This window comes from Solanum lycopersicum, chromosome 7 (genome assembly GCF_036512215.1).
Source record: "Solanum lycopersicum chromosome 7, SLM_r2.1".
NCBI classification, from domain to species: Eukaryota; Viridiplantae; Streptophyta; class Magnoliopsida; order Solanales; family Solanaceae; genus Solanum; species Solanum lycopersicum.
In genome coordinates this window covers 16,321,756-16,465,934 of record NC_090806.1, presented here as the reverse complement: position 1 = coordinate 16,465,934, position 144,179 = coordinate 16,321,756, and positions in this window count along the sequence as shown.

Sequence of the window (144,179 nt, the reverse complement as noted above, 5' to 3'; positions counted from 1 at the left end):
CACAGCAGATGCATCTGAATCCCAAATGTCTTTCAATTGTGAAAACCACATGTAAGACACATCCTTTAACTGGTAGGATGCCAACTCTAACCTATCATTACCAGTCACTTGCATCACTCCAAAGATTTTCTTGACCTCATCAATGAAGTTTTAGGGGTCCTCACCAACTAGAAACCGTAAAACATCATGGACATTCATCCTAACAAAATCTCAAACTCTATGTGTAGTTGATCGACATTGGTATAAGTAGGAACTATGACCTTCTTATTGTTCCTGTTGGCTACACATTAAGACAAACTCTTAATCGCAATCCTAAATTCTACATTCATAATGTCATGGTTCAAAAATGAAGGAATTTATTAATGTTGGGGGAATCAGTATTCCTACACATAAAGACGAACAATAAAGAAGATCATACCATACCCACACGTGATAAGAATTCAATAAAATGAAGCTTCTTCTGAACACTTTGTAGCCTCCTTCTGATTAGATGTGGTACACTTCACACCAATGAAAGAGACTATACTTAGAGCGACGTTCAAACATCTTAAGACTCTTAATCCTATGTTATAAAAATTTTCATGACCCGAGGCTACCTCGTTAACGTAAACACCTTATCTAGGATCACAAGTGACCCCAAGCTAACCCTAAGTTAGCATATCATAAGTATAGTAAAATAATTGAACAAAAGATACTATGTGGAAGCTTAAAACATGAGATATTTGAAAGATGGGAAATACCCAATACTTGTCTGAATATATAAAATATATTTAGAGTTCTACAATACTGAAAGAGTCACTCAAAACTAAAGTTGAATCAAAAAATATGTTTGAAAAAGCCTCTACTAACTAGAGTTGTTGGGACATGCTCCAACTAACTTTAGCAAAATTTGACATTGAAATCAAAAGACCGAAATGAAAAAAAATGTATATTGTCCTCAAAGAAATGAGGACTCACCATTGATGTTGTAGAAAATGGATAAGGAACCGATCTATGCGTGATCTGAATGTTGAGAAGCTGAAACTAAGTCATGAAAGGGTGTAGAGCATAGTATGTGTTAGTACTTGGAATATATTTGGCATACATGATATTAAATGTAACTAAACAAATATGAAATTTGAATAAAGCATAACTGAGCAATGACATAATCTGAACATAATGTAAATACTGAAATATTCATAATGAACTAATTTGAATGTAATGACCAAGTATTGATCATCAACGTTCATGGCGAGACTAAGTACTGAAGTATAATTGAAACTTTGTCAAATGCACTAGAGTCTGACTGTGGGAGCTACTGCTAACAAACATAAAATCACGTGATCTAAATGCGAAGTCCGATGTATACAGCCATCGAGAGGGCCGAATATACCTTCCCAGGGTATAAGACAAGACAGGTGTGACCACTAAGTTTGATGCCCACTTAGGGGACTTATAGTCATATGGGGAGAAAGTAGTTCTCGGACTATAAGGGTATCCTAAACCCTAGTCCAACTCAGTGTTAAGAGTACTATGAACTCAAAATGTATATGACACAAATTAACTGAAATACTTGATACCTCAATTTTCTGAGTTGCAAATATGATGAGAGTGCAACATTTAGGAACTTACAATGTAACATTTTAAAACTCGAGCATGTTTATCAGTTTAAATCACATTGCAAGAGTAATTCATGAACTAAGAGAATCTACACAACTAGGGTTCTATGTTTCATGCAAGGAACTACGCAAAAATCTTACGAAAGAATGATAATTCGATTAAGTTACTATAAGACCTAAATCACAAGTAATATCTAAGGTTTCAGAAACCCTAGGTATAAACAAGATATGTAGAATCAAGAATTTGACTATTTGATCCTAGTGGACAAAAAAGTCACTAGTTAAATACCACATAACTGGTGACAAAAACTACGGAGAAACTCTTCGATCTCAAAGTTGGAACTGAAGAAAACCTGATGTGTGTTCTTGAGAAAATTGGTATCGCTTTTTTCTTTTTTTGCTCTAAGTTTTAAGAATTTTGGTGAATGATTCTCTTAGGGAAAATATGACTAGAATAATATTCTTAAACTGACCAAATCGATGTAGTTTAGGGATAAAATAATTAGAAAAAGACCCAACTACCCTTACATAAAAAGTTGACTGAATGACCGACGGGCATGACCGACAGATTATAGGTCAACTAACGATCTATCCCGTTAATTCGTTGTCTGACTTTAGAGAGGGGGGACAAGGACCTTGAACAACATACAATGGTCTTACCTATGGTCCATAGTCCCTCTATGGTTAAGATTTTTTGGGAATTCTAGGTGGCCAACCTACGTCCACACCTACAGCCTCTGGTCCCACCTACGGTCTGTAGGTGGCCTTCATCGGTGGAATCTGTAAGTTCTAATAAGTCCAGATTTTTCCCATTCTCAAATTTGCAATGATAAAATAAGGATAGAAGACTTCATTTAAGCTGAAGACTATGAACTATGGATGAGAATCACCAAGGGAATTTCGATGATTACAATCAAGGACAACGAAGGAAAGGATGTTCCTAAACCAAAGGCTCAATATGGAGAAGCTGACTACATAATGCTAGAAAATAATGCCAAGGCTAAATGCATTCTTGTATTTGGACTCCTACCTGACGAGTTCAACAACATCTATGGATTTACCATAACTAAAAAAATATAGGATACACTTCTGAACGAACATGAAGGTACTAGTCAAGTTCGAAAGTTCAGAATCACAAGACTTTGCACTAAAAATGAGTCCTCAAGACGAAGAATGCAGAATCACTTCAAGATATCATCACTAAATTCACAATAATGGTAAAAAAAATTAATATCCTTGCGAAAAAAATATACACTACAAAGGAACATACAGATAAGATTCTTTGAACTCTACCTAAATCATGGGAATGCTTAAATCATGGAAAATCAAAGTTAGTGTAGTAAGAGAGTACAAAGACTTACAAATGTGACCTTAGATGAGCTTGTAGGGAATCTAAGACATGTTAGATGAACGTCAAAAGTGCCAAAACAAGTGAATGAAATAAAGATAAGAGTCTTGTTCTCAAGGCAACGAATGAGCTTAATGAATCTGATATTGATGATGAGGATATTGCCTTGATAAGTAGAAAATTCAATAAAGCATGAACTATGGAAATAAACTTTCTCCTACCAAGGAGAAGAGCAAAAAAAAGGCCATAAAATGGATGTTATAAATATGGTAAAACTGACTATCAAGTTAAGGATTATCCTATGTTTGAAGTTGAGTAGAACAAATAAAGGGTTGAACCGAAGTTAATTTATTCAACAAGATCTGTTCGGATCAGATCTACCAGCGACCAAAATAAGAAAGAGAACCGGCAAACAAAAGGAAAAGTTACAAAAAAGAAAAATAATCAAGATATGTAAGTTGGCTGGGAACAGGTTTAGAAACCTCAAAGGAACATGAAGACATTGAACTGATGGCCATAAAGGATTCAAAACCCAAATTTGATTCTGACACTGAGGAAGAGAAGGTCAATTTTCTGATTTCAAAGAAAAATTACAGAACATGGCCAAAAACACCCCTAGACTATAAGAAAATGTTTTTAAAATACCCTTCATCCATCTTATGGTGTAAAAATGTACTTATATTCACCTTTTTGGCTCACTTACATAATTGAAACTAACAGCTCTCTTTATTTTTTATTTCGTAAAAAAATATTTATTATGTGTCATTCTCCTAGTGGATAATATTTAGACCCTACCTCAATTAGATTATTTTCCATTATTTATCCAAATCAAAGCAATATACATCTTGAAGACCCCAATTTTTTTTTATCAAGAAGATCTTGTAGTTTTTGAATTTACTGTAGTATCTTCTTATTAATTTATTTTTTTATCCAACTCCTCTCGATTTATTTCTCTATTTTCTCAAATTTTTTACCAACATTGAAGATTCATGATATAACAAAAAATTACCGGCTAAGATTTAATTAATTAGATAAAGATTCTAAACATGATATAGATACCTAATATTCTATAAAGAAATTTATTATGTCATAATTATTAAAATATACTATCTTATCAATAAATACATTACACAAATATTACTCTCTATTTTCCTACTGTACTTTTCCCTATGGCTACGATCATCCAGATGCTTTTGTTTCCTTTTCTTTTTAATTGTTTGTGGAACTTTTTCTTTGAAATGTAGTTATCACATACACAATAATTAAGTTAACAATTTTTTTATTTTAAAAGGAAGATAAATATTGCTTAGGATTTATAAATAACATGATATTTTGTTCTCATTGTGGCATTATTAATATATTTTATAATATATTAACATATAAAACAAAAAAAATTCAGAGTTAATACAAAAATTACTAGATATTTTTAAAACAGAGAGGGGTCTTGAATAGATATATTTTTTTTATTTAAATAAATTATGGGGGGAAATTAATATTAATGAGATTATTATTTTCTACAATAAAAAATGACACATAATAAATATTTCTTTAAAATAAATAAACTTTGGTTGTTAATCATAAATGTATAAGTTAGTCAAAAAGGTGAATGAAACAGTATAAGTGAGCAAAAAAGGTGAATGAAAGGGTATGATTAGACCAAAGGATGGATAAAATGTATTTTTTGACCTTTTCCTATAGTTTACACTTCGAAAGGAACCTCAATTACAAACAAAAAAATTTCTCAGTAAATTGATCAAATCGGTTGGCAAATTGAGTTACCAAACAAATGTCAGCTTATATTAATCTGTTGCTAAAAAGCTCATCGGTATGAATGGGACCCTAGGGTTTGCACAATTTGTGGTAGCACAGATCACTCTAGAAACACATGTCCTATAACCAAAATTAGTACTACAAAAACTATTAAAATTGACAGTTAAGTAGGAACACAGATGTACTAAAGAAAAAGAAAAAAACCTAAATACAAGGATCTTATTCACCCTTTTGATCATAATAAAGGACCCAAGTTAATCTGGGTTTCAAAATCTAAAACCCTTGATTTTTTCAGGAAAAGGTGAGGAAGCAAGCAATAGGTACGACTAATGTGTATCGTGTTGTAGGCTTGAGTCACAACTTGCTAAGCATATCACAACTTTGTGATAAGGGAAACAAGATAATTTTCTCTTCCACTAGACTTGAATTAATAAATCTCGAAATAAAGGAAACTTTCTGACTAGTCAAAGATATAAATATGTTTATATTGTAGATAGTACAAAGGTACCCACTTAAAATCTTATATGCCTAAGTGTAGTGGACATAGATCCTTTAGTATGACATAAACACATAGGTCATGCGAGTCACATACAATTAAAGAAACATATTTCTAAAGATTAAGTAATAGGAATTTTTAAACTAAATTTAAAGAAGAAAGGATTTGTGAAGCACGTATTCGAGGAAAATAAGTAACATCATGTTTCGAATCTAAACAAGTGGTAGTAAGATCAACCAGGTCCTTAGAACTAGTGCACATGGATCTATACTAACCTATGCGAGTCAACAGTAGAGGTGGAAAAAGACATATGTTTGTGCTAGTAGATGACTTTTCAAGGTACACTTGGACACACTTTCTTGCTCCAAAGGGCTATGCATTTGAAGCCTTCTTCACATTAATAAGAAAACTTCAATATAAATAACTAGTAACTACTTGAAACTGAATTTGGGAATTCTAATGTTCTATATTCTCAATCTCATGGGGTTGGCCACAATTTTTCTACCTCCTAGGATTCCTCAAAAAAATGGAGTAGAAGAAAGCAAGAGTCATGCTTTTAATCCTCCAAGCTACCAAAAAATGAACTATATACCATTTGAACCCTCTATCAGCCAAAAAATATTAATTGTGATAAAATATGTCATCGAGGGATTTTACTTTATCATGAATCCATTGATTCTATATGAATTATTACTACTCTCTCTTTCGCACTTAATTTGGGAATTCTAATGTTCTATATTCTCAATCTCATGGGGTTGGCCACAATTTTTCTACCTCCCAGGATTCCTCAACAAAATGGAGTAGAAGAAAGACAAAATTAGAACCCTTCATGAAATGGCTAAAACTATGATGATTGCTAACAATATAACTAATCAATTCTGGGCTTACACTATTAATATTGCATGATTTACTATAAATAGATGTATGTCTAGATCAACGCTATATAAAACTCCTCGTGATTTATAAATACAATTTTAAAAAGAAGAGAAGGAGTTCTCACATTGTTCACTTCTAGATTTTTAAGTTTTTATATTCTAGAACATTGTTTTTATATTTTTGAGTAGAGATTTATAAATTGTGAGATTTTTAGCTTAAATTTCAGCATTTGGGATATGCAGATCATTGTCAAATCAGAAGGGACACTCCATTGATAATGATTTATTGTTTTTCACTATTCTTGGCTAAAGCCCCTATTCTTGGGAGTGGGTGATAATGTAGTTGAATGCACTAATTAGCTAATGATTGTTGTTAGTTACTGTTTAATTAAGGAATTGTAGTTGCAAGTGCAATTTTTGTTTAGTATTCTATATTTACATGCCTACTTTATTCAAATGAGAAGAAACGTAACGGTGACTCAAAAAAAATTTTAAGAATAAATGAATTTTAGTGGAATTGCCACCTAATTTTAATAAAAAAACTAGGAAACCAATTAAATAATCTAAGAAATCGATAGATTCTAGGTAAGGGGTTCAAATATAACAAACATGGAGTATACACAAGCGATGAAATAAAATAATAATATAATAAACGACCTAAGTTTGACTTATGTCAATAAAAATACACAATAATAAATTAAAATATAATTTGAATTTTGTTCGGTTAGCTTCAATGGAAGCGAATATGAGGTACCTGTAAAAACACTTAGTAAAAGTGTTAGTTCTAAATTAAAATGAATAAAATAATAAATTGAAATTAAAAATCTATCTTATTAACATGGAATACCTTGAAAATCGACGGTAATTTCTTCATCGACCAAAAATATATGAACTTACACTAATTTCTGTCTTTTAAAATAGAAAGACCTCGAATATAGAAAAATAGATTTTTACTAGCCAATTTTAATGTATGATTAATATAAAGGCTAACATATTAAAATAAGTATAACTTAGGTAAATCCCATCTTATCCCTACTTTTTTCTATTTTGCAAAATCCCTTAAAATATTAGTAATTCGGATACATAAGTATCATTCGGATACATTAATTGTGATATATTATAAAACATTGTCTTTTGCGCTTAATATGGAATATTAACGTAAAATTGATTTTTCCCCACAAATTATGCATAACTGATTGATATCAATTCATTTCGATCTGTAACAACTTCACAAAGTTCAAAAATCAAATTATCATCTTCTCTATAAATTTGAAATCTGGGATCTCAATTTCGCCATCGTTGATGATTGAACATACGAGTCACGATTTCAAATTATCAATTCAAAATCGTCGAGCATAAAAGATCGCTCAATGCATAAGCAAGAGACAAGAACTTCTTTTGGTGGTTTTACAACAGGTCAATCAATTTCCAAGAAATAATTTTGTAAATTCAATTGTTGGAGAAAGAGAGGGAGATACTGGTGCAAATGGAATTCAACACTAAAATAGGGCCAACTTTTTGTACAGATGAAGAATACATCACGTATTCCAGTTATCAAATTTCATGAATCAACAAATTAATAATTTAAATTTCTTCTCCTTCTTCATTGAGGAATCTTTCAAACTTATCAACAAATTTTACTAATACAATATAAATCTATCGATCTTGTTGAGACATTCCACAATATGAGAAAGTGACGTGAGGTATGAATGATACAAAAGTGATGGAATTATTGTTGGTTAAAACATTGATTTTGTCAATCTCAAATCATTCATTGCAGCTGAGTTATAGATCGATGAATTGAGGAAAAATTTGAAGATCTGATACATCGTTGATGTAAAGAAACAAAATATTGAATTTTCAATCTATTAGTTATATATTCATATAACAGGCAAAAAGGTTGAAGAGATACATAGTTTTGATGGATCATCCATATCGTTTATGATGTTGTGTACTTCTGTTTTCGAGATAGCTAGATTTATCAATACATTATTGTATATGTATCTTGTCTAAGTTGATTGTACTTCTACTAGATACATTAAATAAGTAATTGTTGCCTATAAGATGTTAGGTTTGAGATATATTACTTGTGAATTGTGATACTTGCCATATTGTATTAGATATATTTAGTATAAATATAAAGTTACATATCATGCCAAAAAATTAGTGCATGATACATTACTATTTGTGTATATTATTTTGTTTGAGAAATATTGTATTTTATAAAAAGATACGTTATACATGTAATTGTTGCCAATAACATGTTTTAGTGAGTTGATATGTATATTATACATGCAATAAAGTTTGAAAATTGTTGAATATGATATATATTGTGTATCATGTACATATCAATTCATTTGATACACGATGCTTTATCGATAGAATAATATTTGTTGGCTCATATGTACAAACACATAATTTTCAAATTTAAATAAGTCTAAAATTTAACATTATAAATGCATAACAACAATTGATACATGGTAGATTATACCATTTGAACACAATATATTGAATATTACGATTTGTAATGTATCACAATGTTAATAGGAAGGTAGTATACATTAATTTAAGAAAATAAAAATAACTAGATGCATTAAAAATATTATTCCATATATATATCCAAAAAGATAAATAAGAAAAAATCGGAATAAAAAACACAAATATCTGATTTGCTTCTCCTTCTAATTCTTAACATATTGATAATGTATCATATTGTTGATGCATGTGTGGTGGTTCGCTAAATGCGCAATAAAAACCTTGCTAATACATTGTCATAGCACCGACATTTGGAAGAGGACGAGATGGACTCTAAGATCTCATATTAGTATTAGAAGAATTTAATTGAGTAACCTTATGTCCATCAAGTGTTTGTAGAAATGTGTACTATAAGAAAGAGGTCGATATGTGTTTACACTTTAGTAAAAAAAAATCAACCACTTTTACTTAGTAAAATATATAGTAAAAAAAAATCAACCACTTTTACTTAGTAAAATATATTGGAAATGTTGAGATCTGACCCAGATGGGTCGGAAAAAAATCTGAAAAAAATGAAAGAAAACAATAACGGAGAAGAAAAAATCCTACCTATTCAGATGTTTGAAATTAATTGACTTGAGAGAGAGAATCCTTTTGAAAATCAAATTAATTTAAAAATTTTAAATGCTAAGAATGTGGAGTGAATTTAGGGAGAGAAAAGAGGAGTGAAAATGAGAGTGATAAACGTGGTTTTGATTGAATGGTCTTATGGATCTGAAAGTTTTAAGAATTGAGAAATTTATGTAATATTTCAAAAATGTATGAAAAAATAGAGAATAAAGTAAGTAAAGTTGCGTACATAAAGTAATTTTTCCTTACAATAATCAAAATGACACCATGGCAATTAATATCTAATGAGGAAAAGTAACAAACAATAAATTAAATTAAATTAAATAATATGCACAGTGACAATTTATGAGCAGTCATATTAGCAGGATGTAAAATTTAGTAGGGAAGAGTATGAAAACAATAAATTTTATATTAATAAAAATAATATTAAATTTACTGGATACCGAAAACTCAATAACTTATTAAAAATATCAATTCAGGAAAAATAATAAGAACAATAATTAGACTAAATAACCAAATAAAAGATGAAAAAACAATTTATAACAATAATATTTATTAATAAAGTAAATCAACAGAAAGGAAGGAGTAATGCACCGATAATCAACAAATGAAGATAATAATTAATACTCCATAGAAATTGGTCAACCCATATAAAAAGTAAGAGTTAAAATAATAAAAAGATGACTACAAAACCCAAATTACTAATGGAATATATTCAAAAGAAAAAGAAAAAATATTAGATGTCTTTAACAAAACTATTAGAAAATGATTTAACTTAACATAACAATGAATAGAGACAGTGGCATGTGAAATAAAATATTAATAATGAGACCATCTTTGATCCACCTTTATTTTATTGTAGTCTTATTTTCTATATTTAAAGAGTAAAATAGTGAATGAGCACTCTAACTCTCCTCCAAATCACTCTCGATTTTTTCATTTATAGAGAGATTAATAGTAGTTATCCAAACACCATTATTTTACTCTTTGCTTTCTATATTTAAGGAGTAAAATAGAGAATTAGCACTCCAACTCTCCTCCAAATCGCTTGCTATTCTACAGTTATAGAAGTGTAAAATGTAGTTCTCCAAATTTGGAACTAGTGTTCACACTCTCTGTTTAACTTTTTTATTATTTTATTATTATTTCTATTACTTTCTAATTAACTTATTATTTTACATATAATTCCATTAATGAAATATATAATATTCATAATTCCTTTTTAAATGTAATATAATATTTTTAAAAATATTTTAACATATACTACTTTAATTTCAAATGAATAGTATTTTATTTTTTTAATTTTTATCAACAATAAAATTTTGTTTTATTATTAATTTTCATTATAAAGATTATATAAAATTAAAAGACAATATACTAAATTTAATTGAAAAATACAGTACATGATATAATAATTTAAATACAAGATAACAATGCAATACATTACATATTAATTTAAATACAAGATAACAGTATAATATAATACATAACGTAATATTTTAAATACAAGATAAAATACAATATATAACATAATAATTAATGATAACAACAATCATTTACTAATACAATAGGTCGTTTTCAGATCTAACACTATTCGGAAAAACAAATTTCAGCCACACCACGCTTTAATGATGCAATATTTTACTGTCATTATTGAATGTCCGACAATTTGTTTCTTTGTATCGTTGATGCAATTAAAGATCACGACACATACTTCATAAAACGCATTGATGCGCTGGGTATATCTGGATTATCTACTATGCAAAAAATTACCACTGTGCTTAGAATGTTGGCATACGGTTTGCCAGTGGATGCCACTGACTAACACATGAGAATGGGAGTGTCAACTACAATTGAAAGTATGAAGAGATTTTGTCGAGCTACTGCAGAGATTTTTGGTGAGTGATATTTGAGATCAGCAACATGTAACGATGTTGGCGAGAATTCTACACATTGGTGAGCAACATGGTTTCCCGCGAATTTTAGGTAGTCTAGATTGCATGCACTAGAAATGGAAAAATTGTACAACTAAATGTGCTGGGAAAATAAAAGAATTTCCCCCCGCCTCTCGTTGTATTGCTCTTCTTCTTCTTGTTCTTCTTCATCTTCTACTTCGTTCTTGCTTGCTTGCTTGTCTTTCTTCTAGTTCTCTTCATCTTCTTTTTCTTTTCATACATTGTTGGTCTTCACTACAGGCGTCCATTTATTTTATCTTTTATCCCATGAAATCTTTTCTCTATCATACTTTTCATAACTTATATTATAGTATGTTGGATGTAAATATTTTGGATTTTTTACTCCTGATGTACTAGGTTTTTCATTCATGTCTATATCTCCTGTATTTATTTCTACATTTTTTGTATTGTCTATATTATCCAAAAGTTCTGTATATGTTTCACTTATCTCTGAGTATTGTTCTTCTAAATTATTATTGATATCATTAATTCTTACTTCTGGCAGATTCTGAGCTTTTTTCTTCTTTTCTTCTTCATTAATAAGATTTAGCTAATCTAATCAATAGATCAGATTTCGTTTTGTATCAATTGGAATTACTTCATAAGTTATTAGATTCACACATCATTGTTTTGATAAGTAAAATTAATAGTTCTTTGAGTCATTCATCATCTGGGTATAACTTGCAACTTTTTTCAATAATATACATATTGCATTTCCAACAAATGGTTATATATGTTGCAACAGTTGACTATTAGAACATATTATATTCTTATATTGCAACAGAAAAATTATTTCAATTGCAATAGAATAGATATATATTGCACTGTATAACCTACACACGTTGCAACCCATGACTTACATATCGCAAGATAATAGCCATATGTTGCAACATATGATTTATTTGTCACAACATAGTAGTTATATGTAGCAACATATAACTTACATGTCACAACATAATACTTATATATTGAAACATAAAATATATTACTTATACATTTTATTACAACATATTATTTATAACTCACAACAGAATAGTTTATATAGCAAAATATGACTTACATGTCACTAAAAATTTAAATATGTTGTAATGACTACTGACACATTTTATTACAACATGTGATTTATGTTTCACAACAAAATAGTTATCTGTAACAACATATGACTTGCACTCCGCAATAGAATAACCATATATTGCAACGTATAACTTATTTGTCACAATAGAATAGTAATATGTAGTAATATATGACTTACATATCGCAACATAATAGTCATATGTTGCAACATATAAAATACACATTTCTTCATCAGTACTAATTATTTTTTAATTAATTCTTTTTGGATACAATAAATGGAGGAATTATTTGAAAGAATTGATTATCGTGATGAACGGGTCAAAAAAAATCAATACATTTGGAGTTGGAAGGATGATAAGAAATGGGGAGGGTCTGTAGGGATGACTGTTGAACGAAATATTTTGTATGATTATTTTATTTGGAACGGTGCCACAACCTTATTTGTTCGGAGAAATATCAATTTGTTGCACTGTTAATCAATTCTATTACTTTCACTGTGAATTATGTAATTGTCATAAAGAAATAGACGAAGTAGCTAAATTTATGTCTTAACAAAATTTTCATATGTGGCAACATATATACATTTCTTGTAAACTCATGGGTAATAGGTTCCATTTTGTGTTTTGGATTGATTTTTAAATTTGTTCTCTATAAAATATTTAATCTAAAAAATATTGACATTTTTCCATTGCTAATCGCTTAATTTACTAATTAACCCATCCTTGAAGTGATATATGTGGCAACATATGCACGTTCTGTTGGAGAGATTGCAACAGACATGTCATATGTGACAACATATGTCTCTCATGAATTGTTTTTTTTGGAGTTAATCCAATTAAATTATCACCTAATTCAACATGTAACACTAATATATAGTCCTACAACATGGCTGAGTACAAAATTATGATCTAATACAACAACCTTAATCAACTCTATCGATTATTTTTACAAAGACTAGCTTACAAATAGTTCATAATACAATAACCAAGTAACCCCATATGATAGTTATATAACACCCTTCTAAATCTAGTGTAATAACATATTTTAATTGCTTAGTTACGGTCCAAAGTACTACAATTTGGTTCAATTTGATATTTTTCCAATGTAAATCGCTCAATTTATCGATTAACTAATCTTTGAAATGTCATCTTTTGCAACATATGCACATTTTGTTGGAAAAATTGCAACAAACATGTCATATGTTGGTATGTATATCCTAAATTGTGCTTTTTAAGGTTAATTTAATTATATTGTCACCTAATTCAACGTGCAACACTAATATATACTCCTACAACATGTCTAAGTATGAAATGATGGTCTAATACAACAACATTCATCAATTCTATCAATTATTTTTACAAAGACTATTATACCACTAGTTCATCATCATACAATGACCAAGTAAGTCCAAATGATAGTTATATAACACACTTGTAAATCTTTGCTCGATGTGTTATAACATATTTTTATTACTTAATTATGGTCCAAAGTACTAAAATTTTGTCCAATTTGACATTTTTTATTCTTAAATCTCAAAATTTATCGATTAACCCATCCTTGAAGTGACATATGTGGAATCATATGCACATTCTGTTGAAAAAATTGAAATAAACATGTCATATATGACAACATATGTATATCACATAATATGCCTATTGGAAGTTAATTTAATTAAATTGTCCCCTAAATCAACATGTAACACTAATATATAGTCTTACAACATGCCTAAGTACAAAATTGTGGTATAATAGAACAACCTTCATCAATTCTATCAATTATTTTTACAAAGGCTATCATACCACTAGTTTATCATACAATGACAAAGTAACTCCAAATGATAGTTATATAACAACCATGTAAATCGTTGTTCGATGTGTTATACATATTTTTATAGCTTTATTATGGTCCAAAGTACAACAATTTTGTCAAATTTGACATTTTCTCATTCCTAAATCTCTCAAGTTATCAATTAACCCATCCTTGAAGTGATATATGTGGCAACATATGCACATTATATTGGAAAATTGTAATAGACATGTCATTTGTGACAAGATATGTATATTATTAATGACCTTTTTTTTGGGGGGGGGGGGGGTAATGTCATTAAATTGTCATATAATTAAACATGTAAAACTAATATATAGTCATACAAATTGTCAAAGTGCAAAATTATGGTATGATACGACAATCTTATCAATTCTATCAATATTCATCTTCATCATACAATGACCAAGTAACTTCACATGATAGTTATATAAGACCCTTGTAAATCATTGTTTCAAGTGTTATAGTTTATCTTTATTTCCTAATTATGGTCCAAATTACTAAAATTTGGTTCAATTTTACATTTTTGCATTTCTAAATCGTTCAATTTATTATTGAAAAAATTATAAAAAACATTTCATATCATGTGACACAATATATATATCCTAAAATGAATTTTTGGGATTGGTTTGATTAAATTGTTACCTAATTTAACATGTAACACTAATATATAGTCCTACATGATGTTTAAATATAAAATTATGATCTAATACAATCTCCATTCAATTCTATCAATTATTTCACAAAGACTATCAACTACTAGTTCATCATAGAATGAACAAGTAACTCCATACGATAGTTATATAATATCCTTGTAATCATTGTTCCAAATGTTATAACATATTTTTATTGCTTAATTATGGTTCAAAATACTAAATTTTGTCCAATTTGACATTCTTCCAGTTTTAAATCGCTCCATTTACCGATTAACAAATTCTTGAATTGTCTATAAATGCACGTTATGCTGGAAAAATCGCAACAACCATGTCATATTTGGCAACATATGTGTATAATAGAATAATCTTTTGGGGGTTAATTAAATCAAATTGTCATATAATTACCATGTAACACTAATATATATTCTCATAACATGTCCAATTATAAAACTATGGTCTATACAATAATCTTTATTTAATTATATTTATTATTTTCACAAAGACTCTCATTTCACTAGTTCATCATACAATGACCAAGTAACTTCATATTATAGTTATATAACACCCTTGTAATCGTTGTTCCAAGTGTTATATATCTTTATTGTTTAATTATGGTCTAAAGTACAATAATTTGATCTAATTTGACATTTTCCATTGCTAAATTTCTGAATTATCATCCTTGAAGTGTCATATGTGACAATATATGAACGTTCTATTGAAAAATTACAACAAACATGTCATATGTGGCAATATATGTATAACATAAAATGATCTTTTTTGGGTTAATTCAATTAAATTGTCACCTAATTCAACATGTAACACTAATATATAGTCCTACAACATATCTAAGTACAAAATTATGGTCTAATACAACAACCTTAATTCAATTCTATCAATTACTTTTACAAAGACTATTCTCCCACTAGTCCATCATACAATGACCAAATCACTCTATTTGATACTTATATAACACCCTTGTAAATCGTTGTTTCAAGTATAATAACATGTTTTTATTGCTTAATTATCGTCCAAAGTATTAAAATATGGTCAAATTTGACATTTTCCTTCTTCATCCTCAACTTCTTTTCTGTTCTGTTCTTCTTACTCAACTCAATTTTTTTTGTCTACTTCATCAACTTTTTTTTCTCTTTCTCCATCATCATCAACGTTATTTTTTTACTCTCTTTTGTTGAGGCATAATTCTGTGTTTTTTTACACCAAAGGTTATATATGTTGCAACATATATCACATTTCTTCCATTCCGACATAATTTACATTTGTTCCAACAAAATAATAAAAAAGTTATTAATACTAACCAATTATTTTACAAATTTTCAACAAAAAAGTAATTCACAATTGTTTACATAACCATCAAAACTATATCTAATCAATGGTGGTAACCACAACATTTTTATCGAACTTTATTTTTTTAGGTCTAGGCCTTATTGTGTCTTCATTGTTACTAACATAGCCACTCCGATCTTTTAAAATCTTATAATTTCAAAGGAGTGAAGCATATCTCATGCGAAGGTTTGAGAAATAATTTCATAAGATGATATTTGTAGTCCAGCACTCAAAAACTCAGTGTATGCAACAACAAGAAAACCACAATCTCATCATGGTATATCATCAATTAGAAAGTATAATAAAACTAAGAACATTACATATCAATAGTGGCAAAGACAAAGAAATAATGTGATACTTAAAGACTATCGCTTGCTCGTTGGGAAATACCAATAATATTCGAGCAAGATTGTTTGAACCAATCCTCAATTGATATTATTGCTTTAGATCACAACTGATGACTTTGAATTTCTTCTCTTTCTTTTTCTCTTTATATTTTGCTTTCTTTTTCATTTTCTCCTTCTCTTTATCTTGATCCTTCTCCTTCTTTTCCTTCTTTAAGTCCTTATCCTACTCATCCTTCTCCCTCTCCTTCTCCTTCTCCTTTCGTTTTGGGTTTGAGTGTGATTCTGGAGCAGTAGTCATTGATTTTTTTCTTTCACTAATTATAGATAGTGATTGAGAAATAAACTTTTTAACCCCCTACACTAAAAAGACTGTGATATCTTCTTGGATGTATGAACATCAATATTATAAATTATTTTCTCAAAAGTATCTGCGAGTTCTTTAACACGAATAATAAAATAATCATATTGATACTCACTTTATTTGCATAGATAAAAAGAGCATTTCATGTCACAAGAAGAAGCAACAGCAATATACGATTGAGCTGTTGTCATAGATGAAACTTATTTTTGTTAGGATATATACTATTAACCATGTGTTAAGATATAATATTTATTATATAAAAATATTTCCTAAATTTTAATAAATCATATATTCGTTTATGACGTCTATTTATTAATGTAGTAGATGATTTGGTGTACAGAGCTTTAGCTTATACACAGAGGATTAAATCAATAGTTCTTATAAGTACGAAATTTTCACAATCTAAGATTGAAATTGGACATTCCATCTGGTACGATTTTAGCACAAGGTTAGATGTAATTATCCTGATTATGGAAATGGTATAGTTCCAACTTATTGTGCTAGTACATTTTGTATGTATTGAATGGGACCACCTGAAATAGTTACTTTAGACTGACCGACAACAACATATTCTCTAAACTATTAAATGTACTTATATACTTAATCCTGATATAATTGTTATGATATGTATAGATTGATTATCGTTTTAATTTATTAAAATGTGAGATTCTGAGATTGGTCAATATGCTTGCTAAGTTGGATGATAATAATATATATTGGTTAAATAATAAGTTAGTTGATGGAATTAATGTATTGTTTTAGAGATTGATGATATGTTTTTTTTTGAGAAACTTATAAGTTTTCATCATGTCAAACCGTGCCAGTGGATTTATGAATTTGACACATGAAATAAGTTAAACAGTGTTGTAAAGGAAATTAATCACTAAATTAAATTTGTGAGTAACTTAATTTATTGTTTAGTATCTGAAATCTTAACATGGAGAATTACAACAGTGTTTAATAGGGAATTACGAAATATAATAGAGAAGTGCAATTATGAATTTCTAGTGGAATGATTAGTAATTTATTAAGGTAAGAATAATTTAAATTAATTATTTGAAATTGTTTCCATAATAGGAAGCCTTGGTAAATCATTATGTGGTCCCTATAGTTTCCATATTTAACTAGAACCTAGAATCCTATTTCTATGAAAAAGGGAAGAATAATATGGGTTTTTTCTAGTCTTCTAGAAAAACTAGGTTTTCTAGTCCTTTTTGGATTAGGGATTCTGATAACCTAAAAAATAGAGGAATTAGCTTTCAATTCAATACTTGCAGACCCAAGTATTGAGAGAGTTCGGGTGTGAACTTGAAATCACGGTTGAAGACCATAGTTATGTAATTTGTAGATTCCCCTGAAGATCTTTCTATCTTGAAGATTCGCTTGAAGGTATCCACTCACACTTCAAGAAGTAATTCTTGAATTGAATTTTAGTATGTTTATGTGTTCTATCATAAACGATATTGATTATCTATTGTTCATGTAAGCAATAAAGATCCTAATATGCTTTTACTGTTCATATATGTTTTTCCAACAATTGGTATCAAAAGCCATGCTTGCATCTAAATTAATAACTAATATGAAATATATATTTGATATACCTATATATATATATATATATATATATATATATATATATATATATATATATATATATATATATATATATATATATATATATATATATATTTATTTATTTATTTATTTATTTATGAATAGTGAGAATCGTGGAAAACCACTACCTTAATCACTAAGATATAGCTTAAATAATAAATGGAAAACCACCTATACTACAATACCCCTATTAAAAATCATGGGCTAAAACCACTAGCTAAATAAATATCTTTCTATGAAATCTTATCCATATTTTAATGAATTTTCAAATAGTGCAAAATATAAAAAATGAATATTAACAAATGTAACGAATAAAATGAATATTAAAAAATTGTAATGAACGTAATTAATTACATGTAAAAAGATGTAAAAAGTGCAATGTAACAAAATAATGATTCAATCAAAACAAATAAATATTTGAACGTATTGAACCGCTTGTGATAACAAATAATTCAATTAAAATTAGCTTATAAAAATCCTGAAGTTTTGTCAAATAAGGACAAATATAGATAAACTTACTTAAAATGATGAAAAATGTATTTTGAACTATTGATAAAAAAACTTAAAAGTTACGAACTTTGAAAATGTTAGACCAAAATTGGGTGTCAACATTTGTCACTTCCTTGAGAAAGAAGTATTAGAGTTGAACTATTTTGTATTGATTATAAGAACCTAGCTTGAGAAAGTGGGTTTAATAACATTCTTACAAATTCAGCTTGAAAAAGTGAACTAATTAAGGAATTAAGATGTTTGTTTGTGTTTTTGAATTGTTGAGGTTTGAAACAACTCACATGTTTCACAATAGTTTAGTGATAATTTACCTTTGCACTCAAAACCTAGCCTACACAACGAGATTCAATACATTTGTGTAACAAATAATCACTCATTACGCGAAATTAGCATTCAACTTATCACACTCCCAAGGATCTGTGTCTATTTGTTCTATTCATGTTTTAATATTCGCAAATTTGTTAGCCAAATCCCCTCATATTAATCATCAGAACTTTGTGATTTACTTTAATGTTGTGAAAAACATACTACTACAAACGATTTGGACACATTTTTACTTCTTAATCGAATTCTCTATTGTATTACTCCTTGTGGGATCGACCCCAACTCTTAGTTGGGATTATACCTATTAGTGACCGCCTTTACTTTGAATTGAATGAAGTGTAGTTGAGGGTTATCAAAAACTGGCGCCACAGTGTGTGATTGACGTTTAGAGTTCTTTTATTAAAGTTTAGTTGTGAACTAATTTTGTTGTCGTTGAGTCATCTAATTTGTGTTGTTTGTTTGGATTCTCTAAAATAGGTGAGGAGATGATTGTCACGACCCAACCCGATAGGCCGTGATTAGTGCCCGTTTTGGACACCCACATACAAACCTGTTAAGTATGACCAACTGAAACTAAGACAATATGGAATTTAATCAAATAAAGCCAACCCCAACGTCATATATATATATAAGAGGACCTGTCTCATAAGGAGTCATAACCATTCAACCATAACAGCATACGCGAGCCGACAAGGCCGCCACTATTCAAAGCATAATGATGTACGCAGCCGACAAGGCTGCCCCTGTACAAGCGGACATCCCAAACAAACCATGTCCAGACCATTATCCAAAACATATATATACAACCCACATAATGTCCACAGACCTCTAAGAGTACATTAGTGAAACTCGACGGGACAGGGCCCCGCCATACCCATAGACGAGCAAAAGACTACACAAAAGTTATGTAACAAAACGACTGGGCTCCGGAACAGTGGAGCTCTCCCAATCAGCAGAGTAGATATCCTAGGCGGGAGGATCACCGAACTGCGCGTCTACACCTGCGGGCATGAAAAGCAGCCCCCCGAGGAAAGGGGGGTCAGTACGGACAATGTACTGAGTATGTAAAACATAAGGTAAAGATGACAGGATACCAATGTGGCAAGTCGAAACAAAATATCGCTACACATATACTTTTTAAGTGAAAATCATGCATATATTTAACATTTACGGTGCCCAGCTTCCCTAGTAAGGGGCTCGGCAAAATAATCATCACGTCATCTCCGTCATCATCATCATCATAACCATCCTCATCACCAATCATATATATAATATACATACCCGGCCCTCTAGTGAGGAACTCGGTGACATATGCAAGAAACTCCGCACGAACATTACCCGGCCCGGGACTCGGTGAAATGATAAATGACTCTATGCACGAGCAGAATATTATGAGCAACCATATGCAATTAAAATCATTTCTTATAACTCAATAGAACAATCAACGTGAACCAGCAAGGAGTATTACCAAAGATTAATGTTTTATCAAGATTATGAACCTTTAATACGATATGAAAATGTAAAATTTCAATGACTCTAAGAAGCATTACCATAGATATTAGAGATCATCATAGCCTTAGACATAACCGATATATAGAGGAATAATTGTGGAAGCAAGAATATACATCACCTAGACGCTTTAGAGGTAAGTATCAAATCTGTCCGTTATTCGCTTATTTTTAAAAGTCATGCCAAGCAAAGAAAGAAGGGACAATGTTACATACCGTATAATTGAGCCGCACGTCCAATATTTACTGCTCAAGCTATTAATCTATAACAAGCAACAATCGTGCCGCAATTAGATAAACATCGTGCTTTACTTTCTTGTAAGCTAGCTAATAATCTAACGAAAATTCGGCAGCACCTCCCCTATTTTCCTTACTTCGTCCTAATACGACAACAATCCAAATTATCCACAGCAATACCAATAACACATATAACCCAAAGAATCATATAAACAGCCCAAGCACCAACATGACACCACTAATAATCTGATTATGGTTTCCATTCATACTTAGCACATTCAATAACTAAAACAAACTTCCTAAGCTACTGGTCACGCCCCCTTCTTAAAATTAATGGATAATTAACAAGGGTATTCTAAAGAATTAACACACCAAACAAGGAGATTACTAACCATATTATTTGCAGCTGCTGGCCAAGAGTTGCAGGGTTGGTTTCTCCATTTCCATGGCTGCCTAAGACAAGTGGTGAAGAAGAAGATGATATGCAGCAATGCATTTCACCACTTTATATAGCATGGAGTGGATTTCTCCACCTCATTTAATAGTATGAAGTGGAGGCAGCCCCCCTCTACACCTGTCCACTAAGGCCAGCCCACAATCTGATCCATTTTTAATTTTTGCCTTGAGTGGTGGGGCCCATTGGATTAAATCAATCCAAATTAGCCACTAATTAATCCCTCACTTAAAGTTAATGGCACTTACATTAACCAACTCATACTTAATATCACATTTGGAAATAACATCCTTGCCTAATATTTCTTTACGTCTTCTAGATCACGATGCGCACTACGTATAAAAAAAATACGAGGCATAACAATGATTGTCAGTGGGAGTAATTGCAACTAACTTGGGAACAACAATGACATTGTAAATTTCCATGATGTCAATAATGATCTGTTGGAGAGTTCATGTATTATTCGATAACATCCTATTGTGGGTAATGCGGTGCTTCAAGTGACTAGCATAATGTTGCAGCTGTTACAATCCCTCATTGCCACATCCCAAACTTTGTGGATGTGTATGACATGTCCTCTTTCAAGAACATCACACAAGAGTCAGCCAGACTTCATTTGTTTCCCTTTTCTCTAATGGGGGAAGCAACAAAGTGGTTGATCAAACTACGTACCAAGGAATTTTATCACTCCTTGGGAGGAGATCACCAATGAATTTTATGAAAGGGTTTTGCCTCCTTAAAAATGGTGAAGTTAAGGTATAATATTTAGAACTTCAAGTGTATTAGTAACAAGCCTATCTATGAAACATGGTTGAGTTCTCAAAAGTTGCTACTTCGATGTCCAACTCATGGGTTACCGAACAATGTGTTATTGCATTATTTTTATTGGATCCTTGACACTGTCAACAAAGGTGTTGTAGACTGGCTCATTCGAGGGTGGAATCATGAGACTACCGTTTGACATAGCATCATAAGATGAAGAAAATCAATCATTCATGGTACACCATAGAAGATTCAGTGTCTCCTTTGAATTTTGGGGTGACAAAGGAACAACTATAAAAGAACCAAGAGAGAGATTAAAACATGAGCCAAATAATTACCCAAATGGACATAGTGACAGAACATGTCTTGGTAAATTATTCCAAGGCTATGAATGCGGTTGGAATTAATAGTGGAGTAAATACCATTGAAGCACACTTTGAGGACTGTACAGTGAAAAAGTGCAGTTCTTGGCAAATCAAGCAGGGGTTCTCGTCCAAACTATCCAAGGACGGCTAGGAATAAAGGTTTGAATATGGATTGCGATAATGGTTGGAGAGAGTGAGATAGGGAATGGAGTGATCGTGGTAAAAGTTGGAGAGATTGGGATGATGCCGAATATCGCTTTGTGCCTCTCCATGAGTATCAAAATCCAAAATTGCCAAGAGTTGATCTTGAAATTTTTTGACTGAAGATATACTTTCTCACATTCTAAACAAAGGGGATGGACTGGACAAGATGCTAAGGTTAATGAAATATGATGTCTATTCTATGAACCAACCGGTTACATCACAAATGGTGTCTATTGGCACTTGAAAACATATATAGCCCAGATCTCGACTCATTAAAATTTAAGGACAAAATAGAGTCTACCATGTAATACCATGGTTAACCCAAAGAATGAAACTTGAAAGCATCTTCGTAGTATGATAATTCCTCGATTTAGACTCCCTTAGGGCTAAATTTTGATAGGTTTTCTGTCCTCAAATACATATTTTGTCTCTAAAATTATAAAATACTTGGGTTTTAGGTATTTAAACTTGGAGAAAGAGGCATGGATAAAATTGAGCAAAAAGGAACGAAGGCAGTTGTACTATTGAAGAAGAAAAGACTCAGGATTGCCGAACACCATCGGAGGTTCACCAAAGGGTCTTAACCTCACTTAAAGTTCTAGTAACCTGAGCCCTAAAGGAAAGGATCTAACTGGCAGTGAAGGGAAGTAGTCAGTATCTCGCGAGCAGTTCTACAAAGCAGTACTATGTTGCCCAATGATCCAAAATGCAAAAATGTTGAAGGCTAACTACGTCGAGTGGTCCTTCACAACACAACTTTCTGAAAACTGTAAATACTTTTAGCTCAGTATCAAATTTTGTAGTTTTAAATAGTAATTTTAAGACTTAGCTACTATTTTGAGTTTTGAGAGGCTCTCGAAAAGTTTGCTCTTGAACCTTGGACATTTGAAGATTCCCAACTTGAACAAATTCAAAGTGGGTGTTGGAAATTCTTCATCCTATACTCGTATGAAGTGAATATAAATCATACCAAGTGAATGTTATGTCGATTTGTTATCATTTTCTTTTTTTTATGTCTAGCTAAAATCGCAATTCATAGGGCGTGATTTTGTTGATATGAGTTAAATCTATTTTTAGGTGTTTGCTATTGTTTGTGTATTCACTATCTAAATGTGATTTTGTTTAGGAGTTGTGTTTGAGTTGAATGAGGTTGTAACTGAAAATACAATTCCACCTTAGTATTTTTGGCTTGCTCCAGAGAGAAGTTTTAAAACTAAGACTACTAAATAGATAGTCGATGATTATTGGGCTGTCACGGGTTCCGCTTGAGAGAGTGAATCTTTGTCCCTCTCCTACACTTTCAGATGTCGAGAGTGATTGATCTATGGGAGAGGTTGTTCTTATAGGTTGCAACTCATTGTTTAAGAGAAACAAAGTTGACTCTAGGTAAGTTGCTTGGAGAGAATTTACCCCCACTAAAGTCTAGTCTAGTTGCATATATTCAGCGATGTACTATCAATAGCAATTACCCTACATTGTCTTTTATCTCATATTCCATTCACATCCCAAGAATCTCTTTTCTCCATAAGTTTTTCTTGTTTTTACTATTTTTAGTTTTTAATTTGATTGCAAAACCCCTATTGTTAATTGACACTTGTGTCACCCCCTCGAATTTAGTATGTTTTTATTCGAAAATTTATTGTAGCTATGTCTAGCAAGACTTAATGTGTGCTTAGCTGAAATATTCTGAAAAACACTCCTTATGGAACGATCTCAACCCTTGCTTGGGATATATTCTAAATAACGATTGTCGACCCTTAGTATTGGATGAAGTGTCTTTGATGACGTTGATCAAAATGGTGCAGATACCAGGATGTGGTGTTTTTTGAGAATTTTAGTTAGGTAAAATTTTTGTTCTTTTCAGTTGTTGTTCAGTAACTTAATTTTCAGTTTTGTCTTGCTTCTTTGTGTTTTGAGGCAGAGGAGGTGAGTATATCGAGTGACATGTTCTAGCTAATGGAGTTTCCTCCATTATAATTAATGATGTTACGAGATCGCATATTTACCTTCAAATAATTGGGAGGTGAAAGCATCCATGAGTTATCGGAAAGATTCAAAAAACTGATATCTGAATGCCTAAATCATGACAATCTCGAAAGAGTCCTCCTTTATTGTTTCTACAGAAGTATTTGTCCCAAAAGCAAACTGCTAGCTGACCAACTCATTCCGGGAAGTGTTGTAACACAACTTTATGTAAAAACATCTCAACTTCTATATCAGATGGTTGAAAAGAGCCAAGACATATAAAAGGACTTCATGTTGGCCACACTTAATACTCATATGGATGAGTTGTGTAATACCCTCAAATAAACTAAGGTGAACTAAATGTTCGTTAATGTTTAATGAGTTAATTATGTGTTAAAATGGTTTACAATGGTGTTCTTAGGAAGACCGTGAAGTTTGGTTATAGTTAGAGGTAAAACGTCCAAGAACGTCCATGACATTCGGAAGGTGTGCCCTAGAAAGTGCTTGTGCATCTTCATGTGTTCTAGTTAATGTTACGTGTTCGTTTTAATCAAAATTGATAAGGAATGCTCCAAAACCTAGATGAATTAGCATAAGGGTTTAACGTCCGGGTACGACCCTACCTAGTGCAACGAGGGCCCTTGAAGAGGAACCCAACACCTAGGAAGCGTTGCCAAGTCTTCCCCGAAACCAGCCTCAAACGATGAAGGAAAACGATGTCACTTGGGTCAATTGATGACCCTTTGTCTAGGGTCTTAAGTTGGGACTTATTCTAGGAGTCAACACCTCCATGTTCCAAGCTGTAGACCCAAATGAGGCCCAGCAGCATGGGCCATCGTTCAGTCGACGCCCCGTTGCTCTGGTTCGTTGATGGTGGTCCTACAAAAAGCTGCGGGACGCTACCACTCATGCTTGGGATGTTTTGTAAATTTACCCCAAGTATTTTATGAACCTAGGATGATATTTTTAGTGTTTGTATGGTATATTAAATTAGTTTTAAGTCCTATACCTATACAAGACCCCTCATTTAAAATATTCAAACTCTCTCTCTAAGAAAAACTCTCTCAAGTCATCATTAGAGCTAAGACTCAAGGAAAAGCAAGGAGGGATGGTTGGGAACGTTTATTCATAAAAAATCAATGGGTTTCCTTCTCTTTTATGTATTACTATTTTAACTCTAAAATCATGAAGGTTATACTCATTTGGCATGAAAGATTTTTTTTAATAAGATGTCCTTTTTCACAGGTTTTTGTATATGCTATACTTATAACATTGTTTTGTACTAACCCCATGCTTTTATATACTCTATAAGTAGAGGTTGGAGGCAAGAAAGAAGTTTAGAAGGCAAAGCTTGGGAATATATCCTCTCAAGACTAAATATGTCCTCATATATTCGAGGGCAGAGTTATATTTCTTAGTTTCAATAGTTAATACTTGTTATGTATTTTCATTTAATGTAAAGGGTCGTGTCCCTAAGATATTTATATCGTGTCTTTAAGTTTCCTTGTGCAGACAGATCACTATGTAACTTTTATGAAAGATGTTTCTTTTTATTAATATATTCGTGAGAAGTTTTAATTCTGAACTGCTTTTCATGTTTTATGTAATGAACGATAGCTAAGGCTTGTACAAGACCTCCGAAAGGTAAAGTACGCAATTGTTCCGACCTATGAGTGCTCCCTTATTCTAGGGATAATTTTGGGTTGTTACAAACTTGCTATCAGAGCATATGTTATGGGAAATAGTTTAGGGTCTAAAAGTCTCACAAACCATGTATAGTAGAGTCTTGTTAATCAGTGTGAGTAGCGACACATCCATGAGTGAGAGGTTATAAGCAGATAGAAGTTTCACTTTCTTCATTATTCTAATGCCGTGCCTTAGAGTTGAGTTTTATAAGATATCTTTTCTCAACCTCTTCTCTTTGTTTTTATAGGACATGAATACGAGGAGAGTAACTTCTAGAAGGGAGGAGGAAGGTGTACCTTATAAGAGGATCCCTCCTCGTGTTGACCAAGTCCCTATAGTTATCCTAGAGAATTTGAATGAGGCGGTTGCCCTTCCGAAACCTCAAGGATCCCAAGGACCTCAAATGACCTCTAAGACTCAAGCTCCCCAAGCCCCCTTTGTTGAATGGGATATGACTAATGCGGAGTTGAGGGATGCCCTAATGAATTTGACAAAACTCATGAAGGCATAAGCTCAAGTTGTCACCAATCATTTGGTTACCCAAGTTAATCAAGGAGATAGACCTCAACCTAATGTGAGTACTCCCGCTTCTATAAATTGGGATTTCACGAGGATGAACCCTCCTACTTTTTATGGCACTAAGGTGGATAAAGATCCACAAAGCTTCATAGATGAGATATTGAAGGTTGTGGATGCTATGGGTGTGACCTCTAGGGAGAGAATAGATCTAGCCGCTTACCAACTCAAAGATGTGGCTGAAGTGTGGTTTGAGCAATGAATGGATGAGAGACCCTTAAGGGATGGTCCAATAGACTAGGAAGTGTTCAAAGAGGATTTTCCAGGTAGGTTCTTTCCATTAGAATGGATGGAGAAAAAGATGGTTGAATTCATGAATCTTCTTCAAGGGGGAATGAGTGTAAAAGAGTACTCTCTCGAATTCACCCAACTCTATAAGAATGCCCGACAATGGTAGCCAACCCTTGGGCTAGGATGAACAAATTTATGATGGGAGTGTCTACTTTGGTGGAAAAAGAGTGTCGTACGACAATGCTCCTTAATGAAATGTATATCGCTAGAATCATGGTGTATGCACAACTAATTGAGAAGTCCAAAATTAGGGAGATTAGAAAAGAAAGGAAGAGGCCTAGGTTTGATGAGTCTAGTAAACCAAAACCTATGAGGTGGTTCTATAACCAAGAGTCTTCCATGGGGAACAAGGATAGAGTATCCAACCAAATTCCCTAGGAGATGACCATACATTTGACAGGCCTAAGTGTACTACTTGTGGGAAGAACACTTGGGTAAGTGTCTTGCCGGATCGGATGTTTGCTTTTTATGTGGTAGTAATATATACAAGATGAGTGACTCACATAACATCAACGAAAAAGGAAAATGGGACAATCAATCTCCTCAAGATGGTCTAGATCCTAATGACCCAAAGAAGAACCCTCCCTATGAGATGGGGGCTAAGAGGGAGAACTAATCCAGATTCAATAGTCCTAGTAATCGTTAACCCTTTATGATTATTGTGTTTATGTGGTAAGATGATTTTATATGGTTTTTTATCTCTCATGATCATGATTTCTTGATAAAATTCTTAAAGAAGAAATTTTGAAATTAATGCATGTATCACTGTGTGAGAATTGATGTTCACTGTACGATTTCAAAGTTTGAGAAAAAAAAATTCATTTTCATGATTAATGGTACCAATATTTGAAAATTAAGTGTATGAGCACTAATAATGTTGTATAAGGCAGTTCATCCATAAAATGAAGAAGTGAGTGCGTGCTTGAAATTGAAAATTTCCTTTTACAAGTTGCCTATGTTGCTTAAAAAAAACAAAATGTTTGTGGATGTGTAGTTGGTGTTGCTTGTAGGTTTGGTTCATTGACTATGAATGTTTGAGCCTTGAATTAGGGTGTTATATTCTGCTAGTAAGTCCTCAATATTCTTAAAAGAATTTAGTGTCATTCGAGGACGAATGTTGTTCCAAGTGGGGAAGAACGTAATACCCTAAAACAAACTAAGGTGAACTAAAGCTTCCTAAATGTATCATGAGTAAATTTTGTGGTAAAATGGTTTACTATGGTGTTCTTAGTCAATGTGTGAAGTTTGGTAATGTTTGGAGGTCAAACGTCCAAAAACGTCCATGACATTTGAAAGGTGTGCCTTAGAAAGTGCTTGTGCGTCTTCATGTGTTCTGGTGAGTTTTACGTGTTCCTCTTAATCGAATTTGATGTGGTATATTCAAAATACCTATATGACATAGTATAGGGGTTTAACGTTTGGGTACAACACCACCTAGGACACACGAGTGGCCAAAGAAGAGGACCCCAACACGTTGGCAAAACCTTGCAAGTCTGCCCCAACAGCAGCCTCAAACAACGGAGGTAGTGAATGCCCCTCAGGTTAATTGACGCCCCATCGTTTAGGGGCGTTGGTTGGGTCTTAGTATAGTAGTAAAAACCTCCATGTTCCCAGATGCATACCCAAACGATTCCCAACAGCACGAGCCGTCGTTCAGTCGACGCCCCATTGCTTGGGTCCGTCGATGGTGTTCCTGCAAAAGGTTGCTTGACACTGCTGCTTTGGCTTGGGATGTTTTGTAAATTCTCCCTAAGTATTTTATGAAACTAGGACGATATTTTTAGTGTTTTAAGGTATATTAAATTAGTATTAAGTCCTAGACCTAGACAAGAACCCTCATTTCAAATATTCAAACTCTCCCTCTAAAGAAAACTCTCTCAAGATGCCATTGGAGATAAGACTCAAGGAAGATCTAGTAGGGCTGGTTGTTAACATATCTTCATAAAAAATGAGTGTGTTTCCTTCTCTTTGATTCATGGTAGTCATCATTGAAGTCTCTTCCATTCAAGGAGTCATTTTTAAACGATTTCAAAAAGGGTTTCAAATTCTATGTTCTTCTATCTTTGACTCTTAGCATGGGTCTTCATATAAATGTGTTTTAATGATTCAAATATGTTACTTCTAGTATTTATTGATGATTTTAATATCAAAACCCTAATGAACTCATGCTTATTCATATTTGCAACATTTAGTTTAAGCAATTTGTTAAATGAACATGATTGTGTAGTATTTAAGCTTTGGTTTCCTTATGTTGTTATAATGGTTTAGCTACTGCCCTAAGGGCCATATTATTATGAAATATTGGAGAATTGGTTATAGGTGGTGAAAGCTTGGTTAAATTGTGAGTTGGTTATGTTATATAACTATTATTATGAAATGCTCATTAGTAGTATGGTCCACCTTCATGGTGGTTGTGTTTACTTCATGTATTCAGATAAATATTTGTACGTGTTGTGAGTATGGATTTGAAGGCCAAAGGTGTGAAATGAAGTGATAATGATGAGGTTCATTTTGATATGTATTGTGAAGGTTGAATTGTATTTCTTACTTAGATTATGCCTAAATGAAGTATGTGTATATGTTGAGCATGCTAGTGTGTGAGGAATGATGAATGAAGATGTACACATGTCTAGATTTCAATGTTAATGAAAATGGCGATTATGCGCAAGGTGTGATCACATGAACACACAAACACTTACACTTGAATGAATGAATGAACGAATGAATAAAGTTAATGAATGCGAATAAGAGAAGTTTTAAAGTGAACTCTCATTTTTAGTTGATACGAAGTGTTTAGTAGCAACCTCACTACCTCCCAAGAGCTTTCTAATGTACGTTGGAGTATGGATACCCATTGTGAGTTTAGATGGGGTGTCAAAAAGTTATCCTTGACCTTTAGTAATGAATGTATAAGACTCCGTGGGGGTGTTATGCTTAGCACTAAGAGGATTTGACAAAGGGGTGGGTTCACATTGAGAGTAGAGATGTTGTAAACAATGTACCTCTTAAGATGAGAACTTCTTGTGAGTAGAGAGTGAGTTAATAAGTTGCAATATCCTTATCCCTTAACTATCGCCTGCCTAAGTGTAGCTACTGGAAAAGTCATGTAAAAGCTAAGAGAAAGGGCCCACCCTAGGCATGTTGGGAACCCTCATCCGATAAGGGTAGTATCGGGATTCCATGTCTAGAGCTCATGGTCGTGTCAGTTAAAGCTATCCCCCCACAAAATATCGAATGAACTAAGTCTCTTAAAAGAGCGTACTACTCAGGGTAGGTGTTGGTATGGAGCACTATCTATCCATTCTACTAGGTGGACCTTCCAAAAGGGGAGTCTTGGTGTGTTTTATATGAACTGTATGAACTAAGTCTCCTAAAAGATCGTACTACTTAGGGTAGGTGGTGGTATGAGACGCTATCTATAAATTGCACTATGTAGACCTTCAGAAAGGGGAGTCTTGGTGTGTGTTATATGAAGTTTATGCATGAGATATCATGTATTAGAAATGAAATTGAAGACTTTAGGTCTAATGTTAAGGAAGCATGTTAAAGTTAAGTTTTATGTAATGAAGTTATTAATGGCTAATTAAGTGTTCTTGATCCAAGAAAATACTCAAGGATTAGTAAGTCGGAGTAGTAGTATGGGATGCTACTCCCACATTGCACTTAGTGTAACTTACAAGTCCCATTGGAGTAGGGCACTGAAATGATGTTCTTAATGTATGAATGTTCTTCTAATGTCAAGTCTAGAGTGTGGATTTGTTTCCCGTTCAAGGTAAGCCTATTTTTGGTAGTTCTAAGGTTCACTTAGTTGTGTGTTGAAGGGGGTGTATGTGAGGTTCCTTCATGTCTTACCTTAGTGAATCTTGGGATAACTTTGTTAGGAAAACTTCAAGGGAAATATTTCACTCTGTTATGGTTGAATGGGTTCACTGTAATGTTATATGTGTTCACTGTAATGTTATATGTTTACTAAAAAAATGTATTTTGGTTCTAAAATTATGAGATTTCTATTTATGTGTAAATGATGATGATATTACTACTTTAACTCTAAAATCATGAAGGTTTTAATTATTTGGCATGAAAGATTATTTTACTAAGATGTCATTTTTTCCATATTTTTGCATATATCATACATAGTACATTGTTTTGTAGTAACCCCATAATTTCTATACTCAATAAGTATAGGTTGGAGGCGAGGAAGAAGTTTAGAAGGTAAAGCTTGGGAATCTATCCTCTCAAGACTAAGTGTGACCTGATATATCTGACGGCATAGTTCTATTTCTTAGTTTCTATAGTTAAGATTTACTATGTATTTTCATTTAATATAAAGGGACGTGTCCCTAAGGTATTCATGTAGTGTCTTTAAATTGGCTTGTGAAGACGAGATCACTCCGTAGCTTCTATGAAAGATGTTTCTTTTTATTAATTAATTTGTGAAGAGTTTTAATTCCACACTACTTTTCATATATTATGTAATGAATGATAGATAAGGCTTGTACAAGACCTCTGAAAGGTCAGGTGCACAATTGTCCCAATATATGGGTGCTCTCTTCTTCTAGGGGGTACTTTCGGGTTGTTAAAAAAAGACCAAAAGGTAGTGGAGACGGAGGTCCAATAAGAAGGAAGCATAAATACATCCCACCTAATAAGCAAAAAAGAACTAAGGACAACGAGGGCCAACGCATGGATTGTATTCTCCCAATCATTCTTCCAGGTGATAGACGAGATAAATGAGAATAATTAAGTGATGAACCAGATGATTGGTCCTCATTCCAGATCTACCTGGACTCTTGAGAACTTTGTGAATTATGAATTACCTCATCTATATCCAACCGGTCAATTAGGGTTACCTAGTACTACTAGGGACAACCCAAATAATGTGGAGAGTAAGGACTTGCATCGTGCCACAACTCTTACTAAGGTGCTGTTTGGAGGCAACCCAAAACCCTTTTTATTACAATTTCCTTGTTTTAAAAATAATGGTGTGTTGGTTGTACAGACTAAAGAATCATAAGTGTCAGGAACAAAAGAGTTTAGTAAATAAATAATTTTTATTCGGTGCATCACTGAAGATTTCACTGACCTCGATACAGACTGCCATTGGATTCAAGATATTATTAAGCTAGAGTCTGTAAAAATAGCAAACTTATTCGACCATTGCCAACCTGTTTGGCCATTCCAATCTTTATCTCTGTTTGGATTCCCAAAATTCATTGAAGGTTTGATAAAACTCAACGAGGTAAATGAATTTTTGGTGCTTCGTTGATAATTTCAGAAACCACGACTAATGTAATAAAATGTGTGAGAATTGGTTGGTTTTTGAAATCAAAGGTTTAAATTTCTCTAATTCCTAAAAATTCCCTCAGTTTTTATTCTTCAAACTCACACCTACATCTCTATGTTTATATCTCTGCATTTCTATTGTATTTTGGTTGTTGAGTTCTAGATACTTAAACTTGGAGATAGTTGCATGGGCATAATCGAGCAAAAAGGAATGAAAGGAGTAAAAAGATCAAAGAAGTGAAGGCTAGAGGATTGAGGATCACCATCAACAATTTCCCAGAGGGTCTTATCCTCACCTATATTACTAGTGAGTTAGGCCCTGAAAGAAAGGATCAAATCGGTACTGAATAGGAGTAGTCAGTTTATCGATGAGCAGCCGTGAGAAGTAACACTATGTCCCCCAATGATCTAAAATGCAGAAATACTTAAGCCTAACAGATGATGGGGATGAATATAACAAAGGGTGAATCGCCTAGTTTATCGGTGATCCTGATTAATTGCAGTGAGTAATCCTTCGCAACTGAGCTTTTTGAAAACTATAAATACTTGTTAATATTTTTAGCATAGTATTGAATTCTGTAGTTTTAAACAGTAATTTACAACTTAGCTTCTATTTTGAAAGCTTTTAGTAAACTTTGATATTGAAACTTGGAGATTTGAAGATTTCAAACTTGAAAAAAATTCAAAGTGGGTGTTGGATATCATCCTCGACTCATTTTCTGTAAATAGAAATTACATCAGTTGATGTTATCTCAATTTTGTATCATTTTTTTCCTTTTTTCTATGTCTAGATAACACCCTAACTTTTGAGGTGTGATTTTGTATTGATAGTTTATTCATTGTTTAAATGTGATTTCATTTGGCACTTGTGTTTGAACTAAATAAGATTGTAGTTTCAAATATGATTTCACCTTAATATTTTTGGTTGCTCAAGAGAGCGGTTTCAAAACTAATACTAGTAAATTGATGGCCGATGATGATTGGAGCGTCATAGGTTCAACTCAAGAAAGTGAGTCCTAGTCCCTCTCCCACACTTTCAGCTCGAGAGTGTGATTGGGATAAGGCGGATGCGGTGCATAAAGGCTGCAACTCGATGTTCAAGAGAAACCGTCCGATATGTTGCTCGACAGAGAATTTAACCCATGAAAATATAGCCTATTGCATATATTTAGTGATGTACTATCAATAGCAATTACCATACGATGTCTTTTATCTCATATTTTTGTCACATCCCAAGAATCCTGTTTCCCCATTAGTTTCTCTTGTTTCTACTATTTTAAGTTGGTAATTTGATTGCAAAACCTCCTATAGGTAATTGACAGTTGTGTCACCCCTCTAATTTATAATGTTTTTATTTGATAATTTCTTGAAGTTATGACGATCATGATTTAATTTGTTCTTAGCTAAAATATTCTCTAAACAACTCCTTGTGTGAATGATCCAAATCTTTGGTTGGATTATATACTAACTAACTATCATCGACGCATAGTATTGGATCAAGTGTCTTTGATGATGTTGATCAAAATGTCACCGTTGTCGAGGAGTGGTTTTATTTGAAAATATTTAGTTAAGCAATATCTTTTTCTTGCTAATTGTGGTTCACTAATTTAATTTTCAGTTTTGTTCTACTTTTTTGTGCTCTAAGGCTTAGGAGGTGACTATATCTAGCGACATCTGCAAATTAATGGATTTTTCTCTATTAGAAGTGCTGATGTTCCGGGATTGCATTCTAACCTTCAAACAATTGGGAGTTCAAAGGATCCATGAATCATGGTCAAGATTCAAAAAAGTGATAACCCAATGGACAAATCATGAAATTCCCTACAAAGTCTTCCTTTTATGTTTCTACAGAAGTATTGGTCCCACAAACAAGGTCCTAGCTGAGCAACTTATTCCGGGAAGTATTGTAACACAACCATATGTAAGAGTAGCTCAACTTCTTCATCACACGTTTGAAAAGATCCTGTACATACAAAAGGACTTCATCTTGTCCTTACTAATGACATACATTGACGAGTTGACCAAAAAGGTAGTGGAGACTGAGGTCTAATGAAAAAAAAGGATAAATACATCCCACCTCATGAGCAAAAAAGATCTAAGGACAACGAGGGCCAACACGGGGAGGGTACAGTCGCGATCATTCTTAATAAGGTAAGTGAGCATGACCGGGTGATTAACGAGATAAAAGAAAACATCGAAGTAATGAACCAGATGATTGGTTCTTAATCCAGATCTATCCAGATGTTTGAGAACCTCATGAATTATGAATTACCTCATAAGGGTTACGTAGTACTACAAAGTCCAACCCCAATAATGGAGAGTAAGGACTTGCATCGTTCCATGACGTTAACTAAAGCACTATTTTGGAGGCAACCCAAAACCCTTTTATTGATTTTAGCTTGTTTTAAAATTAATGGTGTGTTGGTTGTGCATGCTAAATCTTGGAAAGTATTAGTAACGAACGAGTTTAGCAAACAAAAAAGTTTCAGTCGGCACTCGCCGAAAATGTCAGCGACCCCGATAAAGACTACTGTTTGACTGATGACAAATTTAAGCTAGAGTTTTTAAAATATGGTGAGCCCATGAAATTATCGGCGCATTACCGACATGTTTGGTGACCATGAATAATGTCGCCGAATCGGAGAGAACTGGATGATTTTTAAAATAAAAGTTTTAAATTTCTCAAACTCCTTAAAATCCCCTCACTTTTCATTTTTAAAACTCACACCAGCACCTCTGCATTTATATCTTTATATTACTATTGTATTTTGGTTGTTGAGTTGTACTCAAATTTGAATTGCATTGCCTCCTAGAATCCTAACTACATCTTAACTAGAACCTAAGGTTGGTTTTCAACCCCTGAGTTTCTTTTATTAAAAGTTGTACTCAAATTCAATTACATAACTTTGTCGATGAGTGTTGAGCCTTTCTGGTATGATTAGAATCCTTGTTTGCTTGCTGGATTCGCTAATGTTGCCAGTAATGAGTTGAAATAGTAAATTTCTAAAAGTTAGGCCTCAAATGAAATGAAAAAAATGTGGGATGTGTATGAATTTCATTGAACCTAAGCGTAATTTGAGTTATGTACGCCTAAGCTCTATTTCCGGGGGTTGTAGGGGTTAAATTTAGGAAGTAGGTTTAAAAGGGGCACGTTGAGATATTTGGTGAGCTTGATTGAGCGTGCTTAACCACTCAGTGGTTCGCTTAAGGTACTCATCTATCCTTTAAATTAATGCTAAATATGATGTTGAGTTCTGTAACTTTTGGCAAGAACCTTGAGGTCACCGAACACATTTGATGTCTCGTCAAAAGATTTATTATTCGCCCTTAGTCTTCAGCCTTAGATCCTATGTGCACTTTACTCAATGAACTAACTAAGTTGTTGCGCACTTTGCAAATTGGCTCAGTAAATTGATTATTTATCTAAAGTTTCTTACTTTTGTTTGAATACTTTTTAACTTTTTCTTGAAGCTTTACAAAAACGGCTAGACCAAAAGTAGTTGAAAAAGATATGCCACCTCGACATTTAAGAGCGAAAAATTTCATGAAGAATATAAAGGCAACAAAATCTTTAAAAATAGATAATGAAAGAAAGACGCCTAGTTCCATCAAGAGAACTATCCTCGAGACCCCACTTTTCCTTTGTGGAGATATGGATTCTTCTCAGCTATACATTTCTTTTTGGCAGCTCATGACTTGGAAAATTATAGCAAGTCAGTAAATGCTAAATGTTCTGAAGAATATCAGGGGACTATTATCCAAAAATACAACACATTGGGAACTGATGCCTAGACAGATGGAGAGACTGAGTAGATACGATTTTTATTTACCTCCTATATTTTTTCTTCTATTTTTACTTTTAGATTTTTTTTAATTTGCATTTGCGAAGAAATAATTCTTATTTGTTGTTGAACAAAGCTCACCTTTTATTTGCTATTTGTAACTTGTGTTTTTATTTATATATTTGGGCTATTTAGTTTAAAATAGTGTTTTATAATGCTTTTTTGCGGATGTTTGAGATTATGGATGCTTAAGTAATAGATTGCAAATATTTTTTCAGTCCGAAAAGGGTTTATTCTTTCCTCCACCTCTTGCATGTATTTTGAATATGGTTGTTCTTAGGAAAATTTGAGTCTCGGTTTGATCAATACTGATGACTTGAGTAGTGCTTGCAATCAAATGAACATGAATGTGCGGCTACAACGAGGCCAGATGAAGTTGCATAGACAATATGTGAACTCTTTGCATCTCATTGTGATTAGGCAATTATCAAATTGATCTTATTGGGATGAATATTGAACACTTGAAAATGTATGGAGCCTTATTTTTCTTTAATGACAGTGCATCTCGTGATGATCTTACCATGAACTATGCATGACGACATCTAGAATTTGACCCGTTAGTTTAGTTGACTAAGTGATGTGAACTCAAGATATGATCTTAGGAAACTTTAAAAGAGTGTTACTTATTTTAAATATACCTCTTTTTGTGGCTTAACATTGTGAGTGTGCGCACCTCTTTTGAACACCCCTTGAGCCTTACCTTTCTTTTGGTGAAACTTGATAAAAACATGGCCTCTCTTAATGCTCTACCTATAATCCTCTTGATTTATGGTTAATTGAATATCCAACTTAAGATAAAAGCCTAAATTGGGGTGTGGGGAAAATAGAACGCATAGAGTGCACAAAATGTCTCTCTTAATCCATGGTGTTAACAAAAACGGAACCCCTCCATCAAAAAAAAAAATAGGGAAAGAAAGAAAAAAAATAGAAGAAAATAATGAAAAAGAGAAAGTCATGGAATAATTTATGAAAATACAAAAAATGGGATTTCCGAACAATCCATGGAATGTTACTAAAGGGATTACCTACGCGCGCATTTCAGCAGGATAATAGTCACTCATCCTAAATGACCACCACATTTCATGAGGATAATAGTCATTCATCCTAAATGACCACCACATTTCATGAGGATAATAATCACTCATCCTAAATGACCATACCTACACACTCAGCCCTGTTACAAGCCTAGAAAAGATCTATTAGATCTTGAGTGAGCTGAAACGAAGGTTGAGTGGAAATACAGGCAAATCTATGGGTTAATTCATGCATTGTGTTCATGTTTGTGAGTGTGAGCATTCAAATTGATTCCGGATCTTTAACTCGTATGTGTGTGAACATTGAATCATTTTTTATTGTGAGGGTATTTGATCACTTTTGTTGAGCTTGAACTTACATTTGAACCAAGTAGCGTGACCTTGAAAATCTTTGATAATGGTGTGGCACAACTTGAGTCTTTGATTGTACATTTGATCATTTCATGAGTACCTTGATTCTTGTTGTGCGCATTAATGATTGATTATTGTGTATCACTATTTGAGATATCCTTTTTGAACTACTGAACTTGAGTTTTACTTGAGGACAAACAAAAGTTTAAGTTGGGGGTGTTCATGAGTCCATGATTTGGACTCATTTAGGGCTATATTTTCATAGGTTTGGTGTACTTAAATGCATATTTTATCTCTAAAATAGATAAAATGCCTTGAGTTTGAGGTATTTATACATGGACAAAGGCATGGAAGCAATAGAGCAGAAAGGAATGAAGGCAGCTGAAAGTAACGAAGACGTGAAGAGTTGAGGATCGCTAAAAAACATTGGCAATTTTCCAAAGAGTCTTACCCTCGTCTAAAGTTCCAGTTTGCTAAGACCTGAATTAAAAGATCAAATCGTTAGTGAAGAGGAGTATTCAATGTGTCGCCGAGCAGATCTATGAAGCAGTACTATGTCTCCCGATGATCCAAAATGCAAATATGATCAAGGCTATTGCAAGACATCAATGAATATATCAAATATAAGATTGTCGTATTGATCGACGATCCCCACTAACTGCGCTGAGTGGTCCTTCGAAACACAAAATTTTTAAAACTATAAATACTCGTTAATATTTTTAGCTTAGTATCGAATATTTTAGTTTTAAATAGTAATTTTTGGACTTAGGTTCTATTTTTAGTTTTTTCAGAGCTTTTGGGAAACTTTTCTCTTGAATGTTGGTGACTTAAAGATTCCCCACTTGAAGAAATTTGAAGTGGATGTTTGAAATTCCTTATCATAACCTCGTTTGAAGTGAATATAAATCAAACCCAATTGATGTTATCACAATTTGGTATCATTTTCTTCCTTTTTCTCAATTCTTGGGGTGTGATTTTGTGGGTATGAGTTAAATCTATTGTTGGTGTTTATTATTGTTAGTATATTTGTTGTTTAAATGTTATTTTATTAAGTAGTTGATTTTGAACTCAATGAGGTTGTAGCTGCAAATACGATTTCACATTAGTGTTTTTGGCTTGTTGGAGAGAGAACTAAGACTACTAAATTGATAGCCGGTGGTTATTGGGTCTTCATGGGTTCATTTTAAGAGAGTTAATCCTAGTCCTTTTCCCACACTTTCAGCTTGAAAGAGTGATTGGGCTAAGGCGGAGACTTTGCTTAAAGGCTACAACTCGGTGTTCGAGAGAAACCGAGTTGATTTTGGGTAAGTTGCTCGAGAGAGAATTTACCCCATTAAAGTCTAGCCTAGTTACATCTATTCATCGATGTACTATCAATATAAATTACCCTACGATGTCTTTTATCTCATATTTGTGTAATATCCCACGAATCCAATTTCCACATTAGTTTCTCTTCTTTTTACTATTTTTAGATGTTAATTTGATTGCAAAACTCCCCATTGTTAGTTGACACTTGTGTTCCCCCCTCTAATTTACTATGTTTTTTATTTGATAATTTTTTGTAGACATGATTAGCATGGATTAATTTTTGCTTCGCTGAAATATTCTAAATATTACTCATTGTGGGAACGATTCAAACCCTTGGTTGGATTATGTACTTAATAACGATCATCGATGCTTAGTGTTGGATGAAGTATCTTTGATGATGTTGATCGTCGTACCACATAGTTAAATAAGACGCTTCTTGGAAGGAAACTTATGTTTTATTTTATGTTATTTGAATGATGGTTGTTGGATGTGTAGGTTGGAAATTTAACGTTTGGGAGTAATAGGTGATCGGGCGAGCTTAGAACCCACTCAACAATTTTCTGAGAGGTTTGACAAATCACTGAGAGGCCCGGCTAGCTTGGTGTGGATACCTTTTTGACCAACCAAATGGTTGGACTTATGGTAACCTTGGCAGGGAAAATTTTATTGAGCGCATCGCCGAGTGGATCATCAACATAGGTGACCAACGGCAACTCAGGTGCGAATTGAACAGTCAAAAGGCTTCTAACAATTTAAAATTTAAAACCTCTTCTTCTTTTGAACTTTTAGACTCTTGCACTATCTGAAATTCGTTTTAAATATTAGATTATTAAATGATTACATGGGTATCATTTCCTGTTTTGAATCCATTACTTTGTTCCTCTTTGTTTTTGACCTCGACATTTATTTTTCTATTTATGAGGTTGGTTATCCGAATTAAATTTTATTTCATATCGTATTTTTAGCATGCCTATGGTTGTTCTTAAATCTATTAAATATTTTTGTGTGACTAATTGATTTTGAATTATGAGGTTTTAATTAATTTTTTTAGATATAGTGTTTATCCAAACGTTGTTTGAGTTCTCTATTGAAATTGCTTAAAAATTGTGAGTTTGTGGGTGTGAATGTCGGGCTGTCTGTGGCTGAAGTTTGAGGAACCCAGATTGCACTACAAATTTAATTTTCCCAACGATAAATTGGGTTACATCGTTCTTAAAGGAAAAATACGTTGCTTGGTTAATTCTAGGTAATTTTGGGGAATTATAATTCAGGTTTGGTAATGATTTGGTCTAGGAGTTAATTGCATAAAATGGGGATTTGGTAAGGTTATCATTGATTGTGCGATGAATATTGGGTCGAGGTACAACTTTAGCATGATAGGCCGTTAGGAGGGCTTAGTCGAGCTGGCCAATAACTCGGCGGTTCACCAACTTGTTCCTTTCATTGCCTTTTTTCCTTGAAATATAGTTGCTAGCTTTTGTAACATTCGGTGATACACATATGTTCACTTATTTGACTTGGAAACTCATTGAATTCCTTATTTATCACCCTATTGAAGCTAGATTTTGGTACTTACTCTTTAAATTCGTTGAATCACCTTTAGATAGCCGATCAAGTTGGATGACGCACCAAATATGCTTTTTCATAACAATTTTACGCTGTATTTCTGACAATTTGATCTATAAATGATTTCGGTGACTCTACAAGTTGATCGACATTTTTTTGTGCTTTTTGTTTCCAAGATTGATTCAGTAATATTTTGCAACCACATTATTATGTATGTGTTGTTCTGTAGATATGGCTAGACCAAAGGTTGTTTAAAGGAGTCTATTACCTTAGAAGAGAGTTAAAATGGGTTGTTATTGCAACAAACGTTGCTCTTCCAAGACAAACGAGACCAAAACTTCCTCCGATATGGGGGGAATGTACAAAAAAATGATAAAAAACATGCGGAGCCTAGTTCTAACCGTTACAGCTCCAACAACATGGGTGTCTACTCCACCCCTAACCTATTCAGATTCTGAAATTGGGGAAGAGATTGGGTCTAGGACTATAGTCTTTGAGTCTAAACTAGCAGACGATAAAACCCTTAAATGGAGACAAGCTGAGTTGCACTCGAAGCGCTACATGATCCCAAAGAGTCTCGACACTCCCGACTGATCCACTACCTCCAACACAGGCAGAAACCTAGGCACTGGAAGTATCCTTATCCCAAGCACCTTCACCATGCTCGATGAACATTTTAAAGGCTGCCAGTTTGAGAACAATTTTGGAGTAAAAGAGGTTGTCCACCAAAGGGGTAGTAGAAAAGTATCCATCTATGTGGTACATGATTCGTTTCTACAAATTCGAATGATTTACACAACCACAAAGCCCATATGTACCTTCTTGGGTTTGGAAATTTATGAGGGGTACCAGAAACTTATCCAAAAAGGCAAGAAGAAAGCATACACTTCAGGAACAATTTACTCTATTGTAGTGCGGGGTAAGAAGGTCAAGTGCAGCAACATAGATATAAATGAGGTATTGGTTTCATAGTCTTTTCCAAAACTTGGAGTACAATATCTAGATGAAGTCTGTCGACAATCTTAAGGGGTGGTTATCCCCTCCGATATCTAATATCTCACATTTGTGGATTCAGCGTGAGGTCCAATTGAGAAGGACCTGAACATCATTGGTAGATATTTTTTTGTGGTTCATCAGCAGTACACTCATGCCCTGACAAGATGAATCTATCCTCAGCCACACAAAGCCAGCTCTTTAGGGGATTTGTTTTTACCAGGACAGACAAAATCTCGGGCTGATTATCAAGAAGGATATGGTCATAAGCGCCTAGCAGATCCATTCATCACTATCATTCCTTGTGCTGATCATAGAGTTGTACCTACGATCTCCAGAGCAATTTTTGGCGAAGATGGATGGGGATATGTCACAACCCAAAGGTACCCCACTACACGTAACATGACGTACATGATCCCAAATGAGTCTCATAGCAGACCTTATCATATAAAAACATAACATGGATTAAAAAAATAAGAGTAAAAAAACATTTAAGCCTAAGAAGTCTTTATAAAAGAAAGTGGAAGTCTAAACTTTTCTCAATTTGCCATCAATTATAATTTATGAGTCATAATAGGGTCACAACCCTAATCTAAACAATCCAAAAGTAGAAATCACTAAAAATGAAACTCCCCGTGAAACTTCCATCCTACAATCATATGGTATCACCACAAGTAACGAGAGTAGTAAAATCCAAGCTTGAACCAAAGGGTAAACTCAAAGTATCAGAACCTACACTTTGGAAAAAATGTAGAAAATATGGGATACTACAAAAGTGAACTAAGTATGATAGTCATGCACAAAATACTTGAAAAAAATTTCAAAAAAGCAAATTTTAGTAGAATGCATGCGATTTACTAGTTTAAACCAGCATTTTGAAGATAATGAAATGGCATAAGTCATAAGCATAAACAACGTATATATCATCACACCATAATAGGAACATACCATAATACCGCCAAAGTATACATGTGCAATGAATGAATAGAATACCATAATACCACCCATTCTAAGTAAAGATTTTGAGTAGCTATAGATCACATCTAATCTTCTTGTTCATACTATCATAAAACGGGAGATTAGCCTTAACCGACATAGACCATGTGAGCTAACATAGAATCCAGTGTTTACCCCACACTGAAAAGGGGTTGTTCTACTTGCCTAAGGTATAACCATACGCTAGATTAGGTGGATAGACTAGAGAAAGACCTATATGGGAACATAATTATGGGATAAGGAGATTTCTACTAGACTCAAACTCTAATAAGGTATAAGGATTCCATCTCGTGAGATACATACTATGGGAAACCAAACTCAAGTGTAAAAAAACACATCTCATATTCATATACGGTGATAAGTATAATTTCCATTGAGGTTATGTTATGTCTTGACTTAGGTTCATAATTACAAACGAATGTCTTCACATTCAATCCCTAAAACTCATACTAAACATAATACATTCAATAGGTGTGACTACTGTTCCAAACTTAGAACCACTATTTGTGAAAAACCTTTCGAATCATATAATATTCATATATGAGTGCGTACATGGGAATAATCATGTAATCAACACAAAACTTAGACCATAATAGTATTCACTTTACTCTTCCAGTGATCTAAATGCATGTACATACACCTTATAATCATATATAATTCGCATGTTTTTCCATTCAACTACTATGTATCACATTCAATGAACATATCTAGGATTAATACATTCGACATGTGTAATAACATGACTTAATTATTGCAATTACTATAAGCATAATCTCATAATACTCTTCATTGTAAACTCCACCCACATCAGAAAGTCATAAATTAGGAACCTGTGGGATGAGGCTAGGCACAGTTCGTGGTGGCCACCATAAGTCGTGAAAAACTTCTTGTTCATGGTGGGATGTGGCTAGGAACATTTTTGAGAGCCTTGGCCTCCCTGCCATGACCCTCACCCATTTTCTTTGGCCTTTTCCCTTTACTCTTGATGTTAACCTCTCGTTTAGTCTATTAGTTTCTAAAGTGTCATAATATCTCCCCCTTTGTGAAAATTCTTCTTTAAATGACGATCTAAACACCTTATCGATGTAAGGACTAAAGACTAGCAACCCATCATACATGACATCAAAATAATGGACAACTAAAAGGAGAAAACATCAACTCTATCTCAAAACATAACCAATGCAATATAAAGTAGGAACTAAACTACATCTATCAACCCAATACGCATGAAACTCAACATTTCTCATATTTGTAGGAGGAACTAATTTCTCCAACCAAACTCATGATCAAAACAACCTAATGAATCCAATAAGCTATACTCTCAAAAGAATACTAAAACATGTTGATCAATTCATCTCATGAAGTCAAATAGACAACTCATACTAAATTCATAATAATATGAGGGATAAAAATAACGAAAACTCATTTTTCTAAGTAACCATGTATTTCATCAAGAACATGCATAAAATGAAGAAACCATGGAAAACACCTAAGTCACACATGACCTCCTAAAAAAGGGAATTCTAGAGGAATTACTTACCTCAAGCTTGAATAGGAGTATAAGGAAAAAGATTTGGGGGCGGGGGGGATAAGGCCTTCATGTCTACCTCGGCCTCCTAAGTAGCACCATCAACTAACAGATTTCTCCATCAAACCATAACGAAAACTATTTCCTTCTTTCTTAATCTCTTGACTTAGCGGTCTAGGATCTATACCAAAACCTTTTCTTAAAAAAGGATTTCTCAACTCCTAACCTTTCTAAGGGAATAACACTTCTTAGGTGTACAAACATGAAATACTGGGTGAACCGGACCCAACTCACTTGGAAATCCATCTCATATGAAACTTCCTCAATACACTTTAAATTCTTATATGGGCTTACATACCGGTGACTAAGATTCCTTTTCTTTCCAAACCATATCACATTGTTCCTGACTCAGATTTTCAAATATACCCAATCATTAACTTCAAATTCTAGGTCCATTTTTCTCACATCAAAATAAGACTATTACCCACTATAGGTCATCTCAACATCACTCTAATGAGCCGAACATTTTCAGTTGCTTCATAAACTCATTTGAGACCAACAAGGAATCCCATCTAGCTTCACCATCTCATTTTTGTATTATTTGGCATAGTCTTCCCCCGAATGAGAGATCATGACGAGAATAAAGTGGACTGATTTTATCATCCTATAATGACCCAAATATAATCATGTTGCCTTCTAATACAAAGCAAATATACAATAAATTACATTTTCAAATCATCCCACTTCCATGAAGGAATAAAGATATCTTGCAACAAGCTTCCTGGCTTTTGATGTTCAACTTTACCTTTTTGACAATTAGGACATTTGGCTGCAAATCCCGCAATATCTCTCTTCATACCATTCCACCCATAGAGTTTTTGTAGATCATAGTACATCTTAATGGCTTCGGAATGAATAGAATATCGAGAACTATGACTTTTTTCTAGAAATTTTTCCCTTCAATAGTCAATATCCGGAACACATAACCGACCTTGGTACATAAACAACCTATCTCCCTCGGAAGAAAACCTCAATGACTTCTTGATTACTGACTCTTTGAACTCAATTAATAAAGTATAAAGTCTTGCTTAGAGTTTACATCCATCACAAAGGATGATTTCGAACCCTTAAGAACCATGACACCACCCTTGGTGGAATCTGTTAGTTAAACACCTAGCCGAGCTAACCTATGCATATCACAAACCAACTGTCTCTTTTAATATTCTATATGAGCCACACTACCCATGCAGAATCTACCAAGTGCACCTACTACCACATTATCTTTGTCAAAACTTAAAGAACACTCGTGTCAGATGCCTTAAAAAGGTCTAACCACTTTTTTTGTAGGAGATTGAAGTCTTTTTGGCCCAAACATGCATTCAACACTTTTATTATTGGTCAGTACGTCTATATGGACCTCACACAAGTTCTTCTTCCATATTTTCTAGTTAATTACTACAACACCTAATTCTAGATCATGGGTCCAATAATTCATCTCATGTATTTTAGGTTGAATTGAAGCATGGGTAATCATTTTACCATTTTGCACGAGGACACATCAAAACCCAACTCTAGAGGCATCACATATACAAAAAAACCATTTGTACCATCTGGTAAGGTCTATACTGAAGCGGATGTAATTCTATATTTCAACTCTTGAAATATTTTTTCACAGGCCCCTGTCCACTCAAATTTAGCCTTCTTTTGAGTCAAAGTCGTCAACAAAGAAGCAATAGATAAAAAACTTCAACAAATCTCCTATATTAACCAGCCAAACCCAATAATCTTCTAATGTAGAAAGAGTTAAAGGTCGTGGCCAACTCTTGACCACATCTGTCTTCTTAAGATCTACCTCAATACCCTTGATTAAAAAAATATGACCAAGAAAAGCTATGGACCTTAGCCAAAATTGACACTTGCTAAACTTTGCAAAATTTTGTCGGTCCTTAAGGACATGCAAAAAAATTCTCAAATGATCCACATGTTCATTCTCACTCCACGAATAGATCAAGATATCATTGGTAAACATAATTTAAAACATGTCTATGTATTTCCTGATCACTCTATTCATCAAATCCATAAATGTTGTCGGTGCATTTGTGAACCCAAATGATATAACTACAAATTCATAGTGACTATACCTGGTCTTAAAGACCATCTTGGAAATATCAATCACTCTCACCCTTAGTTTGTAATAACTAGAACAAAGATCAATTTTAGAGAAACAATTAACCCCGTGAAATTGATCAAACAAGTCATTAATTCTAGGAAGAGGATAGTTTTTCTTAATGGTCACTTTGTTCAATTAAAGATAATCAATGCACATTCTAAGATACCCATAATTCTTTCTAACAAATAACACTTGAGAACCACATGGAAAGATACTCGACCAAATAAAACCCATATCTAACAAATCCCTTAATTGCTTCTTCAACTCATTAAACTCGGACGGAGTCATTCTATAAGCAGGAATGGAGATAGGTTGTTCGGTAAAAGATCAATGCCAAAATCCATTTCATTCTTGGGAGGAATATCATGTAAATCATTGGTAAAAACTTTTGGAAACTCGTTCACAACAGGAAACTACTCTAGAGAAAGGGTTCAGACTCAACATTCATCACTTAAAAAGATGGTAAATGCAACCTTTTTAGATCATTTTCCTAGATTTAAGACAAGAAACAAATTGACCTTTGGGGATGGAATTTAAACATACCAGTCCCAACATGCAGGGGTCTTTCATTGGTCACATCAAGACTGAAGCCAACTATACCAGTCCCAACATGCAGGGATCGACTTGTGATCACCACTCTTTCCATAACTATACCACCCATCCAAGCCAACTATGCACTTGCCTTCATGTTTTTTCTTACCATATTTTGAACAATTAGGTCTTGTAACATAAGAACCACCACTATCACTTCCTCTAGGTGTAGGGTTGTAAAATCTACCCTTTAGACCCGTAGATCACTAGATAAGCCTTTATTGGGAAACCTTTGTTTGGACCTTTGACAAACCTGTCCATCAGACTTAGTATAGGAGAAATTCTTATCACTAGTTTTATCTCTTTTGACCTCTCTATTATTGTCTAGGTGTTTCTCATGTTCCATTTGTTGTCAATGCACCATAAGACGCGAGATATAAATATTATCATGAAGCAATGAAGAACAACATTCTTTTTTTACCAATGTAGACACACCCGTCAAGTACCTTTTCAACATATCCCTTGAATCTTCCACTAAAGTTGGGGCATACTTGGAGAAGTAAATAAACTTTAGAGAATATTAATGAATACTCATACCTTCTTGACAAAGGTTAATGAATTAGTCCACCTTATCTTCCGCCAACACTCGAGGAAAGAACCTATCAAGGTACACCGATTTGAACACTTCCTACTCTATTGGACCCGCTCTAACCAGCCCATTATTATTCCATTGAGTACACCATAATTGGGACACACTTTTAAATTGGTATAGAGCTAACTCAACTTTCTCTGCCGAACACACTTCCATGACATCTAGTATCTTTTAAATATCTTCCACAAATTCTTACGGATACTTTCCCACTTAGGAACCAACAAACTCATGAGTGTTCATTCATGCCAAATCCCTCTATCTAGAAGCTGCGAAATTTATATTAGGATTCACATGAGTAACCACATCCCCATTTGTTTTAAACTCCAAAGCTTGGGCCAATACTTGTAAAGCCGACCTAATCTCCTCATTTAACATAGCCAATGGATCTATTGGGTCTTGGCTATCTTGAGGAGATTGATCACCTTGAGGAGCTCATTGATTCACTTTCTCCTGTTCCACCCTTCTATCATTATACCTTGATGAATTCATTTCCTGAAGACACAAGTGAAGGATTAGGAGAGGAACTTTCATAGAGATAAACTCTAAGGCACAACTTAAGAATAATTAAAAAAGTGACATTTCCAAAACATCTGATAAATGCTCATTTATAAGTGTGGAGTGCTTCACACTTCTGATCAATATTCTACTAGACGTGGCTTATGGTATGTCATCATAGAATTATTATAACCCTTGTTCTTTGATAACCATGTTTTTCACGACCCAAGGGTACTCCACTAAATGTATTATGGGGTACTTAACCCCGTAGGGGTCTCATACAAGCCCTTATCATACCATAGCATAAATTTTTAGAACAATAAAATAAAAAACACATTTAAGTACAAAAAGTACTAATAAAATAAAGCAGAAGTCTAAAATTCTCTCAATTAGCCATGTATTAAAATTTATAAGTCAAAATAGGGTCTAAACCCAACACAAGATAATCCAAAAGTAGAAAGTACTAAAAATGAAACTCCAAGTGAAACTCCCATCCATGAATCATGAGGACTCACCAAAATAAAGGAGAGTATCCAAAATCGAAGATTGCACTAATGTGTAATCGTCTTGATAATCGAAACCTACACTTTTAGAAAAATATAGAAAATATGGTTAGTACAAAGCAATAAGTATGATAGTCATGCAAAAAATCTTTCAAAACATGCTAAAAATGCAATTTTAGTAGAATTCATGCCAATTACTTATTTAAAACATCATTTGAAGATAATGAAAAGGAATGAGTCATAAGAATAAACAACTCATATATCATTATATGATAATAGGAACATACCAAAATACCCTCAAATCATACTTGTGAAATGCATGGGTAGGATACCATAATCCCACCCATAATAAGTAAAACTTCTTGAGTAACTATAGTTAATATCACATCTTCTTGTTCATACAATCATAAAAAAGGAGATTAGCCTTAACTTACATATACCATGTAGCTAACATGGAATCCGTTGTCTACACAATATCAAAAAAGAGTTGTTCTACTTGCCAAACGTAGAACCATACTCTTAAATTCGGTGGATCCACTAGATAAATATTTTATGTGGAAACATATTTATGGGATAAGAATATAGTTACTAGAAGCCCAGACTATACTAAGGTATAAGGATGCCATCTCATTAGATACATACCTTGGTAACCCAGACTCAACTAGTGTAGAAGAAACCCATGTAATATTCATATCCATTTGGTGCTAAGCATAATTCCTGTTGAGTTCATATTTAGTCTTGACCTAAAGTTCATAATTAAGGAAGAATGCCTTGACAATTAATATACAGAACTCATACTAAAACTCATAGATTCAATAGGTGAGACTAGTCTTTCGACCATAGAATCACTATATGTGACTAACTTTTTACATCATATAAATTCATACATTAGTGTTTACTTGGGGATAATCATCCAATCAACACAACAATTATATCATAATGATATTCACTTTACTCTCAAAGTGATATAAATGCATATACATACACCTCATAAACATGCATAATTCTCATGTTTTTCCCTGAAAGGAACATATATTACATTTAATCATAGGATTAAATAAATTAGACATGAATAATAACATGATTTAGTTACTACAATTACTATAAGCATAATCTCGTCATACACTTCTTCTACAATTCACCCACATCATAAAGTCACAAATTGGATGGGGGTTCCATAGATTCTTGGGATATTTTATCATAAAACTACAATAAATCATCAATTCAATCATAATATAAACTAATTAAACCAATATAATATTTTTTGAAACGGAATCCAAGACTTGGAGTAAAACCTAACTTTGGGAAATTACTACTTTTGAAATTGAGTTTACATGAAATCCATGTATGAAAACTATACATGGATGAAGTAATGCCATAACATAGGTATGACTTTATGAAGAAATTTAGTGATAAATACTTGCTTCTTCAATCCCTAATTTAGACTTTACTCTTCTCCTTTCTTGAGTTCTAGATAGAGAAATTTGAGAGAAGATGAACTTTTGGGTTTTGATTTAAAGTTTTGGAAATAATGGGGTGAATGTGTATATTCTTACTGAAAAGGACTTAAATAGGTGTATTAACTTAAGGAAAAAAGACTTCATTTAATAACTACCTAAATTGGAGACCTAAAATAACCTTTAATTTAAAGTGGGGCGTCAGGTGCCACAACCCACCTTCACGAGCCGTCAAGGTAAGCACGGGCCGTGGTAGTGCCTATGGTCCCTTGACCAGTAGATATACTACCTGAAAAAAGACCCCACAAGGTGAAACAAAACCCACGATCCTTCCTATGGGCTGTGAAGTGGCTCGTGAAGGGGAGTTTTCCTTGGGTAGTTTTATGGGATCACTTCCTAACCCACCATGGTTCGTGAAGACCCTCGTGGTCATGGTAGGAACTCTCTAGGAATGTTTGGGCAGCCTTAGCCCCCTCCATGGCCCTCACCCATTTCCCTTGGCCTTTGCCGTTTACTCTTGACTATTTAGCTCTAGTTTTAGCCTGTTTGTTTCAATGTGTTATAACTAACATCCAGAGTATGAAGGCATAGTACACTAACTATGCGGCTAATCAAAGGAAGACAAACCCATTCAAGCATCCCTATTTGTATATTTAGAGACCTTAGAGAGAGATTCTACTCCTACTCAAGCCGGTGAGCCATCAATCACACCTAGCTCTTTGCTCCTACTACTTATGTTGTTATAGGTGCTTCTTTCTCCCGTCTTCAGTTGAAAAAGTCCATTCAATAAATATGGTCCATCTAGATTATTGAGCGAATATGTATGCCTCCAGGTTGAGGCATCTATCTCGGGGTTGATTGTGTGGGTTATTGTTTTGCTGTTTCCCCCTACATGGGATATGTTGCGAGATTAGAGAGTGTTTATTGAAACTCATGGCCTAGCATTGGACTCACTCAACGTTTGAGCTGAGGCGTTTTAGCATGGAGGTCAATAGTCAGAGGATGTGATTGAAGGGTGATGTTGCTCAGTTAAGGTGTGATGTGAATGAGATTGAGTTCACTAACATTTCAATGCTCTAAAGCAATGTCGACATTCCTGAGGGTCCTAGTTAAGATTTTATAGCTGTGTCTAAGATCCCTCTAGCTACTGCAACTAATGGTGGTCACAATCCAGTTGCGAGTCGGATGCGTTAGAGATTGATAAGGAGGAGTTGGTGACTCAAGAGGAGGCAAAATAAGTAATTGGAGGACCTTCAGGGTGATACTGTTCAGGTAGCTACAGAGGCGTCACTGCAGGAAACTTCGATGATAGGTCCTAGTGGATAACAACGCACTCTTGGAGGAGATTTGGGCAATGACTCCTTGATTGACAGAACATGCACAACATTCGCCTCAAAATTAGCCTGACAGTGGATCTTGACTCTTTTTTTTATTTATTTTTGAGATATTTGTTTTATTTTATATTGAGGACATTGTTTAGTTTTTGTATGGTTGGGTGAGAATGTATATTCATATATGTTTCATTCAATTCTATTTTTTTGTTTTGTTTTTTATGTTTTTCGATGATTACAAGTTTTTACTATGTCAGAAACTTCTTGTTTTTTATGAAATAATTTGTTAATGTTGTGGATGCTCTCATGCATATTTGAGTATCATATAGGATAAATATCGATGACTTGAATTGCTCTTATGATTGAAAGATACATTTTCTCAAGTGTAACGAGGAAAATTTGAGTTGCATAAATCATGTGCGAACTCATGTAATCTCATTGTGACTTGTTGATTGACGAAGAGAATCTTGTGATGATCATCACATGCTAGCTTAACTTGTAGAGTTATGATCGATGATTGTGTTGAATGCCTTGTGTGGTGAGGTTTTCTTGAAATAGGTGCTTGGTGATACCTAAATCTTTCCTTGTTGTTACAATCGACTAGCATTGGAAAATGAAAGAAATGATCTTAGGCACAAATTTGAGAGTGAACCCAATTGCGCTTATACATATTTGTGACCACCTTCAGAGAGTGTGAACCTATTTTTGCGCCATTTTAGCCTAACCTTCCTTTGGATGAAACATGAACACATTTAGCCCTTTTCCCTCCATACCTAAAACCTTCATCAAGCCTTCATCCACTTGAACTGCCAACTTACGTCAAAATCCTAAATTGGTGGTGTGATAAAAAATAAGGAAAGAAATAAGAAAGATGTTTGTGAAATTCACCCTTGAAGAGTTATGTTTAAAATATATAACCCCTACATATAAAAAAGAGAGAAACAAAGAAAAACATCAGAAAAATACTAGAAAAGAATTTTGCATTTTGTGCATTGGTGGAAAGAAAAGGGGTGTCCAATAAGACATACAAAAAAATTTGTGTTTGAAAATACTTAAGATGAATAATGGTAATAAAAAAAGTGAAAGACTAGGAGAATAAGTGAAATACAAGACATACTCCATGAAGGTAGAAGTCAGTAAACCAAAATGATCATACCTTTACCCTCAACTCTCCTTCAAGCCTTGAAATACCTTGGGGATCTTGCATAAGCTGAATATTATGTTGATCGGAAAAACGAGCAAGCCTATGGGCAAAATTGTGCATGTATTTTGGTGTGTACACGATTTGGACTAATTTAGGGATTTATTTTATTAGATTTAGTACCCTCAAATGCATATTTTTTGTTAATAACTGGTGGAAATCCTTGATTTTAAGGTATTTGGATTGATGAACCAAACGTGGATACTAATGAGCAAAAAGGAACAAGGAAAATAAAAGAATGAAGAAAAGAAGGCCTTAGGATCGCCTAAGCCATTGGACAAGTCGCTGAATGGTTATGGTGTCCCCTAATATTCTAGTGTGCCAAGCACTAAAGTAGAAAATCAAGTAGTCGATGGAAAAGAAGAGTTGGCAAATCGCCTAACTATTCCGTGATGAATTGATATATCACCCAAAGTTATAAAATATATAATGCTGAAGAACAAAGCAAAAGGTGATGGAATAGACAAAAGAGAGGGTCACTGAGTAGATCGGTGATCCGTACTTATTGTGCTGAATGGTCCTTTGCAGAATTTTTTTGACACTATTTTAACAACCCGAAAATGACTATGACAAGTAATGCATAAACGTACCTAGAACGCCTAGATTAAACAAGGTTCACACGACTTGATGCTCATGGAACCAAACCTCAGGACCTATTCACTAGACAAGCCAACCAACTTGGTGAGTTAGTTGCTAGGCAAGGTTGGGTCCAGCCATGTAGGGAAACCGAATATTAAGATTCAATATGATGATTCTTAACCGGAGTTGAAAGGAATAATCTTAGGTTTGGAGGGTCAAGGGGTAAAATGGTCTTTCCCAGGCTAAGGGTAGTATCATAATTACCCTAGATTTAATTAATTTATTAATTAATGTATTTTAGTGGACGGTTAAGGTTGGGTCGACCCGGATTAGCCCGTTCGCTAGAAGAGGTTCACCCATATTCGATCTTTAGTGGAAGCAATATTAAATCAAATTAAATTGTATTTAATTATCTGATTTAAGTAAGTGAATAGCAGTCATTTCAATTAGCCTTAGAATAATCAGATTTTTAATTAATCCTAGGAATGTTTCCCTGTTGCATGTCTGTGTCAATAACTCCCATCGATTTTTGTAGGTTAGGTATGTTCGCTAGTAGAAATAAGGGATGTAATGTGTTTTTGTGATAATTATGTTCATGTATGTATGTTCATATTTATGTGACTGATAGTTATGTCTTTCCGAAACTACCTGATAAGTATGTGTGTGCATTGTGTTTGCCGTGACTCTTGGTCACAGATTGAAGTGTGCAAAAGGCATGCTAAATCCTTGTATGTTATGTGCAAATATTTGTAAAAAATTGTGATGTTCATATTAGGCATGATGTCGCTGAATTGAGTGAAAACTCTTTGCTCAATGTAACTAGGAAAATGGACCTAATAATGTACGAAGTGTTCCACGAATTTTCCTAAAATCTAACGTATAAAATGTTGAGAAAATGGACTAGAAAACGTGATCAAATTTCAAGATTTCAGGAAATTTGGTTTCGGCTATGCAACTTGAAGAATTGAAGTTTCAAAAATTGTTTAAAGATATGTGAGGTCATCAACGATTGAACCAGAGACATTACCATATGCACGCTGCTGAATATTTAATAATAAATGTGAGGTTTGGGGGAATCGAACTCGGGTTTTAGCTGAGTAAGAAAATCTAGAAAATTAATTGAATGAAATGAGGTACATGTGATTTGAACAAGGCTGTCCTTGGCCGAAATTAAGATTGGTCCATGCGAGAACAAAAATAAATCAAATGGAGTGTGTGGGAATCGCACCCACAACCTCTCGGATAGGTGAAGAAACTAGGAGAACCAATTAAAAAAAATAAAATGAAGTTGAGGGGGATCGATCCCACATCCTCTCGATCAAAAACAGAAAAGTTAAGGAGAGAAAAGAAAGAAAATAAATGTTGGCGTTGAGATTCAATCTCGAGTCGCAAATCTGAAAGTTTAAATCAAAATTAAATATATGATTAAGTGTTGCTCAAGGTTTTCAGAATCGGGTTCCCTTGCCCAATTCCGTTTTGATACATAAGTCTTACGTAAGCAAACATTTAATGAATGCTGCCTATAGGAATCGAACTCGAGACCATGGCATACATACAAAATGCATAAGTCTTGTATCATATAATCATTTGCAACTATAAGTCACTTAGATGAATTATGAACGAAGCCTCATGGCTTGTAAGTATGGGTTCATAAGTCCAGCGTACGTTTAAAAGTAAGTGAACCTAAGATGTATATGATGAAATGATGTAACCCCAGGAGGGTTAAGTAAGAGTGTGAAACACATTAAAAGGCCAAGTGCATTAGCATATGACAAAAAGAACATTCATCTTATGGGGTGAGTCATTATGAAGAGTTAATATGATAAAGTTAATGAATCTGATTACAACATTATACGAGGGTAATAGGAAAAAAGAGACCAATTTCAAATGAGCCTAATAAGTGTTACAAAAAATCGTACTCACCGATGAGAATGTAAAACTAATAAAAAGACAAGTCTCTAAGAAACACTTTAATGAAAGTATTGAGATAAATGCACACTTAATACTAATGATGAGATGAGAAATCATCTAACGAGAAATGATACCCTCATGCTAGAAGCCAACTTTTATGATGTGTGAGATGAATGTAATGGAACTTTATACTGAGCACTGATAGGATACTATGAGTCGCGCTACCTTTTTTCAGGAAGGCATAGGTTCATGTAAATCTCATGAGATGAGACAGTGCGTTTAGGCGGGTATTGGTCTCCTTATATCTCCTAGCCTTTGAACCTATGCTGCCAACATAGGGTTATAGCATGGTTCATTTCCCTATATATGCTCTCATGTTTTGGTTTCACTTTAGTTAGTGATTCCACCTCTTTTCGGTGTGGGGTAGACACTTGATTTCATGAAGCTCACATGATCTATGTCGGTTAAAGTTAAAGCTCCCGAAGAAAGAACGAAGTCAGCCTTATGTAATGCACACAATGACATGAATGATACCACAAGTGTTTGGATGGAATAATCAAGAGGTAAACTAGATTGAAGTAAGGACATTAGGTCATTCTTGGTCAGCCCACAGTGAACCTGATGAGAGTCCTAAACAACATCCTAGGTATATAAATGGATGAATGAAGTACGTATGAGTGAATGAAGAAGACTCTGTGTTTTCTAAAGAAGGTCCCATCTGTTGAGCCCTTATTTGGGAAGTCCTAATGTCAAGTCTGTGATTCAAAGGTTTCATGGCATATGAACGAAAGACAAGTGATATATGTATGTGCTAAATGCAATGTGTTATGTGTTGTGTACATAATGAAAAGAATGATGATGCATGTTACCCTCATAGCATGACTTTCCTAATTTGATTTGGCAAGTCTAACTGACTTGTATTTCCATAACTCATATCGTTAGGAGAGATCTCTTCTTAATCATGCATGTCCTTGGTGTGTACTTGCATACTTCCATACTTAATACAAGTTTGTACTAATTCAATACAATCCTTTACTTTTAAGTGGAGGTGCAGGTGGATGCTAGAGCTTATGAGATTATGTTGAAACTAACCGAACGTGGAGCATTCATCAAGTCTTGGTTGGCCCTCATGCTTTCGAGGATGCTTATCTATTATATTCTATCTTAGACGTAGGCATTATCTAGTGGAGGATGTTACACTAGTGTTTCTTTTTTACTTATTTTCAGACGTTGTATTGGTGCCATTTTTGCAACTTTATGTTATTGCAATTATTAACTATTTTCTTCATTTGAATATCTTATTATTAGATAGTTTTTGTGAACTGATGTGATATAATGTAATTCTTACTATGAAGTCTATGTATACTTTAAAGAAAACAAAAGTTTTAAATTTTCCGCTAAAATTAACCTATATGATGTAATGATGACGTATGTAGGCTTGTCTCCGACCTCCGAGAGGTCAACGATGTTGGTTTAGTCTAGGGTCTAGACCTCGCTCGTGACCAACGTTGTATCAAAGCATAGGTTTAATTCCAAGGATAATAATGTTGACATCAAGCACATCAGGTTGTTTCTAACATATGTTAGTGAAGTGTACCACTATCATGAATTAGAGACTGCATGATGCATAGGATATTTTCTTTCTTCTGATCTTGTCGTGCTTTCCATGAAGTCTGATTTTTTGGTGTTATGATCGTATCTAATAGCGATTCTTATTTTTTTTCATAAAATGAACACAAGGGGGAATGCTAGTCTTGAAAGAGTAGGACCAGCTGCTGAGGGAAACCACGTTCCACCCCAGGCTCCAGTTGAAGGAGTGTCCATGTCAGCTCACCCGACTAGGTTGACTGATGCGCAGGTGCGGACTGCTTTGGAAAAGATGGCTCAAGATATCACTGTGTAGGCTCAGGCTATGAAGGCCCAGACTAATAGACAAGAGGTTTAGGGGGAGAACCCACCAGCCAATAATATGGCGAACAGGTGCAGGATTTTACGTGGATGAATCCTCCAATCTTTATAGGATTTAAGACTGCATTGGATCCTCAAGAGTTTGTTGAGGAGGTGCAAGAAAATTCTGGTGGTGATGGGGGAAACAGAGATTGAGAAAGATGAACCAGCTCAAGGATATTTCACAGACCTGGTGCAAGATGTAGCAGGATAGCAGGGCATTGGATAGAGGTCCGATCACTTAGGATCTATTTAAGACAACCTTTCTGGAGAGATTCATCCCCATGGGGAAGAAAGAGTCTATGGTTGAGGAGTTTATCAACCTTAAGTAGGCCTAGATGACTGTCAGGGAGTATTCTATGAAATTTGTAAATTGTTTAGGTATGGCACTTCCCTTGTGTTGAACAACATGGAGGAGATTAGCAGCTTCTTTAAAGGAAACTCAGAGGAATTGGAGGAGGAGTGTTGGGCTGCGATGCTCCATGACAACATAGACTTGTCCAGGCTGATTATGCATGACCAACAGGTTGAGGACAACACAAAAAACAGGAGAGTCCATGAGGTTAGGAGGCCTTCACCTTCTGACTAGGAAGATCCAAACAGTGGTGGTGGAAGGATCACTTCCGAAGTTTTTTATCAGCCCTGATTCAAGAAGGGGCATCAGAGTTCTGGGAAGTCTAACTCTCAGAGGAGTGCAGCGCCCAAAGGAAGCAAACCCGAGCCCAAGAAGGTCAATTGAGGTGATGTGCAGCGTCCAAGAAAGGATTGTGGCAAGTGTGTCCCTAATCATAGTGGGGAGTCAGACTAGGAACAAATGCATACTACGGTTGTGGGAAGAGCGGACATATGGTCAGGGATTGTCCACAGAATAGGGGTCATGCTGGAGGTAATGCTCAGCCTAGGACTAATCCCCAGAATTATTCTGGAGCCGAGCTTCCGAAGAGGAATAGATTCTACGCCATAAAGGGCAGGGATGAGCAGGAGAATTCTGTTGATCTGTTAACAGGTATGCTGCATGTTTTCTCAACCTCTATTTATGCTTGACTTGATCCAGGGTTTACGCTTTCTTTTGTACTCTCTGCTTGCTCTAACTTTTGAAACACTACCTGAGGTTTTTGCATCATCCTGTCGTAGTTAGTACTCCCTCACGAGAAAATGTAAGAGCTGATAAGGTTCATAAAGACTACCCAACAGTAGTATGTGGTAAGACTATGTGTGCAGACCTTGTTATGTTAACCATTAATGAATTCTATATATTATACTTGGTATGGTCTGCCTACATAAATGTTATGCCTTCATGGATTCCTATAGTAAGGATTTGAGATTCCATTTCCTTGTAGAGCTGGTCTGGGAGGGGTACAACTTTATTCATTCAAGTCTCTTGATTTCGAACCTTAAATCTAATAAAATGATATCCAAGGGATTGTTATGCCATCATGTGAGTGTCAATGATCTAGATCATGATATTCCTTCCATAGACATTGTGCCCGTAGTGAGTGACTTCCAAGACGTTTTCCCCGATGATTTGCCTGGAGTCCCTCCCCCTCTAGTGATTTATTTTTGTATCGACCTAGATCCCGATACAAAACTAATTTCAATTCCTTCCTACATAATGGCTCAAGCTGAACACAAATAGTTGAAGGTGCATTTAAAATAACATAGTGATAAGGGTTTCATCTTGCCAAGCATATCCCCTTGGGGCTCTCCATTGATGTTTGTTAAAATGGAACCCTTAGGATGTGTATCGTATTGGAATCTCAACAAATTCACTATAAAGAAAAGTATCCACTTCCCAGAATAGATGACTTATTTAATCATCTCCAAGGGTGTAGTTTCTTCTCTAAGATTGATCTTCATTTCGGGTATCATCTGCTTAGGATTAGGGATGAATATCTCCCAAGACAACCTTTCGTACCCGTTATGGTCATTATTAGTTCCTAGTCATGTCATTTGGTCTCACTTATTCACCAGCTGCATTTATGGACCTCATGAACCGAGTCTTCCGTGAATACCTTGATTCATTCATCATAGTATTCATTGATGACATCCTCATCTACTTTAAGACAAAGGAAGAGCATAAACAACATTTGAGACTAACCTTGCAGGTGCTTAGACAACATCAACTATATGCCAAATTCAGCAAGTGTAAATTCTGGCTTAGATCACTGGCCTTTCTGGGTCATGTTGTGTCTGATCAGGGTGTGGAGGTGGACCCTAGGAAGACTGAGGCTGTTAAGAAATTGTTAAGACCTCTTACTCTCACCGATATCTGTAGCTTTCTGGCATTGGCTTGTTACTACTGCAAGTTCGTCTCTTTTATTGTTGCCCCACTGACATCTTTTACTAAGAAGAAAGCCATGTTCGAATGGGCGGAGACTTATGAGAAGAGTTTCAAGGAGCTCAAAGACACACTCACTTCATCCCCAATGCTTACGTTGCCTATATGTGGTTAGGGTTACACTATTTATTATGATGCATCTAGGGTTGGTTTGGGTTGTGTTCTTATGAAGGGTGGTACGTTGATAGCCTATGTGTGCAGACAACTCAAGGTTTGTGAGAAGAATAATCCCACTCATAACTTGGAGTTGGCAGCTGTGGTGTTTGCATTGAAGTTGTGGAGGCATTACTTGTATGTGGTGCATGTGTTTATGTTCACAGACCACACGAGTATCTAGTACGTGTTCACAGAGAGGGAGTTGAACCTACGTCAGCGGAGATGGTTAAGGCTGTTGAAGGACTATGACTGAGTGTCCACTACCATCCAGGGAAGGAAAATGTTATAGCTGATGCTCTGAGATGGTTGAGCATGGGGAGTACAACCCACTTTGATGATGAGAAGAAGTAGTTAGTGAAGGATGTACACAGGCTGTCCAGATTGGGTGTGCGGTTGATAGACTCTACTAGTGAGGGTGTTTTAGTTCATCCTAGTTCTGAATCATCCATGGTAGTTGAAGTCAAGAAGGGTCAGCATCTTGATCCGGTGTTGATGGAGTTGAAGGACTCAGTGCTGATAAAGATGAATAAGTCCTTTGCTTTGGGAGGTGACGACATACTTAGGTACCAGGACAGGCTGTGTCTACTAGATGTGGATGATTTGAGGCCCATGATTCCAAGTATTCGATACATCCTAGTTCCACAAAGATGTATCATGAACTCAAGCAAATTTATTGGTGGGATGGGATGAAAAAGGACATTGTTGAGTAAGTGGGTAGATATCCGAATTGTCAGCAGGTTAAGGCAGAGCACCTTAAGCCTAGTAGTCTCAGTAAAATGATTTAGGTTCCAACCTGAAAGTGGGAGGCCATTAACATGGACTTTCTAGTTGGTCTTCCGAGGACTAGGAGACAACATGACTTTGTGGACAGAATTACTAAGTCTGCCCCACTTTATCCTTATGAAGACTACTTACAAGTCCGAGGATTATGCGATACTCTACATTAATGAGATTGTGAGGTGGCATGGTATTCCATTGTCTATCATTTCAGATAGAGGAGCTCGATTCACTTTGCATTTCTGGAGATCCTTCCAGAAGAGCTTAGGTACGCAAGTAAAGCTCAGTACTTCCTTCCATCCTTAGATAGATGGGAAGCAAAGCGCACCATTAAGACAATGGAGGACATGTTGAGAGCGTGTGTGATTGAATTTAGGGGTAGTTGGGACGACCATCATCCATTGATAGAGTTCTCGTATAATAACAACTATCACTCCAGCATTGGGATGACACCGTTTTAGTCACTATATGGTAGGAGGTGTAGGTATCCATGTTGGTGGTTCGAGGTTGGAGATTCATCCATTTTTGGTCCAGAGATCATTTATCAGGCCTTAGAGAAGGTTAGGGTGATTAGGGATAGGTTGGCTACTGCTTACAGTCAGCATAAGTCTTATGCAGATAACAGGAATCAACCCTTAGAGTGTGATGTTAAAGAACAGGTCTACTTTAAGATATCACCCATGAAGGGGGGATGAGGTTTGGCAGGAAGGGTTAGTTTATTCCGAGGTACTTTAGGCCATACAATATTCTATAGGGTGTGGATGAGCTGGCCTATGCGTTGGCGTTACCTGCGAAACTAGCTTCTGTCCATCCAGTCTTTCATGTCTCTCGTTAAAGAAGTGCCTGGGTGATCCAGCATACATTGTGCCTATATAAGGTTTGGGGTTGATGAAGACTTGTGCTATGAGGAGTCTCCTTTTGAGATTTTAGACCGGCATGTGAAGCGGTTGAGAACAAGAAGGTTGCCACAGTGAAGTATTGTGGATAAACCATATTGTTGAGGGTTCTACGTGGGAGGCCTAGGACGATATGAGATCCCGCTATCCTTATCTTTTCAGCTGTTGAGGTTAGACTTTCTACTCTTACGTCTAAGTTTCCTCATCTCCTCTATTATTTTTTGTTATTGCTTGACTGTGTAGAATATTTATGTTATGATATGAGTGGAATTGTGCTAAATAATTAGAGGTTTCATTCGGGGATGAATGGTCATACGGGGGAACAATATAACAACTCGAAAATGACTATGTGAAGTAATGCCTAAACTTACCTAAAATGCCTAGATTAAACTGGGTTCACATAGCTTTATGCGCGTGGAACTAGGCCTTAGAACCTATGCGCCAGCCAAACCAACCAACTTGGTTACTTAGTTGAGCTAGGCAATGTTGGGTCAAGCCATATAGGGCAACCAAATATTAAGATTCACCCAGATGAATCTAAACCGGACTTCAAAGGGGTAATCATAGGTTTTGAGGGTGTAGGGGTAGAAAGGTCTTGTCAAGGATAAGGGTAGTATCGTAATTATCTTAGGAATTTATTATTTAATTAATTAACGCATTTTAGTGGAAAGTTTGGGTTAAGTCAACCCGGATTGACCAGTTCGCGAGAAGAGTTTCACCCGGGTTCTATCCTTGGTGGAAGCGATATTTAATCCAATTAAATTGTATTTAATTATCTCATTTAAGTAAGAGCATATCATTCATTTCACTTAGCCTCTGAAAAATCAGATTTTTAATTAAATAGCAAGGATTCCTAGTTTGACTAAGTCTTAACCTAAAACTCCTGCTCCTAAGCTACTCTCACGTCAAAACCCCCACTATCACTTTCACGTTCCATTATCAGTAAACGCAAAAATAAAATTCAAAACATCGTTACACTTGAAGAACTTGAATCATAAATCTCAAAAGAAAAAGTAGTCTAAAAATGAAAAGAAAAAGCAAAGTTCTTGACAGGATTGTGTTGGAGGTTTTAGTGGTGAAGCTTTTATTCGTCGGAGTTGGCAGTGCATTGGAAATATTTGAAGCAAGTGTTGAATGAATAAAAGGTATGGGTTTTCGTTATCTTGATCCCTTTCCCATGTGACCCCTAAAATTCAGTCTATTCTAATTCGAAAACTAGGAATGTTTCCCCGTTGCATGTCCCTGTCACTAGCTCCCGTCAATTGCTGTAGGTTGAGTATCTTTCCCAGTAGAAATTAGGGATGTAACATGTTTTCATGATGATTTATTTAATGTATGTATGTTTGGATTTATGTGATTGATAGTTATGTCTTTCCAAAAGTATGTGATTAGTATGTGTATGCATTGTGTATACCATGACTCTTGGTCGCAGATTGAAATGTGAAAAAGGCATGCTAAATCCTGGTACGTTATGTGCAAATATTTGTAAAAATTGTGATGTTCATATGACATGTGATGTCGCTGAATTGAGTGAAAACTCTTGGTTAAATGTAATTACAAAAATGCACCTAATAATATATGAAATGTTCTACGAAATTTCTTAACATCTAACGTATAAAATGTAGAAAAAGTGGACTAGAAAATGTGATCAAATTTCCAGATTTTTGGAAATTTGGTGTCGGGTATGCAACTGGAAGAATCAGAGTTTCAAAAATTACTTTAAAATATGTAAGGTAATTAGGGGTTGAACCCGAGACCTCACCATATGCATGATACTGAAAATTCAATAATAAATGTGAGGTTAGGGGGAATGGAAGTCGGGTCTTAGTCGAGTAAGAGAACCTAGAAAATTAATTAAAAGAAATGAGGTACATGGGATTCAAACCGTGTGTCCTTTGCTAAAATTAAGACTGGTCAATGCGAGAATGAAAAGAAATAAAATAGGGTGTGTGAGAATCAAACACACAACCTCTCCGATAGGTGAGGAAACTAGGAGAACCAACCAAAGAAAGATAAAATGAGATTGTGGGAGATCGATCCCACATCCTCTTGATCAAAAACAAAAAAGTCAAGGAGAGAAAAGAACGAAAACAAATGTAGGCGTTGGGATTCGATCTCGGGTCCTAAAGCTTAAATTTTAAAACAAAATATAATGTAAGAAAGGGGTTCGATATCAGGTTCCCATGCTCAATTTCATATTGATACATAAGTCTTACGTGCCAAGTATTTAGTGAATTCGGCGTATGGGAATCGATATTGAGACCTTGATATTCTTCAAGATGCGTAAGTCTTGTACCATATAATCTTGGGTAAGTATAAGTCACTTAGACAAATTATGAACAAAGCCTCATGGCTTGTATGTAGGGGTTCATAATTCCAGCATACACTCAAAAGTAAGTGAACAAAAGATCTTTATGATGAAATGATGTTACCCTAGGAGGGATAAATAAGAGTGTGAAACACACTAAAAGGACAAGTGGATTGGCATATGACAAAATGAACATTCACGTAATGGGGTGAGTAATTATGAAGAGCTAATATGCTAAAGTTAAGAATGTGATGACAACATGATAAGAGGCTAATATGGAAGTCGAGACCAATCTAAATTGATCCTAATTAGTGTTACCAAAAACCGTACTCACCTATGAGACTGTAAAACTAAAAACGAGACCTGTCTCTAAGAAACACTCTAATAAAAGTATTGAGATTAATGCACACTTAATACTAATGATGAGATGAGAAATAATGTAATGAGAAATGATGTCCTCATGCTAGTAGCCAACTTCTATGATGTGTGAGATGAATGTAATGAAACTTTATTCTGAGAACCAATAGGCTAGCTATGAGCCGCGATTCTATCTTTTCGGGAAGGCAGAGGTTCGCTCATGAGTTGAGACTTTCCGTTTAGGCGGGTATGGGTCTCCTTATGTCTCCTAGTCTTTTAACCTATGTTGCCAACATAGGGTTCTAGCGGGGTTCATTTCTCTATATATGCTAGCATGTTTTGGTTTTACTTTGGCTAGTGTTGACACTATATTTCATGAATATAACATGATCTATGTCGGTTAAAATTAAAGTTCCTGAAGAAAGAATGAGGTCAGCCTCATGTAATGCACAGAATGGCATGAATAATCCAAACACCAATCAAGAGGTAAACTAGACTCAAGTAATGACACTAGGACATTCTTGGTCATTGCACAGTGAACCCGATGTGAGTCCTAAACAAAATCCTAAGTATATAAATGGATGAAAATGAAGTACGTATGAATGAATGAAACAGAATCTGTGTTTGCTATAGAAGGCTCCCTAGTTGAGGTCCATATGTTGAGCCATCATTTGGGAAGTCCTAATGTCATGTCTGTGATTCCAAAGTTTCACGGCATATGAATGAAAGATATGTGATATATGTATTTGATATATGTATGTGCTAAATGATATGTGTTATGTGTTGTGTGCAATATGAAAAGGATGACGTTATATGTTACTCTTATAGCATGACTTTCCTAACCTGATTTGGCAAGTCAAACTGACTTTGCTTTCCATTACTCATATCGTTAGGAAAGATATCTTCTTAATCATGCATGTCCTTGGTGTGTACTTTCATACACCCATACTTAGTACAAGTGTGTACTAATTACATAAAATCCTTTACTATTAGGTGCAGGTGCAGGTGGAGCTAGAGCTTATGAGACTACAATGAAGATACCCGGACATGGAGCATTCATACAGACTTGGTAGGCCCTAATGCTTTCGAGGATGCTTATCGCTTATATTCTACATTAGATGTAGGCATGAGCTAGTGGAGGATGTTCCACTAGTGTTTCTTATTTACTTATTTTCAAACGTTGTGTTGTTTCCAATTTGGAAACTTTATATTAATGTAGTTATGAACTATTTCTTTCATTTGAGTATCTTATTATTAGATATGTGTTCTAAACTGATGTGATATAAAGAAATTCTTACTATGAAGTCTATGTATACTTTAAAGCAAACAAAAGTTTTAAATTTTCCGCTAAAATTAGCATATCCTATGTAATGATTGCCTATGTAGGCTTGTCTGCGACCTCCGAGAGGTCAACGATGCCGGTTTTGGCTAGAGTCTAGACCCCGGTTGTGACAACTATAACTAAATATTTAAATTCTTAGTTTAATATCTGTCATTCAACATTATAGTTTCATTGTGATAAATGAGATTTATTTATTTTTTTGTTTTGATGTTTTAGAGTTGAGAACAAAGTATTGAGAGAATATTTTCTTACCTTTTAAGATTTCTATTTCTGATAAATTGGAAGTGGGCATTAAAATTTCCTCCTTTTAGACCTTTGTAGAGACAATATTACTCTTACCAGTTGATAAAAACACAATCTGGCAGAACCTCAAACGACATTACAACTAACTCATGGCGACAAGAAAAGAAAAAAATACACTTCATGTTAACAATATCAATAACCCAATGACGACTAATCAACAAACAACAAAAAGAGTAGTTATTTTTTTGACATTAACAAACAAAATAGGGGAAGAGAAAAGCTATTGGAGAAAATGTTACCTTTTCTTGGACAGCGAATAAGGGACAAAAAGAGCAGAACGCGACTTCACCAGGAAAAGCTCAAACACAAACAACCAAATGGAAATCGGGATATAAATTTAAAACCCACACACTGAAGCTATTATCCTCTTCTTTCAAAATATATTTAGTATGTACTTAAAATATTTTTTGCTTAAGCTCTTTTTTATTTCCTTGATAAGTAAAAAAAAATCCAACTAAAGACTACAACCAAGAAAATTTGCACCAATTTCTTTAACCATTTTCTCCCCTCTTTTTCAACCTTTAATAATGAAGATGAGCGGGCATTTAAAGGGGAAAACTAAGGTGCAAATGAATGGGGTGGGGGTGGACAGATTGGATTTCATTTCGAAATTCAAATTCATTAGAGGATAAGATGCTAGAGTGAATAGGAACAAATATCCAACAGATAGAGAAGGAGTACCATTCCAACTAATACAAGGACGAGGAGGCGCTGAGATTGTTCCATCTGGCATCGAAGGACGACGACAAGGCTGGTGAATCACTAGGCTCGGGTCTGATTTGGATTCTTCTGGTTGCTGCTGGGTTTCAATTTTTTTTCTTGAGTTCTGGGTTTCATGTGTGTAGGAGGAAGAGGACGCGAGTATCGAGTACTAGTTTTTTTTTTGATTGGTTCTCATTTTGTGTCACGAGTTTCTGGGTCACGTTCGCGAAGAAGATGACAGGGGTTTGGGTTTTAGTACTGAATTGAAAGGATAGGATGGGCCTGGGTTATTTGTTATGAATTGGAAATTTTGGGGGAAAGTTAGAAGGATGGACTGCTAGGATTTCAAGGCAACAATGGGCTTAGAAATGGGTAATGTGTTTTTTGAAAAATTGGGAGAAGAAGACGCAATATTAATTTCTTAAAGGTTTGGAAGTATGTCAAAGAAAATGGCTAAAACAATAAAGAGATATAGCCAAGCTGAATATAATTTGTGATATTGGCTAAAATCTTAAATAGGATAAATTATTAAAATTTAATTAACAAGCTTCTTAACATTAACGAACTTAAAATAATTGACTCAAATGTAGACTAATAACTCTAAAAATAAAAACTATTTAATAAATCAACTAATACGAACTATTTAATTAATACAAAATATTTCTAAGACTATTTTAAATATTTATAAAATATATCGACAATATACAGAATTATATAGAGATATATTTATATTTAAAAATTCTAAAAGTAACAAAATATTTAAATAAATGATAAACCATTATTATTATTTATTCGTTTTAAATTTTTTCTAAAACTAATTATTTCAAATTGTCTGAAATAGAAGAAGCTTAATGATTAATTTATACTGTGAGGGTAAAAAATTTGGTGTCATCAATTGTCTAATAACATCTTCATCCTTCAGAAAATAGTTTTGGTATGGATTTAAGGAATTATGGCCAATCCAGGAAGTAGGTTTTCTATATATCTCAAAGTATATGAAAATTCAGGTCATTTGTAGTACAGTATGCTTTATCTAATGGACAATTTTTAAGAAAAACAAAGTCATCCGGATCTCAAATTATGAGGAAATCAAGATGCTCGGGGTTAAGACATACGATAGAACTGTGGAATATATCCAAGTTTTCAACAATAATCCCACCTACATATCCCCTAACTTTGTGAATCAAGCTGCTTGTAGTTCAACTCAATCGGTTGAAAAAGAAATCTCTTATGCAAGATAACTTTTTGTTTTGGTAAAGTGACAAAGAAAACTCAAGTTTCAAATTGAGGCTTCCAACCTCTTAGCTATGAATTTGGTGCACTTCAGGCTCATAATTAAGAACATACACGGGCATAATTTCCAAATCTCGTGGTTAATTTTCACTCAGATTGGAAAGATACCGCCAGTGAAGACCAGAACTTTCTGGATGGAAAGCAAAATCGGTAAATCTAAAGAAAAATCCACATACCTTGTAATAGGATTGTGGTTGAATGGTGGTGGAAGGAGCTCCTCGTCTTGAATCCTAAGAGTTTGAAACTTCTCTTCGGACTATGTCTCAGTTCGCTGCTAAAAAAAATTCCATGTTGTGATGCATCCTTATTAACCACATGTTGTTTGATTGAGAATTTATACCTTGAATGCTCTCGACAAAGACTGAGATAAACTCATTAGCATAAAAAAGTAATTCAAATGAAGAGATAGTGTCTTTTTCCATGCTGAAACTTAGTCGTTCTCCTTGAACGTTTAATGTCAGTTGCTTCATTTTGATGTTAGGCCAAAAAAACTTGTATCTCATATTTGCAATATAATTCTTCGAACGTATTCTTTTTTTGATAATATTATAATAAAAATATAGACTAATGTAATATGTTAATGGCCCTCTTTGTGATGATTTTGCCAATGAAAATAATGATGATAATTCTTCATTGGTAAGTTAACGATAATGCATTAGTAGGATGATATTTATCCATTGGTAGGATAATGTTTCTACATGATAGGATGATGATGACGCTTTATTGATAGGATAATGATGTTGATACTACATTTATAGGATATATGGTTCTTCATTTATAAGATGATGATAACGATAGGAGAATAATGTTGCTTCATCGATTGGATGATGATGCATTGATCCATTGTTAGGATAATATTGATCCGTTGGTTGTATAATGATAATGATCCATTGGTAGAACAATGCTAATGAATATTCGTCGGTGAGATGATGTTGATCCATAGGTAGGATAATAATAATGATTGATTGATATGATAATGATGATCCATTTGTAGGATGATGATAATGATCTATTGGTAGAATAATGTTGATGATCCATTGATAAGATGTTGATAACGATCCATTGGTAGGATGATCATGGTCTATTGGTAGGATGATGATAATGATCTATTGATAGGATAATGTGGAGGATCCATTGGTAGGATAATGATGATCCCTTGGTAGGATGATGATAATAATCCATTGATAGAACAATTATGATGATCCATTAGTAGTATAATAAAGATCTATTGGTAGGACAACATTGATGATCCATTGGTAGGATAATGATGATCAGATGGTAGGATGATGATAATGATCCATTTATAGGATAATGTTGATTTATTTTTAGGATAATGTGATCCATTGGTAGGATAATGATAATGAATATGATAAAGATCCGTCGATAGGATGATGTTTATCCGTTGATAGAATGATGACTATCGATACCGACCAAAGACGATGCTTCACCGATCAACGTAGGTGATCTTTTGGTATCTTCTGAGTGGTAGTATCATCTGAATCGACAATACAAATAAAAATGACCCTCAAAGTATTGGTATCATCTCATTCGACAATACAATATAAATAACTCTATGGGTAGTAATATTATCATGTCTAAGAATATGGTGCAGATAACGTCCTCGGGTTATTTTTAGTTAATGGAAAACAGTAAAATGTATTTCATCTTGATTTTTATTTATTCTATCTCTGTACATAGTTGCACATTCATTATGGACCTGTCCTTGATGGGAATTGATTAAAATAATGTTATTCATATCCTCAAATCTTTGATACACACAACATAAAATATTTTCTGCATCTACAACTGTCAATTTTGGGGAGCTCTTCACTCTTATGAATTCTCCCCGTTCATTGAATGGAAGAATGTGCTAATTGTGAGGTAAACTTATAGACCTGCATCCACCAAAAAAGAGTTGGTTTATAAATGAACTGATTTTTGTCGACCTCTTCGGTTTTCTGCTCCTTGTCTTGCTATCTCTGGTTGATTTCTCAAATCTCCTTTCTTTTGATAGATAAAACAATATTTTTATGTCAAAATAATTGAAATACGGGAATTCTTTTTAAAGAAAATAAATTTCAACAAGTACAGTTTGGAAATGGTCACTGACAGGTGTCATGTCATGGCAAGCTTAGCGAATTTCTTTGAGATTGATGCTTGGAGGCTATCTGATTACTTGTTGGGAAACATTCAATGTTGATATAAGTCGTCGATACATTTTGTCAAAATTTTGAGGCTATCCTAAAAATTTCTGTCCCAATTAACTGTTATGGTTTATTGTTAACCGTTGGTGAGAAAATTATGGAATTTTTGAGATCTTCTCAAAAATTCTGTCATTGTTGCAATTCTCAAATTAACTTCACTCTCGACTTTGTTGGAGGGATCTTCTTCTTGAAAATTTTTGAGCCCTTCTCACCAAATTTGTCCAAGTTCCTATTATAAAGAAAAAAAAGTATACATGAGATATGACCGATCTATTGTGGCGGCTACATATCCTATTGAGGAAGAAACAAGGTCAAATGAAGTTCCCTATAAAAGGTTAACAAAAATTAGAAATTTAAAAATAAACTAGCCGGCCTCGACATAGGCCGCCTACGTATCTCATTCTTGAGAATTTAGGTCGAACGTAGTTTAAATACAAATAAAATATTAAATGGGATAAAGCGGTATTTGAGGCCGACACAAGCAACCTACATATGTCATTCTGGAGAGTTCATATTGAACATAGTTAAAATACAAAGAAAATATTAAAAAGGGATGAAGGGGTGACTGAGTCTTCCTAAGGTCATCTACGTATCTTATTCTTGAGAATTCAGGTCAGACATAGTTCATTACAAGCGAGAGAAAATACTAAACAAAATGATTACAAGCAAATAACACGATTTAAAAGAAAATAACATAAATTTGAATGGAAATGCACACATAATGTCTCTTAACGACATTTAAGTATATCAATGACTTCTGAGATCTTATGTTTATGATTGAATATGTGATGTCATTAAAAAAATGTATCGATGTGTTCGCTAATCAAACTGATGAGTTATTTTTCCTGTTATTTTGTGAGATACGCACCAATTTTGATTTCTTTTATTCGTTCATCATTTTCATGATCATTGTTCTGATCTATTCTAAATTTGATTCCTCAGGAATTTTGATCTTTATGAAAACATTAACCAAGCATTTGGGTATCATGATATCTTCATTATAGTCCTCATGTTTGTCTGCATCTACAACATTTTGTTCATTTAGCTTGTGAAATGACAAAATATTGAAAGATTTGAAAAATATTTTACAAGACGAGCGAGGAATCAAGAGCGCAGTGCATGTCCAGTTAGATGTTTGCTCATTTGGATCGCCTTCTAGTACGACTGGCATCTCAATCGTCTCTTCAAGAACAATATCACCTTCTTTAAACCAATTTTTGGTTCCTTCCCCTATACAACTTTACATTGGAAAAGACTGATAGAAGTGAGGCAATGATTTTGGAAAAGCTTGAGTGATCTTCTTTTTGTTCTGACCCTTTTTCGTTACTAATGAAAAAGCTTGTTGAGGTGCCATGATCACAAATAAGATTTCTCTTTTAGTTGGAGAGGCTACAACTTTCTCAACATTTTAAAGGTTGGCTGAGATTAGTTCTGGCAATTTAAGCCACTTTTCACTGACCCCGCTCAAATAGCCCACTAAATATGGGTTGAAAAGAGTGATTTTAAATATGGGTAATATTTGGGCTTAAACCCATATTTTACCCATTAAAATATGAGTAAATTATGGGTAAACTACGGGTCATATATGGGTAGTCCATGTTTTGCCCAAATTTTGAAAAAACAATCTGTCGCCTAAGTTTTTGAAGTAATTTTTCAAATTTTTCATATATAGGTACCTATTAAAATTTCAAATATCGACCCCCACCCCTACCCCGCCCATAAAAAATTAAATTTTATATTATAAAAAGTATTTTGAACTTCAAAATTTAATTTTTCACCCATACCCTCGACCCCCCCAACCCACCCACCACCATACCAGCCCCCTCACCCCCCTCGCCCCCGCAAAAAAAATTAGATTTGTTTTTAGAAAAATGTTTTCAACTTCAATTCATCCCTACCATTGTTCCCACAACAGCCCCCCACCCCCACTAAAAAAATTTAAGTTTGTTTTTTAAGAAACCCCACCCCCACCAGCCCCCTACCCCTAACAAACCCCCACCCTTCAAAAATATTAAGTTTATTATTAAAAAATATTTTTAACTTCAAATATTTATTTTTTTCACCCTATCCTAGAATACCCCCCAGCCCCCTATCAGCCCCCCCCCCCCACTCAAAACCCTTAATTTTTTTAACTTTTATATTAAAATATGTCTAAATGAAGTATTTTCAACAAATTTTATCTAAAAAAGACTAAAATATTTTATTCATATTGAATTCGTAGGTAAAGAATGATTTCTTCATGAAATATGGGTAAAATATCAGTAAACTAGTATTTTACCCAACCTATTTATTACCTAACCCATTTTTACCCATATCAAATACGGGCGGGTTGAATGATTACCCATTTTCAACCCGCCCATTTGCCACCACTAGCTGATATTATACCGTTCTCCACATTCAAATATTCTTCAACTTCAACCATATTAATAGTCACCCCTTCATGATTCGGCATGGGGTTAATATTAACATTATGAAATGGCAGACTAGAAAGCGACGACCTTTTGATCTATCAAGACTTGAATTTTATGCATCAAGTTGATATAATCCTCAGTAATATTCCCAGATCATCTTGAATGATAAGCATAGTGAAGATCAGGTCTATAAAACTTGGTGTTCACATTGATATTTTTTGGATCGATTGTCTATATTAGGCTAGCTGAGTTCAATCTCTCAAAAAGTTGTTTTTGACTCTCAACAAAAGGAGTAAAGACTTTAGTATGTTTTTCTAAATATTTGGACGAGGAGGATTGTTCTTATTTCCTGGATGTGAAGGTACTTGATAGTAGTTTGGAGGATTTGGTGAGTTGGTGCTTCCATTTGGAAATTTGGGTAATGTCAAGCTCGGTAGCTAGGAAGTGCACTTTGGTAGTGTGGGGGTGGAGTTTGGTAGCTTGATTACATATTTTAACAATTAAGTGATTGAACATGATAATATGGATAGGTATTTTTCTAATGTGGAGGTGGAGTTTGGTAAATAGAAGGTGGAATTTGGTAAGTCGGTGGTGGATTTTTTGTAATTTGAAGGTGGAATTTGATTACTCGAAGGAGAGTTTAGTAATAGGGAGGTGCAGTTTTATAACCCATTGGTGGATTTAATAACCTGATTGGGCATAACAAGTTGTATATGTATTTTGTAGATCTTGAGGATAACCTTTGTAAGGTGAGAATTTTCTGAAGTGGCCTTTTCCATCAGATGCGAAGGAAATGGAAGACACATCATCTATCTTATTTTTGAACAATCCTTAAGATTCGGTTGGGGCGGCAATACGAGAAAACTTTTCGATTTTAATCCCATCTTCGATAGCCTCACCTACCTTGACTATCTCCGTAAAGTTTTCTTCAATGAGCAATATTCCTGTCGTAATATTCTTGATCTTGAATGCGTATGAACACTTTAACGATCTGCTTCTCAAACATAGAGGGTCAAACCCGTGTGAACTCTTTCCTCCACTTATGCGCATATTAGCGATAACATTCAGTTGATTTCTACTTGATTCTCTCCAAAGAGTAGCGATCAGGAACGATCTCCACGTTATAAGTGAATTGTTCGACAAAATAAAGAGCTAGTGTATTCTAACTAGATTATTTCTTTATATAATTAGAGGTAAACCATTCTAAATCTTCTCCAATTAAATTTTCGCGAAACAGCCGCTTTAATAAGGCTTCATTCTTACCAACTCTTACGAGTTTGTCAAATTAGGTTCTCAGGTGCGCCAATGGATTTCCTGTTCCTCTAAAAGTGTCAAATTTTTGCTCTTTGATCAATTCGGGGTGGTCAAGATTCGGATGGATATTCAAATCCTCATAACTTAATCCATCAAATTCAGGAATATATTGCAACTCCTTTATGGCTTTCCTGATCTCTCCTATTTATATTCAGCTTGACTGCCTCTTCTTTTGGCCCCCACACTCTCTCATGTGCCTTCTAATAATCAAGCTCAAGAAAGTTAGCATAAGGTTCATTTGGAATCAAAATTTGAAATGTAGCAGTTTGAGTCAATGGCGGAGCAATGGAGGGATTTTAGGTATTTTGAGTGTCTTGGTAATTTTGGGGGAAAGCCTTGGGGTTAGTATGTTGATTTTTATGATGGGGGGGGGGAGGTATGCAGATTGTTAACCTTTTTGAGGAGGAGGGTAATTTTGCATGTTAGCATTTCGCAAAGGAGGAAAGGTTTGAGTGTTGGAACTTTGAGGGTAAGGTGGTGCTTCATAGGAAATGAAGGTGTCATGTGGATTGGGTCTAGTTAAATCGATGGTTGAAGGGTTGTGAATTGGGTTGGAGGTTGGGTTAGTGATATGTTCTACACTTGAATTGGGCGAGCATAGTAGAGTGGAGGTCTTCCATCACCTGGAATATTTTAGCTGATGATCGAATTTCGAAAATCTTTCTTTTTCAAAACCTCAACCCTCAAATCACCAATTTGTTGCATCAATTGTGCAATCAATTCATTTTATTCAGCCCTGGAAGAATGAGTCGTGATAACATCATTTAGGCCAATCTCGTCATTGTTATCATCTATTACTATCTTTTCGTTTTGCAAACTTCGATCAGGGAAGGATTCTTTGAAGGCCTTAGATCTTGTTAAATAAGGATGATCAGTCAATTTACCAACACATATCAGTTCTACGTACCTGACAAATGAAAAATAACTCAAAAGGAAAACATGTTAGTGCCTAAAGGTAATAAATAATACAAGATATGACGAATAGGTGTAAACAAACAAGTGTTGCTTCATTTAGAGATAAACTTGCCCAGTAGTACAGAGAAATAGCTAAACAGGCAGCAATTTGTCTACTTGACTTTGGGATTAGTGAATGAAAGATGTTGACTTGTACTTCCAATTTCTGATTGATATGAAACATCATTCTCCTCGAAAAAGGTGGAAAAGATAAAATTTCTCAAAATTTGGACCGAACCTCGGAAGGCTACCTATGTATCCTACGAAGGATAATTTAGGTCCTATGTAGTCCGACCGCCTTGAATCTCTTTCATTTTAAGTTGGCGTACGTAATATTTTAAAGTAAGAACTTTGTTTGGAAAATAAATTCTGAAAGAGTATTTGGACACACTTTTGATAGTGAATTGATAATTGTGATTAGGGAAAAATTTCCCAAAAATAGTGGGCTAAAACATATTCAAATAAATAAATACATTCAAACAAGCATATCTAACCCTTAAACAATTACTGCGCGTTCAAAATAGATACGTGACATTTTAATGCATAGGGTAGGCCTAACGATTCAAGGGTTGTGTACATTATTTGAAACAATGCAATATCTTAAAACCCAATTTTATACCAAGTTTATGAATAAACTTAATGGGGGTACATAATAGGGAAACCAAATACAAATAATTATTCTCACGCAGGGGTATAACCCTAAACTATACCACCGTGAAAAGTCTTTCGAACTTGATTTCTTCTAATCTACTCCTTACCCTAAGGACAATGAATTTTCAAACGACTATACATCCTTCAAATTTAAACAAATAAACATGATCGTTTGTTTAGGCCAAGTGCCGTGTTGGACTAAAGGTTGTCTTTCTAATGGGCCCAGCACACCTTGGGTGTTGAGTCATCTTAGTTTAATACACTAAAAAGGATTTGGTTTAACTCTACATAATTGACCAAGAGTTGGTTTAGACAAGAACTGGTTACCTTAGTTGGACAAACTACGGGGTGAAGACTAATAAATGACGTCGGATGACAACAAAGACAACTATTCTTTTATCATTTCCAAAAAATTTGACTTGTGCATTTCTAAAGGATAGCCATGGTAAGCCACGTAACCGCAAATTTTTCTAATGCAATTTATTTGGCGTTTAGCGGGATTAAAAAGACAAATAAACAGTTAAACACATAGGAAAAGCAGTTAATTTTAAGGTTAGGACTATTCAATTCCCTAGTTGAGTCGTCATTCTATTTTATTTAAAAAATCTAATAATATCAGGTTTAGAGTCGCCACTTAATTTTTGAAGAAAAATCAAGGAAACATATTCTCAGAGGACAACGACAATGATGTTGGAATCGCTAGGATCGGGTCTAATTTGGATTCGTATGGTTTCTGCTGGGTTTTGACTTATTTTTCTAGAGTTCTGGATTTCACGCACTGAGAATGAAGAGGATGCAAGTATCTAGTACTGATATTTTGTTTGGGTTTATTCTTATTTTGAGTCGTGAATTTTTGGGTCTCTTTCGCGAAGAAGATGAACAGGGATTGGAGTTTTGGTATCGAATTAAAAGGATGGGTTAAGCCTGGATTATTTTGTATGAATTGGAAATTTTCAGGGAAAGTTTGGAGGATGGGCTGTTGGGATTTTAAGGCAACAGTGGTCTTAGGAATCAGTCATGTGTTTGCTGAAAAATTGGGAGGAGAGGACCCAATATTGTCTTCTTAAAGGTTTGAATGTATGTGAAAGAAAATGTCTAAAATCATAAATAGATATAGCCAAATTGAATATAATTTGTGACTTTGTCTAAAATCTTAAATAGGATAAATTATAAAAATATAATTAACGAGTTTCTTAATTTTAACAAACATAAAATAATTGAATCAAATATAGACTAATGACTTGAAAAATATAAATTATTGAATAATTAAAATAATTAACAATATTTAATTAAATAAAATATTTGTGAGACAATTTTTGAACAATATATATCAACAATTTACAAAATTTTATAAAGATCTATTTAATTTTTAAAAATTCCAAAAGTAACTATAATAGCATATCAACCATTATTATTATTTATTTTTGTTTAAAATTTTCTAAAACTAATTATCAACAAACGTCCAAAACAGAAGAATCTCGATGAATTACTTTATATTGCGGATGTCCAAATTTGGGTGTCAACAAAACCTCTTTCTTCTCTTTTTGCTTTAAGTTTCATTAATTTTTGTGAATGAATCGCTAAGGGTAAAATCAAACTAGAAGACTAGGCTAAAATTGAAATAATGACATAGTTTAGGCATACAACAATTAGGGAAAATCCCAACTATCTTAGGTCGGCATACGATCTGTCCTCTTAGTTCATCATCTCGATTTAGAGATGTGGAACTACAAATTTGAACCACATACCATTGTCCTAGCTATGATTCCTAGACCTGCCATTGAATATGATTTTTCGGGGAATTCTAGGTGTCCTACCTTCGGGCCACACCTACGGTGGCCTCCGTCGATGGCACCTGTAAGTTATGAAAAGTTTAAACTTTGTTCATCTCGAATCCATCTTGTTACATTATCTTAACCTTGGAAACATCTGTCCTTGAATGAAATTTAAACTTTCTGGATGAGGAGGAAAGGAGCTACAATCCCTGCCACAAAGTACTTGATACTGGAGTCTAACTGAATGGAGAAACATGCAATTGTGCAAAAAAATGCAAGAACAATTGAAGGAACATGATACTCAGACTAATTTTATGCAAGAGTGAACTAAGAGACTGTAGAGGAACTATCATTTGATGTTTAGATGGAATAAGAAGGAACGAGATGAGTATTATTGGCCTTCATGGCTGCTTCTGCTTTCAAAACTACTCCCTCTACGGGCCGAATCCTCCACAAAACCTTCACTGAAGCGACTCTTTATTTCTTTACCTACAAACTTGATGCTACGAATCTCATCTGAAACCTCTTAATAAGTGAGAGTATCTTTCATATACACAGGCTCTAATGGAACTATGCATGACGGATCCCACACCCACTTTTTCAACTTTGAAATGTATTATAATGGATGAACCTCGACTAGTTCTATTGGAAGCTCTATATCATAAGCCACTTTACCAACCCTTTTCAGGTTTCGGTAAGGAATTACATATCTCGGAATAATCTTCCCTTTGTTTCCAAATCTCATCACTCCCATCATAAGTTACACTTACAAGAGAACCCAATCATCAATCTCAAAATCTAAGTCCCTTCTACTCACATATGCATAAGAATTTGATTACTCTAGGTTGTCTTTATTCTATCTCTGATGAGCTAAACCTTTTAAATAGAATCATAAACTAGTTTTGGCACAATCAGTGTTGTTTCACCTACTTCAAGCCAACCAACTAGAGATCTGCATCTACACCCATATAATGTCTCATAAGGTGCCATCTGAATGCTGGAGTTGAATTTATTATTATATCGAACTCTATGAGAGAAGGTGATCATTCCAATTTCTCTTGAAATGATCACACAAGATCTCAACATGTCCTTTAAAGTATGAACGGTACGCTCTACCTGACCATCCTTTCTTTTATGAAATCTCATTTTGATATTTACCTAAGTACAATAACCCTCGTGAGATGATTTATAAAAACTAGAGGTAAACTAAGTAGATCTATATGAAATTATTGGCATGAGAACTCCACGAAACCTACATAACTATCTCATTAGTGTAGAGTTTAACATAGTCCATTTTTGAATTTGTAATCTTCACAACCAAAAAGTGACTTAAACTAGTAACTCTATCTATTATCACCCAAATAGAGTCATGAAACCTGTGAGTACGACGTAAACCCGTAATGAAGTTCATGGTTATAACTTCCCACATCTACGTTGGAATGTTAATATATTGAGTCACACTTCCAGGGTTCTGACCTTAACCTTTAAAAATTATGAAACTTAGCCAAAAAATTGCTATATCCACCTTATTGCCTTTCCACCAAAAAACATCTCATAGATATTGGTGGAACCTAGATTAAAGGAATACCTAGATATAATGACTTTTATAAGGATCTACTTCCTCAACTCATTAACCTTAGGAATACATAAGCAACCCTGCTAATGAAGTACACCATCTCCCTCTTTCACGAGAACCTCAACTTTCTGCTGATGAACTACATGTTTCAAATGAAACAATATAGGATCACTATCTTGTTTTTCTTTTCACATTGCTAGCAATAAAGATTCTGAACTATTATGAACTATCACACCATCACCGGATATGCCTATAAGGTAAAATCCTAAGTGATTAAGCCGATGAACTTCTTTGGATAATTCTTTTTTTCTTCCTAAACATGTGCTAAATTTTTGAGAGCATCCACTACTACAATGGACTTACAAGGATGGTAAAACACATTCATATCATATTCCTTGAGGAATTTAAGCCACCTCGTATGGAAAAGATTCTATATTTTTGGGTGAACGCATACTAAAGACTATTATGACCTGTGAATACATCCACGTGAACACCATACAATTAATGTCACAAATTTTTAGGGAAAACAAAATGAATACAAGCTCAATGTGATGAGACGGGTAGTTCTTCTCTCGTACCTTAAGCTTTCTAGAAGAAAAATTTATGACCTTACCTCACTGCATAAACACATAAACTAGGCAAACCATGTATGCATCACAATAAATAACATAACTTTCTGAACCATCTGGTAGGGTCCAGATAAGAGCTATAGTCAACCTAGTCATCAATTTTAAGAAGTTTTTATCACACTCATCTAAGCACTAGAATTTGACCTTTTTTTGAGTAAAGCTTGTCAAGGGGCGAACTATGGATGAAAATCCATCAACAAATATTCTATAATAACCATTGGAATAGGTGTGTCTTGGCCATTTATTTACTACCTCTATTTTTTGAGACTCAACTCAAATTTTGCGAGATACCAGATGACCAAGGAAAGCGATTGATCGTAACCTGAATTCACATTTGTTGAACTTAGCAAATTATTTGTGATCCTTTAGGGTTTGGAGAACAACTCCTAGATGAGTTGCATGCTCTTCTTCTTTGCTAGAGTAAATAAGGATATCATAATAAAAACGATAACAAGCAGGTCCTAATACTTCTTGAACACCGTTTTCATCGAGTCCATGAAAGCTGCAAGAGCACTTGTTAGTCGAAATGACAAAACTATAATTTTATAATAACCATACAAGTTAAGAAGGTTGTCTTCAGAATGTCACTATCTTTGAATCTGATCTGTTTTTAACCTAAGCTGAGTTCTATCTTAAAAAATAACTAGCACCCTAAAGTTGGTAAAATAAGTCCTAATGTGTGGGATAGGGATTTTGCTCATGATAGTGATTTTGTTCAAATGACGATAGTTAATGCACATTCTCAAAGAACCATCCTTCCTTTTTCACTATCAATATTGGAGAACCTCATGAAGATATACCAGGTTTGATTAAGTTCTTATCTAGAAGTTTTTAAACATATTTTTTCAATTCCTTAAGCTTAATTGGAGTCATTATTTAAGGATGAATCAAAATAGACTAGATATCTAGAATGAGATCAATTCCAAATTTTATTTACTTTTCAGGAGGAACTACAGGAAGTGAAAACTCATTTACTACTAGAACTCACTAAAGAGTTGGGATCTCAGAGTTTTAATACTTAGCCAGAATGAGATGATAGATATAACTTTTAGAGATCATCTTTTTGGTCTTAAGGTAAGAGATAAAACAACCTACAAGCGTTGAACTACTATCCTTCCATTCTAAGGTTGAGTGATTTGAAAACAAAATCCTATTGATCCTCGTTCTAAAATCGACTAAGGCATAGAAGGAATGTAATGATTCCATGCCTAGATCGATATCAAAATATACCATTTTTAACTCTAAAAGATCTGCTGAGTTAAATTTCTGAGAAAATGTGACATGGATAATTTTGTATGCTCGTCTAGCGATAAGTGGGTAAGCAACTAGAGTTGATATTGAGAAGGGTCTAAAGAGTTTCTCGATTGACACAAAAGCTTACTACTATATAGAATGTTGCGAAGGAGAGAGTATCCCTAGATGTAACAATTCATAAATATTTAAATGGAAGACTCGTAATGTACCAGTGACTACTTATTGATAATCTTACTGGTCCCAGCAAGACTGTAGATTATACAACTTGTTCTAGCATTGACCACTACATGTCCTAGATTAACCATCATTTGAGTTTGGAGACCTCCTGGTGCTGTTGATGTTTTAGACTGAGCCCCTTTGTTATTACCTCCTTGGACCTACTTGGCAGAAGGGTAATCTTTCAACCCATGACAAGACTAACCACACCAAAAAAATTCTTCCTTGCTTGGAAGAAACATTCTTAGATGGTTCTTACCACACTTTGGACACATAGAATATGTCCTATCACCTAAATTACTCCCATAATAATTAGAAACTGATGCCCTACTCTTCGGATACTCTTTAAACTTGAGGGTTGGATCACAAGTTGGTGAAGGTTGTGGGGCTGAAGATTTTTGCTTAAGCTATGAGCGATTTCCACCATCCACTTTCTATTGAAAGTATTTATAATTCCCTTTTTCTAGTTTTTTTATTGTCCTTAACAATTTCCATAAGCTTATTTCCCACAAACTGTTGAGCATGAGTCATAAGCCTGGAGAGTCAAACTCAGTTGATATGAGTTGTTCTATCTTGAACTCAATTGTTTCTTTCTGACATTCTCAGTTGAATTCCCTTAGATTATATTAATTATTCGATAATGGTTTCTCTTGGTTAGAGTTATTTAAGTATGCTTGTGATATGTAAGACATAGATTTATCTTGGGGTTACTTGTGGCACTACGTCATATGTTACGTATAGGGTCTAGCCTCGAGCATGACAAATTAATTCGATAGAAGATGAGTGGGCGCATCGATTTGTCAGATGGTTCAATTTTCTACTCTAATTGGCGATAGAGATATAGTATTATTAGGTTCTAAATTTCTTCTGGTAGTTGATTATGAACGGGCTATTGAGGCCTCATTATTAGAGAGGTTTTAGTTGGCCCAATTTTAAAAACTATTTTTCTCGTTGTGGTTACCCTCATTGTTCTTAGAGTAGAAGGTCGGTCATAGGAACACCATAGATAACACTAGATGTTTATTCAGGCACGAGTGATTAGAGCAATAAAGCTTAGGTCAAACTTCTCAGGGTTCATCCAGTATTTGTTTTGATGTATGTACCTTTTCCAAAAAATTCAATTTATCACTTTTAGTGTCTCGCATGTTTGAAAATTATATGCTATCAATATTTTTTCAATTTCCCTTTATCTATTTATTTTCTACCTCTACGTGTAGTCTCTTTAATATTAATTAGATCAAAATATATTTTATGAAAGTTTCTATTCTATTCCATGTGATTCTTTTGAAATGTATGTGATGGAAGTTATACATCTAAGATACAAATGAATTTATTGTTTGTTAAATAATAATTATTATTTTCATAATTGACACATTAGTAGTCTTGAAATTTCCTTTAGATGTGAGAAAAATAGATGTTCTGAATGTAATACGTGTGATATTTCACATGTATTAGTTTTTATATTGAATAATAACTTTTTTTTGTTTGTAAATGAAACAAAAAGAGGTAAAAAATTATCTATACAAATCTAATAAAACAAAAGTATAGTCCTCCTCTAATATTAGAAGAGCTCGTGTAAATTCCTATAAATTTTTTATACATTTTAATATTTCTTTTCACACATAATTTTGTATAATAAGATACACTAGTAATTTTACATCATTTTGATTTGTCTTCAAAGCATGTTAAGTTTTGTTCTTTCAGAATGACCTATAACAAAATCATATACAAAAATACATTATATAACATTTACATTTTTTATTTGTTCCAACTCTTACCTTGATAAAAAATTTACAAATTTCCATGTATACCTAGACATGGAGAATTTTGTTTTTCCATAAATCTTTTAGATACCTATTCATCTAGTGTCCATTAAGGAGCATTTTTCATGTAGTACACCATTTCGTTTGTATTGGTCCATATTTTAACTCTTGTATGTTTTTTCCCTTTTCTTTTGTTTTCCGACTCACAACTTTTTATTGTATTGCATACTACATTAAATGGATCTCTTTTATTACAAGATGCCATTTTTGAAAAGGAAATCCTTAAAAGACGTGATTGAATGTGATACATGAAGTATCAAATTTTAACTCTTTCCAAGTTTGTTCTTCTATGTTTCCTCTTTACCGATGACACAGTACTACTCTATACCATATCTCTTCCTAATTTGTTACAAATTGTATTTCCAATTGTACACATGATGTATCTCTCTATCTCTCCCTCTCTCTCTTTCTCTCTCTCTCTCTCTCTCACACACACACACATAAACACTCACATCTTCAATTTATCGAGGGTCTAACAAAAATAACCTCTCTACTTCTATATATGTGATAGTGGTAAGGTCCGTGTACATTATACCCTATCCAGATCACACGAGTGGGATCACATTGGTATGTTGTTTTACTCACTTAATTCGTACCTAAATTATATATTTGTTCCTCTATATTTCCAATTTTAAATACCTCATTTTTCGCCACTATTGTAGGATCATAATTGTATTTACATAATGCATCTTTTTATTTATTATTATCTCTTTTCCAATTTTTATACAAACTTTCCCATAGAAATGTTTCATTTAAGCCAAGAACCAATAATCATTGACAAAATTCACAACAAATCGCCAAACATATTCAATCCTTTCTAATCCAAGGTCCCCCATTTAACAAAGTTAAGAAAGTTATTGTCCATATGCAAGAAGATAATATATCCATCGAAGAGGAGTAGTTCAAGTGTGCATATAGAGTTCGTGTGATACTAGTAGTAATGGCAAAAAGTTTGCTATTTAGATGATTTATTTGATTAAGTCATGTTTATTAAATTATAAATCTCTAAAAGAAATTCTTTGATTTAACCAAATTCTATCTAATTTTCTTAAAGTAAATTTCATTGTTTAAGGATTGTAAGTTCTCTATAATATATTAGGAGATGTCACCTTAATATTAATATGATTTTAGCAAATGAATCATCTCACTGGCAAACTTTTTATCAATATCTACCAGCATTACCTGAACTTCTTGAATAATATCATAAAGTAGGTATCCTTGACAAATTAATTCTTAACAAGATTGTATTTATTTCAAAGCTATTATATGCTGTCTGCATTTTGATCAACATTCTAGCTTCATCCATGTTATAATTTTATGTTTTGATACTTTAGATAGTTTTGAAATAGTGAACAATTGTACTATCTTTTAAAAGCTCTGGTAAACTGGAATTGGGTTTTAAGTATTGGATAACTTTCACATTTTATGTCTTTTATTAATCTAAGTTGGGGGCGTTACTCATCGGTGGCCATCTAAAGTTGGCATCATTTTCTACTTAGATACAATAACTAGGCTTTGTTTGTATTAAACACCTCATATTAGGTTTTCTTGTATCATATTTACACTTTTGTATGACTTGGCATAATGTGTGTATTGCACATATTTTAAGCGCATAACAAACTTAAATTTTGCATTATTTTAATTTTCTTAATTTCTTCTTCCTCTTCCTTGTTTTTAGTTCCCACATTTCCTACCCATCCACCAACATATATCCAACCTTCATTTTCATTATCATTTTGTAATGTAGAACATGTTTTTTTTAAATTAAGGCAGTGATTGTAAATTGTGAAGATGAAGAAGATATTATATAAATTCTATTCGACAATACGTAGGCTCAATAATTTGGAATCTATTTTAAAATATTGAAGGCATTTGAGTTATGCTAATAATTTTGTATAACTCTGCATTTGAACCTACAGAAACTTGATTCAAGCAAGCAGTTTCTTCTTCTTCTTCGACTTCTATTGTGGCACATAAGATTTTTCCTCAATATTCAAATATCAAATCCAAAATTTTCATTTTCTAAATCTTTTGAATTTTTGTTTTTGTTTATCCAAAAGCTATGGATATAGTTGAAGAAAAAAATGGTATATTTAAAGAAAGGGATGGTGAAAATGATTATGGTATCTAGGTTATGACTTCTGAGTAAAAGCTTGTAATCCAAAATAATGTTAATTTTAATGATTATGATTGTGGAATTTGAATGAAAAGGATTTGGCTTCATGGTAGAAATTTAGATAAGGGGTTTTGACATTCTCTATAATTGAGTTTTGAGTTTCTTTATATGGAGTATCAAGGGTTTATTTTGCTGAGTCAGAGGTTAGCTATCTGTCGTCTTTATTGAAGCAACAAGGGAGAAATATCTATTAGTTTTTAATTAGCTATATTTGTACGGAAATATTTCTTTAAGTATGATTAAATTGTTTCATGTCTAGTTGTATTTGAAGGAAAGGATAGTGCTAGTGATAATTTGAAATTTGATTAAGATACTTATGGTGGTAGTATATATGGAGACGGTGAGAACCAAGAGGTGTTGCAATTAATATTTTAATTATTAAAATGTAATTTTAGAATATATTGATTGAATAGTTTTAAAAGTATTTTTATTTCATCATATCTCATTTCATACATATTAATGATATATTGTCCACATGTCTGCATATAATTCATTACTCTGACACATCATCGGCGAATGTGTTATACTCTCCTAAATATTATTGTTGATTGTAAAACATGTGTCAAAAAGACGTGGTAGGATCATACATGAGGTGTCTAAAATTAATAAAGCCTAGTTGAGGTCTCTAAGTAAAAGTTGGTGCAAACTTTAGGTAGCCACAGATGGTTTTGACCAAAGGTGGGTATCTACCACCTTTCCTTTGTTCTTTAATATTTTATTGTGTGTTGTGTTGAATGGATGATAATATGACCTATAAATGGTTTAAGATAGGTTTCATGATGACCTTATTTTTGGATCTGGATAATCTCACAAGGTAGGTCATTATGACCTCACATTTAGGATCGTAATAATCTCAAATGAATTTATACTCATCTATTTTTAATGTGTGTTATGTTGGATTCAGTAAATGAAGATTTTGTAGAATGAAAAAGTAAAAAAAATAATGCATGGAACTGGTTGACTCAACGCGATCTTACATAACATAGTATGAATAGGACTTGGAGCCAAAAAAGATGCAAGCGTTGGGGAACTCTTAATAACACAAGGAAAAGGAACCACTATAACTTTAGTGAGTTAGACACAAAAATGGAAAGGTTGTTTGATATATATATGTGTGTGTGTGTGTGTGTGTGTGTGTGTGTGTACTAGTTTTTGAAGACGTGCTTCGCACGTGTGTTTCATGTGAAATTTTATAGATACGTTAGAACGATTAAAATCTCATGGAAATATATTCATAAATTTTGATCAATAATAAAATATAACAATTAAAAAATAAGAATAAATACTCACGTAATAAAACATTCATAGAAAATTAAATTAAGAAGTCCAACAAGAGGAAAAAAAACAAAAAGAAACATAATATTTAAGAAAAAAATACAATATAGACATTATTCTTATAAGATTGATGTATATATAGGTGAAAAAATAAGTACAAAATTAGTACATAACTCTCTGAGTTCTTATCGACTCCTTTCCTATCCAATCAAAATTCAAGAGTCTTCATCATCTACTTTTACTATAGAACAAAAATAATAACCTAATAATCTTGTAGGAATTTCATGAGATAATGAAGTTCAATTTATATAAATAGAATAGAAGTAATATCAAAAAATATCTTAAAGTTTTAGTCTAAATATTTAAATGTTATGAATATTAAGAATATAAAAGTTAAATAAATTATTAAATAATAATAATAAATAAATGAAGAATATGAAAAAGAAATTAAAGTTAGCAAACCATTTAGAAAGAACAACTAAAGTTCTTATCATGTAATTAAGCATTAATAAATTTAAATTTGTGAAGCTAGAATCATTCTTTAATAATAGTCAAGAGGACATTATCAATGTACTTCTCCATTTTGTAGATTTGCACCCTTTAAATTATTAAATTTCGTTATTTATCATAACGGATACTACTTTATCCACATCAATCATATTATTCATGAGACGGATTAAGGAAAAAGTGGAATATTAAAGAAATTGAGGAAAAGGTTTTTTCTTAAAAAAATTAAAATTATTATATACGTATGGATTATAGATGATAAATGTTAATAGATTAGCTATTTAATTAGGATTTAATCTTCGGAAGTCTAAAAGTCATTAACATTTAATTAAATTTATACAATTAAATATTTAAAATTTTTATAACAATCTAATTTATAGAAAGGGTAAAACCGTAATTCGACTTTCAACATTTTTTTTCATGCTTTTAGTAATATATATATATATATATATATATATATATATATATATATATATATATATATATATATATATATATATATATATATTACTAAAAAAATTTATACAAAGAATTTCGTGCACTTACATTGAGAGACATGAGTATAAAGATAATCTTGAGAGAGTTCTTATTGAAGGTTTGTTGAAGTGCCTCAAAGATACACAACTGAAGAGTTTTATTATATTTTTTTGAGTCGTATGTTAGGTTGTTGTAATTGGTTGGTTTTGAATTTTACTAAGGTTGGATATTCGAGTAGGGGCCACTTGAAGATTCGGGAGGACATAAACATGCGGATTTGTGTTTTAAGTCTATGAATTAGAGTTTATAACTCCTTAAGTTTCATTAGTTAGTAATATTTTGTAGTTTGAAGTTTTTTAGTTAATAAAGGTTTGAAATTGAAATAGGTTGGCAAACACAAACATGCTTACATTGAATTACTAAACATTTTATGATCAGTTAGCTTAAACACGGTCCTTAGAAGAATTATAAAGGTCACAATCCAAACGATTGGTATTGAAGTGAGTTATCTTAATCAAGAGTCTACTAACTCATCGTAAGATTACTATGAATTATGCACCTCCTCTTGGACACACTCAAAGACAAAAAATAAATAGACCACCCATATTTAAAGGACAATACTACTCATCGTGGAACGCGAATGTCACGCCCCTAGGCTACCCCTTGACATAAACACGAGACCTAAGATCAAGAGTGACCCAAAGCTAACCCTTATATGACATATCATAAGGCTACATAAACAACTTAATAAAACATAATATACGGAAGCTATAAAGATAAGATAAAGATTGGAATACCTAATAATAGTATGAATATATAAAATATACTAGGATTTCGTAAATACTAAAAAACATACTCCAAACTAAAGTTGAATCAAATACTATGTCAGAAAAATCCTTTACTAACTGGAGTTGCTAGGACATGCCCGAATTAAGACTAGAAAAAATTGAAACAGATACTAAAAGACTGAAATGGAAAACATGCCCATTGTCCTTGATGTATTAGGACAAAGAACTAAAGTTGTTAAGTGTAGATCCCAAATAGATTGAAGTGCATTCCGAATGTTGAGGAACTAAGTAGAGTATTCTTTAGTACTTGAAATTATTGAGAATGCAGGATATAGAATGTAACTGAAAAATATGAAAGTTGAACAAAGCATAATTGAGCAATGACATTATCTTAATATAATGTAAATAATTAAATATTTTGAAATGATTTCAACTAAATGTAATGATTGAATACTAATAATCAACATGACATGCTCAAACTAAATACTAACGTATAACTGAAAACTAGGGTCCAATGCTAACTAGTCGAGCTACCATTAATGTACATAAAACCACGTGAGTTAAATACGCAGTCTAATGTAAACGCCCATTGAGAGGACCAAATATATCTTGCAAGGAGTATAAAGGTATGACTTGTATGATAACTAAATTTGATGCTTACTAAGGTACTTATACTCCTGAGGGGGTACGTAGTTTTAGGACTACAAGGATATGCAGAAACCTAGTCCAACTCGGTGTTAAGCCTACTCCCAACTTGAAATGTATATGAGAAAACTGAACTAAAATACTAGATAGCTCAATCTTCTAACGTGAAAATCTTAGAATGCAACATTTAGGAACAAATAATTTAACATTCAATAATTGGATCATGTTTATTTGTTTAACTGACATGGCAATGGTAATTCATGAACTAAAAACCTAAACAACTGGGCTCTGTGTTTCATGTAATGAATTAAGCAACAATTTCACGGAAATATTATAGATTGATTATGAATAATATAAAAACTATACAACAACGCCTATGGTTTCAGAAATCCTAGGTCTAAGCAAGATATAGAGAATCAAGAATTTGACTTAGTTCTAAAACCATAGTGGACGAAAGGAATCTACTAGTGAAATCTCATATACATGATGACGAATTTCAGTTAGAATTCCTTCGATTTCGTGGTTGAATTTGAAGAAAACTTGTCTTGTGTTCTTCTCTTTCATCTCTTTTTGCTATAAGTTTCATTAATTTTATTAATGCATTGCTTAAAATAAAATCTCACTTGAATACGAAGCTAAAACTTAGTATAACAACGTAGTTCAGGGATACAATAATTAAGAAATATCCCAGCTACCCTTAAACTAAAATTCAATTGGATGATCAACATACCTGACCAACAGACCGTAGCTTGACAGACGGTCTGTCCTCTAAGTTCGTCATCTGGATTAAGAGATGGGGAACTAGGAACTTGAACCAATAACCATGGTCCCAGCTATGGTCCGTAGGCCTTGTTGGATAATATTTTTCTGGGAATTCTAGGTGCCCAACCGACGGGCCACACCTACCGTCTATGGTCCTACCTACAGTCCGTAGGTGGCCTCCATCAATGACACTTTTAAGTTCTAAAAAATTTGAATTTTTCCGATTCTTGAATAAAGGTTGTTACATTATGTTTCCCTTAGAAACATTAGTCCTTGAATGAAGTCTAAACTAGTTGGATGAGGAAGGAATGAGCTGCAATCCATGCCACAAAGTACTTGAAACTTAAGTCTAACTAAAATGATTTCCAACAACATCAATTGTGCTAACAATGCAAGAACAACTAAAGTAACATGATACGAAGACTGATGTTATGAAATATTGAACTAAGAGAACGGAGAGGAACTACCATCTAAAGTTGAAATGGAATCAGAAGGAAAGAGATGAGGATACTTGGCCTTTATGGATGCTTCTACTTCTGAAAATGTTCCCTCTACAGACCGATTCCTCAACCAAACCTTCAGTGAAGTGGCTTCTTTATTACTCAACCTACAAATCTAACGGCTAAGAATATTAACTGAAACCTCTTTATAAGTGAGAGTATCCTTCTTGGACACACTCTCTTATGGAAGTAATGATGACGGATCACCAAAGACAATTTTTCAACAAGGAAATCTTCAAGACTGGATGAACCCTACTAAATTATTGCAAGCTCGATCTCATAAGTCACTTTACCAACCCTTTTTTATGAATCTATAAGGAACTATATATCTCGGACTAAGATTTTCTTTGTTGTCGTATTTCATCACCTCCTTTATAAGTAAAAATTTAGGAGAACCCAATCATCAATTTCAAACTCTAAGTCCCTTCTCCTCACTTTTGATGACTCTGGGCTATATTTAGTTTATCTTTGATGAGCTAAACTTTTTCCATAGCCTCATAAACTGATTCTGGTCCAATCACTGCTATTTCACCTACTTCGAGCAAACAACCAGAGATCTGCATCTATGATCATCTAATGCCTCATAAGGGGACATTTAAATGTTGGAATTAAATATATTATTATAGGTGAACTCTACGATAGGTAGACGATCATCCTAACTGTTGTTAAATCGATCACACAAGATCTTAACCTGTCCTATAAGGTATTAATGGTACACTCTACCTTACCATCCATTTGAGATGAAATGTCGTGTTGAGATTTACCTAAGTATCAAGAACTTTCTTAAATAATTTACCGAAATGAGAGGTAAACTCAGGACTCTATCTGAGATTATATACATGGCAACTCCATTCAATTTACATGACTATATCACTAATGTACAGTTTAGCACATTCCTTTGTTGAAGCATTAGTCTTCATAACTAAGAAGTGACTGAAGTTAGTAACTCTATGTACTATCACCCAAATAGAATTATGATACCTGGGAGTATGACGTAAACCCGTAATTAAGTCTATTTTTATCACTTTCCATTTCCATGTAGGAATCTTAATCTATTTGAGTCATTTTTGCAGGTTGATGTTCCATCATAACCTTCGACAATTATGAAACTTTAGCCAAAATGTCTACTACATCCTTATCATGCCTTTCCACGAAAAAATTTCCCAGATCATGGTACATCTTAGTAGAACCTGGATGAAAGGAATACCTAGATTTATGGGCTTCTATAAGGATCTACTGCCTCAACTCACCCTTCTTAGGAACACATAACCAACCCTTGTAACGAAGTACACCATCTCCCCCTTGGGAGACAATCTCAACTTTCTACGGATGAACTACACCTTTCAAATGAATCAATATAGGATAACTATATTGGTTTCCCTTAACCTTCGCTACCAATAAATACTCTGACCCATTATGAACTATCACACCATCAACAAATATATTTATTAAGTAAACTCCTAAGCATGTAATCAATTGAACTTCTTTGGATAATTCCTTCTTTTCTTCATCAAATATGCTACACTATCCATAAATAATCTTCTAAGAGAAACAACTACTACATTGGCCTTACAAGGATAGTAAAGCACATTCATATCATAGTTTTTGAGGAATTTAAGATACCTCCTATGACAAAGATTCAATTTTTTTGGATGAACACATATTAGAGACTTTTATGATACTTGAACACATCCACATTAACACGAAAGTGATGTATCAAAATTTTTGGGGAAAATACTATGACTACAAGCTCAGCGTCATGAGCAGGATAGTTTTTATCTTGTATCTTAAGTGTTTTAGAAGAAAATTTTATGACCTTACCTTGCTGTATTAACACATAATTGAGGCAAACCCTGTATACATCACAATAACATAAATGTTTGAACCATCTAGTAGGGTCTAGACCAGAGTTGTAGCACCCTAGTTTTAGTTTTGAGAAGCTTTTCTCACACTCATATAACCACTAAATCTTGACCTTTTCAGAGTTAAGTCTATTAAGAGGGATGCTATGCATAAATTTCTTCAAAATATCTTCTATAATAACCATCCAAACCCAAGAAACTTTTGATATCTATTGGAGATGTGGGTATGGGCTATTTTATAACTTTTCAAAACTCCAAGATTTGTCTTAAAGCCTAACATAGGTGTCTTGAGGTCTAGATACTCTTTTTAAGACTATGATAAATATAAGTCATTTAGGAGGTTTAGAAACCAAAACGTCAAAGAACGTCCATGATGATTGGAAATTTGGTTCAAGGAAGTACTAGCGTGCCTTAACCTATTTGACTAGTTGTATGGAGTAGAAAATTCACTAAATTAAGTGGAAGGGTGTATAACATATGTTTAAGGTAATTTGTAGTTGAAACGTCTAGGTAGGACTCCCCAAGGAAAAACCAAGGTCCCTTAAGGAAGAACCTAGCACATAGGAGGCAACAATGCTTAGGCTGTGTGCAATAACGGAAGGCAAACAACAGCTCATGTGTGGATCGATGGGGTGTCGATGCCAACCCTCATCCCACATTTTGACAAAATTGGAATTCCCTCTCCAGCATAAGTATCTGACCAAAACTACGAGTGTTCGGGACAGAGGAGGACCAAGTCGTCGACTCACAGACAGCCTGTCAACGGGGTTCCATCTGTAAGGGTCAAGTTTTCCTGCACATTTTTAAGTTAATTGATTTAATTAGTTAAGGGGTTAGATAGTTAATTAGGGTTTTAAGGGAGTCTAATTAGGTTAATTAACTCCCCATATAAAGACCCCAACCCTCATTATTCTAAACACACCTCACAAAATAAACTATCTTCCTCATGTCTTCTTTCTCTCTCTATCTGGAAGACACCATTAAAGACAAGCTAGGGAGAGGTTTTGGGGGCTGAAAAGGGGAAGATTTAATCATTCAATCTTCATCATACATTGAGGTTTGGTATCTAATTCACCTTTGAGACTTTTTTCCTCAAAAGGGTCATTCAAAGTATTTCTTAAAGATGGGTTTTCAAGTGGATTTCATTCAATTACGAATGTGATATTATCAACTGAGTTGTTTATGGTTTCTATAGGATATAATGAATATATTAACATGTATTTTAAATTTATTATGATAATTTTTTATATTTTAATCTAAATAGAAGAACCTAATCCTTAACTCTAAACCCTAGGTTTGATCTTGATGTGAATTGGGTTGTGATTGATTCAATTAACTTAATTATTGGTTAAATCACTATTAGATGATTTTATACACTAATCATTAACAAATAAAGATTCCTAGTAGCCTTTCTTACTAATTCTTAAGTAGTGATATGCTATGAGAATTAACCTAATTATGTTGTCTTAAGCTTTGATTTTGTCCTGAATTATGGTGTAGTGACTCTTCTAGACTTGTTATCATGTTTATTATTGAATTATGATGTGGAACATATAAATTATATTGAATTGAGGGTTTATGCTATCACATAAATGATGAACTACAAAGGAGACTTGGTAACTCTTATGATCTCTATCTTTACTTCCAGTTGTGATTTTTTCTGGTTAATTCATGATGTTACATTGGAGTAAGCCTTGTTTTAGGATTTATTGGGTGGTATGATGTTGAATTTAAATGTCTTGAATATGTTGTGAGGTTGATTAAGGTGTATGTGTTATGAGGATGTTGATGACTATCAATGTGCATTATTATGATATGAAATGCTAATGTGCTAACCTCAGTTATATGAATTGTAATGAAAGGACTTATACTCATACAATTATTATTGAGCTATTGATGATGATGATTATAGAAGGGGTAGACCCTATAACCTAAACTAAGTTATGATTGATAATTAAAGGCATAAAGACATTTCAAAAAGGGACTCTAGCTTAGCACCGAGTGAACTAGATTAAGGAGCTTCCTTTCCCACATAGGGAAGGTAGGAGCACCAAAGTACTCATTAGATTGGAGACTACAATGCATGGATCATAAAGAGGGCCCCAACAATGACTCCTAGTTCCTGAAAATAGTTTCCCTCATAGAAATACTAACTAGTGGATCCACGTAGTTGCTATGTTTTATTTTTTACTAATATCTTGGAAAGTATTCCGCATCTCTTTTTTGTAGGGTTCATGACACTGGATTCCACACTAGCTCATGTGATCTATGTCAGTTAAAGCAAGATGTTCCTAAAAGGTAAAATGAATTATAGGATTAAACTTTAACTAGGATAACCTAAGGGGGTCTAGCTTAGTTCAGGTAGGGGTATGGGACTCTACCTAAACATTGCACTAGTAAGCCTTGAGGCGAGTCTTAGGAGGTTGTCCTATGTACGTTTGTGTTTATGATGATTTATGATATGTATATGAAGGACTTGAACATTAATAATACTATATGTTGACTAGTTCACTTATAAGTATATATTGCTTTATATTGTTAAAGAAAGATGAATTGTATATCTAAATGCTATGTTATATGAATTAGGGTGTTAGTCATGACTCTTGTTGGGTTACTTGATTGAGTAAGGTTATGGTCTTTGCTTGGTCATTCCACTTGTTGACTTGATAGGGGTTCATGGGTAATTGTCTTGATTTATTATAATGAAATGTACTCTTATTCATGCTTGTGATGTCATTTCTTGATGACTTGTTGTTGTAGATTATGGGTTCATGTATGATGATATGCATATTACTTGTTTGAGTTAGTAAGCATGTTTTGTAACTTGGTATGACTTGCTTGATTGTGCATGAGACATTTTAAAGGGGTAAAATAGCATGGTTTAACTAAATGTCCCTTTTTAGGTTTTGAGGTTTTATGTGCATGTGGTCTCATACTTAGTACAAGGAACACTTAGATATTCTATACCATCCAAGTGGGTAGGTCCTCACTTTCCTACGGCAATGAATATATCTTTCTTATGGAGTAGCTTTATTTTTCTAAGAGTCTTATGTTCATTCTATTTTCATTTCAGTACAATTTGTATAAGCCTATATGTAGCTTCTTTACATTGATGTAGGTCTATGCCCATAGTTATAATCATTTAGATGGTATGATATGAGACAATCCATAAGATTATGTTCTTTGTTATATATATATATATATATATATATATAGGTGTGTGTGTGTGTGCAATAAAAGTAGAAGGCTATGTAACCTTCATATACGAGGATCTATGTATACACAATATCTATATTATGTGTATGTAGAGGTCTATTTAAATATCCAAGTATAAATAATAAATTTTTTTAGTTTTTCCGCTAAATTTGACTTATGAATGTGATTATGTAAACTAAGAGGCTAGTCTTAGACCTTAAAGAGGAGAATGACACCAGTTACGAATACGGGGTAAATTCGGATGTGACACACTTTGTACCAGAGCATGATGTTGAATTAGCTAAGAGTCAATGTCTCTCTCAACAACGTCTATGTAAGTTCGTGTTCATAATTGTGAAGCGTGCCATACCTATGGATAGGAACCTACAAGATGCCTAGGAAACTCTAAATTTCTTGGAAATCTTGTATCGTGCCATTACAGTGTACTTATGGAGTGCTTTTGCATTTAATACTGTTGTTGTTCTTATAGGAAGAATGAACACTCGAAGGAATGTTGCATGAAGACTTGCAGTGGAAATTTCCAATGCGGTAGCTCCTCCCCGTGGTGAGCAAGTTCACCCATTTGAATAAGATGCTAATATTGAACAAGCTCCTCTCAATCCCCCACCTTTGACCAATGGAGATATAGGGGATGCCCTCAACCAATTGGCTCAGGACGCCACTGTTAGAGCCCAAGCATTGATGGCCCAAGCAAACCAGAAGGTTGTACCCCATCCTCCTCAACAAGTCACTATTATTGCTTCCCGTATAAGGGACTTCACTCGAATGAACCCTCCTACTTTCTACGGGTCTAAGGTTGAGAAAGAACCCCAAGAATTCAACGATGAAATCTATAAGATACTTTTGGATATGGTGTTGTCCACAAGTGAAAAGACCGAGTTGGCCACTTACCAACTCAAGGACGTGGCTCAAGCATGGTTTGTGCAATGAAAAGATGATAGGCCTTTGAGAGGTGGTCCTTTAAATTGGGAGATCTTCAAGAATGTTTTTCTAGATAGGTTCTTTCCTAGGGAGATGAGGTAGGCAAAAGTGGTGGAGTTCATCAATCTTAACCAAGGAGGTACGAGTGTTCATGAATACTCTTTGAAATTCACTAAATAATCAAAATATGCTCCTTCTTTCGTTTCTGATCGTAGAGATGAAATGGGCCGCTTTGTGATGGGAATGTCAAATGATTTACAAAATGAGTGTCATTTCGATATGCTACACGATGACATGAACATTTCTCATTTTATGGTGCATACCAAGCATGTGGAAGAGGCAAGGACTAGGAAGGAGAGTAGAGATGCCAAAAGGAAACATCTTTTGATGGAGGTTTTACAAAGAATAGTCTTGAGATACAAGACAAGCCTACGTTTAAGAAGCAGGTTTCAAGTCAAGTTCTTTCCAAGTTCCGAAAGGCTAGTAGTGATAGGGTGTCTAATCCTATGTTCAAGAAGGGAAAAGGTACTAATTCACGAATCGAGAAGCCAAATTGTGTAAATTGTGTCAAGAAGCACTATGGTGATTGACATAAGGGGATGGAAAATTATTTTGGTTGTGGTAAAAGCGGGACCAAAGTTAGGTATTGCCCTAATGTGAGGGCCCAAGACTAGGTTAGTGGTAAATCTCACGAGAGTGGTTCAAATGAGGATCCAAAGAAGAACCACTTCTATGCTCTCCGCTCTAGGGGTGACCAAGAAACTTATCCCGACGTGATGAACGATATATTGAAAGTCTTCTCTATTGATGTAGATGTCTTATTCTATCCCGGTGCTACTTTATCCTTTGTTACTCATCTAGTATCTAAAAAGTTTGATAATTTACCCGATATTCTGCATGAACCTTTTATAGTGTCTACTCCGATTGGTGAGTCGGTTGTTGCAAAAACGGTGGATAGGAGTTGTCCTATAATGTTTCCCTATAGAGTTTCTTATGTTGAACTACTAGAACTAGATATGATTGATTTTGATGTTATATTGTGTATGGATTAACTACATGCTTTCTTTGCTTCTATTGGTTGTAGGAGGAGGGTGGTGAAGTTTAACTTTCCAAATGAACTCGTTGTTGAGTGGAAGGGGGGAATTCTATTCGTAGAGGTCGTATCATCTCTTGTATAAAAGCATAAAAATGATCTATAAAGATTGTCTATACCATATTGTAAGAGTTTAAGATGTAGAATTAGAAATTCCTTCTTTGAGTTCGTCCCCGTAGTGAGTGAATTTCCGGAGGTTTTTCCTAATGACCATCCTAGTATTCCTCCCGAACGGGAAATTTATTTGGCATTAATTCTCAACTCGATACAAAATCAATTTTAATTCCTCCTTATTGTATGGACTCGGCCTAATTAAAAGTGTTGAAGGCACAACTCAAGGATTTACTAACAAAGGTTTCATAAGACCTAGTATTTCTCCATGGGTACTCCGGTATGGTTTGTGAAGAAGAAAGATGGGTCTTTAAGAATGTGTATTGATTACCAAAAACTCAATAAGGTCACAATAAAGAACAAGTATCCTCTCCCTCGAATTGACGACTTGTTTGATCAAGTCCAAGGACAAGCTACTTTTCTATGATTTATTTGAGGTCAGGGTATCATAAACTTCGGGTGAGAGGTCAGACATACCAAAGATGACATTTTGTACTAGATGTGGTCATTATGAGTTCTTAGTAATGTCCTTTGGTATCATAATGCTCCGGCGGCGTTTATGGACCTAATGAATAGAATATTTTGAAATTACCTATATTTATTTGTCATTGTCTATATTGACGATATCTTAATATACTCAAAAAATGAGAAGGATCACATGAACCATTTGAGGTAGTGTGGCAAGTAATTAAAGAACATAAATGGTTTGCCAAGTATAAAAAATGTGAGTTTTGGTTGAGGTCGGTGACATTTCTTGGTCATATCATCTCTATTGAGAGAGTTGAGATTGTACCTATGAAAAAAGAGACGGTGAAAAATTGGCCTAAACCTTTGACTTCAATTGATATTAAGCTTTTCTTGAGTTTGGAGGGTTATTATTGGAGGTTTGTGGATTGTTTTGCACCCATTGCATCTTCCTTGACTACTTTGACCCGTAAGAGTAAAAAATTTGAGTGTTCAGAGGCATGTCAAAAAAACATCAAAATTTTGAAAGATAGGCTTTCTTTCGCTCCGTTATTTACATTACCGAAGAGTAAAACGGGTTTTGTTGTGTATTTTATGCATCCCGTGTGGGTCTAGGGTGTGTGCTTATGGAACATGGGAAAGTGATACATTATGCTTCTAGGCAACTTAAAGTACATGAGCGAAACAATCAAACTCATTATCTTGAGTTAGCAGCCATGGTGTTTGCCTTGAAAATATGGAGCAATTACTTATATGGGGTTCATGATGATGTCATTACCGACCGTAAGAGTCTCCAATATGTATTTACCCAAAAGTAATTGAATCTCCAATAAATAAGATGGTTAGAATTGTTGGAAGATTATGACATGAGTGTCCTCTATCATCCAATCATGGCTAATGTGGTTGCAGATGCCCTAAGTCATATGGCTATGGGTAGTGTATACCACATTGATAAAGACAAGAAAGACTTAGTGAAAGATGTACATAGGTTGGCTAGGTTAGAGGTAAGGTTGGAAGATTCTTCGAATGGTTGTTTCATGGTTCGTAACAACTCCGAGTAATCATTAGTAGGTGAGGTGAAGTCCAAACAACACCTTGACAAATGGTTGATGTAATTCAAGGAATCGGTCCTTGGAAAGCTTAATGAGACATTCTCCCTAGGGGGGATGGTATTTTAAGGTGCCAAGGAATACTATGTTTTCCAAATATTGAAAATGTACCATGACCTTAGGGAAGTATATTGCTTTAAAGGAATGAAGAAGGTCATAAAGGAGTTCGTCGCTAAGTGTCCGAATTGCCAACAAGTAAAAGTCGAACATCAAAGTTGAGTGGCATACTAAAAGAAATCCAAGTTCCTACTTGGAAGTGGGAAGACATCAATATGGATTTTCTAGTGAGTTTACCTCGGACTAAAAAGCAATATGATTCTATATGGGTGGTTGTGGATAGGTTGACCAAGTTCTCTCACTTTATTCCCATCAAGTCTACTTATTCGGCAGAAGATTATGCTACGATATTTATAGATAATATTGTGTGTAGCCATGGTATTCTGTTATCCATCATATTGGATTGGGGTGCACAATTCATATCTAGGTTTTTGAGGTCATTCCAAAAAGGGTTGGTTACTAAGGTGAGTTTTAGTACCACTTTTCATTCCCAAATGGATGGTCAAGCAGAACGTACTATTAAAAACCTTGAGGATATTCTTAGAGCTTGTATTATTGATTTCAAGGGAAATTGGGATAAGCATTTTGCCTTTAGTGGAGTTTTCTTATAATAATAGTTTTCGTTCATCCATTTCCATAGCTCCCTATGAAGCTTTTTGTGGTAGGAGGTGTAGGTATCCTATTGGATGGTTTGAAGTTGGAGAGCCTTTGCTTCTTGGTCCCGATTTGAAATATAACACTTTGGGGAAAGTTCATATCATAAGGAATTGATTGCAAATGGCCTATTGTCGGAAAAAGTCTTATTACCGATCATAGGAGGAGGGATTCGAGGTTTCTAGAGGGTTATATGGTGTATTTAAAAATTTCACCTATGAAGGGGGTTGTTAGATTTGGAAAGAAAGGGAAGTTGAGTTCTCATTATTTGTGTTCGTATGAAATCTAGCAAAGGGCTGGTAAGGTTGCCTATGAATCAAAACTTCCTAATGAATTGGCTTCAGTTCATCTGGTTTTCCATGTTTCTATGCTTAAAAAGTGTATTGGTTATCCCGAGTCTATTCTTCCTATTGATGGTCTTAGTTTCAAGGATTACCTATCTTATTAGGAAATTCTGGTTCAAATTCTTGATAGGCAAGTCAAGAAGTTAAGGAAAAAAGAGGTGGTTTTCGCAAAAGTTTTATGGAAAAATCACCTAGATAAGGGTGAAACATGAGAGTCCGATGCCGACATATAGTCCCATTACCCTTATATTTTTGAGAATTAAGGTTAGTAATTCTTTTAGATAATTTAAATATTACTAGAAATTGAAGTTTCTTGATTGTTGGTGAAATCTTGCAAAAAATTCCATTTTGAATCGCATTACAGTAAGTTACATTGCATTTGGCTCATAAAACATGAAATTTTGCCTTTTGTTTTGTTTGAGTTATTTTGTGCATTTTGACATGTTGAGTCTTAGTGAAAAGTTATGTTTCATGTTGATAAGTGAACTTTGTGCTAAATGACTCATGTAAAGTATGTTAAGCTCATGTGTGTTGTGAGAAGGAAATTCCTCACGATGAAGTGTTTGAGCTTTATGTGTGGTAAATGAAGTCTTAAAATTGCCTTGTTGAAATTATATGAATTATGTTGTTATGTATTGTTGTTGGGTGGGTTGCTAGTCTTGAGTCTATTCTTTCCAAAGGAATTTTATGTCATTCGAGGACGAATGTTCCGATGGTGGGGACAATGTAACATTTTGAAAATCAAAGATTTGTCTTAAAGACTAATATAGGAGTCTTGAGGTCTAGACATTGTTTTAGGACTATGATAATCAATTTAAGTCATTGAGGAGGTTTAGAAATAAAACATCTAAGAACGTCCATGACGTTTGGAGATTTGGTTCAAGAAAATACTAGCGTGCCTTAGCCAATTTGATTAGATTTTTAGAGTCAGAAATTCATGAAATTAGGTAGAAGGGTGTATAACATGTGTTTTAGGTGATTCATGGTTGAAAATTCCAGGTACGACTCCCCAAGGACCACCCAAGGACCCTTAGAGAGGACTTAAGCATGTAGGATGCAACACTGCCGAGGAAGTGTACAACCACAGAAGGCAAACGAAGGTGTCGTGTGTGGATCGACGGGGCATCAATGAAAACCTTTGTCACACACATAGAAAAAATGGGAAAGCCTTTTCCTGGACAATTCTCTTACCAAAACAACGAGTTTGTAGGACGGGGGGGACCAAGTCGTCAATTCAAAGACGTCCTGTCGATGGGGTTTCGTCTGTGATGGTCAAGTTTTCCTGCACGTTTTTAAGTTAGTTCATTTAATTAGTTAAGTGGTTAAATGGTTAAATAGGGTTTTAATGGAGTCTAATTATGTCAATTAACCCCCCATATAAAGACCTCAACCCTCATTAGTCTAAACACACCTCACAGAATAAACTCTCTTCCTTCTCTCTTCTTTCTCTCTCTATTTGGAAAACACCATTGAAGACAAGCTAGGGGGAGGTTTTGGGGGCTGAAAAAGTGAAGATTTCAGAATTCAATCTTCATCAAACTTTGAGGTCTGGGATCTAGTTCACCTTTAAGACTTCTTTCATCAAAAGGGTTCTTCAATGTATTTTTAAAGTTGGATTTTCAAGTGGGTTTCATGAAATTATAACTTTGATGTTATGAACTGAGTTGTTTATTGTTTCATTAGGATATAATGAATATATTAACATGTATTTTAACTTGATTATGATAATTTTAGATGGTTTGATCTAAATAGAAGATCATGATCCTTAACCCGTAACCCTAGGTTTGATCTTGATGTAAATTAGGTTGTGATATATTCAATTTAATTGATTAGTGGTTAAATCAATGTAAAATAATGTTGTTACACTAATCATGAGTAAATTAGGATGATTTGTAGCCTTTCATACTAGTTCTTGAGAAGTGATCTAGGTTATGAGAATTGGCCTAAATATCTTGTCTTAAACTTTGATTTAGTACTAAATGATGGTTTATTGACTCTTCTAGCCTTGATATAGTGTTGATGATTGAGTTATGATGTGTAACATCTAAATTTGATTGAATTGAGGGTTTATGGTAAGACCTAAATGATAAACTACGGAGGAGACTTGGTAATTCTTATGATCTCTATTTTTACTTCCAACTGTGATTAATTGTGGTTAAGTCATGATGTTATATTGGACTAAGCCTTGTGTTAGTATTGATAGGGTAAGTATGATGTTGAATTGAAATGTCTTGACTATGTTGTGAGGTTGATTAAGATGTATGTGTTATAGGGATGGTAATGACTACCAATGTGCATTATTATGATATTTGTTATTGTGTTAACCTCACTTACATGTATTGTAATGAAAGGACTTGTACTCATGCAATTCTTGTTTAGCTTGATGATATGATCATGCAAGGGATGGACCCTATGACCTAAACTAATCTATATTGATAATTAAAGGCTTAAACACATTTCAAAAAGGGACTTAAGCTTAGCATCCAATGAACTACATTGAGGACTGCCCCTTCCCACATAGGGAAGGTAGGAGCACTAAAGTACTAACAATAATTGAACAATTAAATAGCCTTGGATATTACTCAACCATTACTCTAAACATATTGGATTTTACTCATCTTTGGCAAGTCATGTTCCAGGACGGAACATCAAAATATCTATTGCCTGCCCTTTAGGCCTTACGGACTTACCATGATCTAGTTTCAGGCTTACCAAGTCCTTAAGTCGTAGATTAATCGGCATACTCAGACTTATGCAGACATGAAACCTCAATATGGGTAATGGGAAACAATAGGTCATAATTTCTTAATCGAAGTAAACTATGATTTAATAGAATAATAACAAAGCTATAATTTCTTTAGATTATGTTTATCAAAGTTAATAATATCATAAGCAAGATGAAGTAAGTTAAAATCATCCTAATCACTTATTGATTCTTTATGTTCTATCATGCATTAAAACAAGTGCTAGTAATTCATATGAATAATAATGTTGTTAAATTTGTTAATATATCTCTTTCTAAAGAAGAAAATCGATTGCAAAATTAGTCTTTTCCTAAAAAACCTTTTAATAAGATTTAACAAATAGGTAATTTTCATTTGTTTAAAAATTATAATATTAAAACTTGTGAATCAACTTCCGCAAATAATAATTCCTTAGTGACTATTAAATTGTTGATTGTTGCTGATATAGACAAATGTAAAAAAGAATTTAATTTTCTTCATATTGCTCTCGTTAAAGTAGTTGTTAACCCTGTTTTTCGTAAATGTTTAAATATCCTATTTGTTTACTCCTCAAAAAAACAATACTTCTCAATTTTGATGATTCGCTGTTATGAATCTTACAAAGTAATCTATCTAATGGGCCATTTTACTTAAATTGTTATCCCAATTTCTCTATAGAAATAGATGACCCTAATATTTTTGATACTTTGACGCTTAATGTCAAAAACAAAAACATGAATAGAAAATAAGGAACAAGAGATTTAGCTGTAATATATAGGGTATATTATAAGCTAATGAAAACCACTATTGACCCCAAACCAATTAGCGCTAGTACCAAAGGTGCTACAACGCTTATGGAATATAACCAAGAGCATAGCACGACCTTTGTCCATGAGTCCTAAAGTTGGATGAAATTCTTTCAGATGATAGTGGAAATTTGATTCCATTACTAAACCTCTTCCAATACAACCTTCTAGGTCTTCCCTAGAAAGTATTACCCAATTTGCGGATGGATCTATAAACCTTAAGTTTTTAAGATCGAACTCTTTCGGCCAAGCATCTTCAAGTAGAAGAATGTCTATGGCTAAACCTTCTATTTTGAAAACCCGAGAGGAAGATGACTTTTATGAAACCACTGATGTTTCAGAACAGTGTAGGTTCCATAGTGTGGATTTTTCCCAAACCATCCCCAAGGTTTATTATGAATATTCTTTCGGGGGGAGTCATTCTTCAAGTAAAATGAAGGCTTCTTTACATAAGAAAAAGGATTCTGTTGGAGTTATCAAATCTTCAGATATCTTCACCTCGGATAAAATAAAAATCAACAGATGGTGGAATAGCTCTAAACATTCTCTTAAAAAGGCTTGGTATGCGGATACATACACAGAAAAACAAAGAATCTCATTTAGGGATAAATTGTTCAAGGACATGAAGAGATTCAAAACTGAAATTGAATTCTTCAAATAGTTTGAATGTTTCTTCCAAGTCGATAAAACTAATTCATCGTTTCAAGTTTTGATAAACAGGTGGCGTACCAAAGATAAGGTTGTCGAAAGTATTACTCCTCCTTTTGAAGGTATAAACATCCCCTACAGGAAATATGTTTTGAAAGCAGCGCCTTTCAAAAAACCTTAAGAATAAAAAGATAATAGCATTGTGACAATTGATGAAATCAACAATGTTTTTGAGCAAAATAATTATACTAACCAAGTTCTTCATGTTGTTTCTAAACAGATTGAGGATTCTAAGTATAATTATAGTGGTACCAGCCAAATTGTTAACAAACCTAGTTCTTCAAAAGGCGGTTTCAATATAGAAACAGTCCTATTTTCAAAATCCATAAATTTTCTCCAGAAGACTTTCCTAAACCAGTTAGTGAGTTCAATAACTCTCCTAAAATTATAGAAAGGATTAATGATAAACTCAAAAGGCTTAAGATTACACAAGGTGATAAGGTTGGATCTCTAAAGGATAGACTTCCTTATTCCAAAAACTTTTATCCCAAACCTTCTTTTCCTGATAACCAATTTGAAGAAAACAATTTGCACCCCCAAAGTGTTGCAGATGGTACAGGAATAACCGAATTGAATATTGATGGAATGGAAGATGGCCAAATCAAAAATAAACTTTAAGAAATGGGCATGAACATTAAAGCATACAAATAGAAAAATGCTACCGATAAGCAAGTATCTAACATGTTAGTAGGAGATTTTACATGTACTTTTAGAAATTGGTGGAACAATTATCTCACAGAACAAAATAGAAATGAAATTTGTTGATGTTGTCGCAGACAAGAGTATTGTTAACACTGAAGGAGTAAAAACCTCCACAACTTTAGAAGTGGTTGAGGATGCAACCGCTACTCTACTCTACAGCATTGCTAAACATTTCGTGGGAGAACCACGACTTTTCCAAGATAGAAGTTTAGAAATATTAAACAATCTATACTGCAAGAAATTAATTGATTTTAGGTGGTATAAAGATATGTTTATAACTAAGGTCATGCTAAGAGATGAGTGCAATAATGATTATTGGAAAGAACGTTTCCTTAGCGGTTTATTCCTCATTTTGCCGAAAAGTTCAGATCCAAAATAAAAGATCGTTGTGATGGTAAAATACTCAATTCTTAACTTACATATGGTGATGTTACTGGTTTGATTCATTTTGTAGCTATGGAGCTATGTACATATCTTAAGCTAAAAGAACATCTCAAGAAAGATAAAAAAATTTCAGCTAACGAACTTGGCAGCTTTTATCAAGACTTTGGATTTCCAAGTTTAAAACCATATTCAGCAAGAAAGGTTTTGAAGAAAGAACAATCTGGAGATTCGCAGCACCGTAATGAATCCTCTCGAAAGAAAATTCGTTCAAAAGAAAAAAGAAGTAGGAAAACTTCTAACAACACTTCTCAAGAGGATAAGTGTTGGACATGCGGCAAAACGGGTCACAAATCTCCTGACTGTCCAAGAAAGAGAAAAAATAAGAACAAAGTCAATCTTCATGAAATAGACGAAGAAACTAAAAACAAGTTTCTTTCTATTTTGGAAGAATAAGAATCAGGATCAGATTCTGATTCCTCTTAAGATGAAGAATTTCTCAATGTTGCCCAGAACTCCAAAGATAGTGGTCAAAAATGCAATCTCCAAGGAGCATTTTGCCATTGTGACGACCAATCTATTTGAGTCCTCCCTGAAGATTCTGTAGAAGTCTTGTTCGCGACTACTGAGCATATCAAAGATGATGATGCTCGAAGAAGCTATCTTTAGGAACTCGAAAAGCTTGTCGTCAACGGAAAGGAAAAGGAAGCTACAACAAGTGTAACTCCTTTTAGCATGAAACAAATCATGCAGCGATATACAAATAAGAAGGAAGAACCTTTCTATAAATGAACTACGTGCAGAAGTCAATCTTCTTAAAGAAGAAGATAGAAAAGTCAAGTCACATCTCAACAAGATTGAGATAGATAATTTGGCAGCACAATTTTTAAAGGATGCTGCCATATTATCTAAAGGAAAAGAACATGTTATCTTGGATGATGAAGATGTTAATACTAAAAAATTCCCAGTCTATTCCTTCATCACCCAAAGGCAATGATGATGAAGGTATTAGTTTAATCACAAAGGTGAGACCCCAAAGCTCTCATATTATGATTAAACTAGACATTAATAATAATTTTGTACTTAACAAAATTTCCTTGTTAGACAGTGGTGCAGATAGAAATTGCATAATTGAAGGATTGATTTCTACAAAGTACATTCAAAAGGGAACTATTAAGTTATACAGCCCGACCGGTGAGCGTATCTGTATAAATTATAAACTTTCAAATGCTCATATTTGCAATGATGGTATATGCGTTGCTAATAATTTTGTTATCACAAAAAAACATTAATGAAGATATTATTTTGGGTATTTCTTTTATTACTCAAATAAAACCTTATATTTCAGATTTTGATTCAATCAAAACAAAAATTTTGGTAAAAGAAATTTCTTTTCCTTTTATAAAAACTCTTTCTCTTGAAGAAAGTAAATTTTTGCATAAACAAACTGCATTTAAAATAAATCAGATTTGTTTTCTTAAAGAGGAAATTAAAATTAAGAAAATTGAGCAAATTTAAAAAAACCCAGGAATGGTTGCTAAAATAGCCACTCTTCAAAAAAAACTTACGAAAAAGAAATTTGCTCAGAATTTCATAACATTTTTTGGGCTCGAAAGACACATATTATATATTTACCATACATTGATGGATTTGATGAAAAGACCATTTCTATAAAAGCTAGTCCTATTCATATGAACCATGAACTTATGGAAATTTGTAAAAGGAAATAAACACTATTTTGAATAATAAAATTATTCGTCCTTCAAAATTTCTTTGGAGTTGTTCAGCAATTTATATTAATAATGCAGCTAAACAAGAACGAGGTTCTCCAAGAGTTTTTATAAACTACAAGCCTTTAAACACAGTTTTGAAATGGATTCGCTATCCAATTCCAAATAAAATAGTTCTTCTAAAAAAACTTTTAAAGCCAATATACATAGAAAATTTGATTTGAAATCAGATTTTTGGCAAATTCAAATTTTTAAAAAAGATAAATATAAAAAATTGCTTTTAATGTCCTGTTTGGACAATTTGAATGGAGTGTAATGCCTTTTGGGCTTAAAAATGCCCCCTCTGAATTTCAAAATATCATGAATTCAATTTTTAAACACATAAGCAATATTTCAATTGTTTATATTGATGATATATTAATCTTCTACGAGGACATTGATTCTCATTTCAAACATCTGAATGTTTTCTTTAAAATTATTAAGTATCATGGATTAGTCATTAGTGCTAAAAAGATAAAACTGTTTCAAACAAAAAATCATATTTTTATGACTTTATCAAGGTACCTACAAACCCATTTGCAGAGATTCTTAGGAAACCTTAATTATGTTGCCAACTTTATACCTAAGTAAGGCACGTTTGTACACCTCGATTTGACAGGTTGAAAAATAACCCATCTCCTTGGAGTGATGAACAAAATCAGAACAGACTTTCAGCATTGGCCCAATAGGCTCCAATTGTTCCGTTTACACTACCATCAAGTATTTCTTCAAACATGCTTGTTTTGAAAAAGTCTTTTCAAAAGGAGCAAGAGCAGCCCAGTTCAACATCCCCATCGGGAAAACTTAGATTTTGCCAAATTCAAACAAGTGAGTGTTATGCAATGAAGCAGCTAGAAAGATTCGTAGAGGCAGTATCTCCGAATACCATTAAAATTATTGCGAAAGAAAAGGAGAAATTTGATGTTGTTTCTTTATAGGTTTTCCCCATCCTTGGTTTAGACAAGGAATATGAAAACTATTAGGGTAAACACCTCCTGAAACCCCTTTACTCAAACAGGAATTACGTAGAAATAGATTATTCCTTAAAAACCAGGAGATTTTTTGAGTTTATTCTCGTAGATACAGGGTCTATCGAGATTCAACATGAACTCGCTGATAAGTCAGATCCGAAAAGCATTACCTATTCAAAATTTACTATTAAAAAGATGTTATCTCAATTTGAGTGGCAAGTTGACCACTTACAAACCCCTATCAACTTATCAAAACGTTTTAATCCACAAACTTATAATTGGTATGATTATAAAAATGCTAGGACTAACTTCTTTTATGTTAGGCCAACCCCTCATACTTGGTTTGTGAAACATTGTCCGGAAGTAGCAACTTCTGTTATCCCAAGATGGTTCTACGAATGGTGGATCTGTTTTGGTGGAACTGAATGAGTTATGCCTAAGCAACGTCTTTCTTCTATTATTAGCTGGACGTTTGTTATTACAGATTTTGACAGGATCAAATTTCTTTCAAAAGAAGGCTGGTCTCCAGCTAAAAAGGAATCTCCATCATCTTCATCCAAGAAGACTCAAATCAGGCTTTCACCCTCAAAGAGTGAATTAAAGAAAAAAACTGGAAAAGGCATTATCACAATTAGATTATGACCCAAATGAAGCTTCTATTATGAAACTTCTTGATCAAGCTTCGTCACAAAGTGACGACAACAGAGATATGATGAATCCTAAGGCCCTTGCAAGGTCATATCCATTTGGTTAATCTTAATTGAGGTTATTAAAAATCGGAATAAATAATCTTTCAGATAGAGATCACAAGATCGGAATTATCTAGAAAGAGATAAAGGAGTTTCAAAGAGACGAAATATTTATCAACAAATCAGATTGACCCTACCACCAAAAGTCTTTTAGACTATTCGGAAAAGAAGAAGAGCAGTGGAACCCACTTATCTTATCTCTTCAAAAGCGGACCATACCTTATCAAGAAAATTTGGGCATCAACCAATTATAGACAAGGAACTAGATTCCTCTTATCCTTTTCACATCTATATAATGCTTTGTAAATTAAGGAAGAGGGCATTCAAAAATTTTCGATACAACTCTATTTTCTTTCCTAAGACTCTTATTTTCATTCTATTTTTATTTGAGGACAATTTGTATAAGCCTATATTTGGCTTCTTTACGTTGTTGTAGGGCTATGACCAAATTGCTATGATTGTTTAGATGGAGAGACAATCCTTAAGACTATGTGCTCTCTTATATATAAATATATATATATATATATATTCTTGAAAAATTTATATAGTGCTATTAGAGCATACTTCAGGTGTGATTTCACATCTAATCCTATTGTTGTGCTTATAAGAAGAATGAAGACTCGAAGGAATGCGGCATGAAGACTTGAAGATGAAATTTCCAATGTGGGAGTTCCTCCCTATGTTTAGAAAGTGCCCCCACTTGACAAAGATGCTAATATAGAACAAGCTCCGGCCAATCCTCCACCCTTGACGGGTGGAGATATAAGCGTTGCCCTCATCCAATTGGCTCAAGTCGCCACTATTCAAGCCCAAGTTATAACGGCCCAAGCCAACCGGGAGGTTGTACCTCATTCTCATCAACAAGTCACTACTATGGCTTCCCGTCTAAAGGACTTTAATCGAATGAACCCTCCTACTTTATACAAGTCTAAGGTTTAGTAAGACCCCCAAAAATTCATCGATGAAGTATATTAGTTACTTTTGTCTATAGGGTTGTCCTCAAGTGAAAAGGCAGAGTTGGCCACTTATCATCTCAAGGACGTTGCTCAAGCATGGTTTGTGCAATGAAGAGATAACAGTCCTTTGATAGGTGGTCTTTTGACTTTAGAGATCCTCAAGAATGCTTTTCTAGAACGGTTCTTATTTAAGGGGATGCGGGAGGCTAAAGTGGTGGGGTTCATCAACCTTCGCCAAGGAGTTATTAGTGTTCATGAATACTCCTTGAAATTCACTAAATTGTCTATGTATGCTCCTGCTATGGTTTCCGATCCTACAGATAAAATGAGTCGCTTTGTGACAGGCGTGTTGGATGATTTGCAAAAGGAGTATCATTCAGCTATGCTACACGACAACATTAACATTTATTGTCTTATAGTGCATGCCAAGTATGTGGAAGAGGCAAGGACTAGGAGGAAGAGTAGAGATGCTAAGAGGGCAAAATATTTTGATGGAGATTCTTTAAAGAATAGGTTTGAGTTACAAGACAAGCCTAGGTTTGAGAAGTGGGTTTCAAGTCAAGTTCCTTCAAAGTTCCCAAAGGCTAGTGGTGATAGGGTGTCTAACCCAAAGTTCAAGAAGGGAAAAGCTACTAATTTACTTACCGAGAAGCCAACTTGTGGAAAGTGTTGCAAGAATCACTATGGTGATTATCTTAAGGGGACGAACAATTGTTTTGGTTGTGGTAATAGTGGTCACAAGGTTAGGGATTGCCCTAATGTGAGAGATCAAGACAAGGTTAGTGTTAAAGCTCAAGCGAGTTGTTCAAATGAGGCTCCAAATAAAAAACTACTTGTATGCTCTCCGCTCTAGGGGTGAGCAAGAGCAATTCTCCTAATGTGGTGACCAGTATGTTGAAAGTCTTCTCTATTGATGTATATGCTTTACTTGATGCCGGTGTTACCTTATCCTTTGTTACTCCTCTAGTATCTAGAAAGTTTGATATTTTACCTAAAATTTTGCATGAACCTTTTATAGTTTCTACTATGCTGGGTGAGTCGTTTATTGAAAAAAGGGTGTATAGGAATTGTTGTATAATATATCCCAATAGAGGTTTTCTTGAACTAGTAGAACTCGATATGCTTGATTTTGATGTTATATTGGGTATGGATTGGTTGCATGCTTGCTTTGCTTCTATTGATTGTAGTAAAAGGATAATAAAGTTTAACTTTCCAAATGAACTAGTAATTGTGTGGAAGGGGGGAATTCTATTCCTAGAGGTTGTATTATCTCTTTCCTAATAGAATGGAAAATTATCTCTAAAGGTTTTCTATACCACATTGTAAGAGTCCATGATCTAGACTTCGAAATTCCCTCTCATTGAGTCGGTCCCCGTAGTGAGTGAATTTCCGGAGGCTTTTCGTAATGAACTTCTTGGTTTTCCTCTCGAACGGGTAATAAATTTGTGTTGATTTTCTACTGGATACAAATCCCATTTCAATTCCTCCTTATCGGATAGGTCTGGCGGAATTTAAAGAGTTAAAGGCACAAATCAAGGATTTACTAGACAAAGACATCATAAGACCTAGTATTTCTCCATGGGGTGCTCCAGTATTATTTCTAAAGAAGAAAGATGGGTCTTTAAGAATGTGTATTGATTACCGCCAAATTCATAGGCCACAATCAATGACAAGTATCCTTTCACTCAGATTAACGACTTGTTTGATCAAATCAAAGAGGCAAGCTACTTTTCAAAGATTGACTTGAGGTCGGGGTATCAACAACTTAGGGTGAGAGGTGAGGACATACCAAAGATGGCATTCTAGACTATATATGGTCATTATGAGTTCTAAGTAATGTCCTTTGGTCTCACTAATGCTCTGGGGGCCTTTATGGACCTAATGAATAGGATGTTTCGAAATTACCTAGATTTATTAGTCATTGTCTTCATTAAGGATATCTTGGTATGTTCGAAAAATGAGGGGAATCACATGAACCATTTGAGGGTAGTGTTGCAAGTACTTAAAGATCATAAATTATTTGCCAAGTACAGCAAATGCGAGTTTTGGTTGAGGTCGTTGACATTCCTTAGTCATGTAATCTCTAGTGAGGGAGTTGAGTTTAATCCAATGAAAAAGGAGGCGGTGAAAAAATGGCCTAGATAGGTTTACTTCCCCTCCATTGTTGACTTTACCGGAGGGGACAAAGGGGTTTGTTGTGTATTATGATGCATCCCCTGTGGGTCTAGGGTGTGTGAATATTCTACATGGGGAAGTGATAGCCTATGCTTCTAGGCAACTTAAGGTACATGAGCAAAAATTTCCCACTCACGACCTTGAGTAAGCGGGCGTGGTGTTTGCCTTAGAAATATGGCCACATTACTTGTATGGGGTTCATGTTTATATCGTTACCAACCAAAAGAGTCTCCAATATGTGTGTAACACTCCGAAAATTCTATGACTTAGACTAGAGATAAATCAACCAATAATGTTTAAAATGTTGTTTCCTGACCTATATTAATGTAATAAACTCATTAGGAAAAGGTTACAGACAAAATGAGTAAGAAAGAACTCGACTTCGGGAAACTAGCTATTTTGAACTAGTTGACGTCCCTTTGTTTGATAAAAGTTTTGAAGTGTCAAATGAAGTCTAAAACTTATAAAGTTACCTTGGTAGGTATTATGCAGTACAAACGGTCCAAACGTCCACTAACGACACCCCAAGGACCACTCTAAGGGTCCTTGGGGAGAACCCCAACATGGGTAGGCACGATGCCAAAGCAGCTTGCGCGAACAAGATTGGCACTTGATGTGTGAGACGCAACTGGACGAGGTGTTCTGCCTCAAGATTTGAGAGGAAGCATTGCAACGTGAGGCTGACACGCACCTTTCTGCCTCAACTCAAAATTCAATAAAAATGATGGCATTTAGCCCCTCAACGCGTAGCTACTTCCCAGAATTGTTAAAGTCGTATTTTTCATAACTTAACTTATTTAAAAGACCCATTTAAGTGGAGGGTCTTTTGGGTGATTCATAGGACGACTATATATTGATATTAGGTCAGTTTAGACCACTTTTACATGTCCCAAAACAGATCAAACGAAATTTCTCTCATTCTCTCAAGAACACGCTCTTCTCCAAACATCATTTAAGAATAACAAGATCTTAAGAAAAAAGACGAATACCTCAATCTGTTTATCAAGTTTTCGTGGATTTTTCATCTATAAGGTATGAGTTTTTCACTATTGGGATTCGTTTCCCTAAGAGGTCTTCAAGATAAGTTTTCAAGAACTTAAAGTAATAGGGTTTTGATCAACTCCAAGGTTCTAGTTATTTTTCCAAGATTGACTTAAGGTTGGCATATCACCAACTAAGGGTGAGAGGAGAAGATAAACAACTTTACGAACTAGATATGGTCACTATGAATTCCTAGTTGTCTTTTGGGTTAATGAATACCCCGACGCCCTTCATGGACCTAATGAAAAGAGTTCTCCGAGATTACACCTACTCATTTGTGATTGTGTTCATGGATGATAATTTGATATAAGAATAAAGATGATCAGAGGGTCATTTGAGATTAGCCTTGCAAGACCCAAAAGAACACCAACTTTATGCCAAATTTAGAAAGTGTGAATTTTACTTAAGGTCAATTTCTTTTCTTGGCCATATTATCTCTGGTGATGGTGCATCATAGGTTGATCCGAAGAAGACGGATTCGGTATAAAATTAGCCCATACCTTTGACTCCCACACACATAAGGATTTTATTAGGTCTAACCGGCTACTACAGAAGATTTTTTGATGGATTTTAATCTATTGCTTCTCTATTGAAAGCTCTGACCCAAAATAAGGTGAAGTTTGAGTGGCCGGAAGCTTGTGAGAAAGGTTTTAAAGATTTGAAAGATAAGCTGACCTCCGCTTTTGTGTTGACATTACCGGAGGGCAATGAAGGCTTTGTAGTGTATTGTGATGCTTCGCGAGTGAGCTTGGGATATGTCCTCATGCAATATGGCAAGCTTATTGCTTATGCTTCTAGGAAACTCAATGTTCATGAGAAGAATTACCCAACTCATGATCTTGAGTTAGCCGTTGTAGTTTTTGGCCTTTAAAATATCGATATATTACTTGTATGGGGTGCATGTTGATGTGTTTACTAACAATCAAAGTCTTCAATATGTTCTTACATAGAAGGAGTTGAACCTCCGACAAATAAGATGGTTAGAATTGTTGAAGGATTGTGACATGAGAGTCCTTTATCATCTCGGAAAAGCCAATGTAGTTGCGTATGCTTTGAGTCTAATGACTATGTATAGTGTGTTTCATGTAGAGGAAGAGAAGAAATAACTTGTGAAAGATGTTCATAGATTGGTTCTCTTAGGTGTGCGGTTAGAAGATTCTCCAAATGGTGGTTTCATGGTCCATCATAACTCCGACTCATCATTAGTGGTGGAGGTGAAATCCAAGAAACATCTTGATCCACTATTGATGGAGTTGAAGGAATTGGTAATTGGTAATCTCAATGAGTCATCTTTCAAGGGTGGGATTGTGTTCTTAGATACCATGGGACATTATGTGTACCCGATTTTGAGGATTTGAGAAATTGAATTCTAGAAGAAGCTCATGGTTCTAACTATTCTATACATCCGGGTGCCACCAAAATGTATCATGACCTTAGAGAGGTCTATTGGTGGGATGGTTTAAAGAGGGACATAGAAGTGTTTGTTGCTAAGTGTCCAAAATTCAAACTTATTAAAGTTGAGCATCTCAAACCGGATCTTTTAACCCAAATCATGGATGTTCCTACATGGAAGTGGGAAGCCATCAATGAGGACTTTCTTTTTGGGTTGCCTAGAACCCGAAAGAAAAATGATTCTATGTGGGTTATTGTGAATAGGCTGACCAAATCTACCCATTTTATTCCTGTTAAGTCCACTTACACGGCTGAAGACTATGCAAGAATCTATATTAATGAGATTGTGAGTCTTCATGGGATTCCTTTGTCCATCATTTCAAATAGAGGTGCACAATTCACTTCTTGTTTTTGAAGGCTTTTCAAAAGGATTTAGGTACTCCAGTGAAACTTAGTACCACTTTTCATACTCAGACGAATGGTCAAGCGGAACGTACCATTAAGACCCTTGAGGACATGTTAAGAGAATGTGACATTTATCTCAAGGGAAGTTGGGATGATCACTTACCTTTAATTAAGTTCACTTACAAAAATAGATATCATTCGAGCATCTTCATGGCCCCTTTTGAAGCTCTTTATGGTAGAAGGTGTAGATATCCGGTCTGATAGTTTGAGGTTGGTTAGTCCTCACTCCTTGGTCAAGAGATTATCTATGAAGTTATAGAGAAGGTTCGAATCGTAAGGGATAGATTGAAGACAGTCTATAGACGGCAAAAGTCTTATGACGACAATAGAAGAAGAGATCTTGAGTTTGAAAAAGGTGATAATGTCTTTCACCGATGAAAGGGGTCATGAGATTCGGTATAAAAGGGAAGTTAAGTACCTGATATTTTGGTCCCTATGAGGTTTTACAATGAATTGGGAAGGTTTCTTGTGAGTTAAAACTACCTAGTGAACTAGCTTTGGTTCATTCGATATTTTATGTTTCTATGCTCAAGAAATGCATAGGAGACCCGTATCCATTCTTCCTATAGAAGGTTTAGGAGTGGATGAGATCCTCCCCTATGAAGAGGTTCCGGTTGAGATCCTAGATCGCCAAGTCCAGAACTTGAGAAACAAGGAGGTTACCTCTGTAAAAGTTATGTAGAGGAACCATCTTGTAGAGGGTGGAACATGGGAGGATGAAGCCGATATAAAACCAGCTACTCTCATATTTTTACTCCTTCAGGCTAGACATTTCTCTTTATAGAGAAATTAATGAATAATCATGAAATTAACTTGTTTTCCTAAGTAGGTTCATGTTTGGTAAAAGTTGTACCAATTAGAGCTTTGAAAATGCCTTCATACTATATTCTTGCACTTATGTGAAATATGTATGCATGTGTCTTCTTGACATTTTGTTGTTTTGTTGTTTCCTTGAGAAGAACAATAGAATGGTAACTCTTTCATGCATTTTGAGCTTATGATAAAGTTGAGAAGGAAATTCCTCACTATGTGTTAGGAATATGGAGCTCTTATATGTTTTGTATCATGAATTGAGTGCTATATGTAATGTTACGGTATATGTTGTAAGGAGTTATTATATACTCCTATGAGCTGCGACTCATTATGATTTATGTTGTTGATTTGTTTTCGCTGCTAGTATTGAGTCTATTCCTACCCTCTAAAAGATTTTAGTGTAATTCCGGGACGAATATTTCTATGGGGGGATACTGTAACACTCCGGAAATGTCATGACTTAGACTAGAGAATAATCCATCAAATAATGTTTGAAATTATGTTTACAGACCTATATTAATGTAATAAACTATTTAGGAAATGGTTAGAGCCAAAATGACTAAGAAAGACCCTGACATCCGGAAACTAGCTGAACTAGTTGACGTCCCTACGTTTGGTGAAGGTTTGGAACTGTCAAATGAAGTTCAAAACATTTAAAGTGTCCTTGGATCATAGTATGTAGTACAAAGTTTACAAACTTCCGGTAACGACACCTCAAGGACAAACCTAAGGGTCCTTGGGGAGGACCCCAAAAGGGGTAGGCAGGTTCCAAAGTAGCCTGCGCGAAAAAACATTGGGACTTAAAGTCTTTGACGCGAGCTGGACATGAGGTGTTCTGACTAAATATTTTAGAGGCAGTCTCGCGATACGAGGATGACATGCACCTCACTGCCTCAACTCAAAATTCAATAAAAATGATAGCATTTGACCCCGAGACGCACAACTACTTCCAAGAATCGTTAAAGTTGAATTTTTGGTAATTTAACTTATTAAAAAATGATTTAAGTGGAGGGTCTTTGGGGTAATTCAAAGGACAACTATATGAGGATATTAGGTCAGTTTTACACTTCTTTTACACGTCCCAAAACAGATCACATGAAATTCCTCTCATTCTCTCAAGAACACTCTCTTCTACATACTCCATTGAAGAATAGCAAGAGCTTAAGGAAGAAGGCGAAGACCTAAAGCCTTTTATCCAATTTTCGTGGATTATTCATCTATAAGGTATGGGTTTTTTAGTCTTGGGATTCCTTTCCACAAGAGGTATTTTTAAGATAAATTTTCAAGAACTTCAAATACTAGGGTTTTTATTCTAAGAAACGGATTTTCTTCCTAACCCTAGATATATGACTTTCAATGAAAACTATGTGTTTTGTATGGTCTATTCCACACGATTGGATGAGTATGTTTTTATTTATGTTTCTACTTTCGACGGTAGACCACCTTCTTTCGGTGTGGGGTTTTATTACAATGGATTCAATGTTTACCTCACTTGGTATATGTCAGTGAAGGCCTATGTACCCTCATGTAAAATTAAATAAAAGTGAATGAACGTTGATTAGGGTAACTTGAGGAGTCTAGTTAGTAGAGGTAGGGGTATGGGACTCTACCTAGACATTGCACAAGTTGACTCTAATGGAAGTCCTAGGAGATTGTTCTTATGTAATATGATAATATAAAAGGTATATGTTTATGATACATGATATTACACTTATTTGATGTTGGTCATTATGATGAATATGTTATTGGGTTATAATGCTAAAAGTGATGACTAATTATGTTACAAGTAGATGAAGCAAAGCTTTACCTATGGTCTCCTATCTTATCTATTTGGTTTTGTGGGGTTGTGGGACCTCACATGACCATTGCACTTGTAGGTTGGGGATGGTATCATTGGTAAGAGTTTTGTATGTTATGTTATATGATCTATTGAATATGAAAAGTTAAAATAACTATGATAATATGTCTTTAATTATGATCATGATTTATATTGATGAAATCCTTGACTTGTATATGTCCTGTGGTATGTGCATTAAAGAAATCTACATGACTTAGCAAGTTTTCTAAAGATATGATAAATGATCATTTTTCATGCATGTCCTTAAATGTTATGTGCATATACCCATACTTAGTACATGTGGTGTACTAACCCCATTACTTTATATTACTACAACTGTGGGTTCTTTCCATTGAAGTTAAGGAGGTCGATTTAAAAAATTTGGAACTCTTTCTCCAAGTCATGATAGGTCCTCATGTTGGGAATACTATCTTTTGTATTTTATCTTACGCAGATTTTTAGTAGTTTTAAGAATACGGTATTCCCATTATGTTCTTTAGATTCTTTGGTATTAAGGCTTATATGGCATATTGACTATGTATTGGGTAAGTCCAATTTGCACTCTTTAGATGGTTTTATATATGTGAGACAATTTCTTAGAATATCGTATGGTTTATGAATGATTAGTATGAATTCCAAGTATTCTTCAAGTGGAATGTAACAGTTTTAACTTTCTGCAATTTTTACTGAACACATGGTTATGATAAATGCTAAAGGCTTGTCTTAGTCCTCTAAGAGGATGACGACGCTGATCTCATCTAGGGTATACGCTCCGGGTGTGACAAGGTGTTTAGCGAAAAGGATTTGAATCTCTGACAAAGAAGACTATGTGTTCCCAATATAGATGGGTTGAGCGACTGGATCCTTGAGGAAGCCCATGGGTCCCATAAATCCATTCATCCAAGTTCGACGAAAATGTACCATGACTATAGGAAAGAATATTGGTTGGAAGGAATAAAGAAGGACATAGCGGAGTTTCTCGCTAAGTGTCCGAATTGCCATAAAGTAAAAGCCGAAGATCAAAATTCAGGTGGCTTACAACAAGAAATACAAGTTCCTACTTGGATGTGGGAAACATCAATAGTTACTTTTAGTGGGTTTACCTCGTACTGAAAAGCGATATGATTCTAGATGGGTGGTTATGGATAGGTTGACCAAGTCGGCTAATTTTATTCCCGTCAAGTCTACTTATTCGGCCGAATATTATGCTAGGATCTTCATAGATGAGATTCTGTGTCACTATGGTATTCCTTAAACTATAATATCGTATCGGGTTGCACAATTCACATCTAGGTTTTGGAGGTCATTCCAAAAAGGGTTGGATCCTAAGGTGAAGTTGAGTACCGCTTTTCATCACCAAACGGATGGTCAAGTGGAACATACTATTCAAACCCTTGAGAATATGATTAGATATTGTATTTTTGATTCAATGGAAACTGGGATAAGAATTTTCCTTTGGTTGAGTTTGGTATAATAATATTTTTCATTCATCCATTTCCATGAATCACTATGGAGCTTTGTATGTAGGAGGTGCAGGTCTCCTATTGGATAGTTTGAAGTGGGAGAGCCTTCGCTTCTTTTTCCCGATTGGATTTATAAGACTTTGGAGAAATATATATTATAAAGAACAGGTTACAAACGGCCTATTGTCGGCAAAAGTCTTATGCCGATCATAGGAGAAGTGATTTTGAGTTTGAAGAGGGTGATATGGTGTATTTGAAAATTTCACATATGAAGGGGCTGATTAGATTTGGAAAGAACTAGAAGTTAAGTCCTCTCTATGTGGGTCTTTATGAAATATGGAAAAGGGTTGATAAGGTTGCCTACGAACTGAAACTTCCTAGTGAATTGGCTTCGGTTTATCCGGTTTTCCATGTGTTTATGCTTAAAAAGTGTATTGGTGATCTCCAGTCTATTCTTCCTATTGAGGGTCTTGTTGTGAAGGATAACTTCTCGTATGAGGAAGTTCTGGTTCAAATTCGTGATAGGCAAGTCAAGGAGTTATGGAATAATGAAGTAAGTGGTTTCCATAAAAGTGTTATGGAAAAATCACCTAGTTGAGGGTGTAACATTGGAGGGCGAGGCCGATATGAAGTCCTGTTACCGTCATCTTTTTTATAATTAAGGTTATCTTTTTAATAGTATAAATATTACTAGAAATTTAAGTTTCTTGATTTTTGGTGAAATCTTGCAAAGATGTGCATTTTGAATCACATTGCAGTAAGTTACAGTGAATTTGGTGCATAAAACTTGAAATTTTGCCTTTTGGTTTATTTGATATATGTGGTTCATTTCACCAAGGTGATTCTTAGTGAAAAATTATGTGTCGAGTTGATAAGTAAACTTTGTGATAATTGACTTATGTAAAGTATGTTGAGCTCATGTGTGTTGTGAGAAGGAAATTCCTCACGATGAAGTGTTTGAGCTTTATCTGGGGTAATTGAAGTCTTGAAATTGCCTTGTTGGAATGATCTCAATTATGTTGTTATGTATTGTTATTGTTTGGGTTGCTAGTCTTGAGTCTATTCCTTCCAAAGTAATTTTGTGTCATTCGAGGACGAATGTTCCTAAGGGGGGATAATTTATCATTTCGAAAATAAATGATTTGTATTAAAGCCTTATATAGGTGTCTTGAGGTCTAGACACTGTTTTTAGGACTATAATAATGAATATAAGTCATTGAAATGTTTTAGAAACCAAAACGTCCATGAACTTCGGAAATTTGGTTCAAGGAAGTACTATTGTGCCTTAGCATATTTGAATACCTTTTTAGAGTAAAAAATTCATGAAATTAGGTGGAAGGGTGTATTACATGTGTTAAGGTTGTTCATGGTAGAAACGTCAAGGTACGACTCCCTAAGAACCAATGAAGGGCCCTTGAGGAGGACTCAAGCACGTAGGACGCAGCACTGCCTGGGCAGTGTGCAACCACGGAAGATAAACGATGGCATCGTGTATGGATCGACGGGGTGTCAATGCCAACATTTATCCAACACTTCGATAAAATGGAAAATCCATTTCTTGAACAAGTCTCTTACCAAAACGACGAGTGTGTAGGACGGGGGAGAACAAGTCGTCGATTCACAAACAGCCTGTCGACGGGGATCCGTCTGTGAGGGTCAAGTTTTCCTGCACGTTTTAAAGTTAGTTAATTTAATTAGTTAAGTGGTTAGATGGTTAATTAGGTTTTAAGGGAATCTAATTACGTCAATTAACCCCCCATATAAAGACGCCAACCCTCATTATTCTAAACACACCTCACAAAATAAACTCTCTTCCTTCTCTCTTCTTTATGTCTCTATTTGGAAGACACCATTGAAGACAATCTAGGGGGAAGTTTTTGGGGATTAAAAAGGGAATATTTCACCATAAAATCTTCATCAAACATTGAATTAAGAGATCTAATTCACCTTTGCTACTTCTTTCCTCAAAGGGCTCGTTCAAAATATTTCTAAAAGTTGGGTTTTCAAGGTTGTTTCATTCAATTACGAATTTGATGTTATGAACTGAGTTTTTTATGGTTTATTTATGATAAAATGAATACATTAACATGTATTTTAATTTTATTATGATAATTTGTGATGAGTTGATACAAATAGAAGAACATTATCGTTAACCCTTAACACTAGGTTTGATCTTGATGAAAACTGGGTTGTGATTAATTCAATTGATTTGATTAATTGTTAAATAACTATTATATGATGTTTTTAAACTAATCATGATAAAAGTATGATGATTTTTAGCCTTTCATACTAGTTCTTGAGAAGTGATCTAGGTTATAAGAATTGACCTAAGTATCTTATCTTAAGCTTTGATTTAGTATTGAATTATGGTGTAGTGGATCTTCTAGCCTTGTTATTATGTTGATTATTGATTTATGATGTGTAACATCTAAATTGTACTGAATTTAGGGTTTATGGTAAGACCTAAATGATGAACTATGAAGGAGTCTTAGTAAGTCTTTTGATCTCTATCTTTACTTTCAATTGTGATTAATTGTCGTTAAGTCATGATGTTATATTGGAGCCTTGTGTTATGATTGATAGAGTGGTATGATGTTGAATTGAAATATCTTGTTGTGAGGTTGATTAAGGTGTATGTGTTATAAGGACGGTGATGACTATCAATTTGAATTATTATGATATGAAAAGCTAATGTGCTAACCTCACTTATCTAAATTGTAATGAAATGACTTATACTTATACAATTCTAGATACTCTATTAATGATGATGATTATACAAGGTATATACCTTACAACCTAAATAATGATATGATTGATAATTAAAGGCTTTAGGACATTTCAAAAAGGTACTCTAACTTACCACTGAGTGAACTAGATTGAGGAGTATCCCTTCCCACATAGGGAAGATAGGAACACTAAAGTACTCTTGAGATTAGATACTTCAATTAATGGAGCATAAAGAGGGTCCCAACGATATCTCTTAGTTCTTGAACTATGTTTCGTCCATAGGAATACTACCTAGTGGATCCACGTAGTTGCTATGTTTTATGTTATGTTACTACCTTGGCAAGTAGTCCGCCTTGCTTTGGTGTAGGATTCTATGACACTGGATTCCAGACTAGCTCATGTGGTCTATGTCGGTTAGAGCAAGGTGTTACTAAAAGTTAAAATGAATTAAAGGATTAAACTCTAACTAGGATAACCTAAAGCGGTCTAGCTTAGTCTAGGTAGGTGTATGGGACTCTACCTAAGCATTGCACTAGTTGTCCTTGAAGGGAGTCTTAGGAGGATGTTCCTATGTATGTTTGTGTTAATGATGATTTATGATATGTATATGAAGGACTTGCACATTATTGATACTATATGTTGACTAGTTCACTTATGAGTATGTGTTAGTTTATAGTGTTAAAGTAAGATGAAATGTATATCTAAATATCATGTTATATGAATTAGGGTGTAAGTAATGATTCGTGTTAAGTTACTTGATTGAGTAAGGTTATGGAGATTTGCTTGGTCATTGCACTTGTTGACTTGATAGGGTTTATTGGTAATTATCTTGCTTTGTTATAATGAAATGTACTCTTATTCATGCATTCGATGTCATTCCTTGATGCTAGGTTGTAGTAGATTATGGGTTCAAGTATGATGATATGCATATTACTTGTTTGAGTTAGTAAGCATGTTTTGTTACTTGGTATGACTTGCTTGATTATGCATTATATATTTTAAAGGGGTAAAATAGCATGGTTTAACCAAATGTCCCTTCTTAGCATGTTTTGAGCTTATATGTGCATGTAGTCTCATACTTAGTACAAGTGGCATACTAACCCCATTTTCTCCTTTTTTTCCCAAACATTTTAGGTTCCAGTCATTGAAGGCTCATTCAAAACGACTTGAAAAAGACTTGGATATTGTCTACTATCCATGTGGGTAGGTCCTCACTATCCTAGGACGATGTCGATATCTTTCTTATGGAGTTGCTTTGTTTTTCTAAGACTCTTATGTGCATTCTATTTTCATTTGAGTATGATTTGTATAAGCTTACATGTGGCTTCTTTACATTGATGTAGGGCTATGGCCAAATTATTATGATCGTTTAAATGGTATGAGATGATACAATCTTTAAGACTATGTTTTATCTTATTACTTATATATATATATGTGTGCAAAAAAAGTTGAAGGCTACGTAACCTTCCTATACGAAGGGTCTATGTAAACTCGATATATATATATATTATGTGTATGTAGAGGCCTATGTAAACCTTCAAGTAGAAGTAATAAATGTTTTTTGTTTTTCTGCTAGATTCGACTAATGAATGGTAACCATGTAAACTAAGAGGCTAGTGTTAGTCCTCAAAAAGGACGACGACGCCGGTTACGTCTAGGGGGAAAACCCGGATGTGAAACATTTCTTCACTACCTCTATTTTATGAGAATCTACTCGAATTCCTTTGCGAGATACCAAGGACCAAGAAAAGCGATTTGACTGTATCTTGAATTCACATTTGATGAACTTAGATAATAATTTGTGACCCTTTAGGGTTTAGAGAACAAATCTCAGATGAGTTGCATGATCTTCCTCATTCCTAGAGTAAATGAGCATATCATAATAAATTCGATAACGATCAAGTACTGATACTTCTTGAACACCTTTTTAATCAAGTCCAGAAGCTGCAAAAACTCTTGTTAGTCCAAATGACATAACTATAATTTTATAATGACCATACCGAGTTTGAAGGCTGTCTTTTAAATGTCACTACTGTGACTATAAGCTAATGATAAACTAATATTAGGAATATCTTCAAAAAATATCTAGCACCCTAAAGTTGATCAAAAATGTCATATATTTGTGGGATAGTGTTTTTGCTCTTGATAGAGATTTTTTTCAACTGACAATAGTCTATACAGATTCTCAAAGAACTATTGTTCTTGTTTCACGATCAATATCGGAGCACCTCATGGAGATATACTATGTTTGATTAAGACATTAGCTAGAAGTTCATTAACATGTTCTTTCAATTCTTTGAGCTTAGTTGGAGTGATACTGTAAGGATGAATCAAACAAGGTTGGGTATCTAGAAGGAGCTCAATTCCAAAGACGATTTCCCTTTCAGGAGGAACTCCAGAAAGATCTTCTTGGAACACTTCTTGAAACTTATTTACCGCCACAACTCACTTATGAGTTGGGATTTCAGATTTTCAATACTTAAATGAAATAAGATCATAGATATACATGTTAGAAATCATATTTTTTGTGTTAAGGAAAGAGATAAAATGTCCTACAAGTGTTTAGTGAATGCCTTCTATTCTAAGGCTGGCTCTTCTTAAAACATATTCCAAATGATCCTAATTCTACAATCGACCGAGGCATAGAAGGAATATAACAAATCCATGCGAGATTGATATCAAAATCTACCATTTCTAACTCTACAAGATTTACTAAGGTGACTTTCTGAAAAAATCTGACATGGCAAATTATGTATACCTGTCTAGTTGTAATTCGGTAAGCAATTAAAGTATATATTGAGATTGATCCCGAATGAATTTTTGGATTGAAACAATAGTTAACTACTATATACCGGGTTACAAATGAGAGAGTAACCATTGGATATAACAATGAATAAACATCTAAATTAAAGACTCGTAACATACCAGTGATTGCATAGAGAAAATCTTCCTAGTCCAGGAAAGTGTGGAGAGCATAAAACTTCTTCCAGAATTGACCACCCACTGTACTAGATGAAGCGTCTTATTGAGTTGAGAGACGTGTTGGTGCTGTTGGAGTTGTAGAGTGATCCTATTGCTGTTACCTCCTTACCCCTGCCCAGCATAAGAGTAATCTTTCAACCTATGACAAGACTTACCACACCCAAAGAATTCTTTCTCGCATCGAAGAAAATCATTAAGATGGTTCTTACCACACTTTGTACACATTGAGTAGGTCCTATTACCTAAATTACTGCCGTGAGAGTTAGATCCTGATACCCCACCTTCCTGGGGGATGGAGCACTAGTTGATGAAGGTGTTAGGGCTGAAGATTTATGTTGAATCTCTGAGTGATTTCCACAGCCTGATTTCTGTTGAAAGTATTCATAATTCCTTTTTCTAGTTGGTTTATTGTCCTTAACAATATTCCTACTCTTATTTCCCTCAAACTGTTGTGCATGAGTCATAAACCTAGAGAGTAATATTTAGTACATATGAATTGTTATACTTTCGAACTCAATTATTTCTTTCTAAAATTCTCAAATTTTAATTACTTTAGATTATATTAATTATTCATTTATGTTTTCTCTTGATTAGAGTTATTTAAGTATGCTTGTGATTCGCAAGACTTAGGGTTAGCTTGTAGTTACTTGTGACTCTATGTCCTGTATTACGTCTAGGGGATAGCTGATACGCTCAAACTTACTTGTCAAATAAAAAGTAAAGGTCGTGTCAAGTAAATAACCCAACTAGTGAGGTTAGGATCGTTCCCACGAGGAAAATAGTCTATACTTAACTTCAACCTGTTATTACTATCTTTTTGTCAATGACTTCCTTGGAAAGTAAAAACAATAAAGGGGGGTTTCTATTTCTAAATGAGTGAAAGTAAATAATGAACTTGAAAGAGACACTTAACAACTCTTTCATGCAAAGTGATAAGTTATGTATTTCTAAATCCTTGGTGCGGCATCTAGAAAATCTCACTCCGCACCTTGGTCCGGCTACGTGTGTTGCTATCCTAACCCTTATCCTTACCTCATATTAAGCATCGTATTTGATATTTGACTAAGTTGTTACCCCGTACCAATCAATACTAGCCTATTAGATAGTATACACTAAATCTATGTTAATAATTCTTTTCCTATTATCTACCTCCTTGGTCCGGCAAGTAGAATTAAGGCGAGTTCTAACGTTGGCCATCCGTTAAAAAGACTTTTAAGCGAAAGAATTATTAATCTAATGCAAGACACTAATCTAGAATTGTTATTTTAGTTAGGGTTTATCTCATTATTTGCCTATGGTTCTCACAACCCTAGTTATGGAGTTTAGTTACTCATAGCCATAAACACAATATTCAAATATATTAAATACGAATTCATGTACTTACTTCAATGAGAAAGAATAAAATCCAAAGTTTACTTGATTAATCTCCAAAAATCACTTGCAAGAATCTCAAAATCTAACACTAATACACAAAGTCTAATAATATGGAGTCTAACTATCTGGTGCCTAACAATACAGAGTCTAACCTCAAAAACGATGTTTTTTGAACTATTTATAAAAAAACAAAAACCTAATTAAACAAGGATTCTAATTGCTGGAAATCTGAAAACGCGGCTGCGTCGACGGACCTCGCGACGGACCTTCATGGTCACGACGGACCGTCATGGACTCCGTCGTCCCATACTTGTGCAATTTCTTCTGCTTCTATCTTCATTCCCCTCGAAGGAAAGTTTGACAGACCGTGATTGGCACAACGGCTTGTCGAGGGTCTTCGTTCCAAAACACTTCAACTCTTGGAATATGGGTACTGGGATTACTTCTCTGAACATCATGACGAACCTGCAGGACGGACCATCATTCGTATGTTCGTACTTCCTTCTGCAATTCGTACGTTCGCGCCGGCCTAGCCGCAAGGAAGGCTGCAAACTTTGTCCATGGTGCTGAAATTGCGCTACGCAAGAGCACATGGACGATAACTTCGATCCAAGCCGTCCAACGGATCATTTTTTCAGAGATTTGGCAGCCTTGGATACAAAACCCAGCTACAGGGGAGGATTTTGAATTTCATTTTGACGGAAATGTCGATTTTCACCCTAGCTTTGTTAGAATTTCCCCCACCCTACTACCCCGAGAACCCTAAAAATTATCCCTCTATATAAACTCCCTCCGTTTTCAGAATAGGGGTTGGAAATTTTTAGTTGAGATTTCATTGTAAGGATCTGCCGGAGTAAATTTCTTTCTGTTTATCATTGAAATATCAAGAAATTTGAGAAAAAATCGCAAATACTTTGAAAACGACTGATAGAAGGAAGAGTTGCTAGTGTCTCGCGTTTGAGTCTAAGTTCTCGACTAGACTTTGTTTCTTTGCCAGGGGTTCGAGTCTTCGTAAGGTGGTGAAGTCATTATCTCCTTGCTGTTCCAGTTCGCCGCTTTCGAAGAGGTAATCCCCTGCCTCGTATAACTTTCTTATTTCTTTCGGTTCGAAATGGCTTTTTCTGATGTTTTGACAATTCGTGTGGTGATGACGGTTATGACATTTGAATACGGATGTATGTTACAACCGACTTGTTAGTTTCCTTATAGAATCTATTCGCTGAGCTTTTCTTAAGTTGTTTGTGCTTTGTATGTTTCATGATGCTCTTTTCTTGTTTCATTCACCTCGTCTTAGGTTTGTTAATAAGTGTTAGTTATGGCGTTTGTTCCTCCATGTTCTCTCGATTTCTTTTGTGTTTTCAGCTTGGTATGAATAATGTGCAGTGTTATGATTTTTCTATCATGAATTAATATGTACGGCTGCATCTAGTGTTCATTAATATGATTTCGACTGCTCGGACAGCGCATTTCAAGTTTGGTCTATCTCTTTCTGTTTTCGCTTGCGTTTCCTTTGTTCCTCCTTTAGAAGTTCTCTTACAATGCCTTAACTTGTTGTCCCTTTTGGAGTCATTTGATCACCTTGTTTCTTTGGAATTCTTTCGTCAAATGTTGATTCTATGTGTACTCTATGCATTAAGCATGATTCATGTGACGGTGGAGGCCGTTTTCGCATTGCATATTGGTGGTTATAGGCCTTGATTCTCTTTAATAAGTTTTTTTACATTGCTTGAGCTTGTTATTTGAACTCAAAAAAGAATTTGATTAAGAAATTTGCAGTAGTTTACAGGTTGCCTTGTTATTGTAGGCATTTTGCTTTCTCTGGGATTTTGTTGTTATGACTATGCAATGTTTATTGTATTTTTTACTTTGCTTCATGATTCTGTTAAGCTTTAAGAATGGTATGGCTATGATTTGTAGTCTAGATAACATGCCTTTTGAGTGCTATTTGCTTATTTTTACACATTGTTTGGTTATTTATGTGGGCAAGTAGTGTATAACATTGTTGAATCTTTCTTCCCTTTCTCTATTGCAAAGGAGTATTACATATTGATTGGTTATTTTACATATTATTTGGTTATTTATGTGGCCAGTCTTTGTTCGTAGTGTTGATGCTTTGGATAAATTATAATTCTTCCTTTTCCTTTCCTTTTGTTTTCTTTACATGTGACATCGATCCGAGTCCATTTCGAACTCCATTCTCGCATTCCTCCAAGTTAAAAGATCCTTGAGTCAGCCTATTTCAAGTCTAGGAGGTCTTAAGACCCATTTACAGGTCGAAATCCGTCATTGGAGAGTTGCTGGAAGTGGCGGATTGCAGGCACTTGGCTGCGATTTTTCTTTTGAAGCTGTGTATCTGATTTATACACAATATATACACTGTGATACAGCTCAAAATCCACAGGAGGCCGGAACTCAAAATCTGAGTTGAAGACAGGGAAACTACACTCCTGAAAAGGAGTTTTTAACTTCCAAAAAGTGAAAAATAGGCAGATATAAAGCCTGTATACACATATATATGGGAACGATATACTATGGATATGCTTAAAAAATATGATTGGCAGAGGAACATGCAGGGACGCTTATTTTAATTAAAATTCGGGATTAGGCAAATAATGCGGACGTAGGGTGCAGCCCGTATACATTAGTATACATTATTGGGCAACAATGTACACTTGTTAAGTAAGTTTTTAAAATGATACAGGTACAAATATCCAGAGTAATGCGGAAATTCAGGGGGAAAATAACGAAAATTATGTATTCAAACAGGTGCAGGGCTCAAGAGGTTCAAAATGGGTCAAATATAGATTGTATACAATATGTATACATTTGTGTATATCCTTCATGATCTTTTTTCAGGAATGGGCCAGGGCCCTTTAGAAAATTTTTAAGAGGCCCAAGGGGCCTAAATGTTTTTTGCATGATTTTTAATGGGAAATTTTTCAAAATGTCAATATTTTAGCATTTAAGAGGACTCATTAGCAACAATTTCAATATTTAGTAAAAATGTCATTATAGTTTGTTATGTATCTTATTTATGTTTTTATTATTTATTTTTATTTAAAGAATATAATTATTTAATAACAAAAATGATAAAATTAAGGGGGGAATATTTCAAAAAAAAGGCAAGCATCCTTAATTTTCTCATCAGTTACATTTTCAAATAAAATTTAAATTTTGTTTTTTTTTTCTCCAGAATTTTTATCTTTTTAAAATTATATTCATTCCAAAATATATTCTATTTATATTTATTATAGTTTTTTATTTGTTTATATTCATTCCAATAGGTATACCGAATTTATCTATATAGTCATTTAAGAAATATATTTGTATTTTCATATTTTTTCTCTGTATAGTTATTTTTTTCTTCAAAAATCCTGTATGTATTCATTTCAATATGTATTTTATTTGTATTTATATTTATTCTAGTTTTTATTTAGAATTTTGTATAATAATATATAATATACAAAAAATTAGTATGATGAAAAAGTGAATGAAATATAAAATTGAAAAGAAATAATTGAATATTTGGTGTACTCATTCTTAAATAAAATACATAACTAGTTGACATACATTTAGAATAAATACAAATTAGAAAAAAATGTCAAATTCAGTTGACATACCTTTATTAGTTTGTATTCATTCCAATATATATGTCAAATAAAATGTAGCTATTTAAGAAATATATTTGTATTCGTATATATTTTTCACTGTGTATTTATTTTTCTTTTCAAAATCTTGTTTCCTTTTCTAAGTCGTATTCATTCCAATATGTCTATTATTTGTATTGGTATTCGAATACAAATAAACTAATAGAAAGTTGTTCTTATTATAAATAAAATACATAACTAGTTGACATACATTTGGATGAATATAAATTAGGGACAAATACAAGATTCATAAACCATGCAACATGAAATTTTTAATAAATATAAATATTGATAGTATACATAGTGATTTGAATACAAATTAAGAAAGCATACCAAATCCTAAATAACTTTAAATACAAAACAAACTAATAGAAAATTGTTTGAAAACTATCAGATCTTCGTCGTCTTTTTCAAGATCCTCACGAGTAGACAAAGATTCTACATTTGCGTTCTGAATTTGAGAAATGTTTTGCACACCAATGAGTCTTGTAAATGTTCTTACCTTCTTTCTTCCCTCATTTTAGCAGCGGATCATACATTATACACTATTTGTTAAGTAATAAATAAATTAAAGGATGAAAAATCACCAGAAATTGGTTGATTAAGATGAATACCTCTAGTAAGCCTCTTGGATTCAACCATTGGAGAGTAAATCATAACGGAAATTGAAAAATACAAACAATATTTTTTTAAGATTTAAACAAAAATAAAATTAGAAAAGAAATCTGAAAATAGGATAGAGATTAGAGATAACTTAATCAAAGTGATTCTTGTTGATTCAATTTTTGATTAAAAAACAACCAAAATATATGGCAAAAAAAATATTTGCAACTTGATTGTTGGAGGAAAATCAGAAAAGATAATCATGAGAGAGAAAAAAAATTAAATGGGAGAGAAAATTAACAATTTGAAAAGATAAATATGAGAGAAAATAATTATTTTTTTTAAAAAAAAGGATATATAGAATTAATTGAAAAAGAGAGATAAAATAGGAAGAAAATTGGGACACATAAATTTTTTAAAATAATGACATTTTTGACATTATTGCTAATATTTATAAAGTATGGATATTTTTACTAAATATGTTACTTGTTTTGACTAGTTTACTAATTTTTCCATTTTTAATTTGTTGAAAGGGCCCAAGTCTACATTTGAAATTAGATAGGACAGGTGTGCTAAAGCCGAATGGAATGAATTTGGGCAATAAGGCCCAAGTTCAAATTTTTTTCTCCTCTTTATTTATTATTTGCTTGAATTAATTAATGTGTGGTAGAATTTTAATAATCTCCTAAAGGGTAGTCAATCTTCACTATTTTAAAATTTACCACTTTATTTGCATATTTTTGTTTTATTTTATCACCGTTTTCCTTAAGTTTCTCCTTTAAATGTTTTTCTTTAGAAGTAATAAGGAAACAAAAAATTTAAAAAATTAAAGAATATATCAAAACGATTTCTTACTAAGTTAAAAATAGAAAATATATATTAAAGTCATTTTAGTCAAATAGCCGGTCAACCGCAAGTTAGTGGACATCCCGAGGACCTAAGACCTTCTCGGGATGTACATTGAACTTCGAACCTTTTCAATCGATTTTAATCTGTTTTTAAATTTTTTGAAATTTTTCTTGGTTTTGTCAAAATCAAGTGGCGACTCCATAATTTTGAAATGTCGATTTTTCTTAAACAATAAGATTAATTGATTTTTCGAAACCTAGTCAATATTTTTTCCGTTTTTAAACCAAATAATAGTAGTAGTATTTTTTAAAATAAAACAGAATGGCGACTCCGCTGGGGATGTTAAAGTTCTAACCACAAGATTTGTTTGTTTGACTACTTGTTTAATTTGTTTTATTTATTGTTTGCGCGGAATGGTTTAATCTTTCATGTATTATCATTGAATGCATAACATATTATACTTCCGTCAAACGACAATTATTTCATTTCCACTAAAGGACAATTATGCGGGTTCGCAGTCGTTCGTTAACCAAAGATTTTCTCGGGGTACCCTGACGAGTGTAGTTGACTACTTGATAGTCAACGATCATTAATTGTCCAAGCCCAAGTAGTCCGCTTGGGTTACCCATTTCACGTTAAATATAACCCACTCTTAGTCAAACCAAGATAGAGCAAAAACCAATCCCGAAACTAGCGCATTGGCCTAGGACGACCCAACACCCAAGGCATGTTGGGCTCATTAGAAGACCACGTTGAGTCCAAATTGCCCACGGCCTAAATGGACGTTCATACTTATGTGTTCAAATTTGAAGGATGTATACGTTGTTTGAGAAAATCATTGTCTCATAGGGTAAGGATTAGATTATAGTTAAAGAAAGAGCTTTAAAAGCTACTGGTCCATCCAAATACGTTAGCACCCCAAGGTTACAAAAAAGTCAAGAAAGAAGAAGGATCTTTCGTGGAGGCATAGTTTAGGGTCATACCCTTGCGTGGGACTGTATTTTGTATACATTTCCCCTATTGTGTATCCCCATTAAGTTTTATTCATGAAATTTGTATAAATTTAAGTTTTGCGGCAATGAAATATTTCAAATGACGTATACATCCCTCAAATCGCTAGGCCCACACTTGGCACAAAAAGGTCACATATCTGTTTAGAACGCGCAATATTTGTTTATGTGCTTATGTGTTTACACCAATATGTGATATCTTGTATTATTTACCACCTCCAGGCACTAACATATTGGTCTTTTGAGTTTTTTCATTTTTCATGTATTTAAAATTGATCTGTGTTGATAAGTTGGTTGATCATCCGTATTTCACAAGGTCTAAGGCCCTAAAGATTCCTTTTCCGATCAAAATTTTCAAAAAAAAAAGAAGGGAAAAGACAAAAATGGGGGATAACAATGATGAGATCGACATGAATGATGTTGTCGTGGCTCAACCCGCCGCCGCTGATAAAAATGAATTGATTATGCAATTGATGCAACTGATTATCGAAATGAGGGTCGAAATGCAAAAAATGCAAGATGTGTCTAATACAATTTCATCCTTCAACCCTCCAAGAGATCGAAGACCTCCACTCCACTTTCCTCCACCATGCACGGAACAGGTTCAAAACCTTCTCTCTAACCCTACTCAAAATCCTCCAACCATTGACTTAATTATCCCCAATCTCCGTCCCGCCACCACATAATGTCAAGCACCACGTCCTCCTCAAAATACGAACCTTCAAATCCTTCATCTCTCTCAAAACCAAAATACGAACGATGCTCAAACCATCCCCCATCTTCAAAACCAAAATAATGATCCTCAAACTTTCCCCCAAAATTATCAAGCCACTCAAAATACCCAGAATCCTTCCATTGTTCTACCCATACCTCGAAAGACTACTTTCCAAATCCCAACTTCAAATGAACCTTATGCCGACTGTTCCGAGCTTGATCACTATAAGGAACAGGAGAGAGAGAGAAGGTCAAAAGAAGAGGTAGTCAAGCTAAATATGAAAGAGGAAATCAGGAAAGCCATTAAGGAGTTGCACTATATTTCCGAAGTCAATGGATTGAGCTACATGGATTTATGTATCCATCCGAATCTCGACCCCCAGGAAGGGTTCAAAGTGCCAAAGTTTGTCACTTTTAGCGGAACAGGAAATCCTCTAGGACATCTGAAACTTTATTGTGATCAACTCGTGGGAGTTGGCAAAAATGAAGTATTATTGATGCGTCTCTTCAGTCGAAGTCTAAGTGGAGAAGCTCTGGAATGGCTTACATCACAAGAGCTGAAACAATGGAAAAGTTGGAATGCACTCGCAAAGGATTTCACAAAAAGATTTGGACATAACATAGAAGATGCCCCAGATCGCTACTACTTGGAGAAGATCAAACACAAGTCTACAGAAAATTATCGAGAGTACGCTCTTAGTTAGAGAAAAGAGGCCGCAAGAGTTCAACCTCCCATGTCCGAACGTGAGATCACTGAAATGTTCATTCGTACTCAAGAGCCTGAGTACTATGAAAAAATGTTGTGTATGATGGGACAAAAGTTTGTCGAGATTGTCAATGTGGGAGAAGCTTTGGAAGATGGTTTCAAGACTGGAAAGCTCACCAAATTTACCGCATTGCGATCTAATGGAAAATCTAATAGAATTAGTGATATGGATAAATCAAAATGAAAAGTGCAGGAGGTAAGTATGGTAACGACTACCCGTATGAGGCCAGCTTCTCAAAGGAAATATCAAACCATAGTGTCAATCAAGAAAAATTTCCTTGCCCTAAATTTAGCAAGGTGCCTAAGGTATTTACACCATTAAGGGAATCTCAAACTCAACTTTATGAAAGGTTGAAAGAAATGGGTATGCTCTATCCTATAGAAGGAAGACCAGCCAATCCTTTGGGAAAATTTTACAGAGCTGACAACAGATGTGCTTATCATTCAGGAGCCGTTGGACATGACACAGAGAATTGTTCAACTTTGAAGCACAAGATACAAAACATGATCAACAACAACTTGATCAATATTGAGGAAACCACCTGAATGGATGACATATTCGATGCTCAAGAGTGAGTACAAGACATTTCTGAACTGAGTCATTTGAAGATATTCATTCGAGAAGAAGAATGCCCAACATTGGCGAAAATCTTGCAAATGAAGTTTTGTTACCTTTCTTTTGAAAATGTATCGCACATTTCTTGTTTGAAGTACGTTCGACCTGATTTCTCAAGAATGAGATACGTAGGCAGCCTATATCGTTCTCGGTCGTTTCTTTATCAAAACTTCCTATTTTGGTTAATCCTTGTGAGGGGGAACTACGTTTGACCTGATTCCTGCTCCAATGGGATACGTAGGCGCCACTACGGCTCGGTCATATACCCAGTAAGATTTCCATTTCTCTTCATAATGGAAACTAGGACAGAATTTTTTAGAGGATCTCAAAAATTCATTTGAAGTTGGACTTTTTTAACAAGTCAAAACAGAAGGCCAAAATTTTACGAAGATTAGCCTTTGGGGGATCTCAAAAATTACGATAATCTAGTTTGCAACTGGGAAAGATTTTTTGAGATGATCTCGAAAATTCCACAAATGTCATTTGTTATTTATCGAGGTAAACTGGGACAAATTTTGAGGAGGGGCCTCAAAATTCCAGAATGAGCAACCTCAGAATTATAGAGCTAGTTATGAGAGTTCTTATATATTTTAGATCGGGACAAATTTTGAGGACGGTCTTCAAAATTTCCATCAAATATATCATACAAAAGACGGGCGAGCGTGTAAGCCAACTGCAAGAAGGAGCATGGAGACAAGACCAACACAAACCAGTCTTTCAAACTAAGAATTTTTCTTTGGATGCAGGAACATTGAAGTCACAAAAATGGCTATATAAAGCTTTCAAGAATGACAAAGGGCGTCACTTGCACCCATCATGGACTCATCAACGAAACTTAGAAAATTTTCAATCTCATTTGATCTCTATTTCTTTATATTGCCTCAAGTGATTTATAAACAAGTTTCTTTTTATCTTGCAGGAATATTATAACCAAACATTAATAGATTATTTCAAAGTTGCAAGAAACAAGGTGATAGTATGGGTAAAGCCAGAGTCGTATGTTAAAGCGACATCAAATTTTGAAGATGATTAAAGTGACATTAACTTAGAAGTGTAGCAAGGTAAATTGTCGAGTCCATCACATCTGAAAGATGATGGTTCCTATTTTTGAATTATATGAAATATTATCGAGCCATCCACCTTGTTAGACTTGGACTATTATCAAGTCATCCACCTCGTTACAGTTAGACTATAATCGAGCCCTCCACCTCATTACAGTTGGAATATTATCGAGCCATCCACCTCGTTACAGTTGGACTATTATCGAGCATCCACCTCGTTACAGATGGAATATTATCGAGTCATCCACCTCGTTACAGTTGGAACACTATCGAGCCATCCACCTCATTACAGTTGGAATATTATCAAGCCATCCACCTCGTTACAGTTGAAATATTATCGAGTCATCCACCTCGTTACAGTTGGACTATTATCGAGTCATCCACCTCATTACAGTTGGACTATTATCGAGCCATTCACCTCGTTACAGTTTGAATATTATCGAGTCATCCACCTCGTTACACTTGGACTATTATCGAACCATCCACCTCATTACAGTTGGAATATTATCGGGCCATCCACCTCGTTACAGTTGGACTATTATCGAGCATCCACCTTGTTACAGATGGAATATTATCGAGTCATCCACCTCATTACAGTTGGAACATTATCGAGCCATCCACCTCGTTAAAGTTGAAATATTATCGAGTCATCCACCTCGTTACAGTTTGAATATTATTGACCATCCACCTCGTTACAGTTGGAATATTATCGAGCATCCACCTCGTTACAGTTGGACTATTATCGAGCATTCACCTTGTTACAGTTGGAATATTATCGAGCCATCCACCTCGTTACTGTTGGAATATCATCCAGCCATCCACCTCGTTACAATTGAAATATTATCGAGCCATTCACCTCGTTACAATTGGAATATTATCGAGTCATCCACCTCGTTACAGTTGGATGATTATTGAGCTAGCCAGCTCGTTACAGAGAACTCCAAAGATGAGAAACTACCCCAAAATTAAGGGTTCTCCTAGAAGAAAGAGGCGTTTATATCACTTATGTCAAAGACTTGGAAATGTGATTTGTTTATTTCAGGCAATTCCTAAACAATATGAAATTTACAAAGGTGTCTAGCTAGATTTAAAGGCGAATCAAACAGGAATCTCAACGAAGATTTCACGATTTCCGTAAAGGACGCTATTTGCATTACATTATCAAAGCAAGATATTTATATTCAATCAAGACAATGCATTCCCCAGAAAAGATAGTTATTTTACTATCGATCAACTCGATATATTATCTGGAGGTCGTCTTGCCGTTAACATAAACACAGACGATATAAATAATCATGCGTCGCGGAAGTCATACACTGAAGAATCATGCATAGCGAAAATCATGCATCACGGGAAATCATGCATTGCGAAAATCATGCATTGCGAGTGAACAATTATGTACGACGAGAAGATTCCATGCCTCTTCAAAATTTATACATCGCGAGAAGATTTCATACCTCGCTAAAATTTAGACATCGCGAGAAGAATTTATACCTCGCTAGAATTGGTGCATCACGAGAAGAATACATGCCTCGGTGAAAGTCATGCATCGCGAAAGAGCCATGCATTGCGGAAAATCATGCATTGCGTGTCAATAATTATGCACGACGAGAAGATTTCATGCGTCGTCAAAATTTAAACATCGCGAGAAGAATTCATACCTCGTCGAAATTTATGCATCACGAGAAGAGTCCATGCCTCGTTGAAATTTTGCACATCGCGAGAAGATCTCATGCCTCGCTGAAAGTTATGCATCGCGAGAAGAATCATACCTTGAAGGAATTTACGTATCGCGGGAAGATACTCATGCCCTGTAAGAGGACATACACGGATAAAGAAAGAGCAACACTTATCCATTGGCCTCTATTGCCTTCTGTTATTTCTTATAAAAGTAAACATCAAGAATAGCATCAAAAGTAACGACAAAAGAGACATAAACATCGCATCAGCGTCTATCTATTTATTTTAGCATCAAACGAAGAGTACATTGAAGATTTTATTACACAGCACAAGTCATAAGCTTTATTTGCTAGATGTCAGACCGATAGACTTCACGTCGAATATTGAGGAGAACAATGAAGTGTCGACATGGTAAAAAGACATTGTCTCCCATCCTAATTGCATTTTTTAAGCTGACGAATTTTATTTCAGTCTTTGTCGAGAGCATCCGAAAGGTTGAATTCTCCAAAAACCACAGGTGCGGACGACATCAAAAGGATGCAGCACAACGTGGAAATCTTTCTTAGCAGCGAACTGGGAAATAGTCCAAAGAGGAATGTCAAACTCTTAGGATGCGAGCAGAGGAGCGACTTCCACCACAATCGAATCAGCCCCTCGAGGCATGTAGGTCTTTCTTTAGTTCTGTCAGTTTCAGTCTCGCATCAGGAAGTTTCGATTTGCCAGAAGCAAGTTTCCAATCTGAGTGACAATGCGCCAAGAGCTTTGGAAATTATGTCCGTGTAAGCTCTTAATTATGGGTGTGAAGCGCGCCACATTCATGGCTAAGAGGTTACAAGCCTCTTTTTCATACTCGTCTGACTTGTCACTTGTCCAAAACCGAAGGTTATCTAACATAGTAGATTTCCTTTTCCACTGATCGAGTCAAACTAGACACAGCCTGATTCCGAACGTCTAAGGATATGTAGGCGGGTTCAATGTTGAAGCTCGGATGTGTTCCAACATTCGCTCTCGAATTCTATTCTCGAGCATTTCGACACCTTTATAATTCGGTGTCAAGGTGGCTTTTGATTCTTTCAAATCGTGCGGTAAATCAAGCTTATCGAACTACAAGCGACCTGAATTCTCATATAGCCTGAGATATGTAGGAGACCCATTTTCGAGGGTTCGATCAAAATTCCTGAAACTTTTATCAAAAACCTTCTTTTAGAAGGCAAATGGAGTTGGTCAAAATTGGTTCGGTCAATTTCATTTTCCTCGAGTTGCTTGCATCAGCCCAAGTAAAATGAGGGACAATTGTTGACACCCAATTTTTGACCCACGTCGGTATAAATTAATTATCGAGCTTCGTGAGTTTTCTAAATAATTTAAGTTAATTAGTTTTATAAATCTTGTGAAAATTAATATATATATATATATATATATATATATATATATATATATATATATATGATACATTGATTTTATGCTATTTACCATAACTTTAGATAGTATATATATATGTTACATAATTATGTATATAGTTTGTATATTTCATGATTGTTCAAAAAACCCTCTAAGAAGTACACCTAAGTATTTTATTAAACTAGTTCAATCTAAGTTATAATTATACTTTAATCACATTTTGCAATTTTTATAATTATTAGATTAAGAAGCTCGTTAATAAATCGATACGAATTCATTTTTTATTTTAGGTTTGGCCAAACTTGGATATTCATTAAACCAACCCATCCATAAACTTAGCTTGATTAGTTTGGGCCGTTCACACAATCCTCAGCAGCCCACAAACTCCAGCCCATCTTATAATACACAGCCCAACCCAATTCCTCCATTAATTCCTAGCTACCCAATTTACCTACCCAGACCCACTCCATCATCAGCACCAGCAGCCCACTTCAATTTTTTGCCTTACAAATTAATATCCAAGCCCAACCCCTTTAATTTTAATTCAACCAATTTTCCTTTCCCACTTGACCCGGCCCAAACCCAAACCCCATAACCCATATTCCCCTTTTTATCATGCCCCCTCTTCCTCATGCTATATCCAGCAGAAAACAACCCCCCGGTGCGAGAACAAAGTTCCCAGACGCACGACCCCCATGAAAAACCCCCTCAAACGCGATAGAATCCCAGAAACATCCCCGCGTCTCTTCCCCACGCTCTCTCTCCCTCTCTCCTCCTCTCTCACGCGAGCTGTGCAACAGTTTTAGAGCCGTTTCCTTCTGCAATTCGTACGTTCGCGCCAGCCTGGCCACAAGGAAGGCTGCAAACTTTGTCCATGGTGCTGAAATTGCGCCACGCAAGAGCACAAGAACGATAGCTTCGATCCAAGCCGTCCAACAGATTGTTTTTTCAGAGATTTGGCAGCCTTGGGTACAAAACCCAGCTGGAGGGGAGGATTTTGAATTTCGTTTTGAGGGAAATGTCGATTTTCACCCTAGCTTTGTTAGAATTTCCCCCGCCCTCCTACCCCAAGAACCCTAAAAATTGTCCCTCTATATATACTCCCTCCGTTTTCAGAATAGGGGTTGGAAATTTTTAGTTGATATTTCATTGTAAGGGTCTACCGGAGTAAATTTCTTTCTATTTATCATAAAAATATCAAGAAATTTGAGAAAACATCGCAAATACTTTGAAAACGAATGATAGACGGAAGAGTTGCTAGTGTCTCGCGTTTGAATCTAAGTTCTCCACTAGACTTCGTTTCTTCGCCAGGGGTTCGAGTCTTCGTAAGGTTGTGAAATCATTAGCTCCTTGCTGTTGCAGTTTGCCGCTTCCGAAGAGGTAATCCCCTACCTCATATAACTTTCTTGTTTCTTTCGGTTCGAAATGGCTTTTTCTTATGTTTTGACAATTCGTGTGGTGATGACGGTTATGACATTTGAATACGGATGTATGTTACAACCGACTTGTTAGTTTCCTTATAGAATCTATTCGCTGAGCGTTTCTTAAGTTGTTTGTGCTTTGTATGTTTCATGATGCTCTTTTCTTGTTTCATTCACCTCGTCTTAGGTTTGTTAATAAGTGTTAGTTATGGCGTTTGTTCCTCCATGTTCTCTCGATTTCTTTTGTGTTTTCAGCTTGGTATGAATAATGTGCAGTGTTATGATTTTTCTCTCATGACTTAATATGTACGACTGTATCTAGTGTTCATTAATATGATTTCGACTGCTCGGACAGCGCATTTCCAGTTTGGTCTATCTCTTTCTGTTTTCGCTTGCGTTTCCTTTGTTCCTCCTTTAGAAGTTCTCTTACAATGCCTTGACTTGTTGTCCCTTTTGGAGTCATTTGATCACCTTATTTCTTTGGAATTCTTTCATCAAATGTTGATTCTATGTGTACTCTATGCATTAAGCATGATTCATGTGACAGTGGAGGTCGTTTTAGCGTTGCATATTGGTCGTTATAGGCCTTGGTTCTCTTTAATAAGTTTTTTACGTTGCTTGAGTTTGTTATTTGAACTCAAAAAAGAATTTGATTAAGAAATTTGCAGTAGTTTACAGGTGGCCTTGTTATTGTAGGCATTTTGCTTTCTCTTGGATTTTGTTGTTATGACTATGCAATGTTAATTGTATTTTTTACTTTGCTTCCTGATTCTGTTAAGCTTCAAGAATGGTATGACTATGATTTGTAGTCTAGATCACATGCCTTTTGAGTGCTATTTGTTTATTTTTACACATTGTTTGGTTATTTATGTGGGCAAGTAGTCTATGACATTGTTGAATCTTTCTTCCCTTTCTCTATAGCAAAGGAGTATTACATATTGCTTGGTTATTTTACATATTATTTGGTTATTTATGTGGGCAGTCTTTCTTCGTAGTATTGATGCTTTGGATAAATGATAATTCTTCCTTTTTCTTTCCTATTGTTTTCTTTACATGTGACATCGATTCGAGTCCATTTCGGACTCCATTCTCGCATTCCTCCGAGTTAAAAGATCCTTGAGTCAGCCCATTTCCAGTATAGGAGGTATTAAGACCCATTTACAGGTCGAAATCCCGCATTCGAGAGCTGCTGGAAGTGGCGGATTGCAGGCACTTGGCTGCGATTTTTGTTTTGAAGCTGTGTATCTGATTTATACACAATATATACACTGTGATACAGGTTAAAAATCCACAGGAGGCCCGAACTCAAAATCTGAGTTGACGGCAGGGAAATTACACTCCTGAAAAGGAGTTTTCAACTTTCGAAAGCTGAAAAATACGCAAATATATACGTGAATGATATACAATGGATATGCTTAAAAAATATGATTGGCAGGGGAACGTACAGGGACGCTTATTTTAGTTAAATTTTGGGATTAGGCAAATAATGCGGACGTAGGGTGCAGCCCGTATACATTAGTATACATTATTGGGCAACGATGTATACTTTTTAAGTATGTTTTTTAAATGATACAGGTACAAATATGCAGAGTAATGCGGACATACAGAAGGAAAATAACGGAAATTATGTATTAAAACAGGTGCAGGGCTCAAAAGGTCCAAAATAGGTCAAATATATACTGTATACAGTATGTATACATTTGTGTATACCTTTCATGATCTTTTTTCAGGAATGGGCCAGGGCCCTTCATCAATTTTTTAACAGCCCCAAGAGGCCAAAATGTTTTTTTTTGCAGGATTTTTAATTTGTTGAAAGGGCCCAAGTCCACATTTGAATTTAGATAGGATAGGTGGGCTAAAGCCCAATGGAAGGAATTTGGGCAATAAGGCCCAAGTTCAAATTTTTTCTCCTCTTTATTTATTATTTGCTTGAATTAATTAATATGTGGTAGAATTGTAAGAATCTCCTAAAGGGTAGCAAATCTTCACTATTTTTAAATTGACCACTTTATTTGCGTATTTTTGTTTTATTTTATCACCATTTTCTTTAAGTTTCTCCTTTAAATGTTTTTCTTTATTTAGAAGTAATAAGGAAACAAAAAATTTAAAAAATTACAGAATATGTCAAAACGATTTCTTACTAAGTTAAAAATTGAAAATATATATTAAAGTCATTTTAGTTAAATCACCGGTCAACCGCAAGTTAGCGGGCATATCGAGGGCCTAACACCTTCTCGGGATGTACATTGAACTTCGAACCTTTTCAATCGATTTTAATCTTTTTTTTAAATCTTTTGAAATTGTTCTTGGTTTTGTCAAAATCAAGTGGCGACTCCATAATTTTGAAATGTCAATTTTTCTTAAACAATAAGATTAATTGATTTTTCGAAGCCTAGTCAATATTTTTTTCATTTTTAAACCAAATAATAGTAGTAGTATTTTTTTAAATAAAACAAGCTAAACCTTCCACTGTCTCTCATTTTATCTCGCCCAGTTTCTCATATTCTTTCACCTTGCTATTTTCTTCTTTCTCCATTTATGTAAGTGACTCTCTTCTTTTCTTGCTTGTATTTCTTGTGTATTTTTCTTTTTCTTTACTCTTCTTTTCATCTAATTCTTGAGTCACTTTACTTTTGTTCTCTATCTCTTTGTTCTTTCAACCCCACTTTCAAGAGCATTCCTCATAGTAGCCACCCTCAACTCATGGCTTTTCCATGAGTCAAGGTACACAAAACCCAAAGTTGGGTCAGGGCCATAACGAAGGTTGTTTATGCATGAGCCACCCTCAACTTATGCCTTTGGCATAAGCTAAGGTGCACATTTTCAAGGAGGGACCAGGGCCAACACATTGTTCTCAGAAAAGATCAGTTGGGGTGAAAAAGAAAAGTCAAATTTTAAGCTCAGATTATTTGGATCAAAGAAGGATAAATTTCATTTGGTTTCTTTTCTTTAGGCTAGAAATGGGCTATATTGAATAAGGGCCTATGATCATTTCCTAATTGTCTATTACAGCTTACTTTTAGCAGGACTAACGAGGCAAGTTCTAGCTCAGTACCAATAGTGGACTATTTAAATTTCCTCACACTCACTTGACATCTCATCACTATACCAGATTATCAGACCCCTAGTTTGAATTTAAGACTTAGGGTAATGCAATGGTGTAACTCTGTTTCATGCTTAGAGCCATACAATTATCAGTTACTATGCCTAGTCATGCATTTTTTCCAGTTTATCAGGATATCATTTTAGCCATCATGCTTCAGACTTAAACTATGTACAACAGATATAAACATGCCAGTTCAACAGAAAAAGTAATCAGTCATTTGGGGAAAAAGAACACAGGCAAGAAAACCCCAAAAGAGGATAGTGAATTGGGATACTCAGACTTCACCCTAAAACTCACTATCCATTTACCCCACCCCCAAAAAAAAGGCATGCAATTTTCCCCAATGCATTAAAATCTAAATACAAGAGTGGTAGGTGAAGCAAACCTGTGGCGCAAAGCACCGTCGATCAGCAAGATGGTAGGTCCGGTTCCCCGAAACCCACGTCCTCTGCAAGCGGGACACCCTCGGTGGTGTCCTCAGCAACAACTGCACCATCAGTAGTGCCTCCTGCTATCTCAACAGTGCGGGAGCTACACGCCCCAGCCGCTAACTCAGATGCTCTCATTCGGTTCGCCTCCTCCTCAGCAAGGGAGGCTCTCCGCGCAACCTTTATCTCTCGGCGCTCCTTCTTCCTTGCTCGGGCCTCGTCCTCTGCTCGACCCCTACGCCTCTTGGCACTCTCTGGAGTGGGAGGTGGTGGAATTTCTAAAGTAGCAAAAAGGGCTGCCAACACGGTGTCCTTAGCAGGCTCGACAGAAGGGGCCTCAGGCTCCCGCACCCTAGCCTCTAAGATCGTGTCAATGTCTACACGAAGACTGTCGACTGCAGCCTGAAGAGTTGACACATCTACCAAAGAAGCTGGTCGGGCTAGCACTCTCAACTCAAAGGCATCCAGGCGCTGGTTAACCTCAGCGATCTTCTGCTCTGTAAACTACATCATCTTCCTCTGTAGACGCTCTTCGGACTCAGTAATTGAACTCTGCATCCACGTCTAGATATGATGCAAAAGATTGGCAATTTGTGCCTCTAGTTTTTGGACCCTTACAAGCGGGACCAGTGTCGGTAGAGGGGCTGCGCGAGAGGAGCTCGGGCTGTGCTACTACCCGAGATAGACTCGACCGGGGTAGTGTCAGTGGATGCTTGTGTAGCTATGCGGGCCTGGGCTATCATATCAGCAAGATCATCAGCAAGTGGGGGCAGCTCTTGACGGGGCCCTCTACGTGGAGTCAACTCATTGGCTTCGTCTCTGATGAGGCCGACGTCTACACTGCCCTGCAGGGTCTTAAGCTGATCTACGTTCCATATGGGCACACCTGCGGACCTGCAAAGGGCAAAGATCATGCACGAGAAAGGGTAGGTAGTAGTGACCTTGAATGCCCTCTCGTGCATGACTGCCTGGAGAAGCCATGCGGAGTCCACCTCGAATCCGGCTATCATTGCCGCCATCAACACTACTCGATCCCAGGAAACTATGTTATCAGCAGCTGTGGGGTAAAGGCAGTGACGGACAAGCAGCCACAAGAACATTGTTGTGAATGTGAGGTTGGCCTTCTTTATGGCCCCCTTCGGCTCAGTCACCCAATCGACACCCTCTTCATCTACTGACAGGTGCAGGACCATCCACCTTTTGGTGGTTTCTCTTAGTGCTGGCTCGCGCAAGAACTGGCCATCCTTTACTATTTGCCAGGGTAGTCAAACTCGACAGTGATAGGGGTCCAAGTAGAATCTGCACTCTCGCCGTTTAGAAACCGGTGGATGGCTGGCAGGGAAATGTCAACCTTGACACCCCGGACTCGGACCTGCTCCAGTTGGGCCTGTTTAGTGGGGCTGCCCGCCTTTCGATCTGTGATCGAAGAGTCACTACGTAGGATGTGTAGAACTCTCAGGCCATTTCCTCGCTGTATCGTCCCAACGGACGTGCTATCCACTCCAAGCGATGCCTGATAAAGAGGTTGTGGATCTCCGGCATCGTTGGGAGACTCCCTGTAAGTACCCGCCGCTCCAAAGTAAGTGTTCGAGTCGTCACTCCTTTATCAGTCAGGAACATTGCGTCGGAGTAGACTTGAAACTGCCAGTCGACACACCACCAGTTGGGCTGGTCA